Source organism: Esox lucius, chromosome 5, assembly GCF_011004845.1.
Source record: "Esox lucius isolate fEsoLuc1 chromosome 5, fEsoLuc1.pri, whole genome shotgun sequence".
Classification (NCBI taxonomy): Eukaryota; Metazoa; Chordata; class Actinopteri; order Esociformes; family Esocidae; genus Esox; species Esox lucius.
The window spans coordinates 2,870,257-3,014,435 of NC_047573.1; the positions used below are offsets into that span (position 1 = coordinate 2,870,257).

At 43.8% G+C, this 144,179-nt stretch overlaps 3 protein-coding genes across 25 annotated transcripts; all 3 read left to right on the forward strand.

Moving 5' to 3' along the window:
- The first annotated feature begins 23,785 nt into the window (after nucleotides 1-23,785).
- Nucleotides 23,786-93,893, forward strand: tacc2 (transforming, acidic coiled-coil containing protein 2). Of its 22 annotated transcripts, XM_029119847.2 has the most exons (25): nucleotides 23,786-31,082; nucleotides 33,438-33,629; nucleotides 44,252-45,823; nucleotides 70,153-70,259; nucleotides 71,156-72,029; nucleotides 72,063-72,396; nucleotides 72,923-73,356; nucleotides 73,666-73,698; nucleotides 74,357-74,419; nucleotides 75,263-75,314; nucleotides 75,581-75,815; nucleotides 75,969-76,018; nucleotides 76,880-77,001; nucleotides 77,574-77,757; nucleotides 78,239-78,367; nucleotides 79,401-79,493; nucleotides 80,297-80,338; nucleotides 83,471-83,629; nucleotides 84,528-84,604; nucleotides 85,566-85,609; nucleotides 86,214-86,225; nucleotides 88,211-88,371; nucleotides 90,741-90,847; nucleotides 91,755-91,875; nucleotides 92,241-93,892. In XM_029119847.2, the coding sequence occupies exons 1-25, from the start codon at nucleotides 23,830-23,832 to the stop codon at nucleotides 92,304-92,306; spliced, it is 12,516 nt and encodes a 4,171-aa protein (XP_028975680.2). In that variant the 5' UTR covers nucleotides 23,786-23,829; the 3' UTR covers nucleotides 92,307-93,892. The 22 variants fall into 22 exon arrangements, with proteins under 22 accessions (XP_028975680.2, XP_028975674.2, XP_028975672.2 ...); XM_029119841.2 differs by having other exon boundaries at nucleotides 71,156-72,396; nucleotides 88,214-88,371; nucleotides 92,241-93,893; XM_029119839.2 differs by having other exon boundaries at nucleotides 71,156-72,396; nucleotides 86,217-86,225; nucleotides 92,241-93,893.
- LOC117594518 (vegetative cell wall protein gp1-like) lies at nucleotides 92,781-97,630 on the forward strand. The gene is made up of 2 exons (XM_034292357.1): nucleotides 92,781-92,798; nucleotides 96,488-97,630. Exons 1-2 carry the CDS (start codon nucleotides 92,781-92,783, stop codon nucleotides 97,604-97,606), a joined length of 1,137 nt encoding a protein of 378 aa, XP_034148248.1. The 3' UTR covers nucleotides 97,607-97,630.
- Nucleotides 97,631-98,372: 742 nt separating this feature from the next.
- ly6pge (lymphocyte antigen 6 family member pge) lies at nucleotides 98,373-103,728 on the forward strand. 2 transcript variants are annotated; one of them, XM_034292348.1, is made up of 3 exons: nucleotides 98,373-98,461; nucleotides 100,277-100,405; nucleotides 101,604-103,728. In XM_034292348.1, exons 1-3 carry the CDS (start codon nucleotides 98,401-98,403, stop codon nucleotides 101,798-101,800), a joined length of 387 nt encoding a protein of 128 aa, XP_034148239.1. In that variant the 5' UTR covers nucleotides 98,373-98,400; the 3' UTR covers nucleotides 101,801-103,728. The 2 variants fall into 2 exon arrangements, with proteins under 2 accessions (XP_034148239.1, XP_019901879.1); XM_020046320.2 differs by having other exon boundaries at nucleotides 100,277-100,393.
- Nucleotides 103,729-144,179: the final 40,451 nt, after the last annotated feature.

Below are 144,179 nucleotides of genomic sequence, written 5' to 3' on the forward strand. Positions count from 1 at the left end.
TGGCTGAACACAGACACAGCTGAACCCGGGCTTGGAATAACATTGTGATTACATCCTTTCTGCTGCCGGTGAGTTCAGTCTTTGGTGCTTCAAAATGATTTGGCATTTCGGTTGCTGTCACCATCGTCTACTTCAGTTGTGCCTAATGAACACTTGGCTTGAGTTTGAGTCATTTCTCTGTGCTTTTAGAACCACTTTGCAAATAACATGTGTCCATTTGTTACATGTATTCTAACTGTGGAGATCAGTAGTTCTGGTTTAAATCTTATGTTCTCATTATTTTTCAAGACTTTTATTTTGCGCAACTGGGTGACATGGCTGTGTTCATGAATGCCTTTGAAATCCTGCATTTCAAACAATCCATGAAGCCCAGATATGAGCGCAGCCCTACTTGGACTCGTCACTAAGTAGAAAACGCTGTGTGCGGTGAACAACTGTCTCCAAATTCTCGCCTTGTCTCTGTTCCCAGAGTGAACATACAGCACAGCACTGGCAACAACGTTACACACTTGAAGGGTCCAGAGTCAATCAGTTTAGCGGTTGGTTGTCAACAGAAACCGGGTGCTTAAGAAACAAACAGTTACTGACATGTTGATGATGTGACGGAATGGCTTGGCACCCCGGAGTTGTATCATATGATTTGTGCTGGAGATCCTTTTGTGTTGTCAAAATAACCCTAAAGTACACACGCACACACCAGCGTGGGTGAAATTACACTCCTTTCACACAAATAGCAGTCAGAGACCATCATGCAAAGGAGAGATGTCAGACCACAACAGAACATATCACTGCACCTTTCTCATATCTACGGGAGAATCATTCCATGGGCGTTTTCATACGTCTGTCACAGCTCGACTGTCATCCTTACTGAGAAACCCAGGCTTGGACCAGGACTACAACACAAGCAGTCTGTTGAAGAGTAAAGTGAATTGGGTATATAATTCAAACCGAGTATGTAACATTTAGACATGATCTCCTGTGACAAGGAGCTGCCTGTCTGGGTTGTAGATGACAGAACGTACAGCCATCTATTTATGAGCGGCTTCGTACAGGTCAGTGCTTCCTGACTAATCAGCCATTGGGCATACAATAAGTGCCCAGTTTCTGACTGTTTCAAATACAGATTAGAAATCACACACATATTTGAAAGACTTCAGGTGTGTGGGCCTTTCAAGCGGCCATGTAAGCCTGATCCAGCCCAGGGCCAGGATAGGAGATGACATGTACTAATGTTTCATCACATATACGGGTGCTTCCTTGGATTCTCGTCCAACAGTGTTCTCTTAAGCCTGGGGATGAGGTTATATTGGCATAGCCAATAACAATCGCTTGGTGACAGGTCAGAGGTTTAAAAGGTAGCTCTCAGCTGTCCTCTTGCTTAAGAATAGACAAAGTCACATTGCTAGGAACTGTGGTAAGGATGGTCGGCTTGCTAGGACGGGGACTGATCGGATTCACATCTGACACGGGACTCTCATCCAGTGGCTATGACAGGGGGATGATGTCACCTTTAAGTTACCAGTCATGGTATTAAGGGGATTATGTCACTTCATCCTAAAATAGTGAGATCACTGAGGGGGCGTGAGGGACAGTGACTGTCGATCAAGGTTAGCTGATTGGAGTTGAATTCATTCTCAATGAATTCCCAGGTGAGGCAGATTGAACAGAAAGTAAGTCACACACAGTGCATTTATGAAGAAGGCAGACCCCTTCACTTTCTTTTCATTTTGTTGATATAGACTATGCACAATCTACTATCTGCACACAATACCACACCAATCTACAGACAATAATGAAAAAGTGAAAACACAATTTTAGAAAGTGTGCCGATTCATTTTTAAATGCAAAACAGAAATATCTCATGTATATACAATAGGGCCGAGCTTAGATATCTCCTGTGTCCTTTGATCATCCTTTAGATGTCTCAAGAACTTAACTGGAATACACCTGAGGCAAATTCATTTGACTGGTCATGATTTAGAAAGGTACTGTGGGGAAACCTGAAGATTGCAGTTCATTGAGTCACTCCCCATCCAATCAGAAATCAAGAAGATCTCCAAGGGAGAAAAGGGAGAAACTGCCTCTTTTTGTGGGATTGGGAGGAGAGGGACCATCTGATCAAATTGATCGGGGACACAACATGTTCCCTGGCTCTTTAAGGGACTGGTTGGGTTGTTTCCCAGCGTGGAGCAGTGTCAGCACCACAGTATCAGACAGGGCTTGGCATTTCTCATCTTATTAGACACAAACCTCCTAGTTTACTGCACTTATTCAAAGGTCTCTCATGTTATACAAAAGTTCACATGCCCACTTTAATTTACTCTTCCACCACTCAGATATAAAAGCACAAGCCTGGATCCCCAAGCCAGAAGATTCCAAGCTGTGTTCCTAGCTGTCTAGGAACTGTGCCCATACTGTGTCCATACTGAATGCTAAAAGACAGTGTTCAGTAAGTCTATGCTCTGTAAGACAGTGTTCAGTAAGTCTATGTTCTGTAAGACAGTGTTCAGTAAGCTTGTGTTCAGTAAAACACAATGTTGGAAGGGGTTCAGGGAGAGTTAGCTTGATATGCCTGGGCTGCCAACAATGATTCAACTGGTGTTGTAAGGCTACAGTAACTTTTAAATATTATTAACCCACTATTAAATCTGTCCCCATTCAGAGTGAGAAGAAGAAGGGAGGGAGTAGTTCTTGTACTTTGCTCTGAGTGAATGAAAGCTTACAGCACAGGGCCTCTAATCTGAACACATGACCAAAGTCCTTCTTTCTGTTTCACTCTCACACACCTCAAATATAAACTGTGTTAGACTGGCCAGCATCAGTAATCATAACCCTCAGGAATTGATGTTTCTCTCAGTGTGGTGTGTGTGTGTGTGTGTGTGTGTGTGTGTGAGAGTGTGAGAGAGACTTGACTTGTTACTACACTGGCTCCAGACTTCTCTCCTTCAGTATCTCTGTACATTCTACTATTGTCCTAGATGACGTTGAGAGGGTGACTCGTGGAGGGCTTAGCCAGTATCTGCCAGACTACCACTCCCTTTCACACTCTGTGTGTGTTCTGTGACTGCCGGGGACGGCTGTGTTCTACCAGTGTCCTGTGGTACTACCAGGAACTCTCTGCTGTGTTCTACCAGTGTCCTGTGGTATTACCTGGAACTCTCTGCTGTGTTCTACCAGTGTCCTGTGGTACTACCAGGAACTCTCTGCTGTGTTCTACCAGTGTCCTGTGGTATTACCAGGAACTCTCTGCTGTGTTCTACCAGTGTCCTGTGGTACTACCAGGAACTCTCTGCTGTGTTCTACCAGTGTATTGTGGTACTACCAGGAACTCTCTGCTGTGTTCTACCAGTGTCCTGTGGTACTACCAGGAACTCTCTGCTGTGTTCTACCAGTGTCCTGTGGTACTACCAGGAACTCTCTGCTGTGTTCTACCAGTGTATTGTGGTACTACCAGGAACTCTCTGCTGTGTTCTACCAGTGTCCTGTGGTACTACCAGGAACTCTCTGCTGTGTTCTACCAGTGTATTGTGGTACTACCAGGAACTCTCTGCTGTGTTCTACCAGTGTCCTGTGGTACTACCAGGAACTCTCTGCTGTGTTCTACCAGTGTCCTGTGGTATTACCTGGAACTCTCTGCTGTGTTCTACCAGTGTCTTGTGGTACTACCAGGAACTCTCTGCTGTGTTCTACCAGTGTATTGTGGTACTACCAGGAACTCTCTGCTGTGTTCTACCAGTGTCCTGTGGTACTACCAGGAACTCTCTGCTGTGTTCTACCAGTGTCCTGTGGTAAAACTGCTGCTGTGCTGCTGTGTTTCAGCCAGCTCCAGCTGATGTGACTGGGCTTTGGTTCGGGCAACGCTGCCCTGCCTGGGTGCCTTGAGGCCAACTGATCCACCATGGGGAACGAGAACAGCACTGCCCAGACCAGAGCACTGGTAAGATCAGAGAGGGGACAGATTGACTAGCTTTCTACTCAGTAGCTGTTACTCAGCAACTCACACTACTATTACCACTACTACCAGCTGGTCATCTACTGGTACTACTGGTCTTCTACTAGTAAAGCTTGTCACTCCTATAACCACTACTAGTACTTTAACCAGTAATACCAATTCTACTACTATACCCATATCTCCTGCTACTAACACCTTGACAAACACTAACAACAGTTAGTCCACAACTACTACTTGTTTCCTTGTGCTGCTTGCGACTGTCATTCCCCAGCTAGGCCCCTGACCTCTTAAGACCAACTTGCCAACTGCTATGGATACTATCACAACATTTGTCAATGACCATATGAGTTCACAAGACTCTCCAAGCAGGCCGGGCTAGTCATGCATCGATGGATTATTTTACCAAACTAACCTTGGGCTATTTAACCAAAATAACAACGGGCAATTGAAGCAATCTATCACTGGGCTATTATACAAAACTAATAAACTAAACTAACACTGGGATATTAAACCAAACTAACACTGGGATATTAAACCAAACTAACACTGGGATATTAAACCAAACTAACACTGGGATATTAAACCAAATTAAAACTGGGATATTAAACCAAACTAACACTGGGATATTAAACCAAACTAACACTGAGATATTAAACCAAACTAACACTGGTATATTAAACCAAATTAAAACTGGGATATTAAACCAAACTAACACTGGGATATTAAACTTAACTAACACTGGGATATTAAACCAAATTAAAACTGGGATATTAAACCAAACTAACACTGGGATATTAAACCAAATTAAAACTGGGATATTAAACCAAACTAACACTGGGATATTAAACCAAACTAACACTGGGATATTAAACCAAACTAACACTGAGATATTAAACCAAACTAACACTGGTATATTAAACCAAACTAACACTGGGATATTAAACCAAACTAACACTGGTATATTAAACCAAACTAACACTGGGATATTAAACCAAACTAACACTGGGATATTAAACCAAACTAACACTGGGATATTAAACCAAATTAAAACTGGGATATAAAACTTAACTAACACTGGGATATTAAACCAAATTAAAACTGGGATATAAAACTTAACTAACACTGGGATATTAAACCAAACTAACACTGGGATATTAAACCAAACTAACACTGAGATATTAAACCAAACTAACACTGGTATATTAAACCAAACTAACACTGGTATATTAAACCAAACTAACACGGGGATATTAAACCAAACTAACACTGGGATATTAAACCAAACTAACACTGGTATATTAAACCAAACTAACACTGGGATATTAAACCAAACTAACACTGGGATATTAAACCAAACTAACACTGAGATATTAAACCAAACTAAGACTGGGATATTAAACCAAACTAACACTGGGATATTAAACCAAACTAACACTGGGATATTAAACCAAACTAACACTGGGATATTAAACCAAACTAACACTGGGATATTAAACCAAACTAACACTGGTATATTAAACCAAACTAACACTGGGATATTAAACCAAACTAACACTGGGTTACTGAATCAAGCAAAAAAAAAAAAGATCCTCAGCTTTGCATCGTTCCAGCCTTTTCCCTTTAGGGTTCAGTAGCAGAGCAGGAGTTTGATAACAGCCTGGAGACCTTTGTTTGTTTTCCCACAACAGAACATAAATATCACCAGATTGTTGATCTGACTCTGTCTGGAAAGCTTAGGGTTGCCTGGCTTGGAGCTTGTGCTGTTATGGCTGCACTTTTGCCAAATAAATGGAAGTGTGCGTGTTTACCTCATGGTTGGGGCTGTGTCGTGCGGTCAGGCAAACTTTTTGTTGTCTACCTGGTTTTTGGTGAGGTACAATCAACGACTCAACGTTTAATGGCACGGTGGAATGTTTTCCTGACCCCTTCGTGGGTGAACAAGTTCAATTTTGCTGCCTTCATCATATGAATGTAGTCTTGGATGAGATGAACAAGCTAAGGACTCTCTAGTTTTAGAATGTTTTCAGTCTAGCTGTTTACACAGATATTATAAACTCTTTGGTAACTTTTTTAGTGAAAAATATATTTCAACAAAAAAGAATGGCTTTGTTAGGTCTGCCCTGTGCTTTCTGCAGAATTTGGAATTCAAGGATTAACCATAGTAATAGGATTTAAACATCAATGTTTCTCTCTTACACTCTGTAGATTATACACTGGACACTCTCACACACACACACACACATACACAAACACACACACACACAAACACACACACACACAGATGAGACGCACAAACAGCCCATAAGCATCCTTGAAGTGCATGACAAGTATGTGCTAAGAACTTTTGGAGTTTTCTTAATTTCTTAAACATTGCCCTAACCATAACCAATAAATTCCTAAACCTAAAAATGATGTTCCTCTCCTGCAATGCGCTACACACAAACAGGACTTACTTGTGCATGCCCCAGGGTGAATCCTAAACGGTGCCCTATTCGTTACTTAGGTCACTTCTTTTGACCGTAAGGCCAAAGTGATGTTGTGAATAGGGTGCTGTTGGTGAGATAGCCCTAGGATGTGAAGAGCTCCTGGTATAGCACCAACAACAACAAGGACAATAACAAGGCCCTGCCCGTCCCCCCCGTCTAAACTTCATGACTCACAGCTGCCATGCAGAAAAACATGCTCCGTGCTTCTAGTTTCAGACAAATGCCGTTATTACAGCCATTAGTTGAAATGTGTGATTCTGAACGTGACATTTCCTGTTTCAGCCAGAAGGTGGCGCCCCTGAGAATGTGGTGCTGTTCCCACCGGCTCAGGGAGACCACAATGATTTGCAGCAGGTACGGTTAAGAGTGCGTGTGTGTGTGTCCATGAAAGTAATTCAAGTAGAGGACAGGCTGTGAGGGGGGAGGGTTATTTAGGGTCTGTCTGTCTGCTGTGAGTATTGACCGCTGGTAGGCTACTACTGGACATTATAAAGAAGACCAGCAGAGGTCAGTGTTTATGTTTGGTTGTGATGCACTGACTGATTGCACTAACAGTGTGTGTGTGTGTGTGTGTCTGAACCACAGCCTTGTGGTGTGTTACCCAACACCCTCTTAGGGGTCATTCTGTGGCCGACCCTTGGCCCATTTCCCAGCATTCACCTGCAGTATGTGTGTGTGTGTGTCTGTTTCCAAAACAGCAGAAAGAGCCAAACAGAAAGAGAGTCGGAGGGAAGGAGGTAGGGAAAGAAAGGGGGAGGGTAGGGGAGGGGGAGGGGTAAGCGTGCACTGTGGATCAAGTTGGCGATAGAAGGGGAGGGTATTTCACAGCACTTCCTCCTCAGTTAGGCCATTTAGGCACTATCCAGTCACAGACAGGACCTGTTTCACTGGAATATTCTAGAATGCTTCTATTCTATCACCGTGCTCTGTTCTAGAACCTCGTGTGGCTGTCCTACAATCAATGGTGTGTCTGGCTGCCTGGCTGCCTGCCCGCACAGATTAGCACACATCACCGCACAGCTAGCCAAGCAGAGTCATGGAACTCTAACAGCAGAGGTGTCCCCCAGGCAGGAGAGGAGAAGGACGCTGGCTGAGTCAGGACAGGAGAGGGAAAGAAATCAGAGAGGGAGAGTCGGAGAGCGTTAAAGAGAGAGGGAGTGTCGGCAGCGCCCGGCAGCATATGTTGCAGCATGTTAGTCACTCTATCACCGCCAGCCTGGATCCCAAACACACAGTCGTGCAGAGGGAAGGATTCAGGGAGCCACTGACATTATAAAGCCAGGGAAGGGGTACCCCTCTGGAACTACTGCTGCTCTGTAGGCCACCTTGATCCTAACCCATAATCCCAAGCCTTCTGTCTGCTTGACTGGTAAGTCTGGAGAGATGGTGGGACAGTGCAGGAGTGGGGCGATGTGTGTGTGTGTGTGTGAGAGATTGTTGGGTGAATCAGGGTAGAAATGGGCTAATAAATCCCAGAGGTGTGCATGCGTGTGTGTGTGTTTGTGTGCGAGAGAGAACAGGTGTGTGTGTGAAACTGTTAAGGCATACAGCATGTCTACGTGCTCTTGCATGCAGAAGTTTCCTCCGGAGGGAATTTCTGAGGGACAGCGAACACAAAGCTAAAAATACCATGTACAGTATGACTCATCACGGAAGAGAATGTGGTGGTAGTTATGGCTTTACATTTGGAATGACTACTTCACTCCTTAGCACTAAAGGCAGAAGGTAATATTTAGCGAATGTTGTTTACATACAGCGTACTTGGCTTTCACGTTTGTCAATGTCATCTGAGAAAACTGTGTGAGAGACTGTGTTTGTAATATGGTCACAGTGCACTTGTGAAGTACTGTATATACCCACATATGAGCTGAATTAGCAACATCTGTTGTTTCTACCAGTAACTGTTGGCAAAAAACTGCCATCTTCCCGGGCAACCATCACTTAGCTTGGTGTTTGGTTCATGTTGAGGGTTAACAACAGTTAACTTACTGTATAGGACTTTAACTACAGTTAACTTACTGTATAGGACTTTAACTACAGTTAACTTATTGTTGAGGACTTTAACTACAGTTAACTTATTTTAACAACAGTTAACTTCTTGTATAGGACTTTAACAGTTGGTCCATGTGACAAAAAACACACAGGTGGTCTAATTACTCCGCTTTTCCACCCCAGTGAACCTCTGAAGGTTTAAAAGGTAAAGTAGCTGTAAACCACCCGTTAATAATGACGGCTGCTAACAGCTGTGAACTAAGACCTACATTGGTACATCATCACCTGCCCACCTTGCCCTGTCTTTTCCTAGGAAATGTGAGGAAGGACAGAGTATTCAGCCTGGGTGGGAACAAATACATGTTTGGTGCTTGATGGAGCACAGGGGCCTTAACGGTGAGCTTGTAGTCAATTACCCTTGAAATACAATAATAATTTTCTAATCTTGTATTATTTTTTTTTTTTCTATTCATCTTAAAGAATAGTTTTTGTCTGACTGAATTGTTTCCTGTACAAATCCTATAACACAACCCCCAACCAAATCCTATAGAACTGGTGCCTATGTAGTAGAAATCCAAATAGAATCCTGTACGATGGTTCCAAATCGTAACGGAAAATCCTAAAAGGCTTTTTGACTAGGGGTCACCTTCTTCTCATATTACCAGGCATGTGTCCCAATTGGCACCCTATTCCCTACATATTAGGCATAGCCTAGTAGTGCAAATCCAAAAGGACTAGTTTTTAATTTAAGGCTCAATGCAGGTTCTGTCCTGATTTCACAGTGACGTTTTGTTTCCATGGTATTGTGGGGAATGATGTTTTAACTTTTTGCAGACAACGTGTCTTGACTTGTATGGTGAGCGGAGCTATAGTAACAGCGGCTACTTGAGGGTTGTAAACTTTTTGCAGACAACGTGTCTTGACTTGTTGTATGGTGAGCGGAGCTATAGTAACAGCGGCTACTTGTGGGTTGTAAACTTTATTGAGCTGCATCTTCACCTTCCCCTATTTCCCATGGTCCTGCCATGGTACAGTTGTTTTCTTGGTTGTGTAAATTGAGTATTGAGGCATTTATTGGCTGGTTAAATGTTTTCATGGAAATCACAGTTCTCTTGGGAATTAGAGAGGACGCTTTTGTGGGGATTTTTTCGCTTGCATTAGGATATGTTATAAGATGGCCTCACGGAGACCAATGTATTGTAATAGAACAGAAGTATTAAGATAATGAGCAGGAGCTAAACCAGCAAAATATGAGTTTAAAAAAAAAGTCTAGGTACGATTTACCATGACCAAATGTAAAATTGAGATTTGGAGTTGTAAACACAAAAGAAGTCTAAATGAAAAGTTTCACTTGCGTTTTCTACTTTGAGATGTCATGCTGGAAAATTTTTATGAGGACTGTGCGGTCATAGTGACCCCAGTCTGCCAGACTATCCCTACCCCCATATAGACCCACAACCCAGCTAACACGTTACGTAACCACGACCAACCTTGACGTTATGGATTGGTAATGTCATGAAATTACCCTCTCTAAACGATGTGGCTACGTTATCTGAAGGTCATTGCATGACCACATAATTAGCACATCGCAGGAGCATAATTACACTACGTACTGACAAGGTAACCACTTACCACTACCGGTTTGGTAGCGATCCTACGTAACTCAACCGTTATCTGAAGGAAATGAATGACCACATAATTGGTAATCTTCCTTACTTACTCAGGATGTAGCAGAAACGTAATTACAGGACGTACTGACAATATAGATCTTACGTAACTACAAACCTCTATTAACTATTTTCGTTGCTACAACGTACTTTGCTTACAATGTCATTACTGCCACCACATGTATTCCAAATATTTCAACGCTCACCTGAAGATTTTTATAGTCACAATAATTCCCCAATCACCACAATTCAGACCAATTCAAATAGTTCTGTATAATCTCCCACAACACAGACGGAATGCGTACACAAATTGTAAACTGCCCGCGCGGATGTGCTACAGCTCGAGCGTCCCGCCATTTCTTGTTCGTTATAGTTTGACTCCTAAATAGTCGTCAGAAGTTCACAGCATCTCAGCAGACATAACCGATGGCTATAACACGTTTATTTTACTCCAGTTTAAGATAATTCTGATTTGTGTTCTGATTTAGTCATGTCTGTGAGTTTTCACCAGTACTCTACTGCTACTGTGGTTAGCCTACATTAGTGGTTATTGCTATTTAGAAATGTTACAATCATTGATGTTAATCATACTTCCGTTATCTAATCTAGCCATTTTCAAATTTAGTTATTTTCTAATTTAGTCGTGTAGCCTCCATTAGTACTGTAATATTCCTAGCTAACTATTGCAGGTAGCGCAAGTTTTCTTTAAAGGTATACCTGGCTAACTAGCTACTTCAGCTAGCAAACGGTACTGTAAGACTACGTTAAGCATCAGTTTAGTTTGTTAAGCCGAGATCAATCCTGGAACACCGTCATCATTTCTGGACAAGGAATCTCAGGTAAGCGTATCTAACTTATTTACAAAGCAGATAGATAACTATCTTTCTTATAGCTAAAATCACTTTGGTAGTACCCATCGAATTACAGTACTGTATAGCATGCCAACTAACGTTAGCTCAAACATTAGCAAGCTACAGTACAGTAATACAACTACTAACAAGCTTGGTTGGTAACTTTTTTTCAAACATAGATGAACACCGAGTCACCTCACAAGTACTCACATTTAAAGATTTTTACTATGAGTTCCACAAGTAATGATTCAACAAGATATTTGATGAAATTGTAAAAGTTATCTAAATAAATTATAAACGAATTGAATCAAATGGTTGACACTGTTTTATACTGTTTTTAAACTGGTAGTGGAAGGTGAAGATAGAATTGAAGACCACTCAGACTCATTTCTGACAACAAGGAAGAGTTAAGTGTCTGTCTTTGCTTGTGTGTTTGTATTTTGTCAGTTGGAAAATATTAATTGTTTGTTTCAATTTATTGTAATTTTTTTCTTATCTTTCACAATTCTTCTTTTAAAAGAAAAGAACCCAATGAAGAGTAAAGCATTCATATTGGCTGGTGTTCTTATATTTTATTTAACAGTAAAATGTCCAGTTTGATAATATTAAAAAATTTGATCAGTTGAGAGCTGGAACAAATTTGTCAATGATTGGAGAAGGATAGAACTCTACTAACGGAAATAAATACTGTTTATCATGGCTATTGCCATTGAAGATCTACAGTTTCATTGGAGTTAACTTGATGAGATTTGCTACTTTATCCTTTCTGATGGTTATGAAGTCCCAGACAGTTCTGATTTTAATTTCTGTGCTGTTGGGAGTGTGAGGGGGTGATAAAATATTTTTTTAATTACATAAATGTTCTGGTTTGTTTGTAAATGTGTATACTTTTTTGCTACATATGGGGCTCTTGTATATTACAGAATATGTCATGTAATTTGCTAGGAGAAAATGTCTGGACTGATGATCTAACAGCATTGCCATTATTATATATAATGCTGTCTTATGCAGTCGATAGTGCTGAAGGACACTCAACAACGTCTGTACTTTTTTGCTAGCGGAATGGTTGTAATGTTCTGTCAGAGTTGGGGAGTAACGGATTACAAAAAACAGTAACTTTGTAATGCGTTACGTTACCACGAAAATATTGTAATCGAATTACAGATACTTCTGAAAAAATTTATGATTACTTTTCGATTACTTCAATTGAAAAATAATAGGTGTGCCATAATAATCCGTAATAATAATTGCAGGTTACGTTCGCGCAGGTAATTCTTATTTCTCTGTGGGTGTTCACGAGTGCAAACGTGCATTCGCATGCTGGGGGTTTCTGCAACATTTTGACAATGTTCGTTTTGGAGCAAATCATCAGACTACTACAGATTTTAGTTTATGTGCGAAAAGCTACGGGTATCTTAATTTTTATATACAACTATGTCAATACCCTTTTTGAGTAATTGCCATTACATTTTTCAAAAATGTTTTGAAGCAATTAAATAAAACACAAATAACAGAACAGGCTTAAGCATAATTAGATTTTGGGTTATGTTCAGATAAAAAGTGAGATTCTAGAAGATCAAGATGTATTGAATTCATTGGAATGACTGAATATCTGACAGACCTTTAGCGTGTAGAGATGTAGCCCAATCATATTGAAGTAAAAAGCAATGGTTTAGAAACCCATTTCCAAAGGCACTGTAGCCAACACAACCCATAAATTAAAATGAAAATTCAGTTTTTGGCCAGCTTTGTAAACTCTAAAATTAATTGATCCAAAAGGCGTTCAGTTGGTTTTAAGCTATTCCTATTTGTTTTCCAATGCCTCTTAATACGAAAGTAATCTAAAAGTAATCAGATTACGTTACTGAGTTTAAGTAATCAAAAAGATACGTTACTGATTACAAATGTGGACAGGTAACTTGTAACTGTAACAGATTTATTTTAAAAAGTAACATACCCAACCCTGTGTTCTGTAAAATGTAATTAAAAAGATCAATGAGTCATATGACACAGCATGCCTGCTACACAAAAGCTACTCGTTCATTGCTAAAGCTGTCTGGGCTGCAATGTTAACACCCAACTCACACAACACAGACATACTAATTTCCTGCAATATTGCATTCAAGCATATCATTGCTGTTCACAAAACTACAACCCTTGAGACATCCATCAGTAACTGGAGGCTTCCTGCTGAAGCGGTTGGTGGGTGTCCCTTTGGTTGATGCCTGGCAATGTGGGTGGATTGATTTCCTGCCTGTTGGGCCCTATGCCCAGGGCCTCCCCCGGGTAGGGCCACACTGTCGCCGGACCCCCCGTCTCAGTTCCAAGGTCTTACACTGCTATACTATTGTGCTGGGGGATTGGGTCAGTTCTCTTTCTCCACTCTAAATCGTTGTTGATATGAGGAATGCATTTTCTGAATTTTCCCAGTCTCCTCCCGTTTTAAACTTTAGGAGGACATGAGGTCCTGGTCCACACCTGCGGAGTACCTGGTTTGGGGGGCCCGTTGCTGTCCCTGTCCTTGTCCATCTGGTCATACTTCTGACCTAGTCTAAATTGAAATAGACTCTGGATTTAGCCCAGATGCTTTTATTAATTATTCCAATTGGACTCTTAATATCTCACCCGGCACAGCCAGAAGAGGACTGGTCACCCTCTGAGCCTGGGTCCTCTCTAGGTTTCTTCCTAAAATTCGTCCTGCTTAGTGAGTTTTTCCTAGCCACTGAAATTCAACACTACTGTTGTTTGCTCCTTGGGGTTTAAGGCCGGGTGTTTCTGTAAAAGCACTTTGTGACAACTGCTGTTGTAAAAAGGGCTTTATAAATACATTTGATTGATTGAAGTTAATGTAATTTCATTACCGGAGTACCTTCAAATTGATACTGTATGCTAACAGCAGGGCAAAATATGCTGACTTCAAAGCCAATTGTCACCAAAAGTGTTATTGATCCTCTTTGTCTCCCTCATCACCAAAATCATCACTCCTTCACTTTGACTGCCTTTGATGGAGAAGACAAGCTCCAACCATGGTCAAACGTCTGCTCAAAGCAACACTTTTGACCACACTGCATTGTCATTTGGTGGGTAAAAACTCAGGTTTCCTACCCTTCATCACTTATTTGGTGTTATGCAATTCCTTACTTTGGCAGTGCTCCACTCACAGCAGACTCGGGACAGTCGATGGTGAGACATCCACTGCCGTTTTGGTTCTTATCACTTGGTCAACCAGGAAGTCTGGACCAGAATACTTACATACCAGAACACACTGCACTCCCTTGATTTACTTCACAGGTGCCCAAACCGTTACATGGAGTCACTAGAGTGCAAAGAGGCAAGGCAACCCAGTTCAATTACTACTAGCCCAAACCTGGATTGTGTGGCCCAATTGCGCCGCCTGCCATGGTACCTCAATCATGGGAATAATTTTTCTTAAAACAAAAATCTATGTCTCTTTTTATATCCTTATGGAATGTGCCTTTAAGGATAATGTATTAAATGCAGGTAGAACACAAGATCTCTTAGTGGTTCCCTTGTTAATCAGACACTAACATTGAAGACAGACAACATTGTTTGTGTGTGAGGTCTTGACTATACAAAAAAGGGTTCCATAAAATGTCTTTGGCTGTCCAGGTGGGGAAATTCTTTTAGGTTCCAGGTAGAACTGTTTTCAATTAATTGGTGATCGTTTTGGTTTATGGTTGATCCTTTTTGATTTACTCTTTTTCAGAAGTTGTTATTTGTAAAAGAATAGGGTTCTTTCCCAAAACGTCTGAACAACTATCCTGGGTTTTCCAAGACAAAAAAAATTATTGTAAGGCAAAGTGATCCCCTAGAATTGTTAACATCCTTAGAACTGGTTCTGAAATCAAGGATAAATTGATGATTCTTTGGAAGGCAAGAATAATATTCTGGAATGCAAGAAAGGTTTTTTGGAAGGTAAGGAGAATTTGTTGGAAGACATAAATCAGTTTTACTAAGGCTGTTTGCTCTATTGCCTGGTGATTTTCAGAATTGTTTGTTTGGATTTCTGGTTAGTAGACTTATTGCGCCTGGCACTAAGTGGATTGTTCCAGTATAAATTATAGAGTTCATGTTAGTATACACTCTTTCCTACCCTGGAAGTCCTTGTAAATGCAGGTTACTGGTGATAATGTTTTTTGTTGCATTTCCATTCCAATGATTGTGGTAAAGAGATCAATGGTACGAAGACCATGGGGGATAGAAAGAGTGGATATTCATCAAAGCAGTCATAATTTATTTATTGTAACAGATATTATATGACAGCTTTATGGTGGAAGACAAACGATTTTGTAGTTGTAATGCAGTTGGTATTGTCATTAAGATTTCAATGTAAAAGATTGGTGGAATTGTTCATAGAGGATTCCACAAATAACTCAAATAACATTTTAAACAGTTACTGATATAACCCTACAGAATAAAAAAAAAAACAGGAGCCTGTACCCGTTTTGCAAACCTACAGATACATGTCATTAATAATATGAGGATCATGAAACAACATTGACCTTTGCCCACATCAGTCTAGGCGTTTATTATTGTCCTTTTATCAGCTTGTTTGTGCTGATCCAAAAATGGAAGCTTGCCCATCCCGGGCGAATTCACATCATGGGCTGGGTATCTAACACTAATGGCTGTTCTGCTGCTGTGTTTGGCTAATGTTGCTGTAACATGACCTTAAGAGTATGTCTGTGTGTGTGTGTGACCAGCTGCGACCTTAGCCTCCAAATGTGTGGGGAAACATTGTATACGGGTAACAGCAGGGGTTGACAGAACAATAAACACACTGTACCATACAGGGAACACAGCATGATGACGGGGCCCCGGTCTTTCGGCAGGTCGTCGGTATGTTGAACCGGCACACCACGACTCTATGACAGAGTCAGGACGTGGCGGGAGGCCAGGAACAACATTTTCACCAGATTCTGCGGCGTTTAACTTCATGTAAACAACTCAGAAAGACGTGTCCTCTGATGCCGTTGGGCGTGCTAATTTACTAATCGTGACAAATGACAAAACACGGTGGTATGGAATGACAGACTCCCCAAGTCATTCCCACCTCAGCGTTCTTTATTGTGCTTTCATAAAGGCAGTGTTTCAGAGCCCACAGGCTGCTGTGCTTGGCTTTATACCTGGGGGCTATCCGTTGTGGGTGTGTGATAGAGCCAGAGCTCGTAGCACAAAGGACGTGGACATAAGTGACATTCACTGTATCGATAAACAAACTGCTCCTTGTTTGAATCCATCTCTCCCGTTGTCATTTTCACTGCCAATTTCAGAAAATGTAATGTAAGCGCAGCTCATTTTCCAATACAACGTGTGTTCTTTTTTTCCCCTTCAGACTGAGGTCCACGCGGACACTATTAACCAAACCGAAGACAAGAAAAGAGGCCCCGGAGTGGTGTGTACCGAGCCCCCAGCCACAGACACTGGCCGGGGACTGGACTCCCTGCAGGACATCCCTGGGAGGGCCGCGGAGGAAGAGGACGAGAGGAAGAGGGATGAATATGAGGAGCTAGAGTTTCCTCATGACTTTCTGCCCAGCACAGACCTTAGCCTGGAACTGGACTGGGCGTCTTCCCTTGGGTAGGGAGCTTTGGTTTTACGTGTAAAATAGCCCCACGCACACGCACACACAAACACTTACAAGAGCATGTGCAGATACAGAAAGCATGCATCCACACACGCTCACAGCCACACGCACACACCCACACACCAAACATCGTTGTTGTCTTATGCTTGCTAGTAGTGCCAACAGACCAGTTGGGACCTGCTGCTTTGTTATTTACCAGCTGTTCCTGAGAAAACAACATCTGACCTCGTGACATGAACGAAGCGTTCTTACATCTAGCATTCTTCAGTTTCAGCAAAAATCATAGCCTTACCTTTGTACGTTTTGTATGTACAAGCATACTGTGTACATCACACAAACTGAATGGACATTACTCTGCATCTAGAATCTAGCTTACATCAACGAAGCACATTATGCAGAGATATGTCATTGTGTGTCACTGCGTGTCATTGCGTGTCACTGCGTGTCATTGTGTGTCGCTGGCCTTGACCTTTCTCATTCTCTGCCTCACTACTGCCCCTGTTGCTGCCAGCTTCACATTTGTACGTCCAAACTGCCCTGCTGTGTGTTTGACGTTGTCTCGTGTGATTCCAGCGAGGAGGTGAGGAGTGATCAGGGGACCCTGGGTGTCTCAGGGCTCCCCCTGCTGACAGGTCTGCAGCATCACATGGACAGGAGCACAGTGCTGGTGGCTGGTCAGGAGAGGTACAGCAATGCGTGCTTTCAGCAAGGCTAACTACCCTCCTGTGGGGTTTAACTCTAACCCTGTTCCCGGAGGGTACAGGACGTGACTCTTCAGGGACAGGGTATAAGGCCCGCTTGCTTTCAGCTCCTGTTTGCGCAAATTTTTTTTAAAACGATTTATTGCAGTGAACTGATATTAATTCCTAGTGAACACTGGTGTGGGTCTTCGTACACTGCCCGAGTGTGTTGTTGCGTGGTGGATTTGAGGTGCTTGGGTGAACGTGCAGACTGGCCCTTTTGTGTTTGTTCTGTTCAGAAGTGTGTTTGCCGTGATTTCTGGGACCCTGAAAACAATCTAACGGCCATAAATGCTTAAAACACAGTATTAAGGATGATATATCAACGGGTTAGGGTTCAAAACTAACATTAAGCCACCGTCTTTACTCACATCAAAACCTGGACAGTGATCCAAACAGACCAGAGGGGTGTTATGTGCACCCAACTTGAAAAGGTGAAGAAAGGGCAAGATGAAAGAAAAGACAGGATACGGCCTCAGGAACATTTGTTTACACAAAAACTCAGCAATTCAAGTCTTAGTCGCTACAATGTAGTAACACTGCTGTAAGCTGCAGCAAAGCTTCAGTGGCATTTTTAAGGAACATTTCCACGCACGGGAGTGGCTGTACTTCAAAGCTGTTGGCAAGCAGTAGAAGGCAGTTATAACATAATCTCTTCCAAACACATGCCTTTTTTGGTTCACTGGAAGCTTAGTGGGCCTTTCCCTTTAAACATTTATTTCCTTTAAAAAGGGTGTGCCACCTTCAGGCTGGCTAAGCAGGTTGGGATTGGCCAGGGAGCCAAAGGCAGAGAGAGATTTTAGTCTGGTGACTTTGCTTGTTTTGCTTGAGGTTGCGTTGCCGAGGAAATAAGGTTGTGATCGCCAGGGACTGTCACATGGTTGTGTCATCAGCAAGTCACAATCCAGCATTATAATGGCTTTGCTTTTTTTTCTTTTAACTTTTTGTGGTTATTCATGAATTTGAGTTATTGTTAATTTACTGACAGCTAGGAATGCATTAGGTAAACATGTGTGTTCCATCCTCAGGCCAATTATTTTTAGGTGTTTTCAAAATGGAGGCTCAATAAAACGATGAGTCAGCATGAAAACCAATAACAGACACAAGGCAATAAAACTATAGCTTAGAGAATATGCAATGCACAAGGCAATAAAACTATAGCTTAGAGAATATGCAACGCACAAGGCAATACAACTATAGCTTAGAGAATATGCAATGCACAAGGCAATACAACTATAGCTTAGAGAATATGCAACGCACAAGGTAACAATTCTGGGGCAGTATTAGTCCTCCAAGAGCGCCCAAGACCACGGAGGTTATCCTAATACTTGTTTGTTCCAGTACTTAATGCTGGCTCGGTAATGACAGATAAAGCAGAGCTGTGTCTTGTCTAAATGCATCGTGTCAATCTCCATTCAACAGCCCAGGGCCTGCTACACCCAGAAGAAATGATGGCTCAGTCATTTAAAAACACAAATAAGCAAAGTTGCTGCGTGCCTGGCCATGATATGTCAGTTCTCCAGGACTAACACAACCCGACTGAGCTAATGCATTGTACCCATGATGTCAGAAAACAAACCACGTTAACCAAGATGGATGACTCTGGTCTACAGGGCTTCATGATGAGCACAAGTATGGCTACTAAAATTTGGCTACTAATGAAATGACCTAAAACAGTGTTTTCTTGTTTTTCTACGTGAAGTTTCCTTGATTAGCCTATGTTGATTAAGTCCAAACTAGGAAACGAGATGGATGTAGCTGTGAAGGAACTTGACACACTGTTGTTCTCAGTTTGTATTTCACCAAGCTATTAGAATGGCCAGTCTTGATCACTGGCGAAGTTCAGGATATCCATAGTGACATGCCCTTAACCCCTGTCCTGGAAGTGTAGGGGAGCATGGCTTTTCTGGGACTTTCAGGTCGTTCATGCTCATCAACTAAGGGCCTGTTTACATTACGACAGAGAGAAGAAAATGCCAGATAGACTTATCGAGGTTTGCATTATCATTTCCATAGTGTTTGAGTTGACACTGGCGCGTTCTAGACGTGCCACACACGATAGTTGCCAGTCGCAGGAAAACTGAACGATATGCATGCCCGCTGCACAGAAACTTGATAAAGTTTAACTCGCAAAACTCTGGGGGGCTCTATCAAACATGTGACTCCTGTTACCTTGGAAGGTGGCATCTCAAGCTATTGATACCTTTACACCACAAATTATTCTAGCGTCTTGGAAAATGTAGCACAATGTCAATCTCTAAGTGATCATTAGTGTGTTTTCAATCACTGTAATCAACGCTACCAAAGCACTATATTAGAATTATTAGGACTATTAGAACTATTTGGACTATTTGCACTATTAGGTCTGTTAGGACTATTTGCGCTATTAGGTCTATTAAGACTATTTGGACTATGCTGGTTCCTTTTTGAACATGAGTATGAACGCTGTCATGGAATTCACCCCAACTGGCTTTCCTCTTCGCTTTCCTCAAGCCTACTGTCAGCCCATGGTAAATCACCTAATTCCATTATTTATTAAATTAGAATCCAGAGATACTAATTTGATTAAAACTAGGTATATTTTTCTGGGACCAAAGGCCTGAGGCCTGTTGGGGAGTGCAGTTTGGGACGCATCCTTTGCCTCCTGACACTGGTGGCAAGGGACTGTGGTCACAATGACTCAGCACGAGCGAGTCAGCCGTTCAGCAAACTCATAAGGTTTATTTCCAGCTGCCTGTCTTCTCATGTCTGCCCGCCGACTGTAATGAGGCTAGATAATGAAGGAATGGATGCATGTCCCTGAATAATAAGTAGCCAACGTAGACATTTACCATGGTGTCTGATTCATGAGATTTCCCAAATTACTCGCTGTTCCCTTGATAGTGTCTATAGGAAATAGGGTTCTACTGGCCAAGCAAACTAAAGATCAGTCGCTTCATTTGCTTGCCTTCTTGTGCTCCCAGAGCCATTGTTCTGACAGACTTTGGTTGATGTGTTTAATGAATGGATGTTATTGTGTAGTTTATCTGTTCATTCTAGAGTAGATGTGGTCTGCGCAATGTGCAGACTACAGAACAGAGTACATTTCAGCTTGCAGTGTGCAGTGCAGTACTGGTGTGCAGTGTGCATATTGAAGTGTCTGTGTGAAGTGCAGCGTCTGTGTGTGGTGTGCAGTGCAGTGTCTGTGCATGGAGTTTGGACTTGCCCTGGCCTGCCAGGCTTGTGCTATACATTTTCTGTAACATCGTGGAATAAGCAGCTGTTTTCATGACCAGCCGTTAGTGACTCTCCCTCTTTCCCCCTGGCATCCCCGGTACCCCCCCAACACCCAAGGCATCCCAAACATGCTGACCTAGAGCCCACAGTCGTCACACCCAGCCCTTCCCCCCAACTTACTGCCACGCCTGTGGAGGGGGCTCCACCCGAACCAGCCTGGTCCTCGCTTCCCCTGTCCCCAGTCCCCCTGTCCCCAGCCCCCCTGCCCCTGTCCCCAGCCCCCCTGCCCCTGTCCCCAGCCCCCCTGCCCTTGTCCCCAGCCATGCTGCTGGAGCAGGAGCTACAAGAGGCCTTCCAGGAATGTGAGGAACAAATGGCCTCCCTGAGCAGACCAGGCGTAGCGAGGCGTGTCCCTGAGAGCAACGGCCCGGCCCAGGCTGTGGCCTCACGCCACCACGAGGAACAACAAGGAGGCGTGGCTGTTGCTGTCCTGACGAACACTCAGTCATCGTCTCCATCGCCACGGCTACGGCCACCGCCTCCTCCACTGGTGTTTCAGCCAGGAAACCACGACCAAAACAACGATGGTCGCTGTGACCATGGCAATGTGGAAACTAATAGAAAGAGTGACATGGCAACCAGCCAGAGAGATGTAAACTACGAAGAAGGGTTTAGTTTCAGGAGTTACCTACTTGGGGATAATAACCAAACAGTTAGCAGCTTAGAAGTGGATCCTAAAACAGAGAAACTGACAGCGCAAAGGAGCTCAGAAAAGACTACTGCAGACTCACATGCAAGCTCACAGACACAGTCAAAGCCGACAGTGTCAAAGCCGAAGGAGTCAAAGCCCAAAGATTCAAAGCAGACAGGGTCATTGCCAACAGAGTCAAAGCTGACAGGGTCAAAGTCAAAAGAGTCAAAGCCTGTAGAGTCAAAACTGACAGAGTCAAAGCTAGAGGCTGATATCATTTTCAACACGAGCACTGAGAGTGTAAAAGAGACAAACTCACAGAAGAAAAGAAGAAAGAAGAAGAAAAAATTTGACAATGTTTTAGATTTAGTGTCAGAGATACAGACACAGCCAAAAATCCATAAACAGACAGAAATACAGACACAGCCAGAAATACAGGCACAGACAGAGATACAGGCACAGCTAGAGATAGAGAAACATCTAGAAATACAGAGACAGCCAGAGATACAGCCTGAGATGCAGACACAGCCAGATGTACTGACACAGATGGAAATACAGTCACAGTCAGAGATACAGACACAACCAGAGATACAGACACAACCAGAGATACAGACACAACCAGAGGTACAGACAGAGCCAGAGATACAGACACAGAAAGACATTAAAATACAACCAGTCAGAGATACAGACAGAACCAGAAATAGAGACAAAGCCAGAGATACAGACACAGCCTGAGATATGGACACAGCCAGAAATACAGACCCAGCCAGAAATACAGACACAGCCAGAAGTACATCCACAGTCAGAGATAGAGACACAATCAGAAATACGGACACAGCTAGATATACAGACACACTCAGAAATATGGACACAGCCAAAGATACAGACACATATAAAAATACAGACACAGCCAGAAATACAGGCACAGACAGAGATACAGTCACAGTCAGAGATACAGACACAGCCAGAGATACAGACACAACCAGAGGTACAGACACAGAAATACATTAAAATACAACCAGAGATACAGACACAGTCAGAGATACAGACAGAACCAGAAATAGAGACAAAGCCAGAGATACAGTCTCAGCCTGAGATATGGACACAGCCAGAGATACAGACACAGCCAGAGATACAGACACAGCCAGAAGTACATCCACAGTCAGAGATAGAGACACAATCAGAAATACGGACACAGCCAGATATACAGACACACTCAGAAATATTGACACAGCCAGAGATACAGACACATATAGAAATACAGACACAGCCAAAAATACAGGCCCAGACAGATATACAGACACAGCTAGAGATAGAGAAACATCTAGAAATGCAGAGACAGCCAGTGATGCAGACACAGCCAGATGTACTGACACAGCTGGAAATACTGTCACAGTCAGAGACACAGACACAGCCAGAGATACAGACACAACCAGAGGTACAGACAGAGCCAGAGATACAGACACAGAAAGACATTAAAATACAACCAGAAATACAGACAGAGATACAGACAGAGATACAGACAGAACCAGAAATAGAGACAAAGCCAGAGATACAGACACAGCCTGAGATATGGACACAGCCAGAGATACAGACACAGCCAGAAATACAGACACAGCCAGAAGTACATCCACAGTCAGAGATAGAGACACAATCAGAAATACAGACACAGCCAGATATACAGACACACTCAGAAATATGGACACAGCCAGAGATACAGACACATATAGAAATACAGACACAGCCAAAAATACAGGCACAGACAGAGATACAGACACAGCTAGAGATAGAGAAACATGTAGAAATACAGAGACAGCCAGAGATGCTGACACAGCTGGAAATACAGTCACAGTCAGAGATACAGACACAACCAGAGGTACAGACAGAGCCAGAGATACAGACACAGAAATACATTAAAATACAACCAGAAATACAGTCAGAGATACAGACAGAACCAGGAATAGAGACAAAGCCAGAGATACAGACACAGCCAAAGATATGGACACAGCCAGAGATACAGACACAGCCAGAAATACATTCGCAGTCAGAGATACAGACACAATCAGAAATACAGACACAGACAGAGATACAGACACATACAGAGATAGAGACAGAGACAGAAATACGGACACAGCCAAAGATACAGACACAGCCAGAAATACAGGCACAGACACAGCTAGAGATAGAGAAACATCTAGAAATACAGAGACAGCCAGAGATACAGCCTGAGAAACAGACACAGCCAGATGTACTTACACAGCCGGAAATACAGTCACAGTCAGAGATACAGACACAGCCAGAGATACAGACACAACCAGAGGTACAGACAGAGCCAGAGATGCAGACACAACCAGAGATACAGACACAACCAGAGATACATACAGAGATAGAGACACATACAAGGATACAGACACAGACAGAAATACAGACACAACCACAGATACAGCCAGAGCTACAGCCTGAGATACAGACACAGCCAGATGTACAGACACAGGCAGAAATACAGTCACAGTCAGAGATACAGACCCATACAGAGATACAGACACAGCCAGAGAAACAGTCAGAGATACAGATAAAGCCAGAGTTACAGACAGAGATACAGATCCAACCAGAGTTACAGACAGAGATGCAGACACAACCAGAGTTACAGACACAACCGGAGGTACAGACACAACCAAAGGTACAGACACAACCAGAGTTACAGACAGGGACAAGCGGAGAACAGCAAAGTAGGGGTTCACATTACCATGAACAGCTGAGCCCCGGGGCCCCGCCCTGCTCCAGCCCCCCAGCCACAGAACCTCAGAGCGGGCAGCAGGATCCCGTCAGCACCCGTCGGAGTGGTTCACCTGCCAACAGCATGGCACTAGTCCACCCCTCACCCCTGCCCAGCTCCAACGCCCCCTCGACCCCTCAGGGCAGGCAGCAGGATACCTTTCCCAGCCGCCTGGCCCAAACACAGACCTCATCCCAACCCCAGGAGTCAGCTCACCACATCCTCCTGACAGATGGCCACTGCTGTCTGAGTCACGGTCTTGAAACATCACACCGCGATGCAACAGGAGGGGTTTATATTAATGATGGTGACAGAAATACACTCTTGACATCTGTCCCAACCTCAGTCATTGATCAGGGAGGTGAGATACACACATTCTCTGCTCTGGGATCTGATAAGGGATCAGACGTTAAGTCCCTGAGGGCTGATAAGGGTGGAGCCACCATGCGCACGCTGGGCGGTGGAAACGCACTGCCCCGGACGCACACACCCTCTCAGATTCAGAAGCCAGCCTGTAACGGAGAGAAAGCCAGGGAGGAGAAGGAGGCGGGGAGGAAGAAAAGTACACTTGGAGATTCTTTCGTAGTGGCTGCTAATGCTGCCGGCAACGCGTTGCCCCTGACAACACTCGCGATGCCAGAAATGAGAGAATACAAGGGAGAGGTAAGAAACAAGCCACTCGATCTGTTGGAGAGGAACAGAGACCGAGCTGCAACAGTCTCTACTCCGGCGGTAGAAACAGAGACGGCACTGTTACAAGAAGGAGACGGAAGAGGAGGTGCAGGGGGAATAGTGGCGAGTCTGCTGGGTGGCTTTGCAGGAGAGGAGCAGAGAGAAACGGCCCTCCCGGCAACCACACACCACCAGGGCTTAATTCACATCGGGATAAAAAGCTCACCTGCACTCCCTGCTAAAGACACCGACACAACGACTGGATCTGTGTCTGACCAGGACTGCAGCTGCCACACACTGCCTCAAAGCCCAGAGGAGAGGAAGGGAGGGGGGCAGCCTGGACCTACGGGTGACACCCAAACGACTGACACAGAGAGAAAGAGGGAGGGGGTGAAGGAGAGAGAGGAGTCTGGACTCCAGGCAGAAGAACACACCGTCACTAATGCCTCTCTGTCTCCCCTCGGGGTAATCACCGGACCTCACTGCTGGGAAGACAACAGCGCCGCTACTGCCACCGGATTGGAGAGAGAGGGGGAGGAGACGAGAGAGGAGAGGGGAGGGGTGTCCGGAAAGCAGGTTTTAGTGAGCCGTCCAACAGTGACCGGCCTTGCTGGCTGGGTGTCATCAGCTGGGAGTCAGACGTGTCCGCCCCCTGTCGCTGCCACTGCCGTCGTCTCTTCTCCTGGTAGCTCCACGCCACAGTCGCTATGTGGCTGGGGTGAGCTCATCCTACCCTCCTCCACCTCCATCAGCGGCAGCATCATCTCTGCTGATGAGAGCCGTTTCTCTCCTCCGCTCCCCCTCTCTCTGCCTCTCCGACAGCAAGACGACAGGGATTCAGCTCATTCACCTCTCCCTCCCTCTCGGCTCAGCACCTCTGCTGAAGGAGAACTAGGCAGCCTTGCTCAGCCTCTGCTCCTACGGCAGGCAGACAGCAGAGATTTAGATCTCCGCTCAGCTCTCTTCCCGTCCTCACTGTGCTCTGAGCCTGCATGGTCCCAGGACTCGGCCAACAACACAAAGAGAGGCTCAGAGAACAGAGAATCAGCAGATCGGTCTTGCCCGATACAAACCCTGAAGTCGGAGGAGAAAAGAGCTATCCTAGGTCTTAAAGACAACTCTGCTACAGAGTCTCAGCGCTCCAGCAGCAACACGGCGAGAGGCACCGAGAAGGAGGACAGCACTCGTCTCACACAGAGCCAGGGGGGAACGGAGAGTCATGTGCAGAAAACGGAACCTTCCCAAACCTTCGTAGGAGAATTACAACAAGCCTCCGTCGCAGCAACAACCACAGAGGCTGGAGGAGAACCGGGTCCAAGCAAAGCCTCTGCACTGTCCTCCTCCTCCCCTGTTATCTCAGCGCTGCCTCCGACGGTCCTCCAGTCTCAGCACCGCTCGGCTGCGGAGGGGAGCCACCCTCAACAGGTCCACATTGTCTCTCAGAGTGACGCCTCACTCCTCAGGTCAGTCATCCCTCAGTCTGTCCTGGGACCGCCCACTATGGCTGCCATCGGGGTTTTACAGCTACATGCCAGGGACAGTGTGGGGGGCACCAGGAAGTTGTTTTTCAACAAAACGCTAACAGCGGATGATGAATCCTCTGCAGCCCTTAACTACGTTCCGGCCTCAGACCCGGCTGCTGTATTGGCACACGCCTCTCTGCCTCCACTGAAGGTTCATGAGAATCTGCGTCACCCAGTGACTGAGGCTAGCTTCACCTCCCACAACTTCCTCAAGCCAGTCACCCCGCCCCCTCGCTCACAGACCCCGACACAACCATCTCAAGTCGGGGACACACTGCCATCACTGACCCCTGCTGACTTCCAGGGGGAGTCGCAGCAGAAGACCCAGGCTGGGATGACAGGAAATGAGGATGGCAGAGAGAAAGACTTGGAAAAAATAGTAGTGACACCTTGTGTGTCAGCAGTGACGGGGCTTATATCAAGCCCACATGGAGCCTCTGAAGGATTAGTAGTTGAAGAAAAGCCAAACAGTCACCCAGACTCAGTGGTTCCAACTCCTCTCACTAGAGTTCCACTGCAACCTTCCCATGACCCAATCCCAAACTCAGAACAGGTGGTGATCCAACCACCTCGTCCTCCCTCTTCTTCACTGGCATCACGTCAGAAGCACCTAACTGGCATCACCTCCAGTGAGGACGTTTTCCAGGTCTTTTTCGAGGGTGAGTCCAATTTTGCCGGGCCGGTCTGCGGGGCCCGGTGTCAGTGTGCAGTGCCTGGACCAGGGTCCCTCCATACTCAGCCTGACAGTGGATCAAATGCTAATGGAGATTATATGACCCCGGGCACCACAGTAACCACTCTGACAAAGCCGGATGAGGATCAGACCATCATCCAGCCTAGTCAGCCCACAAGCCAATTAGGCCAATCAGATCAATCAGATAACCACGATCTACCTGTTGCCAGTCATATGGACAGCAGAGATGAGGTTAGACAGAATCCACCGAGTTCCAGAGACCGTCTCTCCATGGATTTGGCTTGGGTCAGGAATGAGGGTAAAGAAGAGGCTGATAATAAGGCTGAGTCTGTGCTTCATGTTTCAAAAACAGTTGTACTTAACCAGCCTTTTTCAGATCCTCTGAAAGGTGAAGAGGGATGTCACAGTGCTGATTTCTCTTCTGCGGCTGAGGCTATCACTGATGTTAAGGAAACGATTGTGGCTGAGGCTAACACTGATGTTAAGGAAACGATTGTGGCTGAGGCTAACACTGATGTTAAGGAAACGACCGTGGCTGAGGCGAACACTGATGTTAAGGAAACGACTGTGGCTGAGGCTAACACTGATGTTAAGGAAACGATTGTGGCTGAGGCTAACACTGATGTTAAGGAAACGATTGTGGCTGAGGCTAACACTGATGTTAAGGAAACGATTGTGGCTGAGGCTAACACTGATGTTAAGGAAACAATTGTGGCTGAGGCTAACACTGATGTTAAGGAAACGACCGTGGCTGAGGCTAACACTGATGTAAAGGAAACGACTGTGGCTGAGGCTAACACTGATGTTAGGGAAATGACTGTGGCTTTGGCAAAGGCTGATGTTGAGGAAACAACTGTCGCTATAGGTACAAATGAGGTTGAAGAAAAGACTGTGGCATTAGTTAAGGCTAAGGCTAAAGTTGAAGAAAATATGTTAGTTTTAGCCAAGGCTGAAGTTGAAAAAAATACTATGACTTTAGCTAAGCCTGAAGTTCTGGAGAAGACTGTGGTTTTAGCTAAAGCTAAGAATGAAGTTCAGACAGTGACTAGAACTGAGGCTGAATTGACTAAGTCTAATACTCTGGAGGTAACAGCATTTAATCATCTGCCTTCCCCTTCAATGAGTGATCACTGTGAATATCCAGAGCCGGTGATGATCCTCAAGCATCCAGGGCCCATGCTGAGTCACCACGAGTTCATCAACGACTATGACGTTGCACTTCCTGGAGTCTGGGACAGTGATGGCCGCAGTCATTATGACAGCGTCGCACTTCCCGATCACGTGCTACAGGAAGTGACACTGGCAGCATCTGTAATACTGGATTCAGAATACAAAGATTACCTGAGGCACAGGAAAGATGATGAGGACGAGGAAGAGCATGAGATGGGTGGCAGTGGTGACAAAGAACAACTGGCTGAACCGGGTAAGGATGAGATCAGTCAGAAGCTTCCAGAGAAGGCCTTCATCTCAGAATCCGTATTCCTGAACATTCCACTACAGCATGACTCCACAGGCCTAAATAACGGGAGTGAGTCTGTAAAGAGAGATCTGCCTCTTCCATCCAAACCACAGGCCTCTGAAAGGCTTCACAGTGGGACGGACACCAGTTCACCAGCGAACCAATCTGCAGAATTATCAGCGACTGGATCTGATTACATCATTCCCCTCCATGCAGGTGACTCTGGAGCTGAGCCCAAGGCAAAAAAGCCTATCAGGGGAAATCTATTCAACAGCGGTGAGTCCATTAATGATGACATGATAAATGTCAGCCCACCTCTTGGTCCTGGGCAACCAATCAGCAGCCAGCCTCTCGACATTAACACAGCAGAGAAACAAGGGGACAAAATGAAAGGCAATAATACATTAGTCAAAAGGAAAGAAGAGACTAAACCAAATGAGAAGCAAAATGAGGAAGAGCACAAAACTGGAGATCAGTTTTTCCCAACCTCACCAGAGGAAAAGGGGCAAATAGAAAAACAAACGCAGGATAATAGACAGGAAATAGAAGAGGGTGAAAAGCAGAATCAGATAATTAGACTGTTGCAGTGTAATGACACTGCTAAAACAGCACAAGCGGAAGACAGACAGACCACAGACCGGCCTCCAGAACCGGAAGAAAAACAGGAATACACAGCCATTAAGGAGGAGGGACATGACAGGAGTGGAATAACAGGTAATGGACCAGAAATGCCGTCTCCTGACTCTGTCTTTCTAGACAGCACAGAAAGGGGGGAAGGAAATGATGGTGATGGCTGTGAAGTATGCCCGGGGGCAGATCAAAACAATGGGTCAGAAGCAGTGAAAGGAAAAGAGCAGGGAAAAGTGGAAGGAAGAGAAAGGAAGAGTGTGAGAACGAGTGAAGAAGAGGAAAAGGCTGTTTCCTCATCTGACCCCGTCCAGGCTCCTGCTGGATCGGAGCCCCGGCAAGACCCTAGACATTCACCCTCTTCTTCTGGGTCAGCACAGTGCCTCTACGCCGGGATGTCAACGCCAGCAACATTAACAGCAGAGACATGTGAGGGGACCAGAGACACCTCTGGACCCAATTCAATTCAAAATGCAGCTCTTAACCAGTCAGATTCAGCATTTATTCTAAAAGCTTTTTCTTGGCAAAAGGAACAAGGACCAAAGCATGAGAAACCAGGGGCCAGCACTGCCTCAGAGGATGGATCATGTGGCTGTTTAGCAAGTGACCGAGGACGAAAAACAGACAACAACACACGCACAGAGAACCTCGCAGCCTCAACACTGTTGCCAGGGGTAACAGAGGGAGCCGAGAGCACCCTGGGACATTTGATTCAGGAAGAGAACAGAACGTTAAGTGACAGCAACTATAGCGCAATTGATAATGAGAAAAGCAAAGAAGTACATGGAGTGAAAGCTGGAGAGAGCAATGGAGAGAGGGATGGTGAGAGAGCTGGAGAGAGGGATGGTGAGAGAGCTGGAGAGAGGGATGGTGAGAGAGCTGGAGGGAGGGATGGAGGGAGTGATGGTGAGAGAGCTGGAGGGAGGGCAATGCCAGGTTTAGTCGTTGAAGTCGTGACTGATTCGAAGAGTTCAGATCTCAAGTCAATGATCTGGTCAGTGATGGGCGAGAATCATGTGGAGGATAAGAGTCAGGGATCTGGCCTTGTGGCACGAGCTTGTCAAGACCAACGCAGCAAAACAGAGGCCGTAGAGAACACTACAGCCCCCGTTGAATCAGATCCATCCCAGTGTGAGACTTCTCTGGACTGTCGTGCCTCGTCGTCACCCTCATCGCAGTCGCATGGCCCTGAGGAGCACAGTACTCACCAGAATAGCTTCCCTCCCAGCCTGGGCCATTCTGTTGACACTTCTCAAAGCTTAAACCAGCAGTCAAAACTTAGCCCAGATCACCAGGCAACTGTCACTGTCAATTTAAACCCTGACCAGGTCACAGACATTGCTGTCAAGCTGGCACGTGATTCACACCCTGGGGATATCAATGCCAATCTATTGGAATCAGAATGTGAGCCAAAGGAAACACGTTTAGCTCATCATACAGCAATTGTTGGGACCAGCCACAGTAGTGAGACTAACACTGCTGTACTGGAAGCCACTGACACAACCATGACTTCCATGGCAAGTCACAGGGTAGAACAAGCTGCTCTGGAAGCAAAACCTGCCTCAGACAGAGATGTCTCAGAAGAGGACATGACAGCCTTGGACAGGAAGAGAGAAAAGAAGATGAGAGCATTGGCAAAAAGGATGGAGGAGAGGAAACAAAAGCTAAAGAAAGCGAAAGAGGAAAAAGAGGGAACACATAAGATTTCAACAAATGAGGCGGGTGAGACAGTTTCACAGGCGACCACAGAACCACAGACAGTGATGTCAGTTACCAGGCCTTCTACAGAACCACCGACAGAGATGTCAGTTACTGGTCCAACCACAGAACCACAGACAGAGATGCTAGTTACTGGGCCTTCTACAGAACCACAGACAGTGATGTCAGTTACTGGACCTTCTGCAGCACCACAGACCGTGATGTCAGTTACTGGTCCAACCAAAGAACCACACACAGAGATGCCAGTAACTGGTCCTACCAAAGAACCACAGACAGAGATGTCAGTTACTGGGCCTAGCTCAGAACCAGAGACAGACTGGTTGGCTGCTCTCCGATCTCATGCAGCATTGCTCTCCCAGTCCACAAAACAGAATACAGCAGAGTCCTCTGAGAAAACGACACCTCCCAGGTAATGCAGATGTGTGTGTGATGAGACCACTGATATGGGCTAGTAGGTGTGTGAACAGCAGTGTTCCAGTCATACAAATCTAACGCCAGGTTGTAACATCAATGTTAGAACGACCCATACTTCTTCAGGCTTGAAGGGCTTAATGCTTTTATATTGAAATATGGGTTATGAAATATGGGCAGAACAACAAGCTTCTTCATCTGATAAGATATCTCATGAAATAAGCTGCCATTTGGTTTATTTTGAAAATCGGATATCACTATTATACAGATGGTAGGGAAACATCCTCTCACAGAGAGCCAGGGATCAATATAGAAACCCACAGAAACCTTCCCACATGTACAGTATGTATAACTCACTTATGCCTTGTTGCACCTTACTGTGTGGGATTGGATGTAGAAGGTCCTAAATAGTAGCCATATCTTCTCTCTTCTTCTTCTGTCTTTATTATATATTTCTTCTAATAATAATAATGTAATAAAAAAAACACTAAAACCCATTCAATATCCATCTTGCTTTAGAGCAGAAGTGTCGAAGTAATGTGCTGGGAAGATACGCAGAAACTGTCCTTTATCCATACCTTTTTAAATTGTTGACACAACCCGATTAATGATGATATTGTAAGTAAACAACTTTAATCTCGGAACAGATTTGATTAATTTTAAAGTATATAGTTGTCAGCCCCCCAAGATTTGTCGTCTTTGAAACTTAGTCTGTCAGAATGACTGGCCTGGCCTGGCTGTAAATATGTGGTATTCCAGATGTTTGGTAATGTAAACAAACAGTATCCATTAAACACTGATTAGTCTGATCCAGCCACTAGGACATGAAAGAAGTTACCCATCTTGTAGCATACAACAGTAAATGCAGCCATCCTTGAAAATCTAGCTAGCCGCTTTAAAAAAAGATGATTGGTTAGTAGGTTAATCCGATTTCGCTGATGCCTATCTCTCCGGTGAATTTCTCACAGCTTTCCTTTTGAGTAATGGAGGCAGTAATGGAGGCAGCAATGGAGGCAGTAATGAAGGAAATGTTAGACGCATTGTTCTGCGCATTTCAGTGGAACTTTCTTTATGCAGGAATGGTCTCAGGTCCATTCCTGTGTGTTCTCCCACGACACGTTGTAGGAGATGACTCTGAGCTGTTGTCTTGGCCAAGGTAGGATGCACAAACTACTAAATGCAGGGCTGCCAGCGGCTGTGGCACACATTCTTGAATAAAATAATTATTTCTTGATGACGGTCTTATATTCTCTGAACAATTTACTTTCAATTAAAGGTTGAGTTCATATGCCATTTTGAGTGTAAAATCAATTGGACAGCAAACAATTAAATTTTTCACAAAATTCTTTGCTCATTTACCTCGGGTGCCATTAATTTTGGAGGGCACTGTAAATGTATACATCTATATACATGCTTGTCTCTTACTGAAAGCGTCCACGGGCTGGATTTGACCCCACGGGCTGGATTTGACCCCACGGGCTGGATTTGACCCCAGGGCTGGATTTGACCCCAGGGCTATACAGGGTTTATAGTGTAACACTACTGGCGGGTGGCCATGTCATATAGGCACATAAGTTGTGACATGACCCTTTAAATCCACCACATGGACTTTTATTCTCAATGTATTTCACTTAATTTGATATTTTACGGCCTCTGCCGGGGGGATTTACATTTTAATATTTTATACTTTAAAAGTAACTCAGCTACGTTGACAACGTTATGGAAGATGCTGCTAACGGACCGCGCAACGGTGAATACAAAGCAGGACACAGAGAGTGACTTTGTATTGACTGTCTGAGGCCTGAAATGGTCCCCGGTTCCCTACATAGCGCCCTATTTCTGTGCAGAGCTCATTGCGCTGAGGGAATAGGGTGCCATTCTGGACACCTGGATGAATATTGACGAGGAAGCCAAGCACAGAGCCTGACTTTGTGCTGGAGCCTCTGGCTGGGGCCCAAACGGCGTCTCTGAGAAGTGAGCCACTTCGTCCCCAAAATCCCAATGGGCCCTGGCCGCAAAAGCAACGCCCCGAATAGGAAACCCGGTCCCTTTTAGTGCGCAGATGCTACGGTTGATTTATAACAGAGGTCAGTGGGAACTGCGGTGCTATTATGCTCACTGGGATTACATCAGCAATGACATCAACGTTGTCCTTCTGGGACTAGAATGAGGCTATTCTCACTGAAGAGAATGAAGCTGTTGTTGTTTAACGCACTAAATAAACAACAACAAACACACATACACGCGCCCGCGCGTGCACGCACACACAGATATGCACTGACCATTTCTCACATCTATCCACACACATTTCCTGTACCAATATACTTATTATTTTTCTCTTCCTGCTTTGTAGACCCTTTCCGACCCTGAAGTCGCTGGAGTCTCCTGTAGCAGAGTTCTGTACCCCCTCTGAAGAGGCCCCTTCTCCCCTAGGCCAGGGAGCGGCAGCTGCCCCCTCAAGCCAGAGAAAGGACAGCCCAGAAAAGGGAGAGAACCCCCCAGAAGAACCGCAAGGAAAGGAGAAGGTTCCAGAGCCTGACTGGGGGTAAGTTCACATCCCACCATTGTAATGCACACACTCCAGTTCCCTTGTGGTCCACGCTACTGCAGAACCATAAGCAATCATTTTAAAACAGTTTGTCAGCCAAAGACCCATAACTTTTAAAGATAAGAGATGTAATGGCAGAAGGTATTGATTTCCCAAGTGAGCGATTGTATTGCTGTTATACGTTTCAGATGCTGTGTCTTAAAATTATATTTAATATTCTCCTCAGCAGGGAATTCAAATGTGTAGTGTATTTATGGTTTAAGAATGCTTAGGATGATTTGCCCTAAACCAAAAAGGCCTAAAAAATAAGTTGTTATTATCCACAGATTCACATTTTCTGTTGCAGTAGGAAAAAAAAATCCCCTGCTGTTGCAAAGTTGCTCAAATTACGATGCAGCATTTGTAGTCCACATTCCAATCTGTGTCTGTTTGGTGCCTAGGGGGCTGTCCGTCTTCCAGATGGTTGAAGTTCACTAATTAGTCACTATAATAGCTGGGATTTAAAAAACGGATCCTCACTGTAATCCCAGTTTAGCAGGGATAGTTATTGGGATGTCACCGTGTTAACACCACACACAGAATAAAGAATACAATGATGTCTGGATGATTGATAACTAATCCCGAAGGACCTGCTGAGCACTGATACATATTTTAAAGCATGTTTGTCTGAAATGAATGCAGACAGACGGGTTAGGGTACATTGTACTGAAATGCCACTGGAATCTTTTAGCATATAGATCAGGGGTGTCCAAACCATTCCACGGAGGGCCGTGTGTCTGCACGTTTTTGGTTTTTCCTATAAATTGGTTCCCAGGTCAGACCTACACAACCAGGTGAGGGTAGAAACTAACCAATTAGTAACCTAATTAGTCAATCAAGTACAAGGAGAGAGCGAAAACCTGCAGAGACACGGCCCTCCGTGGAATAGTTTGGACACCCCTGATATAGATCCTTTGTCAGTCTGCTTTTTTCATTGTTGTTGTCATAATAATAGTTTGGCCTTTACTTGTTATTGAATCAAAGAGCCTGGAGAAATATTAGTCACTTTGCCTATTGCTTCTTGCAGTGAAATCATTTATACTGTAATTCAGATATTCTGCCATAGAGAATAATACAAGCCTCTGCCTGTTATGGTATTGGCCAGTGGTTCTCAAACTTCTCCTGGGGACCCACAGCCATTCCATGTATTAGATGTGTCCCAGAGCCAGCACACCTGAATCAACATGTCAACTAATTATTAAGTACCTGGCTGCTTGATTCAGGTGAGCTAGTTTCAGGGATACATCTAATACACGGAATGGCTGTCGGTCCCCAGGAGAGGGTTGAGAACCACTGGTATTGGCAGTGCCACTGGGCCCTCTATTTAGAATTTTTTCTTTTTCCTTGGTCACAAACAAAATAATTGGCCAATTGATAAGGATGAGAAAAATATGCTTTGTGAAGCCAACAACTCATGTGATGAGTAATATCTGAAACCAAATTTCAGAGAGAATTTTTTTTTAAATTAAAGATTATGTCAAAATGATTGGAACACATCTGTATTGTTGCCTTTTACTTGGGTAAAAAAGTTATTTCTCCTTTATTTATCTATCAGCATGAAATCACAAATTCAGAGACATATTTTCATAAATAAATGGGCACTAACAAAAAGTCTAACAAAATAAAATTTTAAACTTTGGATTTTGTATTTTCTTTTGGATGAAATAACATTTTATTTCCTTACCCAGTTCAATTCTTCAAAATGGTTCAAGTCCAGATTGGCGCTGCACATGGAAAAAGTAGCTTTTGGTTCCTAGTGTTTTCCTGTGACCAAGCTCGAGTCCAAGACTAGGTTCTCCGTGTCCGAGTGTCCCGGAGGTTTGCTGGCTTCGTGTCAGAGTAGTTCAGAGTCCCAATTCTAGGTAGATGTTTTGACCTGGGTTATATACCATTGGACATCTTTCTAAACACTTCTATTACTTTTATTGCAACTATTCTATTGGTTCCATTATGGCAGGCAACTGAGTTATGTACAGTATTTTAAATGATTTGTAACCTAAGTGTACAAGACTTATAAACCAGGAATTTGTTTTCATTGCCTTGGCTTTGTCTTGGTTTTCATCTGTAGTGCAGACAGTTACTGTTCGATGAATAAAACAATTCCAGTGAACCCAGTCTTCTATGGTGTGAAGCCCCCAGAGATGCACGCATTTGCACACACACACACACGCACACACACACACACACACACACACACACACACACACACACACACACAGTCAACCAGTGGAGCATTTACAGCTCTGGTAGCTTTAACATTATGAAGGGAATGCCTTTCTGTCTTTGCTTTATTTTAAATTTCGTCTTGCATTCTAATATTTTTATTAGTTTACTCTTTGCACCGCATCTCTTCTTTTTTGTCATATTTTTTTTTCTTTTTCTGTTTCTCTCGTTATCTCTCTTTAAAACTCTTTATATAACTCTTGCTCGCTTTTACTTTCTCTCTCCCTCTCTTTCTTTCTTTCGTTCTTTGTTTGTTTGTTTCTTTCTTTCTATCCCCCTCTTTCTCACTCTTCACTCTCAGTTTCTCTCCGTTTTCCGTCTCTTTATTTATCTCTCTTTTCTCTCTCTCTCTCTCTACATTCTCTCGTGTGTCTGGTGTAAATCCCCGGAGACGTCCAGGTTGCCCGGGCCGACACTTGGTGCCTGTCTGTCAGGACACTTGTCCTGCTGTGGAGTGAGGAACACAATACAAAGACATAGATCATGTTTTTAAAACCCCTCTTATGGTAGACCTCCACACTGCGCCTGTTATACTCACATTTCCACCCGAATATGTTGCTGTCCCACCTGTAACACAAATGAAGGATTCTAGTCGTCAGGCAGCCATGGAAATTAGGCATTAATAATTACACCTGCTCATTAACATAAATAGCCAGAAAACGAATCACGTGGCTGCAACTCAATATATTAAGTATGCAGATGTTGAAGTGTGTGTTTAGTTTGCAACAGAGCATCTGTTCATCCGTACACAGGAAGTCACGTTCAGTCAAAGCGCGACCGTAATCAGCCAGTGGGCTTTCAGTACTGTGATGTGTATTCCAGGTTGTAGAGAGACGACCGGAAGTTTCTTTGAGATTGAGTGAGATGACATTGAGTCTGTAACATCATGAACAATAGACTATCAAATGCTGCAATAAATAATTAAATTACTCTGTCCCTTAATGACCACTGTACAAAACGACTGATTTCTAATGTTTTTCATTAAAATAATTATGTATTTGCCTTTGGTTCTTCAGCACACATCAATATTTGGATATGAACTGACCTTTGATGCTGAATCTGATTGTGTGACCATACGGAGATTCATTTGGAGATATTTTCATATACGGACATTATTGCGTAGGATGGTCTGGAGCCTAGTGCCTTACCCAGATCAACAGTCATTTGTCTACTGCCTTACCCAGATCAACAGTCATTGGTCTACTGCCTTACCCAGATCAACAGTTATTGGTCTACTGCCTTACCCAGATCAACAGTTATTGGTCTACTGCCTTACCCAGATCAACAGTTATTGGTCTACTGCCTTACTCAGATCAACAGTCGTTGGTCTACTGTAATCAAATCAGCCTTGTGACTTCACAGAGTTAGCTAAAAAATACACCCAAACTACCTAAAATTCTTCCTGGTCTTTTTTCCCCCTAAACTGCTCTTAAACAAAATGGACATTATTATACATTTCACAAAATAAGGATAGACCAGTGTCCACTGGGCTTTTAGTGGCTTAAACAACTTACATTGTGCCCTTACATTTATTTATGTACATCTACACTTGAGTTGTAAGGTCAGCATAGAGCCTTTTACTGGGGGGGAGATGGTGTGTTTGTGTGTGTTTAGAGGGCTTGGCACATACTTGAGTGTGTGCCCCTGGTGTATGGTTAGTGTGTGTGTGCGTGTTTAAGTGAGCCACTTTGTGAGTGTGTGTGTTTCACCCCGCCCCCTGGAGGCTATCCATGCTGTCAGTCTCACTCTGGAGGCTTGTGGAGTTGGTTCTCTGTGTGCGTGTCCGCGTGTGCGCACGTGCGTGTGTGTGTGTGTGTGTGTGTCAGGGCAGCTCTCTGAAGTCATTGGCTCACAGGCCAGAGCAGACGGACTGGAACAAAAGCCAGGGTTCAGAAGAACACTTGAGCGTGTGCCGGGCCGCGAGTGTCAGACAGGACTGAGTGTCTCTGGAATTTGAAAAACAGCAGCCTTGAAGAGGAGACGAGGACAATCTTCAGTTTACTTTTACGGCTCCGGGTTTCTGACAGACTCCTTCATGGCGTCTCTGCCTGGTGAGTTGATGTCCACCCGCTGTTACAAGGCCTTCTCTCTCGGGGCTTCTGCGTTGTTATTCTCTGCGAGGGTCCGGTGGTTCTGTGCAAGCGCAGCAGATGGCCTCGTAGGTAGCTACAGTAACTACCAACGCTAATTACATTTTGCCAGCTTTGACCTCAGCAGATGGACAGATGGAGGGAAGGGGGAGAAAGAGGGAGTAGGAGAAAAATACAGTGTGAGGGAACATGAAAGAAGATATTTCTGTCATCTGAAGATAAACAGGTTTTTTAGTGAGAAACCTGCTCAACAGTAGAGATGAAGTCTTAGTTTTAACAATGTTGTAAAGTAATCCATCGCTAAACTACGTCTCACAATTCCAATTCCAGGGTCTGAGTGTTCTGTCTATAAACATTTTGAGAAATGCTTATCAATTTTCATTATTAGTTTTTTATGTAATCCAATCCCTTTTTAATTCTCCACTTAAGACATTCTGGAGTTTCAAATCAAACCTTGAGAAAACACAGACAGTCCTGACACTGAATGGCTCAATGTCTGTTTTCTGAAGGACAATGTGTCTGGTGTGAAATACTGTGGCTCTGTGATCAGCGATGGCAGTGTGTCTGATCTGAAATACAGTGGCTCTGTGATCAGCGATGGCAGTGTGTCTGATCTGAAATACTGTGGCTCTGTGATCAGCGATGGCAGTGTGTCTGATCTGAAATACTGTGGCTCTGTGATCAGACAGTGGCAGTGTGTCTGATCTGAAATACTGTGGCTCTGTGATCAGCAATGGCAGTGTGTCTGATCTGAAATACTGTGGCTCTGTGATCAGCGATGGCAGTGTGTCTGATCTGAAATACTGTGGCTCTGTGATCAGCAATGGCAGTGTGTCTGATCTGAAATACTGTGGCTCTGTGATCAGCGATGGCAGTGTGTCTGGTGTGAAATACTGTGGCTTTGTGATCAGCGATGGCAGTGTGTCTGATCTGAAATACTGTGGCTCTGTGATCAGACAGTGCCAGTGTGTCTGATCTGAAATATTGTGGCTCTGTGATCAGCGATGGCAGTGTGTCTGATCTGAAATACTGTGGCTCTGTGATCAGACAGTGGCAGTGTGTCTGATCTGAAATACTGTGGCTCTGTGATCAGACAGTGCCACTGTGTCTGATCTGAAATACTGTAGCTCTGTGATCAGTGATGGCAGTGTGTCTGATCTGAAATACTGTAACTCTGTGATCAGTGATGGCAGTGTGTCTGATCTGAAATACTGTAACTCTGTGATCAGACAGTGCCAGTGTGTCTGATCTGAAATACTGTGGCAGTGTGTCTGATCTGAAATACTGTAGCTCTGTGATCAGATAGTGGCAGTGTTTCTGATCTGAAATACCGTGGCTCTGTGATCAGCGATGGCAAAGTGTCTGATCTGAAATACTGTGGCTCTGTGATCAGACAGTGGCAGTGTGTCTGATCTGAAATACTGTGGCTCTGTGATCAGACTGTGGCAGTGTGTCTGATCTGAAATACTGTGGCTCTGTGATCAGACAGCGGCAGTGTGTCTGATCTGAAATACTGTGGCTCTGTGATCAGACAGTGGCAGTGTGTCTGATCTGAAATACCGTGGCTCTGTGATCAGACAGTGGCAGTCTGTCTGATCTGAAATACTATGGCTCTGTGATCAGACAGTGGCAGTCTGTCTGATCTGAAATACTATGGCTCTGTGATCAGACAGTGGCAGTGTGTCTGATCTGAAATACTGTGGCTCTGTGATCCGACAGTGGCAATGTGTCTGATCTGAAATACCGTGGCTCTGTGATCAGACAGTGGCAGTGTGTCTGATCTGAAATACCGTGGCTCTGTGATCAGACAGTGGCAGTGTGTCTGATCTGAAATACTGTGGCTCTGTGATCAGACAGTGGCAGTGTGTCTGATCTGAAATACCGTGGCTATGTGATAAGACAGTGGCAGTGTGTCTGATCTGAAATACCGTGGCTCTGTGATCAGACAGTGGCAGTGTGTCTGATCTGAAATACTGTGGCTCTGTGATCAGACCGTGGCAGTGTGTCTGATCTGAAATACTGTGGCTCTGTGATCAGACAGTGGCAGTGTGTCTGATCTGAAATACTGTGGCTCTGTGATCCGACAGTGGCAATGTGTCTGATCTGAAATACCGTGGCTCTGTGATCAGACAGTGGCAGTGTGTCTGATCTGAAATACCGTGGCTCTGTAATCAGACAGTGGCAGTGTGTCTGATCTGATTTACTGTGGCTCTGTGATCAGACAGTGGCAGTGTGTCTGATCTGAAATACTGTGGCTCTGTGATCAGATAGTGGCAGTGTGTCTGATCTGAAATACTGTGGCTCTGTGATCAAATAGTGGCAGTGTGTTTGATGTGATATACTGTGGCTTTGTGATCAGACAGTGGTAGTGTGTCTGATCTGATATACTGTGGCTCTGTGATCAGCGATGGCAGTGTGTCTGATCTGAAATACTGTGGCTCTGTGATCCGACAGTGGCAATGTGTCTGATCTGAAATACTGTGGCTCTGTGATCAGACAGTGGCAGTGTGTCTGATCTGAAATACTGTGGCTCTGTGATCAGACAGTGGCAGTGTGTCTGATCTGAAATACTGTGGCTCTGTGGTCAGACAGTGGCAGTGTGTCTGATCTGAAATACTGTGGCTCTGTGATCAGACAGTGGCAGTGTGTCTGATCTGAAATACTGTGGCTCTGTGATCAGACAGTGGCAGTGTGTCTGATCTGAAATACTATGGCTCTGTGATCAGACAGTGGCAGTGTGTATGGCAGTGTGTTTACGTCATATTGCCAGAAGACTAGTTGTAATTCATCATAATAGTTTCATATGCTTTGGTTTCAGTGAATGAGTTTGTTTTTGCCAGTCAGACAAATGCTAATAAATGTTTGCACATAGATGAACACTGAAATGTGTCCTCTGATGTCTACGGATCAACCCATCTTTCCCAGCATTCCCCTCTCCCTCAGGGCAGTGCATCCATTCTTCAATGAGGTTACACCAGGGTCTTAGGCCTTCACTTCCGTATTGCATTTGCCTGTCGAATGTGGCCTTGCTTGGCCAATAAAAAGGTTGTGAGCGATTCCTGATTTAATTGGCTTAGTCTACCAACCAATCATGTCTCATGGCACCTTCCCCGACTCGTCTTGAGCTCCAAAGCACCAGTTGCTACGTTGTATTGTTGTGGATCAGCTGTTCAGTGCTGCTGAGCTGTCTCTAAAACCGCCACATTGAAACTAGTTAACTGTGATTATGTTACCACAGTAGACTGGTGTAATTGACAAGTGTTTGTTTACTTGCGTAAATTCAGCTCCGTTTTGAGCCATGCCTGCCTGTGCTTTGATTGTGGTCAAAAGGTGACAAATACTTAACCACATTAAGGCCACTAAAATTAAAACCTACAGACCTTCAAACCTGTCATTCCATGACTGAAATACAGTGATTCTTCTTCTAGATTATGCAAATATTCAACATATTACACATCCAGGCCAAAACTATTGGTATTCGCATGTCCCAGTCAGCAACTTTAACAACCAGGTCTCTGTGTGACAGAATGCTAAAATTTACAAGATAATTAACATTTTTAATAATAAATAACCCTGTGGTCTCTCAGTCACTGGGACGGACTGGGAGTGTGAACTGGAGTGTGAGCTGGAGTGTGAACTGGAGTGAGAATTGGAGTGTGACCGTGCTGAAAGTGTTCTTATTTTATAGCTGTGAGAAACCCACCCACTTTTCCCTGACAAATAGCCCAGCATTTGTGTGTCTGTGTACATGTGTGTGTCTTTGTTTCTTCCTTCGGCTCACAGCTGGTTTTATTTCTGACTTCTGTTTGTTGTTAAACTCTCAAGTCGTCCAGCTGTTTCCAACAGATTACACACAGTGTGTCAGGATGTGAGTTAGAGATAAAAACAGACCGGGAAAGAAAGAGAGAGTGTGTGTACGTGCACTTGCATGTTTGTGAGTGTTTGCATACACAGCACGTCAGTTTTGTCTGAATGTGCCGTATGTATATATTTCCTCTGACTTACAGAATGTCTTCATCTCTTTGCTGACAGCTTACCCCAGCTGGCTCTGCTTCCTGTTTTGTACCACCAATGGAATGTGCTGTTGGTTTTAATTACTGCAGGTTAGGGTGAGGCTGTTGGCCCAGTACAGACTTAAGCTAGACAGAGATGGTCTAAGTTAGATAGACCCTGCCGTGAAGAGCAGTAAACTAGAAGACATCATCATCATCTCCTAATCAACACATGGCCACCGTAGTGCCAGAAGCTAAACCCAGCAACATACACAATACACCCTCCCTGAGTGTCTTCACTCGATCATATCATCACCTTCTCTCTGTCCAACTCCTGTCTCCTTCTCCCTGTCCTTTCAATCCATCCATCTCGTTCTTTCCCTCCTACCAGCTCTTTTTTGTGTGTTTCAGTGTCGAGGGTAGTTGTTGAAGTGTCATGATAGTTGTCTTAGGCCAGGCTCCCAGAGTCGGTCACAGGGTGACTGAGGGAGTACTTGCTCTATGCTGGTAACAGGGCCAGAGTAGTGTAGCTTGACTGCATGGGACTGGGGCTGGGGCAGTCACGGACAATTTGATGTAAATGTAGTGTAGATTGATTTATACTGCCTGCCCATTACTTACAAATATAGGAACTTTGTTAAACCTTGAAAAAAAAAAAAGAGAATATTTTGGTTTGAGCCTTTATTTGCAGGACATTTTTCTTGCTCCTACGCCCTTCTAAAAAGCGGGCTCGACTATACGACAAACTGGTCTCACTGATATGTTATTATGTCTCCATAGTGGGAGAGAGGCGACAGCCCCAAGGAGGCTCTGTTTACACTCCGAGGGAGTGAGGAGAGATGGAAAGAAACCGTGACTATGTACAGACTCAGTGAGCGTGGCCTTGCTTTGGAGAGAGCTAGTCAGAGTTCGACCTGGCTCTCAGGACAAAGCAATGTGACCACTGCCGGAAAATGGGAAGAACCATAAGCTGCATTGCCTGACCTCCAGGCTACTGTACAAACACATTAGAGACATGTATTCCACAGGTCATACAGACCCAAGAGGAATTAGAGAAACAAATCAAACATTTACTATCTCCCAAATCTCTTGGGTGATGAGTGCCAGCAGCAGAGTTTGAGAACCGTTTCCATGATGAAACCAGAGGGAGAGATACATGGAATCAGAGATACAGAGTCAGAGAGAGATATATACAGCGAGTTAGAGAGATATATACACCGAGTCAGAGAGATATATACACTGGGTCAGAGAGAGAGATACAGCGAGTCAGAGAGAGAGATATACAGCGAATATCTAAAAGGGAAAACATTTGCTGTCCTGTGTGCAGACAGTTGCTGAGTTAAAGTATGTGTGATTATAACTAGGGGAGTGTGTGTGTATGTGAGGCTGAGAGGACAATGTGTGGCTGTGTTATCTGTCTTTGGTGGAGAATGTTGTTGTGTTACTATTTATATCTACTGTAACTTACAGGAATCATTCCCACCACCTACCCCCTAACACACACACACACAATCTCACACACTTTCTCTCCACACACTGTTTATCTCTCATAAACACACACAAACATGCATCCACATTTAATTATCTATTTAAATAGCAACATTGAAGTTGATTGCCTTTATCCTGACCCTAAACATTGCCCTAACCCCTAACCCTAACCCTCTAATCATGACCCCCTAAACCTAGCCTAACACTTATTGCCAAACTCAACCAAGCCCGAAGGCATAACCTTAAACCAATCCAGTAATGCCTAACCCAAATTCTAACCTTGACCCCAATTGTAACCTAACACTTAAAAAAATATATATTCAAAATGGGGACAGGAAAATACTTAAACCCACACACAAACCCACCACTAGGTGGTCAATGACTGGATAGAAGCTGTACAGGGGAGGTCAGACCAGACCAGACCCACTGCTGGTTTGTATGTACAGAAACATTTATAAATGTTCATGTGATCTTCTCTCTCTCTGTTGCCAGTGTTGATGTTGTGGTTGAATAGGCTTTCCTCTGTTGATATGCGTATGGCGTGTTTGGTTGTTGTGTAAGGTGTTAGGTTGTTGTTTATGTTTTTTTGGTTGTTGTGTTTGGTTGTTGTGTAAGGTGTTAGGTTGTTGTTTGTTTTTTTGGTTGTTGTGTTTGGTTGTTGTGTATGGTTGTGGTGTTTGGTTGTTGGATACGATTGATGAAACACTACAAAAACACCAAACCACACCAAACAATCCACAATCATATGGTGTTAGTGAGTTAACCCCGTCTTCCCTGTCCCTGACAGGTCCTCCCTGACTCAAACGAAGCAGGCTGAGGAGAGGAGCGAGCCTCCACCTGTCACCACCTCCCCACCTCCTACCCTACGTTCTGCTGCCTCCCCACCCACTCCCCGTGGACACGTCTCCCAGATTCCACCTGTCCTCCCTACCTACCTCCAGGAAGACTTCCCAACCCCTCCTCCCACTCCTCCTGAGAGGCTGCCCCCAAAGCCTGAGCCCCAGACACCCCTTCATGCACTCCGTCAAGCCCCACTAGCAGCACCTGTCCAGACCCCCTCATCAGAACCGGAATCAGCCCGACCTGTCCAGACCCCATCATCAGAACCAGGACCAGCCCGACCTGTCCAGACCCCATCATCAGAACCAGGACCAGCCCGACCTGTCCAGACCTCATCATCAGAGCCAGAACCAGCCCGACCTGTCCAGACCCCATCATCAGAACCAGGACCTGTCCAGACCCCATCATCAGAATCGGAATCAGCCCGACCTGTCCAGACCCCATCATCAGAACCAGGACCAGCCCGACCTGTCCAGACCCCATCATCAGAACCGGAATCAGCCCGACCTGTCCAGACCCCATCATCAGAACCAGGACCAGCCCGACCTGTCCAAACCCCATCATCAGAACCAGGACCAGCTCTATCTGTCCAGACTCCATCATCAGAGCCAGATCCAGCTCTATCTGTCCAGACTCCATCATCAGAACCAGATCCAGCTCTATCTGTCCAGACCCCATCAACAGAACCAGAACCCGCACAACCTTTCCAGACTACTCCATCAGAATCAGAACCAGTCCTACCTGTCCAGACCCCATCATCAGAACCGGAACCAGCTCTATCTGTCCAGACTCCATCATCAGAGCCAGATCCAGCTCTATCTGTCCAGACCCCATCATCAGAACCGGAACCAGCTCTATCTGTCCAGACCCCATCAACAGAACCAGAACCCGCACAACCTTTCCAGACTACTCCATCTGAATCAGAACCAGTCCTAACTGTCCAGACCCAATTATCAGAACCGGAACCAGTTCGACCTGTCCAGACCTCACCATCAGAATCAGAACCAGCACAACCTTTCCAGACTACTCCATCTGAATCAGAACCAGTCCTACCTGTCCAGACCCCATCATCAGAACCAGCTCGACCTGTCCAGACTACTACATCAGAACCAGAACCAGCACAACTTTTCCAGACTACTCCATCAGAACCAGCTCGACCTGTCCAAACCTTACCATCAGAACCAGAATCAGTTCAACCTGTCCAGACCTCACCATCAGAACCAGAACCAGCACAACCTGTCCAGTCTACTCCATCTGAATCCGAACCAGTCATACCTGTCCAGACCTCACCAGAACCAGCCCGACCTATCCAGACTACTCCATCTGAACCAGTACTAAACTCGGCCAGTCCACCACTCTCCGTTCCTCCATCTCCAGCCCCTAAGAATCAGGAGAAGGATACCACCACATTTGGCTTCTCTGACCCCCAGACAGACGACCCGGTCTCCCTAACTCGACCCCCGGTCCCTGGGAAGGACATTCTCACCCTTGCCCCCTGCACTGCTGACCCAACACCCAGGTATGGTCACTTCTGTACTACTCATACTGGACCAAGTTACATTAGCTGGTTACGAACATTTAGGCTGTTAAAATGCTGCTGTGGAATCAGGATCTCCCTGAATCCTCAAACCAATATTTCTATAAAAACTGCTAATTCTGAGAAATGTATTAGCACTAATATACAGGGTGTACTGTATATTCTACTAAATAATATGCATCTGCTATGGGTTAACTCATCATCATGTTTGGATTTCATTGTATTGGTCCCACACCTCATTGTTTTCGGGTTCAGGAGGGTGCCGTTAGCCTGGCTAGAGTCTGGCAGAGTGCAGACACAGGGTTTTTCAAGTAAGCTGTGTTGTCTCTATTTACCCTTCAAACTAAATCTAGAATCTAAAAGGGTTCTTCTTCAGTTGTCCTGGGAACCCCTTTGAAGAACCTGTTAAAGTTTAAGCCAATTAAAAATTACAATCTGAAAACAGACAGTATTTTTGTTATTGCATTTAGTACATATTTTTTGCCTCATTGGCTCTGGGATTTGAACCCGAATCCTCTCGATCCACTAGGCTGCTGTGCCTGTCGCCTCTCTGCGCTTGTTCGTGTGTCATAACTGTATGTCTGTTTTGGTTCCAATTTATGTGAATGACAACAAATAAGTCACATTTTCATCAAGAAGGCGAGCTCTCAGAGGAAACATTTTTATCAGTCAATAACATCATCACTGGCGACAGCACTTAACTGGAAGCTGTGACAGAACAGAGCTCTTGAATAAAATGCCCTTGTGTTCTGAAAGAGAACAGAGGATTAGTGTACTTTAGCGTTCCACTGCCAACCAAGCTAAACTCTCATAAGACACTGAAACACTGGCACTAAGACTGGCATTGTTCTATCCAAGTGGCGGAAATGGGGCTGAGACTCTGAGAAGCTGGTGTCTATGTTGCATATTGTATATATTGAACCCCAGAGTGGGCCTTTACCGACGGGGATAACATATCTTCTGTCTTCATTTGAATGCCTGACGAAGGACGTTTGGTCTCCAAACCCCAGGACACAATAAAAATGCATACGGACACTGTAAAACAGCTATAGACAGCCGCAGGTAACATACATAATCCTGAGGATGTTTATATTAAACAGCAGAGGCACCAGGCTGTCTGCAGGGGGTTGAGACTACAGACAAAGTCTGCATCCCAAACAACTCCCTGTATCCCCATGGGTCCTGGTTTAAATGAGTGCACTTGCTAGGGAGTAGGACGCCTTTGAGACCTGGAACTGAGTGCTCCAGATGCAACGTTAGTCTCTAACTCTAGTATTGCGTGCGCTTGAAATAAAATATTAGTCTCAACCGAGTACTTTGTACACTAGATTCAACATTAGTTTTGCCCAGGACTGAATGCTCTAGATGTAATGTAGTACGATCTTGTAGTGTTTATTTGTTGGACCTATTCCCGGGTTAAGACTGGCCAGTCTGAGGTGTCGTTTCTCATTTACCTCAGGTGATGTGGGTTAATCAGATGAGGGAATTACTGCTTGTCGCCAAGTAGGTTAGAGGGATTCTGTCATTTAGGAGACAGACAGTATCTAGGTCTGACTACACTCTCAGAAAAGACAGACATTATCTAGGTCTGACTACACTCTCAGAAAAGACAGACAGTATCTAGGTCTGACTACACTCTCAGAAAAGACAGACAGTATCTAGGTCTGACTACACTCTCAGAAAAGACAGACAGTATCTAGGTCTGACTACACTCTCAGAAAAGACAGACAGTATCTAGGTCTGACTACACTCTCAGAAAACAGCTTTCTAAAGGAGGATTCAGCTGTATGCATGTGACAACCATATTGGGTTTCATGAAACAGAAAAAGGGTTCTAAAAGAACCAAAAATGTTTCTACCTGAAACTAAGAACGGTTCTACCTTAACGAAGCCACTGAACCCTAAATTCTTCTGTATGTTGCTCTGGATACAAACATCTGCTGAACGACTGCGATGTGAAAAATAAGAGGTTCTCAGTTTAATCATGTGTATTTCGAATGAGTGGGTCAATGAGGCTGAGAGAGATCACCAGACGGACAGAGTGTCGGCAAATTAAATCAGCACCAAAAGCTGCCCAGGACCTTTGGGATCCAGGGGACAGAATGACTCAGCCTCTTTGTGTTCAACCATGCAGTGCCACATACAATCAGCAGAGGGCAGTGTATGAATAAATGATGTCATAGCTATAAACTGTCCTTGTATTCACAGCCTGTCCCCTCTTGTCTACTACGTGCTGTTAGGCCGTTGCAGAACATAGAAACAGAGGCCATAGAACGGATCCCCTCCTTAAAAATCTATTATGGCATAATGGAGGAACTGGTGGGCCGAGGTCAAACCGAGAACAGATAGAGGGGCACTGATGTGCCAAAGTCCAAATGAGAGCAAGACTTCCTCACTCAATTCTTTGATTTACATTCTGGTTGTATTTACATAAAGCTAGTGAGGACAGTGTCCAGTGAAGACTGTGACCAACCCAGTGAGGACTGTAACCAGTGAAGAAAATAAACAGTGAGGACAGTGTCCAGTGAAGACTGTGACCAACCCAGTGAGGACTGTAACCAGTGAAGAAAATAAACAGTGAGGACAGTGTCCAGTGAAGATAGTGACCAAACCAGTGAGGACTGTAACCAGTGAAGAAAATAAACAGTGAGGACAGTGTCCAGTGAAGATAGTGACCAAAACAGTGAGGACAGTAACCAGTGAAGACAATAACCAGTGAAGAAAGTTTACAGCATAAACAGAACATATGGAGAGAGAAAAGGGAAGCAGCACTATCACCAGCAGTAACTATTATTTATGATGGTGGGCAAATGTTACAGAACAAGGCAGAACCCAGAGGGTAGCAACAAGACATGCTGCTATTGGCTGTGGAGGAGAAGCGAAACAACAATGAGCCCTGTTGTTGGCTGTTGAGGAATAGCAGGATAGAGTTAATGTCTTTTGAAATAGAAAGTTAGTGTCCAGCCCACACTTGTAGCTAACAACCGTAATAAACCCTTAATAAACAATGATGAGTAGCATCCAATCAATCAATCAATCAATCAAATGTATCTATAAAGCCCTTTTTACAACAGCAGTTGTCACAAAGTGCTTTACAGAGACACCCAGCCTTAAACCCCAAGGAGCAAACAACAGTAGTGTTGAATTTCAGTGGCTAGGAAAAACTCCCTAAGAAGGTCGAATTTTAGGAAGAAACCTAGAGAGGACCCAGGCTCAGAGGGGTGACCAGTCCTCTTCTGGCTGTGCCGGGTGAGATATAACCATCCAGTGGTTTTCATAATCTGTAACCAACATAAAAGTTGCTTGCACAATTTGTTTTCTATTTGTGGAGGACAAACATGTTCTGTTTCTATAGAGGAAGCCTACCTTGATCTATACAAAGTTCATCAACATGTATTTTACAAGACAGTTTATCATCAAGCCAGGTCCCTAAGTATTTATTTGCAGAGACTTAATTCGAGAGCCATCTAAGCATGTGAGTGTATTTTCAGTCAGCTTTTCTGCCCTATTAAAAATCATAACATTTGTTTTCTTTGCATTTAAAACCAGTTTAAGTTGTAAAAAAGACCCTCGTAGCATCTTAAAATCTGTCTCCAGCTGCAGTAATGCTGGGTCATTATAATAATTATTACACTTCAGTGTCACACGTAAACAATCTCACAAAAAACACCAACAGCAGTGAATGCTTGTGCAGTGAAAACGTGGCACAATGTTAAAAAGCCTTTTACCCAGATCAGAGTTGTACTAGAGGACACTACGCATTACTTGTTAATCAGCTATGAAAAAAAGACAAAAATATATACTGAACTCATTTAATAAGATTACCACAAACATACTTGTATTGTACATGTACAACACGGGTCTGCTAATGGGCGGATCCAGTTGCCGGGGTAGTTAGATGCAGAGAGATACATCTTTAACAACTTGGGTCAATCCTGCTAATACTAGCTAAGCCCGGTGGACATTTGTAAAACTGTCAGGAAAGAAATGGTAGCTGCACACCGGGCCCATTGATGGGAGGTTTTGCATTCTTGCCATGGCCCTCTACACGTCATTCATTTCTGACTGACTCTTGGGTGTTTTGGGCTTTATGCCAGACGGGACAATGCCAGTGTCTGTAAAGTGGATGTCAACGATCATTTGTATTGGGAGGAGAATTCAGTGAGCAACCTTTTTCCACTGGTTATCAACCCTCTATGTATACAGGAGATCCCGCCTAGAAGATTCACAGGAATAGTTTTTCGTGTCCTTCGCTGTAGCTGTGCAGGATGCAAACTGAGAACACAGTTCTATAGGCATTATACAACAAAACAAATAAATGGCTGATTGAATCTACCAGATGGACAAAACTGGGCAGGTTGTGTGGACCGGATGAGCTTTGTGCTCACCAGCATCTGTGGTTGACGGTCTGAATCCTGCTGTCATTGAGACACTCCTGTAGTCATGGCTCAAATTCGCCAAAGGTGCTTAGTTTTACCCACCTCACTGTAATGTAACTACATAAAGAGAGAATATACCATATTCATGTTGCTATCTTCCTCATCTCTGAGTTCAGTAAGGGTCAAAATAAAAATTTACATATTTATAATAGCATTTATTGTTTGGTGATACTTATAGAAATAATTATATAAACGAGTATTAAACATACAGAACTGTACATCCATGAAAACCCATGTGTCATCTACCAAGCCAAACTTCTGCATCTGCTGTTGAGAAACCTACATTCACCAAGCACACCAAGGTCATGAATCTTTCACAAAGACCTGCCATGGAAATAACCTCCAGTACACTGTGTCACTTGAAAAATTAATCTCCCCATTTTCTCAGTGTGTGCTGAGTGGACAGCAGCAGTGCACAGTCTGGGTTGCTGTTGCCACTACGCAGCTAAACATTAGTGCTTTTTGCAGAGTGTGTGTGTGTGTGTGTGTGTGTGTTGCGAGGTCATCACTCAGCAGGACGTATACAACATTAGACGTCAGTGGATTTCATGTACAAGCTTCCTCTGCTCAGCTTCAGGCGGAGGCAGACTTGTACCAATCAAATGTATTTCATGAAGCCATTCTTTACGTCAACAGTTGTCACCCCAAAGCTTATGCAGACACCCAGCATAAAACCCCAAAGCACAAAGGGGGTATTTTCGGGAAGCCGAGCACCCCCTCTAATGTTTAGCCTGGCTTATGTATCAGGTTGTTTGGCCTACACTGGCCAACAGCTGGCCCAAAGTCCCTCTGTCAGAGAACTGGAAGAGGTCTACTGATGGAACAGGACTAGGGGTTCAAATAGGTGGAAGATTCACCTGGCATCTGCTAGGGTTGAGAAGGTTTATGGTTAGGGTTATGGGTAGGGTTATGGTTAGGGTTATGGTTATGGTTATGGGTAGGGTTATAGGGTTATAGGGTTGATGTTATACAGTAGGTATTCAGTTTTGGGTTAGGCTAGAAAGATATGTTAAGGGCCAGTAATTAAAGTTAGGGCTAAATGCGCCAGTTTCTGTCCTGGAACTTGGGGACTATAAAGAGTTTCATCCTTGTGGTACTAAGTGGAACTGTGTCCTTACTGAGGAGCGACTGGGCATTTCTATGGCTTTTCATCAGAGCCTGAGTGGAAAGACAGAGGAGGCGTTTCACTGAAAGAGCAGTGGTCGTGATTCCACATCTGATATAAAGTTTGGAGGGGACAAATACATTTTCCCAAAAGCATTTCTTGAGGGGAGACCAAAAGTAGTGCTGTAATACTGTTTTTAGTTCGCACCATCAGTTACATCAGCTACTGTAGCTCTGCAAATTCAACCGTTGTGTGTGAATCCTCGCCAACATAAGACAAATTTACTGGATTAGCCTCACGTTAGCTACGTGCATTGAGTACCTTTCAGACGGTAGACACAAACACTGTCACCTTGTCAGCTAAGGAACACTACATACACTGCACTGTAAGCTTCTCTCATTGACTCGAATTCAAACAGCTGCAAAAGCTAGTTGATGTTACTGTAACTTGCTAGCAAACAGCAGCTAACCGCTAGCTAACATAATGAGTGACCTGTAATTCAATGCAGAGAAAATGAAGGCTGGTGAAGGTGATAAATGTGTTTTATTGTATTGAATGGTAGAAGTAAAGAAATGTCTAACATATCCTTTGTTTGAACTCCTAAATGAAGGTCAACCACCAATGACAGACTGTCAGATTCCCACATATGCACTGTACCCGCACGATGTGCCACTGTTGAGTGCTGGGGGGCAGTGGATCAAACCACTGTGAGGCAAAGGGTGGGGGTGTCACAATTTTACTTAAACCCACTATTAGGTGTCTATATTCAGCACAAGTGCTTTCATTGTCTCAAACATATTGGATCGTCTTATTACTATTATTGAATTACATAGTTATGTTTACATTTATATATTGGGGCGGGACAAATCTTAGTTTTCCCCAGGATGGGGGGGTCATGTCCCCCCCCGTACCCCCCGGGATTTCCGCCTATGCGTGACTCTAATTCATGCTGCAGCAGTCAGTTTCCTAATGGTTTCATGTTTTTCTGTAACCGGGTGAAGCAATTTGACCAATGTGTCCTGGAGGTGAACTGATGATCTGAACCAGAACGGTTTCAGTTTAGATGACAGCCAGTCAATATTGAAATCAGACATAACATACACATCTGTTGACACCACAGACATTCAGTTCACATAGATCAACATTATATTTACATACACAGACATGAATTTCACATAGACTGATAGGAAAAGATTTGGAGAAAAAACCCTCAAAGGGGTGTAGACGTTCTATAGCCACTGTAGTCAACTCCAAAATAGGCCTTAGAGGGCCGAGGGAACCTCAAGCCGTATCACTTTCACATTATTTGTCCTGAAGTCCCCTGTCAACAGGAATATGGCTTGTAACATACACAGCCACAACTCCTCCACTGCTAACACCTTGTCCTCAAATGAATTAACCACCTGCGTTAGCCGATTGTCAGCGCCCTGAACGTTGTTTTATAAGTCACAGATACTAATGTCTCAAACAGCCGGGATCAATACCACGGCTGGATTACCTCCACTGGCGGCCTCCTCAGTGATAACAGGGGAAGGGCAGCTAGTGGGGTGTAAGTGTCCACAAGGTTGGGATTATCAGAGCCACTGGAAACGTTTACCTTCGCATCTGCATGGCAACAGTGATAATGCTGAAGGTTCAGGGCGTGGGTTGCTCATCAGTCACTGTTGATTTGGATTTACTTTTCAAAATGTGTGAAAGTCCTCCACAGGTGGTACGTTGTCCATATGCATTTCATCATCCACAGATGTGCATGACCTGTTTCGGTGAGTTCCTGTGCATTCTCTATAGTCCTGTTTCAGGCGTTACGAGCTGGCCTATTTTTGTTACTGTTGGAAGGCCCAACCAATACCCCCAAGGGAATTGTGACTGTGTGGATCAACGTGTCCTAGTTAATGGATTCTGTTAGCAACTTGTAGACGAGGACCTCAGGGTCCCATCGACAGATATTCCCATCAGGACTGTTGATATCGATCTTCTGTGTGAATACTTTTACATTGAACGTTCAGTGTGAACACTTACATTGAACATTCTGTGTGAACACTTTTAAATTGAACATTCTGTGTGAACACTTTTACATTTAACGTTTTGTGTGAACACTTTTACATTGAACGTTCTGTGTGAACACTTTTACATTTAACGTTTTGTGTGAACACTTTTACATTGAATGTTCTGTGTGAACACTTTTACATTGAACATTCTGTGTGAACACTTTTACATTTAACGTTCTGTGTGAACACTTTTACATTGAACATTCTGTGTGAACACTTTTACATTGAACATTCTGTGTGAACACTTTTACATTGAACATTATTTGTGAACACTTAAATTGAACATTATGTGTGAACACTTTTACATTGAACGTTCTGTGTGAACACTTTTACATTTTTACATGGAACGCTCTGTGTGAACATTTTTACATTTAACGTTCTGTGTGAACACTTTTACATTTAACGTTCTGTGTGAACACTTTTACATTGAACGTTCTGTGTGAACACTTTTACATTGAACGTTCTGTGTGAACACTTTTACTTTGAACGTTCTGTGTGAACACTTTTACATTGAACGTTCTGTGTGAACACTTTTACATTGAACGTTCTGTGTGAACACTTACATTTAACGTTCTGTGTGAACACTTTTACATTGAACGTTCTGTGTGAACACTTTTACATTGAACACTCCAGTTCAGCTGACACTCTTACCCAGAGCGACAGAGAGTTCATGTGTACATTAAAAACAACCAGGTGGGACAACTAAACTCAGTGATGTGCCCCAGGTATTTTATTTGTATGCAGTTTGTGTGAAGTACTCCTGTCTCTATCTTCATCTATATACATACACACCCGTATTTGAGTGACTATCTGTATTTCTGTATCATCTCTGTATCTGTTCTGGTGCTTGATTATGTATTGACTGTAACTTCAGACTCTGCCTGACAAGGCTCATTCATTGTACAGGACTGTGGGTTACTTTCCCAGGAGTGTACAGTGGATTAGGATTTCTCATATTTCAGACGCCCCCATGGTCTAGTGTCCCTGTTTCCCACTGCTTCTAGCCAATAAGTGAGCTCTGTGTGGCTGTGAATGTGTGTGTAGCTGTGCATTTGTGTGTGGCTGTGCCTGTGTGTGTGGCTGTGTGTGTGTGGCTGTGTGTGTTTTGTGTGAACCTAAACCCTACAGCTCTTATTTCTAACTTACAGCCATTAGACACACACACTCACACCCACACACACACATACAGTACATAGACATACACACACACACACACACACACACACACACACACACACACACACACATACAGTACATAGACATACACACACACACACACACACACACACATACAGTACACAGACATACACACACACAGACATACAGTACACAGACATACACACAAACACACACACACACATACAGTACATAGACACACACACACATACAGTACATAGACACACACACACACACACACACACACAGTACATAGACATACACACACACACACACATACAGTACATAGACACACACATACAGTACATCGAGAAACACACACACACACACACACACACACACACACACACACACACACACACACATACAGTACATAGACATACACACACACACACACACACAAACATACAGTACATAGACATACACACACACACATACAGTACATAGACATACACACACACACACATACAGTACATAGACATACACATTCACACAAACATACAGTACATAGACATACAGTACATAGACATACACACACACACACACACACACACATACAGTACATCGAGATACACACACACACACAGTACATCGAGATACACACACATACAGTACATAGACATACACACACACACACACATACAGTACATAGACATATACACACACACACACACAAATCGATGCCAGCCTGATGTACATTTGTACATAGACATACACACACACACACATACAGTACATAGACATACACACACACACACATACAGTACATAGACATATACACACACACACACACAAATCGATGCCAGCCTGATGTACATTTGTCAAACGCAGTCAGACAATCCCACAATAAGCAGACAGACAGACAGACGGACACAATCTCTTAACTGTGGGGGTCGTTTGGTGGTGAGACAGGTTGACACACAGACAGACAGGAAGACACAGACAGTGTGAGACAATTAATGAGATCATACCCATGCCCGGTCCCTTGGGATACAGTGATTGGTGGCTGTGCTGTCATCCAGATAAGGGATTAAGGAGAGTGTCACCGCTACTGAAGTATAACATCTTTCCTGGGATGAGAGGGGCTGAGTCCTATAGAATGTAGCTGCCGAGGGTCAAAATCAAATAACCTAAATGAAAGAAAACTCCAGATCTCTGTGACTGGTCATGCTTTTCTCCAGATCTCTGTGACTGGTCATGCTTTTCTCCAGATCTCTGTGACTGGTCATGCTTTTCTCCAAATCTCTGTGACTGGTCATGCTTTTCTCCAGATCTCTGTGACTGGTCATGCTTTTCTCCAGATCTCTGTGACTGGTCATACTTTTCTCCAGATCTCTGTGACTGGTCATACTTTTCTCCAGATCTCTGTGACTGGTTTTTTTCCACAACCGTGCCCACAGAAATAGTAGAAATTATATAAACTTGTTTCGTAGACAAATTTGTTTGACGCTTCTCTGTAAAAGGCTTTTGGAGCGAGAGAGTTGTTTAATAATTAGCGCGGCCGATTCACACAGATTTCATATAAACATTATGTAAATAGGAGAGGGGTGGGAAGAAAGACCATGATGAAAGAGGGAAAATTGTCTGCACTTGCTTTCACACAGCTCAGCGTCTATTGTTTACCTCAGTTTGTCCATGCTGGCCAGGAGGAGCTGGAAGCTTCCATTGTGTCAGAAAGAAGAAGCACACACACACACAATGACATGGTCCCTATGCTGCCTCTGCAACTCACCGTTCAGGGTTGGGGGGATTCTGACAGGAGGAACAGAAAGAGAGTGGGAGGGAGGTGACGAAGACATGGTGGGGGAGAAGGAAACAGAGAGACTGAAATAAAGAGAATTGAGATGGCGACAGAGAGACCTCTGTCACTCTGCTATTGTAATCTAGTCCTGCCCTGCCTGGGCATTGTAACAAGCTGCCAGTCTTTTTAAAGGTGGTTGGTCTCCCAGGGGGGAGCTGAGGAGAGAGAGAGGGAGGGAGAGAGAGAGAGAGAGGAGTGGGGGAGGAGACAGAGCACCGCTCAGCCTCAGCGACATCATCGAGTTATCAAACAAACAGACGCCTCACTGAGAAACGGATGATTTCATCTTTCTCTCATCTACGTTATTGTTTTGGAAATTCTTTGATTGTATCTCACGCTGGTGGAGAATTATTTCTCTTGGCTTTCTGCTGCGTCATTCTACGTAGCGGCTGCTGTTGTGTTTATCCCATGGACAGACAGAAGAGACAGACTGAGACGGACAGAGACAGACAGAGAGACAGACAGAGATGGACTGAAACAAACTGAAAGAGAGAGAAAGGAGGAGAAGCAGTGAAGAAATGCACCCATAACAATGGAGAGATATGGAGTGACAAGGAACCGTGGAGACAGGAAGAGAGAGAAGGATTAAGGAAGAGCAAGAACCAGAGACAGGGATGCAGACTGTATGAGTGAGGGAACCAGACAGCCCCAAATCTCTGATCCTCTCCTCCAACCGCACTGCAGCACGGATACACACACCGCCGACCTCAGCGACTCTCCTCCCGGCCGCGAGAGCTCAGGAAGAAGAGGAGCAGGTGGATGTGCAGGGAGCTAGGGAGCAGAAGGAGCCGGAGGGGTAGGACAGGGGGTGGGGGGTGGTCGAAGGAGGAGGAGAAAGTAACCAAGGAGAATGGGAGCTGACCAATCTGTGGAAGAGGGACAGGACCCAGGTCTAACCAAGGAGCACACGGAGACCATGTGAGTTCTGAGTTCTGGATTTAAAAGTTCCAAGGTTTGGGTTTTGTGTTCCAAGCTTTCAGTCCAACATCCTGAGTTGAGGTGTGATTGGCCCGGGACTCGAGCCACATCATTGTGGTTCAGGCTAACGCTGCCATTTCTGTTGTTGTTTTGGTAGTGACGCTGTGGATCTCTTCCTGGTGTAACAGCCATTTATATCCCATACCCGTGTATGAGAGAGGGGGGTCGCTGATGCTCTTCTTTGTGATGGAAATGAGGATGGGACCTGTGTGTGTCCGTGTATGGGTTTGTTAGCTATATAGTGGGGTGAAATGCAGCCCAAATTTGGTTGCTTTTTAATAATTGGGACATTTTTCCTTTCCCCAAATTGACCCAATTTGTAGTTCAGGTTCTAGGTTTACGGTGAAATTTACAACGGAGGTTGGGGTTAGTTATTAACGGCTAGTATTAGATTTAGGTATTAGGGAAAAATTACGTTCATGCATAAATGTTAGGTTATTGAGATCAAGGTTAGCGTAAGGTTTAGGTTTAGGATTGGTGCAAGCAGGATATTTTAAGGGCAGTCACCTTTGGTATCCCCATATGAATAGCTAAGTAAACGTGTGTGTGTGTGTGTGTGTGTTAGTGTTAGATTTCCTGTCCCAGTCTGACCCTGAAGAGACAGAAGTATTCTATGCTGTAGTGAGGAGCAGAGCTGGATCAGGAAGTGAAGAGCAGAGCTAGAGGGGAAAGTGAAGAACTGGTGACTTAAAACAGACAGCGTTGCTCTCCCTGGCTGCAAGAGAGCAAGAAAGAAAGTAGAGAGAAAGGATGAGAGGAAGAGGGAGAGAGGGAAGGCGAGAGAGGAGAGAGAAAGGATGTGAGGAAGAAGAAGAGAAGGAAAGTGAGAGGGACAGAGAATGGTTTGTGTCAGGTTACACTTTTTGGACTGTTTGAAAATGTCTGTAGCTGGGAAGGGTTAAGCAGAAGTTGGGGTTTTATAGTGGGTGGTTAAAGGCTAGGTACAGATTCAGATGGTTAATGGCTAGGTACAGATACAGATGGTTAGAGGCTAGATACAGATACAGATGGTTAAAGGCTAGGTACAGATACAGATGGTTAAAGGCTAGGTACAGATACAGATGGTTAAAGGCTAGGTACAGATACAGATGGGTGGTTAAAGGCTAGATACAGATACAGATGGTAAAGGCAAGATACAGATACAGATGGTTAAAGGCTAGGTACAGATACAGATGGTTAAAGGCTAGGTACAGATGGTTAAAGGCAAGGTACAGATGGTTAAAGGCAAGGTACAGATACAGATGGTTAAAGGCTAGGTACAGATACAGATGGTTAAAGGCTAGGTACAGATACAGATGGTTAAATGCTAGGTACAGATACAGATGGTTAAAGGCTAGATACAGATGGTTAAAGGTTAAATACAGATACAGATGGTTAAAGGCTAGGTACAGATACAGATGGTTAAAGGCTAGGTACAGATACAGATGGTTAAAGGCTAGGTACAGATACAGATGGTTAAAGGCAAGGTACAGATACAGATGGTTAAAGGCTAGATACAGATGGTTAAAGGCTAGATACAGATACAGATGGTTAAAGGCTAGATACAGATACAGATGGTTAAAGGCTAGTTACAGATACAGATGGTTAAAGGCTAGGTACAGATACAGATGGTTAAAGGCTAGTTACAGATGGTTAAAGGCAAGATACAGATACAGATGGTTAAAGGCAAGGTACAGATACAGATGGTTAAAGGCAAGGTACAGATACAGATGGTTAAAGGCAAGATACAGATACAGATGGTTAAAGGCAAGGTACAGATGGTTAAAGGCAAGGTACAGATACAGATGGGTGGTTAAAGGCAAGGTACAGATACAGATAGTTAAAGGCTAGATACAGATACAGATGGTTAAAGGCTAGGTACAGATACAGATGGTTAAAGGCTAGTTACAGATACAGATGGTTAAAGGCTAGGTTCAGATACAGATGGTTAAAGGCTAGATACAGATACAGATGGTTAAAGGCTAGATACAGATACAGATGGTTAAAGGCTAGATACAGATACAGATGGTTAAAGGCTAGATACAGATACAGATGGTTAAAGGCTAGATACAGATACAGATGGTTAAAGGCTAGATACAGATACAGATGGTTAAATGCTAGGTACAGATACAGATGGTTAAAGGCTAGGTACAGATACAGATGGGTGGTTAAAGGCTAGGTACCGATACAGATGGTTAATGGCTAGGTACAGATACAGATGGTTAATGGCTAGGTACAGATACAGATGGTTAAAGGCTAGATACAGATGGTTAAAGGCTAGGTACAGATACAGATGGTTAAAGGCTAGATACAGATACAGATGGTTAAAGGCTAGGTACAGATACAGATGGTTAAAGGCTAGGTACAGATACAGATGGTTAAAGGCTAGGTACAGATACAGATGGGTGGTTAAAGGCTAGTTACAGATACAGATGGTTAATGGCTAGGTACAGATACAGATGGTGGTTAATGGCTAGGTACAGATACAGATGGTTAAAGGCTAGGTATAGATACAGATGGTTAAAGGCTAGGTACAGATACAGATGGTTAAAGGCTAGGTATAGATACAGATGGTTAAAGGCTAGGTATAGATAGAAATGGTAAAGGCTAGGTACAGATACAGATGGGTGGTTAAAGGCTAGATACAGATACAGATGGTTAAAGGTTAAATACAGATACAGATGGTTAAAGGCTAGGTACAGATACAGATGGTTAAAGGCTAGGTACAGATATAGATGGTTAAAGGCTAGGTACAGATATAGATGGTGGTTAAAGGCTAGTTACAGATACAGATGGTTAAAGGCTAGGTCAGACTTGTATCGTCCCAAACAAAAGATGTCCACTATTTACAATCCACATAATAATTATCATTCTTTGTTGCTGAAGGATCACTGAAACTGGCCCAAATTAAGACACATAATTTGTTGTGAATAGTCACATGCTTCCGCAGTCCTTTCCCTGCTGCACCGGAGTGGTCACCCTTGGAGAAAGGAGATCTGCTCTCCCAGCTGGAAAGGAACACAGCTTTTAAGATGTTCAGTTTTTCAGTTATGCAACCATCTGTCTCACACCATTTACATAGAGTTACATAAGGACTGTAGTTAGCTAGAACCTGCAGGGCCTTTAACATTCATCCTAATGATTTATCATAGTATTTGGATTACACTGTATGACATACTGTAGTATTTGGATCATACACTCTGATATACTATAGTATTTGGAACATACTGTATGACATTCTGTAGTATTTGGATTGTACTGTATGACATTCTGTAGTATTTGGATCATCCTCTCTGATATACTGTAGTATTTGGTTCGTACAATGATTTACTGTAGTATTTGGATCATACTGTATGACATACTGTAGTATTTGGAACATCCTCTCTGAAATACTGTAGTATTTGGATCGTATTGTCTCATATATTGTAGTATTTGGATCGTACTGTATGATCCCTGAGGATCCCTGAGTCATTTTCTGGAGAAATCACTCAGGGATCCTTTCTCCAGAACTAGAGGAGTTCCCTTTTTCAAGTACTTTCTGTCCCCACCTGTCTGTGCGTATGGGTGTGTGCATATCAATGTTAACAGTAGTTGTTGTACAGGGACATAATCTAGCTACCTACGGGGGAAGCGAGGGCAGGGAGGTGGGGGAGTGTCTTGGCTGACTCACTTCCCAGAGGATTTAACCTGTGACAGGCTTGCTTCTCTAAATCCCGGACACGTGCTCTTATTGACGTTCTCCACTCCACAACATTACCTACTTTAATCAGAGCCTACTGTGTCTAGTAGGGATGGAGGAGATTAATTAAATAAGATCAGGACACAACGCCTCACTGAAGAGGTGAGCTTTATTATATGGACAGATCCATCTGCCTAATGCTCTACGACGTCTTACCCTGCTTAATTTGTTTATGTTGACAACAAAATGAGGGGTATTGTGCAAAGTCATCAGGGATTGGATATTATCCAACCAATTAGGGTTTCAAAGCCAATGGAAAATGTGGTGCATATGGTGTGTCAATGTGAAATGATGTGTTCCATAACCCGAGACAACCTTAAGAGGTTGGGGTGTCAGGGGTTATTACCCTGATGCCACTAGAGGTGCCACACTCAAATGCAAATCAACCGATCGCCGTTTTGATAGTTTGTTTGTGCAGTTTATACTCCATCTGTGTTTGGGGGCGGGCACTCGGCTCCAGACCCAATGTTGTGAAGAAACTAATGTCGATGGGTGTGGCATTGCCTTTGGGTGGTCCCACGCTTTACTATGCATGTGTAAAACCAACCCATGAAGTCCAAGGAACTATCCATAGACCTCTGAGGTTGTGCTGAGGCACTGGTCTTTGAAAGTAAAAAAAGACATTTCTGAAGCATCAGAAGTTCTCTGGAGCACAATTGGGTTCCATCACTGTAAAATGGAAGAAATGTGGAACCACCAAAACTCAAGCTGTCCGTCCGGCCAAAATAAGTAACTGGGCATGAAGGGCCTTCGTCAGGGAGGTGACCAAAAACCCAGTGGCCACTGTAACAGCAGAGATAAGAGGAAGAAGGGCCAACATCTCTGCAGCACTCCATCAATCAGGTGTTTATGGTGAAGTGGCTAGACAGAAGCATTTCATACGCTGGAGTGGCTTTGGGACAAGTCTGTGAATGTCCTTGAGTGGCCCAGTCGAAGCACGGATTTGAACCACATTGAAAATGTGTGTCCATTACACTACAAAATGTTGAGAAAATGAAGGGGTCTGAACACTTTGTGAAGGCTCCCGATATTGCAGTTAATATGAGTGAGCATATTTTTTTTATATGAAGTTGATTTCAGTTGATTTGGAGCTTTTCTTGTAAACATGCTCACATTCCCCAATTACTTCCACAGATCTGTATCTAGTACTGTATATAGTACTATATCTGGTACTGTATATGGTACTACAGTTGTGCTCAAAAGTTTGAAGAATTGGACGTTTTGGAGAATTGGTAATATTTGTACCATTTGTAAAGAAAACATGAGTGAGCAGGCAAAACACGTCTTTTATTTATTATGGGATTCACATTCAAGCCCTTTATTTCTTATGGGATTTACAAAATGAACTCACCGCTGTTCAAAAGTCTACATACCCTTGGTTCTTAATAATGTGTATTGCCCCCTTTAGCATCAATGATAGCGTGCAGTCTTTTGTAATAGTTGTCTATGAGGCCCTGAATTCTTGCAGGTGGTATAGCTGCCCATTCATCTTGGCCAAATGCCTTCAGCTTAATGCAAAGTCTTTGGTCGTCTTGCATGGACTGCACGTTTGAGATCTCCCCAGAGTGGCTTGATGATTATAAGGTCAGGAGGCTGTGATGGCCACTCCACAACCTTCACCTTTTTCTGCTGTAACCACTGGAGGGTCAACTTGACCTTGTGTTTAGGAAAATTGTCGTTCTGGAAAGTCCAAGAGCGTCCCATGTGCATATTGTAACCAGGCTTTTTTGTGGCATTGGTACAGTAAAGGCTTCTTTCTGGCAACTCGACCATGCAGCTCATTTTTATTCAAGTATTGTCGTATTGTGCTCATTGAAACAACCACACCGTCTTTTCCCAGAGTAGCCTGTATTTCTCCTGAGGTTACCTGTGTGTTTTTCTTTGTATCCCAAAAAATTATTCTGGCAGTTTTGGCTGACATCTTTTTTTGGTCTACCTGACCGTGGCTTGGTATCAAGAGATCTCTGAATTTTCCACTTCTTAATAAGTGATTGAACAGTACTCACTGGCATTTGCAAAGCTTTGGATATCTTTTTATATTCTTTTCCATCTTTGAAAATTTCCATTACCTTGTTACACAGTTCTTTTCTGCTCTCCATGGCTCAGTATCTAGCCTGCTCAGTGCATCCACATGAGAGCTAACAAACACATTTACTATTTATACACAGACACTAATTGCAATTTAAAAAGCCACAGATGTGGGATATTCACCTTTAATTGCCATTTTCACCTGTGTGTGTCACCTTGTGTGTCTGTTACAAGGCCAAACATTCAAGGGTATGTAAACTTTTGATCAGGGCCATTTCGGTGATTTCTCTTATCATTATGATTTAAAAAGGAGCCAAACAACTATATGATAATAAATGGCTTCATATGATCACTATCCTTAAATAAAAATTTTTTTTTGCATGATCAGTCATATTATCAAAATCAATGCTAAAATGTCACAATTTCTGCCAAGATATGTAAACTTATGACTGTATATCTAATACCGGCTTAATCTACCTTACGTTTATTATCACAGTCTAAACACAACAGAAACACACAGTTCCACTTGGCCTATGGACTGCATTAACTTAGTTTCCTCTTTAAGAATCATTACATACTTATCACAGGCCTTTCAGAGACATATCAAAGTTTACATTTTTCTGCAGCATTAACGATTCCTAAAAATAGTTCTCAGAAATACTGATTTTACTGATGCAGAATAAAAAATAAAATAAAATAATATCGTAGGTTGAGGTTAGGTTGAGGTTAGGGTTAGGGTTATTATTTTGTACTACAATCCTCCAATCCACTACAGTCACCTGTCTGTGGAGTTAAATGCGGAAGCTGGCTTTTCTCTTTGAATAGTGCCAAGTGTTTAGATTTTTCTGCCATGATTCATTTATCATATGTATTTATTTACTATTAAATTGTCAGATATTTATTCATTATTCATAAATCACATATTTCATACTGAATGCATTTGTCATAGTTATTCGATATCCACACATTGTATTTATTTGTGATTCATAAAAGCCCCAGGTAGATATGGAGATCACTTGAAATGAAAAAACAGCCCAATGGTGCCCTCTTTTGGCACAACCACTCACTGCCATCATCTCAGAGAAACAGGTCAGAGAAAGAAAGAGGACTGACGAAGAAAAGTAGGCCTTGACGAGAGTGGAGGAAATGGAGAGAGATAGGACTGAAGGGGTAAGAAAGGGGGTGGGTAGAGATGTTGAATGAGAGGAAAGAGACAGGAGCGAGAGAGAGAGGTGAGAGAGAAAAAATGGGAGAGGTCTAAAGGGAAGGACAGAGAAAAGGGGAGAGGTGAAAAAAACCTCAGTCACTGTCACATGTTGAAGTGTGGAGACATCTGTTTAGCAGTGACAAACACACACACACACATACACACACACGCACAGACAATTAACACAGCTGCTATCAGACGACCATACACCCTCCCACCCAACAGCTTCTTTTCTCCGTCACGCCTGTTCTGCTCCAGTCCTGCTGCCCTGTCATTTCAGTCTCCATCCTGCTCCAGATCAGACAGCCAGTGAGACAGTGGTCTGCACAGTCAGTATGACGCCTAACCGACACCAGAAACAAAAGGAATAGCAACTCTACATCCTGAGATACTCACTGTTTCAACGTTTCAGTGTACCTCCATTTTGTTGAAGGAGGAGAGAGGGGTAGAGGGAGGCTGAAAGGATGACAGCAGGCTATGGTACTATCTCTTTGTCCTCTCATTTCTCCTCCCCTCTCTTCTCCTTTCTTTTACCACTCTATCTTGCCGTCTCTAGAGCTAGACTAGACGTCTGTGTAGAATGCAAGAGCTTAGAGCCTTTGGTGGGTTAGTTGAGAAACAGATCCATGTGTCTGAGAGGAGGAGCCTGTCTGTTGTCCACCTCCTAACAGATAGATCTGCCCTGTGTCTGATAGAGCCTGTCTGTTGTCCACCTCCTAACAGATAGATCTGCCATGTGTCTGATAGAGCCTGTCTGTTGTCCACCTCCTAACAGATAGATCTGCCCTGTGTCTAATAGAGCCTGTCTGTTGTCCACCTCCTAACAGATAGATCTGCCCTGTGTCTAATAGAGCCTGTCTGTTGTCCACCTCCTAACAGATAGATCTGCCCCAGTGTCTAATAGAGTCTGTCTGTTGTCCACCTCCTAACAGATAGATCTGCCCCTGTGTCTAATAGAGCCTGTCTGTTGTCCACCTCCTAACAGATAGATCTGCCCCTGTGTCTAATAGAGCCTGTCTGTTGTCCACCTCCTAACAGATAGATCTGCCCCAGTGTCTAATAGAGTCTGTCTGTTGTCCACCTCCTAACAGATAGATCTGCCCCAGTGTCTAATAGAGTCTGTCTGTTGTCCACCTCCTAACAGATAGATCTGCCCCAGTGTCTAATAGAGTCTGTCTGTTGTCCACCTCCTAACAGATAGATCTGCCCCAGTGTCTAATAGAGCCTGTCTGTTGTCCACCTCCTAACAGATAGATCTGCCCCAGTGTCTAATAGAGTCTGTCTGTTGTCCACCTCCTAACAGATAGATCTGCCCCAGTGTCTAATAGAGCCTGTCTGTTGTCCACCTCCTAACAGATAGATCTGCCCCAGTGTCTGATAGGAAGCAAAACGCACAACAAAAGTCTTACTTGAAGGTTCCTGCTCAAAATGCTGGAAAAACTATAACATTGAAATGTAATTTATTAATAATAATAGCAATTATTATAATAACAGAAAACATTATCAGTGGGTGTCTTTGTGTAAATTGTTCTGTGTGTGTGCGTGTGTGTGTGTCCTGCCAGCTAATCCGTGGCGTCTCCAGGCACTCAGGTCTGCCTGTGTGTTTCCCTCCCTCTTTCTTCCTCTGCTTTGTTCGCTCAAGCTGCTCTTTCTCTCTTTCCATCCCTCGTTCTCTTTTCCTCTCTTCCTCAAAAGCTCCAGACCACGTAGCCTGGGTCGGATAATGTCCTGAACAGATATTAATGGAATAAATCTCCAGTGTTTTTAATCTGCTATGCATGTCTTAAAATATATATAATCCAGATTTTAGTGCCCTTTGGAGACCATGTACTTATGTGTTATGCATTTGTGCAACTGTCTGTGTGTGTGTATGTGTGTTGGAGTGTGTGTTTTTGCGTGTGTGAACACACTTGTACGTACCAAACAGCGTGTGTGTGTGTGTGTGTCGGCTGTTCTATCGGCTGCTTGCTGCCAGTTTGGACCCTAACCACAGTGGAACATATGGCATTAGGCTAGCTGTTCCCAGTTACCATGGTGATTGTGTGTGTTGTCGTACTGCATCGTCAACCGTCTGGCTAAACGGCTGCTAATGGCAATACGCGACTCCTAGCCAATCACGGAGCTACACCCACGTTCCGATAAATATATTGGGCAGGGAGAAATGTGTCAGGCCCAACTCCTTTCAGGGATCCAGATGGATGTGTGGTAAAACAGTGGTATTTTTTTTCCTCTGTCACCATTTTTCCAACCACAGTTTTTTGCGATTAAAGTAGTCCTATTAAGTACGGTAAAAACTGAGGTGATAGAAACAGGATGTGTTGGTAAAATATTATTCATGCAGATGGATAGAAACAGCTCTTCAAGGGGATAGATTATCATCTCCTAGAGCAGCTGTACTCATGATATAAAAGGTCAGTCCTTCACACTTCCTGGTTGGCAGAAGTTTGGATGGCTCTTTGAATTTATTACCTGAGCAAAAATAAATGCACTTTTCAAGCAAATATCCTGATATTCTACACATGCTGAATTCAACAGGTTTTCCTGTCGTCATGTGTTCAGATGATACAAGGTTGCAAATCCTGATTAAATCCTCATGTATTCTACATTTTTTAAATGCTTTTTCTTTTAAGTAAGTGATCACTTCTGATCCTGTTCTTGGCCCGGATCTGCACAAATTCTCTCAGAATAAAGCCCAGTCAGATCTGGCTTTGCAATGTCGCAACGTGTCACAATGCTCCCTGGTCTCAAACTGAACAGTAACGTCAGACTCTAAATTGTGGTCATTGTGGCAGGAGAAATCAGGTTATTGAGCAAAGGAGGTTGATGTGTGGTTGTGTCTGTTATCTGATGTGTCGCTGAACTGGGGTGTCGGTCGTCTGATTTGTTGGTTGTCTGGGGCATCTTTTGTCTGATGTGACTATTGCCTGATGTGTCTGTTATCTGGTGTGTCTGATGTGTCTGTTGTATGATGTGACTATTGTCTGATGTCTTTTGTCTGATGTGTCGGTTGTCTAGTGTTTCTGTTATCTGTCTGGATGTGAGACAGAAACCCCTCAGGTTGTCATGAATCAATATTAATGTTCCTTTTATCTCCCTCCATGTTCACAGCGGGGGTGACTGACTTTCCCAGAATGCTGCCGGGGTTGTGTGCGTGTATGCGTGAGTGTGTGTGGGTGAGTGAATTTGGGTTAGCGTGCCTGCTAGGGTGCACAGAAAGGTGAGACACTTTCCATCTAGTTTCTGACGTTTTATGGTACAGTGGTTGTAAAAAGCCTGATCTGAAAGACAAAAAACAATACTAGTTTTAGGCAGTAGCTGCTCAATGACTGGTGGATAATTTATTACCATTTATGTAATATGTGTGCATGTAATGTGTGTGGGTGTGACGTGTGTGTGTGCGTTCGGATGACAAAGTGATAGTTCTGTATCCGTGTGTCAGTCCAGTTCAGGTGAAGCATGTTCGCTGAGCAGAGTGGGGTCGCTGGGTGTGTCCTCTGCACCACTTGGAAGCTCGGCAAAGCACCAAACCGTCAATTTTCCCATAACAACATCCTGTGCAGGAAAGGGGAGGGAAGGGAGAGTGAAGGGAAGGATGAGGACTGGGAGGGGAAGAGGCTGCGCGCGCGGTCCAGAGAGGGAGGGATGTAGAGAACGAGAGAAAATGATTGGGAGGGATACATCTAGTTTCATCAGCCTCCATTGACAGACTGCTCCTGCCATGCTCTGAACCAGCCAATGAGAGCAGAGTTGTGTGTGTGTGAAACCCTGGACGTCTCTGACAGTCGCAGAACAAAACTGCCAGCATCTTCAGTTCCAGCGTGTTCACATCCGGGAAGGAAGAGAGTAGGGGTGGGGGGTGGGGGTGGAGAGATGGAGAGAGGGAGGGAGAGAGAGAGAATGAGGTAGTGTGCAAGAATATCTGCAGGTGCCGAGTCCCAAGCCGCATTTAGACAACGAGGCAGGGAGAAAGCATCGTTTAGACCCAGAGAGGAAAAGGTGGGATCCAGAAGAATAAGCAGACAGGGGAAGGATATACATTATAGCAGGGATGAAGAGGTGCATGAAGGAAAGGAACTAGAACTAATAAGAAGAACCCTCCAGAGCTGAAAAGGATGAAGATCAGAATGAAGGACTGAGAGAAAACAAAAGGAGTGGAGGATTTGGACGAGGAAGGAGAGACCGAGAACAAGTGGGAGAGAAAGATATAGAGGGAGAAGAGACGGAGAGAAAGATATAGAGGGAGAAGAGACGGAGAGAAAGATATAGAGGGAGAAGAGACAGAGAGAGAGGAGGAAAGAGAAAGAGGAGAGCAGCTGGCGTCCACTGGGCTGAAGGAGAGCCAGACATGGCCCCGGTCTGGGGGGCTCTGTCCCCTATGCAGTGGGCTCGTTGGGGCTGGGATACCCTGTACAGGGGCAGCAGCCCTGGGGATGAGAACAGTCCAACTGACCCTGCTCTGGGGATGCTCCAGAGACTGTCCTGGGGATCTAGGCATGATGCCATGATCCTGGCCAGACAGAGGTGAGAGACGGAGGTGGGAGACGGAGGTGGGAAGGGAGAGACTGAGGGATGCAGCGAGCTGAGATGCGTTGGCTGTTATGTGTTGCTTTTCCTTTATCCTGTCAGCCTGCCCTGTAGCAAGTCAGTTAGCTTGTCAGTTAGCCTTCCCTATAGCCTCTCAGTTAGCCTGCCCTGTAGCCTGTCAGTTAGCCTGCCAGTTAACCTGCCCTGTCATTTTGTCGGTCAGAATGAATATTGTTTGGTGCATTGAATGTGTCAATTAGTAGATTCTCAGCTATCATCTTTGTGTGTGTGTGAGTGTCTGTTTGTGCGTGTGTGTGAGTGTGTGTGTGAGAGTTTGTTCATGTGTGTGAGTGTGTGTGAGTGTGTGTGAGTGTGTGTGTGTGTGTGTGTGTGTGTGAGTGTGAGTGAGTGTGAGTGAGTGTGAGTGTGAGTGTGTGAGTGTGTGAGTGTGTGAGTGTGCGTGTGTATATGTGTGAGTGTGTATATGTGTGAGTGTGTATATGTGTGAGTGTGTGTATGTGTGAGTGAGTGTGTGTGTGTGTGTGTGTGTTTGTGTTTGTGAGAGTGGTCCCATGTCTGTATCTTCTGGTTTCAGATTCATCGTTTTCATTTTTTGCTTTACTAGTCTACCAGTGATGCGTGTGTGTCTGTCCATGTTGTGAGTGGGGTTTCTAGCCTGATACATCCTGGACACAGCCAATTGGAAACACAGCACAGTCTTTGTCAAGCGAAACATGAGAACTGTAAAGTAGAACCGTAGAACCGTCTACTAAAACATCTACTCATTCATTCATTCCAGTCTGCTGATATTTGTAGTTTTTAAGACATAAGGTATTTTTCTTTGTAATTTCTGTACAGTATATTTATTTATTTGTGTCTGTATTATTGGATGTCAATGCGTCGTGTCTGTCTTAACTCTCTGAATGTCTCATTCATTGTATATCTCAGCCAGGCTGCCCTTCCATGACATTTACATTTATTTACACCAAGGTTGCAAAAACATTTGGATTTTTCCAAAAATCTCTGATTTACCAGAAATCCCAATTGATTACTTCCTGCTCATTCCCTCCTTATTCAAGGAAGAATACAATGGGGTGAACTATATGTTAGTCCGCTTCTGTTTCTAATAAAGTCTTCTGAATGATCAGCATTTAAAATGTAAAAGAAAAATGAGGAATGATTCATACAGCAAAGCACAAAACAAAAACATGGTGTAGTTATGACAAGAAAAATGAATAGCTGTAATAGTGAAGAATACAACTCTGTTTCCCCTCGTTCTCCTCTGTAGGAGCTCAGACTCGGACGGAGCTTTCGAAACGCCAGAGTCGACCACCCCGGTCAAGTCTCCAACCCAGACAGACACTGTCACACATCTGCTCAGCTCAGAAGACACAGGTGAGAAAAAGGCGCACACACACACACACACACACATACATGCACACACACACACACACACATACACACACACACACACAATGGGGGAAAGAGAAGGGGCGAGAGGGAGAAAAAGAAGAGATGCTTATTGCACCCCCTGGTGGTGACGACCGGTTCTTCAAACAGAGGTTTTCTTTGTTTTATTCGACCAGCATCGGTGAGCAGAGCTGTTTCCTGCAGGATATAGACAGGTCTTATCTACGCATAGAGTCACTATAAAGTACTAGTCAGATGTGGTCATGTAGGAGGTCTTACTTTTGGCAGGTTTTGCAGGTTATTGTCTAATGCATCTTTTTACCTTTATTTTTAATTTTTGGTCCTTCATAAGAAACTCTGGCATAAGTTATTCAATTATTTATTTTTAACTATGACATGTTTGGTCTTATCTAATTTATTTATTTTTTAAATTAAGACAGGCTGGTTCTTTAATAAGCAGGTCCTATCTATGCAGAAATGCTCCAGCCATCCATCCCATTGTTCATTTTGTTATGAGGTCTTTTACAGATTGGCTCACCAGGAGGTCATGATTAAATATTCAGAGCTCATCCATCAATTTTATTACACTTGTCTAAAACCAGACACAACCTCTCTCTCTCTGTGTCTAAAACACAGGAACAGTGATATTTGTATTGTTTTCAGATTTTTTCAAGCATTTCTGTCTTCATTGAACAGGGGCAGTGGGGGAAGAGACTTTTTGTTGAAAATGCAGTGGGCTGGATTTAAACCAATGCAACAGCAGGACATGTGGAGACAGGGGCTCCCTAGATAAAAGAACATGGCCGTCCCCTCAGTCAGTCATAAACCGTGTGTCTTTAGTGTGCAATATTTGCTGTAAAAAGGCTAATCTTTTCCTTCAGGTCTTGGCTGTGACTCTGTGGATGACGGTGAACTCAAGGCAGAGGCCAAAGGCCACCATGGTAGCTCCCTGTCCATAGTCTTCGATGAGGACAAGCCAATCGCTGCTAGTGGAGCCTACAACTTAGACCAGCTCCTGGCTGCAGCCGCTGCGGCCGAGGCCCAGAACCGATCGCCGCTGACCCGTTCTCTGAGCCTTCAAGCAGGGGAGCTCGACGGCTCCGGCCCGCTACACCTAGGCGAGTCCTCCATAGCCAGCGGAGACTGTCCCTTAGCTGAGTCCTTCAGCATCGCCGGTGGTACTGAGAGCGCTCCAGGGACCCTCCGTCGACCCTCCAAGAAGGGGCCTCTCCGTCCCGGTGGCTCCCTAAAGAAGAAGCCTGTCCTCAGGCAGAACTCCAACCCAGAGACCCCTCAGCCTACGTCCTCCAGTACCACGCCGGAGCTGAAGAGGAAGGCCAAGCAAACCAGAGCAGACAGCCCCCTGTTGGTCTCTGAGGACCAGGAAGGCGGGGCCACTGCTGAATCTGCCCCTGGCCCCGCCTCGGCCACACCCAGCCCGGGGGGAACACTCCGCCGAACGAGAAAGCCACGTGTGGAAAGCCCCGCCCCTCTTATTGAAGAGACCAATCACACTAGCCCAGAGACAGATAATCAACCAATCCCAGTCCATACTCCTGTGCCAGGCCCAGAGATTTCCATACCCCTCAGACCGGAGGACATCCCTCTTCCTGTGTCCGAGGCGGTCCCATCATCAGAGGGCTCCTCGCCCATCCCCCCAATTGGGGCCTACAAATGGGACCCAGACAACTTTGAGGACATTGATCCATTCAACACAGGAGGGAGTAAAGTCGCTAACTCCCCCCCATTGGGCAGGAAAGGAGTCGCTAACTCCCCCCCATTGGGCAGGAAAGGAGTCGCTAACTCCCCCCCATTGGGCAGGAAAGGAGTCGCTAACTCCCCCCCATTGGGTAGGAAAGGAGTTGCTACCTCCCCTCCGTTGGGCAGGAAAGGAGTTGCTACCTCCCCTCCGTTGGGCAGGAAAGAAGGCACGCCGCCTATCTGTCGCAAAACTGCTGCCCCTCTTGACTCTACCGAGGAACTAGCTCCGCCCCCCACTAGCCCTCCTATTCGCACATCAGGCGCAGTCAGACTGGAATTTGACTATTCTGAGGAGAACCTGGAGGAGCCTGCCAAGGCCTCTCCAGCGTCCAAGAAGCTGGGCAGGAAGCCAGGCTCCAAGGTGGGTCCGTCAGCACGATAGATCATATCCTTGAACATGTCGCTGATTGTCTTGCTCTCTGTGTAAAGTCACTTATGTGAGAAGCTTGAATAATACGATGTTATTGTTATTGTCACATTGCAGTCATTATGATAATGCTTATTATTATGTTACCTGTGGATATTATGATAATGCTTATTATTATGTTACCTGTGGATATTATGATAATGCTTATTATTATGTTACCTGTGGATATTATGATAATGCTTATTATTATGTTACCTGTGGATATTATGATAATGCTTATTATTATGTTACCTGTGGATATTTTGAAAATGATTATTATTATGTTACCTGTGGTTATTATGATAATGTTTATTATGTTACCTGTGGATATTTTGAAAATGATTATTATTATGTTACCTGTGGTTATTATGATAATGTTTATTATGTTACCTGTGGTTATCATGATAATGTTTATTATTATGTTACCTGTGGTTATCATGATAGTGCTTTTTATTATGTTACCTGTGGATATTATCATCAGATGCCCCTCCGGAAACCCAGACTGGGCCTGAAGAAGGCTGTCCAGCTGTCATCTGAGTCGCTCGACAACGCCCCCACCATTGTCCCCGACGACGACATCCCCATCCCTAAGGCCTCGTATAACTTTGACCCCGCCCAATGGGAGGACCCTAACTTCAACCCGTTTGGCTCAAACAGCGGGATCCCAAACTCTCCGAAGATGAACAAACCCTCCTACAGCTTTGACTCGGAAACTTACAACGAGTCTGGTGTGGACCCCTTCAAGGGTTCATCCAATAGGAGGGCGGCATCTCCTCCCAAGGCTGTCTCAGGATCTGCCTCCTTTGAGGTATCGGCCAATGACAATGAGGTTGATAATGATAATGACGACATTGGTGACCTGGGAGACCACAACCAAAACAAACCGGCCAAGCCGAAAAAGAAACCTATCAAATCGTAAGTTTGAACACTGTGTGTTTGTGTGTGGTCACGCTTGTAAGTGTCTGGGTGTGAAAGAGAGAGAGTGAATACTGTTTCATTATGCAGTTGATCCCTCAATGGTATATCAATATTTCAGTGGTATATCAGGGTGTTGAGGAGAGAAAGACAAAGAGAGAGAGATAGAGGATTGTCGGTTTGTCTGTCTGTGTCTGTCACTTGTCTGTCTGTCACCTTTTTTGCTATCTGTTTGTTTGTCTGTCTGTCTGTTGCTCTGTCACCTGTCTGTCTGTCACCTGTCTGTCTGTGTGTTCTCCTGTATCCCAGGAAATCCATGGGCTCCTCTCTGTGTTGTCTGTTGTAAGTACACTAAGGACAGCCTGATGTTTTTACCCTCTACTGCTTGGACCACTAACTTTATACAATATTTTAGTTTTGGGGAATTTGGGAAACATCCTGTCCTCCGAACGAACGTGGTATCCCGTGCCATGCATCACTACTAAGTTTGCAATTCTGGTCACTTTCCCACAAAATCCCAGGTTTTCCCAGGGATTCTAGGAATGCTCAAGACAGGTTTTCTGGGAAACATGGGAAATGTGGGAAATTTTCTGGAATTTTTCAACCATAGTTTTTAACAGTACTGTATCATAAAGACAACCAATGAGTGAATTTTTACCACGCCCATCAGCCTGTCACAGAAGCTCTACCATGCCCATTTGCCAGTCACAGAAGCTCTACCATGCCCATTTGCCAGTCACAGAAGCTCTACCATGCCCATTGGCCAGTCACAGAAGCTCTACCATGCCCACTGGCCAGTCACAGAAGCTCTACCATGCCCACTGGCCAGTCACAGAACCTTTAACTTACCCACTGGCCAGTCACAGAACCATCTAACATACCCACTGGCCAGTCACAGAAGCTCAGCCATGTCCACTGGCCAGTCACAGAACCATCTAACATACCCATTTGCTACAATGTTTGCGATGCATCTTGCCATATCATCTTATGTCTTGAACAGGTGCACCGATTCTGAAAGAGAACATTCCCCCAGTAGGGAGAACTGTCTTGACAGGCAGCAGAGGTTAGTCATGGGGGTTAGGTAGGTTGGTTGGGTTAGACCCTTCCAGTACCACAGATCTTAACAACCTAATCCAGTTCTCAGTTTTAGTCCCGGGGAACCAAAGGAATAGGGGATTTGGCCCTATGATACTTCATAGCAGTAATCGACTCCACAACAAGGCATTAGTTGTTGGAATCTAATGTGTTAGTGTTTGGGTGAACACTTAAATCAGCCCCTATTAGGTTGCCAGGACTATGATTGGACAAAAATGAAACATTTAACCTCCTGTAGTTGGGTAGCACAGTAGCACTAATATACACTGACTAAACTACTGATGATTAATCCTGTCTTAAACCGTCATTAGGAGTTCAAGTGAGTACCTCTTTCACAGGTTTAGAAGCATAGTCTCACTGTAGACAGATGATGTGGCGTTGAATTGAACACGAAAATCATTGCTTACAAAAATCAACATTTATTGGGTTAGTAAAAGTATAGTAGAAATGTACATATGGTATGTTAAGCATCCACAACATTGTACAAAGATAGATAATACAAATTGGAAGTATTCCTCTACTGGAACAATAGAATTTACTTTTCTAATATTTTTTGTTTACTATGGTCATTTTATTTTATCTAGTTTCCTCAAACAATATTTTGGGGGGATCTGTTATTATCCCTTTTTATCTATTAGTTTATGCTCCTTTAGATGCATCACATGGGAAATGGTTTTTATAACTAAACACTGTTTTGATTCACGTGGGGTCATTTGCATTCCAGGAAGTATTGATTTGACTGGTTGATTAAGTCTCATTGGGGAAGGAGTTGCAGAGATCAGTGAGTTATGATGTCTTTCCTTCCTCCCAGTAACACTTTCAGAGTGAAGAGATCTCCAAAGAGGTGCGATTCGTCATCACAGGTGAGTCAGTGTTTTCTCACACTTACGTGCACACACACACACACACACACCTGACACGCACACACACGTGCATACAAACACACACACATACACACACATCCAAGCATATGGAATCTGACTCCATGTGATACATTTTGACTTTGGAAAAAGACAGCAATACAGTAAATACACACCTATACACACTCCCACTTCTCCTCCACTCCCCCGCCCTTCATCCCTCCATCATTCTTTTCTTCCATCCTCCACCCATCACTCATCCTCTCCAGGATCCCACCCCAGTAGATGAAGCCCCGCCCCCCATTCCTGTGCCTCAGCATGACCACGCCACGGATGAGGAGAAGCTTGCTTCGTCCTCCAGTCACAAAGAGAAGCTGGCCTCCGCCAATCACAAGTGGGCACACACAGCCTGTCAGGACATGGAGGCGGAGCTCACCTCTGACCCAAAGGAGGACCTCCCGCTGCCCTCTGACCTCACATCCTTTGTCAATGAGAACAGTCGAGGTGTGTGTGTGTGTTTGTTTAAAATGTAAAATGCTTCCCTGTGTACTTAAAATGACAGACAGGTAGGTAGGCAGACAGGCTCCATTATATAGAAAGGTGTCTGTCTGCATAACTCCGCCCTCTATAAGTTTGTCTCCGTCTGCTCTTCCTCAGCATCGGACTATGAGATTGAATACATGGAGAAGATCGGCTCCTCTTCTCCGGTGAGAATTTTGATTCTGGTTACTGACAATGTTCTTAATGTTTGATTACTGACATACTGTAGATGAATACTGTAGATTCATCCTGTAGATTTATGTTGTAGATTCATGGTGTAGATTCATAGTGTAGATCCATAGTGTAGATCCATAGTGTAGATCCATAGTGTAGATCCATAGTGTAGAATCAATGTTTTAGATTCATGATGTAGATTCATGGTGTAGATTCATAGTGTAGATCCATAGTGTAGAATCAATGTTGTAGATTCATGGTGTAGCTTCGTGGTGTAGCTTCATGGTGTAGATCCATAGTGTAGCTTCATGGTGTAGATCCATAGTGTAGAATCAATGTTGTAGATTCATGGTGTAGCTTCATGGTGTAGCTTCATGGTGTAGCTTCATAGTGTAGATCCATAGTGTAGCTTCATAGTGTAGATCCATAGTGTAGAATCAATGTTGTAGATTCATGGTGTAGCTTCATGGTGTAGCTTCATGGTTTAGCTTCATAGTGTAGATCCATAGTGTAGCTTCATAGTGTAGATCCATAGTGTAGAATCAATGTTGTAGATTCATGGTGTAGCTTCATGGTTTAGCTTCATGGTGTAGCTTCATGGTGTAGCTTCATGGTGTAGCTTCATGGTGTAGATCCATAGTGTAGATCCATAGTGTAGATCCATAGTGTAGATCCATAGTGTAGATCCATAGTGTAGAATCAATGTTGTAGATTCATGGTGTAGATTCATAGTGTAGATCCATAGTGTAGAATCAATGTTGTAGATTCATAGTGTAGACTATTTCTGTCTGACAAGGTTTTCCTCTGCCTACATTTGTCCTTCTGACACAGTATTCCTCTCTCTTCCTTGATAGCCTCTGTCAGTGAAGAAACCTTCTAATCTCTACCTGAAGCTGGATTCGGTGACGGGCTCTCTGAACAAGCCCAACCACGGCTCAGAACCGGACTCCCCCTGCACAGGGTACAACACACTGGGGTACACACACATATACATGCACACACACATGCACACACACACATGCACACACAAGTTTGTACAGCTATCCTCATGGGGACCAGAAAATAGAAATTGCATGCTCCCTTGCCCTAAACTTAACCCTAAACCTAACCCTAACCTTGTCCTAACCCTAATCTAACCTTAAACCTAACCTTAACCTCAATAAAGTAACATTTATGCCTATAACTATACCTAGATGTAATGCCTAACCTTAAACTTAACTAACAACGCCTGGACCTTAAAGAAACCCCAATTCTAACTATAAAATAAATTGTAAGTTTGACCCTCAACCTTGAGCCGGAAATTGACTTTTGCTTCATGGTCCCTATGAGTCAAATATTACAGCCCCATGACAACATCCGTCCCATCATACAACACCATGACAACATCCATCCCATCTTATATTACCATGACAACATCTATCCCATCATGCAGCACCATGACAAGACCCATACCATCATACAACACCATGACAATATCCATCCCATCATACAACCCCATGGCATGTGTTAACGAATCTTGTCATGCCCTACCTCTCTTGCTGTCTCTAGGAGCTTCGAAGAGATGGAGGCCCAGATCACAGCCCAGATGAAGACCCCAGTGCTGTGTTCCAGACCTGGTCCTGAGGGTTCTAGACCTGGTCCTGAGGGTTCCGCTGGGGATCAAGAGAAGACTAGAATGAAAGAGATCCAGTCCGTCAGCCGAACACAGAGTGCTGAGAGGGAGCATGGAGGGGTGAGTCATAACACTATCAACCTAGCTTAATGCGCAAGATCCACTCTCCAAATCACACGTCTTTCATTGTCTTTCATCTGAATGTAGAATCCAGTGTTGTGTCAGATTTTAATTTCCAGTTTACTATTATGTGGTCTCTCAGTCCACTCAACTGGCTGTCCGTTGTGTTGTCATGTAGTAATCTTGACACTAGAGGGCGAGAGTGCCAACATTAAGAACGGAGCTGCATCGCCTCCGGTTTAAGCACACAGGCCTATTAACTTCATCCATTCCTCGGGTTAAAATCCGAAATCCCTGTCATAAGTTGGCTGCCACAGGGAAACTAACTACAGGCAACTGATAACCTCAGTCTCAACACCCCCCTAGTTCTCTACATCCTACTTACACTGCCCAATGCTTTGCCTCGCAATGCTGACTCCCCCCCCTTGCCCCAATCCTCGCCCCCCCCCCCCTTCCTCCCCCTGCTGACACCCCCCCCCAGGGCTCAGTGGAGGTCCTAGTCCCCGACACCCCAGTTTTAGACAGGTTGTCAGAGGGTGATGTCTCCCTGCAATACCTGGAGCCTGACCTGGCAGAAACCAACCCCTCAGCCTTCGCCCTCAAACTACAGGTGTGTTGAATAGATAGTGGCTGTGGCCCCCCACTCCCTCGCGTGCTGAGTGCCAACCTCCCTCTCTTAATAATCCCCTGGGGTTTTACTCTTGGTGTGTATGAGATGGTGTGTGTGTCTGTGTCTTATTATTTCACTCTGTTTTGAGTCAGCTTTCTTACTTTACTTGACCTCCTTGCAGTTCCTTCATCCGAATTGACCTGTCTGTTAATGCTTTATCGTGAGTGTGTGTGTGTGTGTATGTGGGTGTGTATGTGTGTGTGTGTATGTGTGCGTGCGTGTGTGTGAGTGGGTGTGGTTGTGTGTGTGTGTGTGTGTGTGTGCGTGTGTGTATCAAGGTGTGTGAGTCAATGGTACATACCAACCCTGGATAGCTGATGTGTTTTGGCTGTTGAGGAACTTTGAAGCCACCGGTCGGTCATTTTGGCATTAGTAAGAGCAGACCTCCACAGGGATGGATTTAAAATGTTTTAAACATTTAAACGACTGAAGGATTAAAGGCATTACCGTGGTTGTTTACCTTGATTACAAACGTTGGATAAGATGACTTTAGATTTTTCGTTCATATTCCTCAAGAGTCAGTGGATTAATATAGTCAATGTACAGATCCACACATGTAATATGTAATAACTCAATGTTAGCCCATAACTGATGAGTGATTATTTTTCTGTTTGTCTCACATTTGATAATTAAAAGTTTGGATGAAGGTTTGGATGAAGGTTTGGATGATGCATGTGGCCAAAGTGTATATACAGTAGACATTCACAAGTACATTTCTATAGCTTTGTGTTGTAATTGCAAGTGGAGGAACGCAGATGTGGCTGCGTGCTGGCTTCAAAACAGCGCCCCCTATCATTAATCTGGGGTATATACACATCACTGTATGGTGTTCCTCAACTTCTGGTTGTCTGTATGTCCCCTCCCTTCCCTTCGAGCCGCCCTGTGGGCCCTTCCAATCCTCCCCCACCCCGCGTGCCACATACTCCCCTCTTTCCTCCCTCCTTCTCCCCCCCACCTCCTCACTGCGGCTCAGGAGGAACTGGTGCTGGCTGCTGTGAGGATAGAGGCTCTTCAGGTAGCCAAGCACCTCTCAGACAGCCCCTCCTTGTCCACTGTCACCCCTCAGGTACTGAGCTGAGTCATCCTGCACCTGCTCCGTGTCTTTGTGTGTGTGTGTGTGTTGATGGTTATGTCAGCTGCATGAGCGAACCCCGCACCCCCAATCCGTTCTAAACCCCCCCCCCCCCCCGCTCCTATATCCTCTTATGACATCCCTAACACGACTTACTGCCCCTGACCCTTGATCCTCAGCATCCATGAACCGATAGGAGACTTGGGAAAGAGAGCCCTGCGTTTTCTGCCCCCTTATGACCATACATGCATGTTGCCTGTAGCTGCACTGGTCTTTTACACTGACGTGGGGTGGCATATGCTTCATCTTCAGTAGCTCAGTCCGTTTCACCATTTATGCTTTTTCCTCATTCCCGCGGTTGCTGTATTCAGGCTATACTAATGGACTACCTACTTAAATGAACGGACCATCACATTTTCACTCTGTTTAATCTATTTTTTTTTAAGAATAGATATTTGTTTTAGTTTTGGACAGCCAATTATTTGCATCAAGCTTGTCTTAAGACTTAGGCCATTTGTTGTCACCATCTATAACAGAGTTCTGGGGTCACATGGAAATGAATCACAGTTGCAAATTGCAAAATTGCTTATATTTCTGTATGGTAGTGGAGTGCATTTAAAGGGGAATAACAACATAAAGAGTTCATTAATTGTAAGGTCTGAAAACAAATGTGAAAAACAAATGTTCTGTCACTGCAAAAACCACCATTGCCAAACCCAATTGATTGTGGTACATGATTGTAGTAAGTGTTGTTTTCTGATGTTTTATCCTCCTCTCACTCCACAATCCTCCTCAAGAAGCCCCGTTCTCGCAGGTGGAATCTCTTCAGTTCACCCAAAGTAAGAAGAGTAGCACCCCCTTGTGCCCCTAATCCAACTAGAGCCAACACCCTGCCGTTTTACCTTAAGATCCCATGTGCCCCTAAACCAACTAGCGCCAATACCCTGCCGTTTTACCTAAAGACCCCTTGTCCCCCTAATCCAACTAGAGCCAATACCTTGCCGTTTTACCTAAAGACTCCTTGTGCCCCTAATCCAACTAGAGCCAATACCCTGCCGTTTTACCTAAAGACCCCTTGTGTCCCTAATCCAACTAGAGCCAATACCCTGCCGTTTTACCTAAAGACCCCTTGTGTCCCTAATCCAACTAGAGCCAATACCCTGCCGTTTTACCTAAAGACCCCTTGTGCCCCTAATCCAACTAGAGCCAACACCCTGCCATTCTACCTAAAGACCCCTTGTGCCCCTAATCCAACTAGAGCCAACACCCTGCCATTCTACCTAAAGACCCCTTGTGGCCCTAATCCAACTAGAGCCTTAATAAAATGCACAATATATAAACATTTTGTCAGGAAGATGACCAACTCCAGTTGATCACGAAGATTCATTCTAGTTAAGATATTTGAATTGACGTTTAACACATACTGTATGTTCATTGTGTAAACCTGGGTAAATCTATATTGAGTTCTTTATTTCAGTGATTACTAAGGCTGTATTCCATACATTGCTGTATCGTATGCACAATATGACTCAGAGTTTTGTTGACTTATTTACCGGGTTGTTGATTATATAAACCTGGACTGAGATGTGGAGGTCCACGTCCTGGCTGGTGTCTAACTGAGCCTATTCAGAACGAGCCAAGTCTTCATTCCTATGACATGACACTTTGGCGGGGCCATTTCACTTTCTGGTTGATAATATATATCAACAAAATGACGGACTGACTGACTAAATCACTCCCCGGAAAGATTAGCTGTTGTCATGGTTTCAGGTCATGAGGATCTTAATAAAGTCTCCATCAAATCCCGATACACGATGTTGGCTAGCACAATCAGAGGCTCAGTCTCTACTGCTTCCAAGTCTGAGTGAACCTGCCAATCTCTCATACTAGAACATTCTGTGTTTATGGACCTTAATCATCCAAGCCACTGTTCTAAGACCAATGATATAGAATAGTAATGGTATTAGTGGCTAAATGCTGGAGCTAGACCCAACACCTCCCTCTGGGACTCCTGTATTAGTGGGGCTGTAATTATCCTACAACCCCCTGAGGATCCAATTCAATCAACTTATCCCCCAATCCTCCATAGAGAAGATTAAACCATCTATGGCTGTTTTTTGTTGTTGGGGGTGTCCGAAACATTAAAGTAGTTAGTTAATAAATAATGACAATCTGGTATTGATTCATTTTTCAGATATGTCAGGTGACTATGGTTATGTTTTTTACAGTAAATATTGACTGTACACATGGATATCTATGTTCATGTTTTTCTTTATTTCTCTGATACACTGTGCGTTGTTAAGCACTGTATGGAAATTGTCTCCTGTAGGAAAGCCTGTGAATAACTCTAGACTGAAATGTGTCCGTAGGAAGGTTGAATGACTAAGGAAAGGTTCATTAAGGAAGGTTCATTAAGGAAGGTTCATTAAGGAAGGTTCATTAAGGAAGGTTCATTAAGGAAGTTTTATTAAGGAAGGTTCATTAAGGAAGGTTAATTACGGAAGGTTCATTAAGGAAGGTTTATTAAGGAAAGGTTCATTAAGGAAGGTTCATTAAGGAAGGTTTATTAAGGAAGGTTCATTAAGGAAGGTTCATTAAGGAAGGTTCATTAAGGAAGGTTCATTACGGAAGGTTTATCAAGGAAGGTTTATTAAGGAAAGGTTAATTAAGGAAGGTTCATTAAGGAAGGTTCATTAAGGAAGGTTCATTAAGGAAGGTTCATTAAGCAAGGCTTATTAAGGAAGGTTTATTAAGGAAGGTTCATTAAGGAAGGTTTATTAAGGAAGGTTTATTAAGGAAGGTTCATTAAGGAAGGTTCATTAAGGAAGGTTCATTAAGGAAGGTTTATTAAGGAAGGTTCATTAAGGAAGGTTCATTAAGGAAGGTTCATTAAGGAAGGTTTATTAAGGAAGGTTCATTAAGGAAGGTTAATTACGGAAGGTTCATTACGGAAGGTTTATTAAGGAAAGGTTCATTAAGGAAGGTTTATTAAGGAAGGTTCATTAAGGAAGGTTCATTACGGGAGGTTCATTAAGGAAGGTTTATCAAGGAAGGTTTATTAAGGAAAGGTTAATTAAGGAAGGTTCATTAAGGAAGGTTCATTAAGGAAGGTTTATTAGGGAAGGTTCATTAAGGAAGGTTCATTAAGGAAGGTTTATTAAGGAAGGTTCATTAAGGAAGGTTTGATTTTTTGTTTAAAAGCGGGTTCCCGGTCAAGTTCAGATGAATGTGTTTTCACAGGACTTAATATATATTTCAAAATCATGTCAACATCATCTAACATTGGGGTATCTAAAAGAAAATGACATAACATGCAACCCTTCGCTGCCCCTCTTCCTGTCCTTCCCCAACACAATGTAGCATTCATTTAGAAGTATATATTTCCTGCCTTTTTCCCTGCCTGGACCCAATCAAAGCCAAGCTGTTGCAGCATCAGCCAATCACAGCCCAGCTATTGCAGCATTAGCCAATCACAGCCGCTGTTGCAGCCAAAGCTAATCACAGTCAAACTGTTGCAGCATGAGCCAATCAAAAGGACACATCTTTGGCATTGACAACTGCTCCATCCAATCATGTTGCTGCAGGCTGTCCTTCCTGAAAGTCTCGTTTTGCATTCTGAGTTTGGACGTGGTGTGTGGCATCATACTAATCTGAAACTGCGTTGTGGCTTGTTTTGCTTCAGGATCCTAGATGAGGATCCTTCTATAGGGTGCCGTAGCAAATTTTCCCAGATTTTCCAGATATCCTGGGTTGGAGCATTCCAGGAGGGATGTTCTGCTTATTCCCTCCTGTTTCCGGGAATATTCCAAACTGGAATTTTCGGGAAAAGCCTGGGAATTTCAACAAAGCTACCAGAATTCTAAAACCCTAGACATCACCATTAGATTAAGACTTCTAACAGTCTAAACTTTTGTTTTTTACTCCCCCTCCTCCTACTCCTCTTCATCCTCCTCATCTTCATCTTCATGCAGCAGAGAGAGAAGGAAGTGATGTTGTCAACAGTGGATAGGGACAGTGTAGTGACCAAGGGCTCCCTCTACACCCGGCCGGCGGGCTGCGGAGAGGGGGGGAGGGAAAGCAGCTACATGCCCAAAGACCTGGATCATTCCCTGGACATCGCACGAGAAGAGGTGCCTATTCTACATCTGCACACTTACATCTGCACACTTCACACCTCCACATCTGCACACTTCACACCTCCACATCTGCACACTTCACACCTCCACATCTACACACTTCACACCTCCACATCTGCACACTTCACACCTCCACACCTCCACATCTACACACTTCACACCTCCACATCTGCACACTTCACACCTCCACATCTGCACACTTCACACCTCCACACCTCCACATCTACACACTTCACACCTCCACATCTACACACTTCACACCTCCACATCTGCACACTTCACACCTCCACATCTGCACACTTCACACCTCCACACCTCCACATCTACACACTTCACACCTCCACATCTACACACTTCACACCTCCACACCTCCACATCTACACACTTCACACCTCCACATCTGCACACTTCACACCTCCACATCTGCACACTTCACACCTCCACATCTACACACTTCACACCTCCACATCTACACACTTCACACCTCCACACCTCCACATCTACACACTTCACACCTCCACATCTGCCCACTTCACACCACCACATCTACACACTTCACACCTCCACACCTCCACATCTACACACTTCACACCTCCACATCTGCACACTTCACACCACCACATCTACACACTTCACACCACCACACCTCCACATCTATACACTTCACATCCCACACATCCTCAAGCTTATAGCCATAGTTTTCATTTGACTTTAATACTCTTTCGGGGGACGGGGAACACTTAATAAGGCAGTCAAATTCATACACAAGGGTTCAGAAGATTATTATATAAGAACACAGGATCCTTTTACATTGTTCCACTCAGTGTGCTGCTGGTAACAGAAGGACCCTCTGTATTTGTTTTCATGTTGTCTGCTCATCCTCCTCTTTCAGGTCCTGTCCAAGGAGAAGGAGGTGCAGGAGTGGCAGAGGAAGTACGAGGACAGTCGACAGGAAGTGCTGGAGATGAGGTGAGATGGTCGGCTGTCAGTCAGTAAGCTTGTTGTTCACGTTACCATGACGACAACCAGCTCCAGTCATTTCCGTCGCTATGACCACTGTCAATCTCTGATACAATAACCCATGGGGTAGCAGTTCTATATGGGTTGCAAAGGAAATCTCAAGAAAGATCTTAAAGTTATTTCTTTGTGTTTTTAAACTCCACCTGCCGACACCTAGTGATGTCTCCATCAGTTTCTCCAGCATAATGTCAACGTCTCTTAAAGACGACCACAGTTAGCATAGTGGTTGGAGCACGGGGCCCGTAACCAAAAGGTCCTTGGTTCGACTCTTGACATGTGTCACTCTGACCTTGAGCAAGATCCTTATACCCAGCTGCTCTCGTCAGTCTGCTGTCTTTTAAGAGTTTCTGGTCAAATGTGACTTCATCCACTTTGTTCATTTGACTGGGACGGTATAAACTAACAGGGTTAATTCTCATCTTCAGTGAATCTGCTCCTTCTCTCTTTATCTCTCTCTGTCCTCCGCTCTCTGGTTGGGATGGCCTCCATCTGGCTAGGAGAACCCAGTTAAGACCAGCTAGAGGGGCTTAACTCGTTAGGTTGATTGGCTTCTGGATAAGGAGGGTTAAGTAGCTAAGAGGGGAGGCACGGCTAATCCAAACGCTTACCTCTCTATCTGGGAACCCAAAACAGGCCCGGGTTGGGGTCATTCCATCTCCAGTCATGCTGCTTTTCAATAAGGAACACTTATGTGTCAAACCTTCGTCCCCCTTGTCATGTCCGTGAGTAGCAAGATTGAACTTGATTGTCAAGGAAACGTGACTGATATTGTGACACCTGCGTTGCATCACCTTTGGAAAATACCTGTCTTAGTGCTCACATTTGTCTTGAATATTTTGTTGTTCATTACTGAAAGAAATGGGACGGTATTTGATGTTTTAAAAACATCTTTGCCTTTTGGTGTTCACAGGGGGATCGTGGCCGAATATGAGAAGACAATTGCACAGATGATTGGTGAGTGTTTTTTTGTTTTCAACATGCAGAGGCAGTCTACTAACTCAACCTGTAATCCAACACATCTCAGGGGGTTGTCTCACACACAGATCACCCAAACATCTTTATTGGTTTCAGTTGTTATATCCAGCCACTGCATCAAACCCCCTACAGCTTTTTCAAATGATGTTATGCCTGCATACCCCAGCCTGACTTTTCCATTCCATTACAAATCCAAGATGTCCACTCTTTCTCCTGCTGCTCTCATCCCGGTCTGTCTTTCATTTCCCAACACTGCACACTGATCTTTACCACTCAGTGATTTCATCACTTGATTGTTCAGCGCCGTGTTTGGGGTCAGTCAATCCAGTTCATTCAAGTTATTTCATTTGACTGAATTGAGCCCCACTGTGCTGCACACTCTCCCCACTGGGCTGGTGACTGCAAACGAGTCGTTAGGACGTCCGCGGAACGCCAGGCGGTTGTGTGACGGCCCCGTGGACGTCCTGAGGTGTTGCCTGTTTGCTCTGTCACGTGTCAGGCTGACGTCCCAGCTTGACTTGTAACACAACCCCTTCTTTTCTGTTCTGCTTCCATCTGTGTCTGTTTGATAAACCCTCTCTAGCAGGCCTTCCAGGTGAGTATAGAGGAGTCTACCTCTGTGTCCTTTAGATCACAACCATCTGTCAAAGAAAGTTGAACTCTTCATCTAGCAGGGGTATCCATATTTCTGTATATACCCGTCTTTCATCTAGCAGGGGTATCCATATTTCTGTATATACCCGTCTTTCATCTAGCAGGGGTATCCATATTTCTGTATATACTCGTCTTTCATCTAGCAGGGGTATCCATATTTCTGTATATACCCGTCTTTCATCTAGCAGGGGTATCCATATTTCTGTATATACCCGTCTTTCATCTAGCAGGGGTATCCATATTTCTGTATATACTCGTCTTTCATCTAGCAGGGGTATCCATATTTCTGTATATACCCGTCTTTCATCTAGCAGGGGTATCCATATTTCTGTATATACCCGTCTTTCATCTAGCAGGGGTATCCATATTTCTGTATATACTCGTCTTTCATTTGCAGCACTTGTTTTATTTAACACTTTTTCCTTTTTGTGTTTCCATTCAACTGTGTTGAGTGTTTGCGAGACACAATACCAGATTACCATCATCCCATCTTTCACATTGATAGGATGTCGTTTATTTTTCTCAGTATTTTTACTATGGTAGAAAACAACACATTTGCCCATCACCTTAACTTTCCCACACTGCTACATCTCTTCCATTCTCTGAAGCAGTGGATGCTTGATGATGGCTATTCAGCAGGCAGCAATATTTTACAGTTAAACCTGCAAGCTCATATAGAGGCAAGAATAAGGTCAAAAGAAAATCCAAAGCACAAATGAACACATACAAGACGGCCCCTATCCTCAGTATATATACATTGCTCTGCCAGTCTCTTCGGTTGTGGTTCATTTTTTCCATCATCCAGTTGCATGCCTCAAACAGAAACACTGCTTTCTTCAGACAGTGCTAAAACATCCCTAATGCAGAGGTCATTGACCCTGCACGATCCAGTTGTATCAGTAGTGACTGTGTTTGTCTTCAGGTCATATCCATTCAAAGTCAACCAGGGAATGTGCTTCTGTGTCTGTATGTGTGTGGATGTAAGCCAGAATTGGTGTGCACGTAGGGATCAGTGTGTTTTTGAGTGTGTGTGTGTTTGTCTGCGTGCGTGCGTTTGTGTGTGAAGTATCAGGATGGAAATGTCTGTTAAAATCACCATGGGAGAACATCAGTTCCAGACATCAGCCTTTACCTCAGTACCAGGTCCACATCCTCATCCTCTGTCGTGTCCATTCTGTCTTCTCCCTACCCTATCTCCCCCCATCCTCTCTCTCTACACTATCTCTCCCCATCCTCTCTCTCTACCCTATCTCTCCCCATCCTCTCTCTCTACCCTATCTCTCCCCATCCTCTCTCTCTACCCTATCTCTCCCCATCCTCTCTCTCTACCCTATCTCTCCCCATCCTTTCTCTCTACACTATCTCTCCCCATCCTCTCTCTCTACCCTATCTCTCCCCATCCTCTCTCTCTACCCTATCTCTCCCCATCCTCTCTCCCTACCCTATCTCTCCCCATCCTCTCTCTCTACCCTATCTCTCCCCATCCTCTCTCTCTACACTATCTCTCCCCATCCTCTCTCTCTCTACCCTATCTCTCCCCATCCTCTCTCTCTACCCTATATCTCCCCATCCTCTCTCTCTACCCTATCTCTCCCCATCCTCTCTCTCTACCCTATCTCTCCCCATCCTCTCTCTCTACCCTATCTCTCCCCATCCTCTCTCTCTACCCTATCTCTCGCCATCCTCTCTCTCTACCCTATCTCTCCCCATTCTCTCTCTCTACCCTATCTCTCCCCATCCTCTCTCTCTACCCTATCTCTCCCCATCCTCTCTCTCTACCCTATCTCTCCCCATCCTCTCTCTCCATCTTCTGTCCTCTCACCACCCTCTCTCCATCCCCCCACCCCCACTCCCCCCTCTCTCACATTCCTCTGTTCTCTCTCCCCCTCTCTCTCTCCATCTTCTGTCGCTCCTCTCCTCCACCAGAAGACGAGCAGAAGGACAAGTCACTATCCCATCACACCATCCAGCAGCTGATTATAGAGAAGGACCAGGCGCTGTCAGACCTCAACTCTGTGGAGAAGAGCCTGGCCGAGCTGTTCAGACGATACGAGAAGCTTAAGGACGTCCTCGAAGGCTACCGCAAGGTGGGAAAACACACACTCAACAGCGCACAACCAGACGAGCACGCACACACACACACACACAAACGGACACTCACACACATACAGTGAGGGATTTCTTTTTTATCCCCTGCTGATTTTGTACGTTTGCCCCCTGACAAAGAAATGATCAGTCTATCATTTTAATGGTAGGTTTATTTGAACAGTGAGAGACAGAATAACAACAAAAACATCCAGAAAAACACGTCAACAATTGTATTAATTGATTTTCTTTCTAATGAGAGAAATAAGTATTCGACCCCTCTGCAAAACATGACTTAGTACTTGGTGGCAAAACCGTTGTGGGGAATCACAGAGGTCAGACGTTTCTTGTAGTTGGCCACCAGGTTTGCACACATCTCAGGAGGGATTTTGTCCCACTCCTCTTTGCAGATCTTCTCCAAGTCATTATGGTTTTGAGGCTGACATTTGGCAACTGAAACCTTCAGTTCCCTCCGCAAATTTTCTATGGGATTAAGGTATGGAGACTGGTTAGGCCACTCCAGGACTTTAAAGTGCTTCTTCTTGAGCCACTCCTTTGTTACCTTGGCTGTGTGTTTTGGGTCATTGTCATGCTGGAATACCCATCCACGACCCATTTTCAATGCCCTGACTAAGGGAAGGAGGTTCTCACCCAAGATTTGACGGTACATGGCCCCGCCCACCGTCCTTTTGATGCAGTGATGTTGTCCTGTCCCCTTAGCAGAAAAACACCCCCAAAGCATAATGTTTCCACCTCCATGTTTGACGGTGGGGATGGTGTTCTTGGGGTCATAGGCAGCAATCCTCCTCCTCCAAACACAGCGAGTTGAGTTGATGCCAAAGAGCTTGATTTTGGTCTCATCTGACCACAACACTTTCATCCAGTTCTCCTCTGAATCATTCAGATGTTCATTGGCAAACTTCAGACGGGCCTGTACATGTGCTTTCTTGAGCAGGGGGACCTTGCAGGCGCTGCAGGATTTCAGTCCATCACAGCGTAGTGTGTTACCAATTGTTTTTTGGTGACTATGGTCCCAGCTGCCTTGAGATCATTGACAAGATCCTCTTGTGTAGTTCTGGGCTGATTCCTCACCGTTCTCATGATCATTGTAACTCCACGAGGTGAAATCTTACATGGAGCCCAGGCAGAGGGAGATGGACAGTTCTTTTGTGTTTCTTCCGAATAATCGCACCAACTGTTGTCACTTTCTCACCAAGCTGCTTGTCGATGGTCTTGTAGCCCATTCCAGCCTTGTGTAGGTCTACAATCTGGTCCCTGACATTCTTGGACAGCTCTTAGGTCTTGGTCATGGTGGAGAGTTTGGAATCTGATTGATTGATTTGCTTTTGTGGACAGGTGTCTTTTATGCAGGTAATAAACTGAGATTAGTAGCACTCCATTTAAGAGTGTGCTCCTAATCTCAGCTTGTTACCTGTTTAAAAGACACCTGGAAGCCAGAAATCGTTCTGATTGAGAGGGGATCAAATGCTTATTACACTCATTAAAATGCAAATCAATTTACAAAAATCTTGACATGCGTTTTTCTGGATTTTTTTGTTTTTATTCTGTCTCTCATGGTTCAAATAAACCCACCATTAAAATTATAGACTGATAATTTCTTTGTCAGTGGGCAAACGCACAACATCAGCAGGGGATCAAATAATTGTTTTCCTTACTGTACAACCTCTTCATTTATTTGAGTTTATTTATTTGAGTGTATGATGACAGCCAGGTTGAAGAGGTGTTCTCAGTACCGGTACTGGGTCAGAGATACAGCCAGGTTGAAGAGGTGTTCTCAGTACCGGTACTGGGTCAGAGATACAGCCAGTTTGAAGAGGTGTTCTCAGTGCCGGTACTGGGTCAGAGACACAGCCAGGTTGAAGAGGTGTTCTCAGTACCGGTACTGGGTCAGAGATACAGCCAGGTTGAAGAGGTGTTCTCAGTACCGGTACTGGGTCAGAGACACAGCCAGGTTGAAGAGGTGTTCTCAGTACCGGTACTGGGTCAGAGATACAGCCAGGTTGAAGAGGTGTTCTCAGTACCGGTACTGGGTCAGAGATACAGCCAGGTTGAAGAAGCGTTCTCAGTACCGGTACTGGGTCAGAGATACAGCCAGGTTGAAGAAGCGTTCTCAGTACCGGTACTGGGTCAGAGATACAGCCAAGGTTTGGGTCAATACTATTTCAGATCAATTCTGTAAGTACTGTAAGTACTGATTAGTAAGTAAAATCACATTCATTTTTAATCATTTTTTAAAAGAGTTCGAAGGAGTTTAGATTTTCTGAATTGATGGAAATTGAACCAAACTCTAGTCAGAACCTTCATTTATTGAAACCCTTAATGACTGTCTCTGTTTTGTTGTTTTCCCCAGAATGAGGAGGTGCTGAAAAAGTGTGCTCAAGAGTATCTGTCCCGAGTCAGGAAGGAGGAACAGCGCTACCAGGCCCTGAAGATACATGCAGAGGAGAAACTAGACAAGTCCGTTCTGGTTCCTCTCACCAAATATCAGCTTGTTTGCAAATAATGAAAATGTATAAGAGTGTGTACACCTTCAAAACGGTTCAACACAATCTTCAAATGTAATAGAAAAACGAAGAACTGGTAACATTGAAAACCAACACCTGGATACATTTCTGCTTTTAAAATTAACATATCATACTACAGGAATAATAACAAAAAATTTAGTAAAAAAGACAATAGCATTTCAAAAAACTTTTATGAAATGTCTTGCATTTTTTGTTATCAGTCCTTGCATCCATAGATTTGTCTACACATTTTTAGAGTGGTTCAAATTTTCCATTGCCATCCCTCAGCTATTTACAGAAACAGTGGCGTGAGATACACTTTGTTATGGCTTCAACTGTTGATTCCCACTTCAATTTGTTTGATAATCACAAGGTCTGTAAATCAAATCTCACCAGAGAGATAACTACAGAGACATCCGTTAATATCATACTGTTACAACCCACAACACAAATCCACTTCCTGTTGGTGATATAGGTGGTCAGATTTACCACCTAGTCCACTTTATACAAAGTGATGGACGCAGTGGTTGGTGATTAGGTTTTACATTTGTTGAGAAGACTTTCCCTTTCAATTCTCCGGTTGACCCCATGATCCTCGACACCTCCAATGACACTTGTGACATTAACACCCCTCTGTCTGTGACTGTCAGGGCGAACGCTGACATTAACACCCCTCTGTCTGTGACTGTCAGGGCGAACGCTGACATTAACACCCCTCTGTCTGTGACTGTCAGGGCGAACGCTGACATTAACACCCCTCTGTCTGTGACTGTCAGGGCGAACGCTGACATTAACACCCCTCTGTCTGTGACTGTCAGGGCGAACGCTGACATTAACACCCCTCTGTCTGTGACTGTCAGGGCGAACGCTGACATCGCCCAGGTGAGGTTGAAGGCTCGTCAGGAGGCAGCGGCCTACCAGGCCAGCCTTAGAAAGGAGACCATGAAGGTGGACTCTCTGGAGAGGACGCTGGAGCAGAAGGTACATTGACTACTGACATTCATCTATTATCTGTGTCTGAGATGGGATTTGGACCGGGTCTCCTGGTAGCCCCCTGAGCTACATCTTAGACAAGATACAAATGTCCTTTTCAGGATAGAATAGATTCGGTTTGGAGAAATTCAGGTACATCACTTTTTAAAAGCCTGCAACTCGACATCCCTCTGTACATTATGTGATGGTTTTCACCCATGTCTCCAGCATGTGCAAAACAATGTTACCACACAGAGCTAAAATCTAAACGGAAGACTTCAGGCCAAAGACTGGATTCAAACCCTGGTCTGTTGTTTGCTGTTTTTTTTATAAGGGATTTACTTGAACCTGGTTTTTGCTTGTCTTCCATACAGAACAAAGAGATCGAGGAGCTGACCAAGATCTGTGACGAGCTGATCGCCAAGATGGGGAAGAGCTAGCAACAACACAACTAACACGCCCAGCCCTCGTCCTCGTAACTTGTCCTGAAGGAGAGGGAAAAGAGCAAAATAAATCTCCTGCTTCCACACTTCCCCCGACAGATTAATCGACGGACAGCGAATGCGTTTATAGCCTCTATGGATTTTACACACTACTGACTGACTTTGTCCATGCATCTACTAGCCACAGCGCCCACTAGAGTACTGGAGAATGCCTCATGATTAATGGCTTCGTGTGTCCCCCTGTACATTTTAATGTGTCGATTTGTACCGTGTTTCCTGTATCAGGGGTGAAAGGAGTTGTAGCAGATCTGTATTCCTTGGACAGAAGATAGTGTATGTATGTCTGCCACTGGTCATGTGCCAACATGTGTTGAAGACCACAAGAAAATGTTGGCGAGTGTCAGAGCGTGTGTGTGTGCGTGCGTGTTTGTGTGAGAGACAAGGCATGCAATGCCTTTGCCATGACCGAAAATGATAGGAAAGTCTGTTGTACGAGTGCTGCTGTGTCTTCACATCTTTACCCACGAGGGAATGAGCAACAGCTGAAAATAAAGAACAGGATATCTAAAATATATATATATAAATATATGAGCTTAGACTAAATCACTGAATTGTTCAGTTAATAAAGTATATACTTGATCACAGAGATAAATGCATGTGAAAGTGGCAAAATATTTTCTTTTTTGTAAATAGGAAAATGCTCTGTTGCCTACGATTAAGAAACAACCTGCATTTTTGATACAACATTCTGTCTGTTCAAACTGCTACCTTGGATCGTGTTTACCTTTTAGAGACTTTGTGCAGCGTATTTAGTGTCAAAGCTTTCCTGGGGAAAATAATTGTGAGGGGGATTTTATTTTTATGATTTTATTTTGATATTAATGATGATGAATAAGAATTGTTACAGTAATGATCCGTTGTTGGGACTGAGGGTTGTGTATTCAAATTATTTGTGATTGGTTGGTGTGTCACAGTCCTGCTACGGTTGATGTCTTCACAGTTTGGGAGCCATTTAAAAAGAGCTCTGCACAGCTACACGTCTGGGTTCACATAGTATTTGATGTCCTGAAATGCCTTGGGTCTTTGCTCTAGCCTGGCCCGGAGCACCGGATGGATAGAGACACACGTTCTATTGGTCCGTTAGGTCAGGCCAGGTGAACCAAGGGTGGATATAGTCTGTGAAAAGATTTTGAATAGTATCTGAACCCGGGTCTGCACATCTATACGGTACAGCGTGCAATAAAGTATGGCAATAAAAAAAGAGACGTGGCTTCTTTCGAACAACAAACACTTCCAAAGGGGCTATGTTTTGCTGCTGAGCAACACACAGAGACACACACACAAGTTCACTGATCTATCCTTGTGCAGACTAAGACTTGATTCCATATGTAATGATATTTTCCCCTAGCCACTAACCTTAACCTAATCTCAATAACCTTTATATTACCACTAAACCCTAAACCTAGGAATAATTCAAATTCTGTCACTAACCTCACTTGTAAAATAGAAGGATCCTTTTTCTCAAAGGTTATCTATCTACTTTTCATCCTTCAGAAATTATTCAGATCGCTTCACTTTCTCCACATGTCTTAATAGACATAATTTATGATTAATACATTTATTGCTGTTAATCTAACACAATAAACAATGACAAAGCGACAAACACATTTTAAGAAATGTGTACCAATTTCTTAAAATAATCAACTGAAATATCTCTTGTATTCAAAACTCCTATTCTGTACTTTGTAGAAGTGCCTTTGACAGGGATCAGAGCTTTAAGTCCTTTGGGTGAGCCTTGACCAGCTTTGAGTCCTTGGGTGAGCCTGGACCAGATTTGAGTCCTTTGGATGTGCCTCGACCAGCTTTGAGCGCTGTTAGATTCTGTCCATATTTGATCCATGTACAAAATTAATGCAACCGGAAGTCAGGGGAGAGACATCTTTATTCAGCATGAGTCTTTGATGTTGACCTTTCATTTTTCTCCTTTTTCCCTCCGATGATTACAAAGTGAACACAGCCTTTTATGCCCCAGCACATCCCCTCCAATATCTGTCTGTCTTCCAATCACATACAGTGTTGAGAACAAGTATTTGATACACTGCCGATTTTGCAGGTTTTCCTACTTACAAATCAGGTCTGTAATTTTATCATAGGTACACTTCAACTGTGAGAGAAGGAATCTAAAACAAAAATCCAGAAAATCACATTGTATGATTTTTAAATAATGATTTAGCATTTTATTGCATGAAAATAAGTATTTGATCACCTACCAACCAGTAAGAATTCCGGCTCTCACAGACCTGTTAGTTTTTCTTTAAGAATCCCTCCTCTTCTCCACTCATTACCTGTATTAACTGCACCTGTTTGAATTTGTTACCTGTATAAAAGACACCTGTCCACACACTCAATCAAATAGACTCCAACCTCTCCACAATGGCCAAGACCAGAGAGCTGTGTAAAGACATCAGTGATACATTTGTAGACCTGCACAAGGCTGGGGTGGGCTACAGGACAATAGGCAAGCCGCTAGGTGAGAAGGCAACCACTGTTGGCGCAATTATTAGAAAATGGAAGTTCAAGATGACGGTCAATCTCCCTCGGTCTGGGGCTCCATGCAAGATCTCACCTCGTGGGGCATCAATGATCATGAGGAAGGTGAGGGATCAGCCCAGAACTACACGGCAGGACCTGGTCAATGACCTGAAGAGAGCTGGGACCACAGTCTCAAATAAAACCATTAGTAACACATTACGCCGTCATGGATTAAAATCCTGCAGCGCACGCAAGGTCCCCCTGCTCAAGCCAGCGCAGGTCCAGGCCAGTCTGAAGTTCTTTTTGGTCTAAACTCCACTTGCTGTGTTTGTAGGAAGAAAAAGGATGAGTACAAACCCAAGAACACCATCCCAAACGTGAAGCATGGAGGTGGAAACATCATTCTTTGGGGATGCTTTTCTGCAAAGGGGACAGGATGACTGCACCGTATTGAGGGGAGGATGGATGAGGCCATGTATCATGAGATCTTGGCCAACAACCTCATTCCCTCAGTTAGAGCACTGAAGATGGGTCGTGGCTGGGTCTTCCAGCATGACAACAACCCGAAACACACAGCCCGGGCAACTAAGGAGTGGCTCCGTAAGAAGCATCTCAAGGTCCTGGAGTGGCCTAGCCAGTCTCCAGAACTGAACCCAATAGAAAATCTTTGGAGGGAGCTGAAAGTCCGTATTGCCCAGCGACAGCCCCTAAATCTGAAGGATCTGGAGAAGGTCTGAATGGAGGATGCTGCAGTGTGCGCAAACCTGGTCAAGAACTACAGGAAACGTATCATCTCTGTAATTGCAAACAAAGGTTTTTGTACTAAATATTAAGTTCTGCTTTTCTGATGTATCAAATACTTATGTCATGCAATAAAATGCAAATTAATTACTTAAAAATCATACAATGTGTATTTCTGGATTTTTGTTTTAGTTCCATCACTCACAGTTGAAGAGTACATATGATAAGAATTACAGAGTTCTACAGGCTTTGTAAATGGGAAAACCTGCAGAATCTGCAGTGTATCAAATACTTGTTCTCCCCACTGTACGTGTATTCTATATCCTAACCTTACCTGGCCTATAGTGTCCCATCTTAGGTTTCTTGGCACCACAGCTTATCAGGTTGTGTGGAGCCCCTCAGTAGTAGATACCAACTGCTTGCAATACCGTACCTCATATAGCACAAGATAACGAACCACTCATCTAACAAGAGAATAGAACTAAAATACATGCGTATCATCAGGTAAAGACGGGCTTCCTCACAATAGTATGTTCCAACCTATGGTCCATGGGTCTATTCATAGAGTCTATGACAGTCACATGGAAAACTCCTAGCAGGAGGTATGGACAGGATGTGTGGAACCCATCAGAAACGGGGCATCACATTTCCTACCTAGTGTTCTTTGTACAGAGATTGTTAATATTCTCGTACATTGTGTCAAGCTTAATTCAGTTACTTTTCATGCCCAATATCTATCAGCGCTTTGAGTGAGCCTCGACCAGCTTTGAGTACTTTGGGTGAGCCAATACCAGCCTCGAGTCCTTTGGGTGAGCCTCGACCAGCTTTGAGTACTTTGGGTGAGCCAATACCAGCCTCGAGTCCTTTGGGTGAGCCTCAATCAGCTTCAAGTCCTTTGAGTCGAGGCAATCCTTTGGGTATGCCTCCACCAGTTTTGCACACCTGGATTTAGGCATTTTCTCCCAAACGTCCTTGCAGATCCTCTCAAACTCTGTCAGATTGGAAGGAGTGTCTGTGAACTGCGCTCTTCATGTCCCAACACACCTAGTCCCAACACACCTAGTCCCACCACACCTAGTCCCAACACACCTAGTCCCTCCACACCTAGTCTCACTACACTTAGTCCCAACACACCTAGTCCCTCCACACCTAGTCTCACTACACCTGGTCCCAACACACCTAGTCACAACACACCTAGTCTCACCACACCTAGTCCCTCCACACCTAGTCTCACTACACCTAGTCCCACCACACCTAGTCCCAACACACCTAGTCTCACTACACCTAGTCTCACCACACCTAGTCCCTCCACACCTAGTCTCACTACACCTAGTCCCACCACACCTAGTCCCAACACACCTAGTCTCACTACACCTAGTCTCACTACACCTAGTCCCTCCACACCTAGTCTCACTACACCTGGTCCCAACACACCTAGTCCCAACACACCTAGTCTCACTACACCTAGTCCCACCACACCTAGTCCCTCCACACCTAGTCTCACTACACCTAGTCCCAACACACCTAGTCCCAACACACCTAGTCTCACTACACCTGGTCCCAACACACCTAGTCCCACCACACCTAGTCTCACTACACCTGGTCCCAACACACCTAGTTCCAACACACCTAGTCTCACTACACCTAGTCCCACCACACCTAGTCCCAACACACCTAGTCCCTCCACACCTAGTCTCACTACACCTGGTCCCAACACACCTAGTCCCAACACACCTAGTCTCACTACACCTAGTCCCACCACACCTAGTCCCTCCACACCTAGTCTCACTACACCTAGTCCCAACACACCTAGTCCCAACACACCTAGTCTCACTACACCTGGTCCCAACACACCTAGTCCCACCACACCTAGTCCCTCCACACCTAGTCTCACTACACCTGGTCCCAACACACCTAGTCCCTCCACACCTAGTCTCACTACACCTGGTCCCAACACACCTAGTCCCAACACACCTAGTCTCACTACACCTGGTCCCAACACACCTAGTTCCAACACACAATAGTCCCACCACACCTAGTGCCACCAAACCTAGTCCTAACACACCTAGTCCCACCATACCTAGTCCCACCAAGCCAAGTCCCACCACACAGTAGTCCCACCGCACCTAGTCCCAACACACCTAGTCTCACCACACAATAGTCCCACCATACCTAGCCCCACCAGGGCAGAGGTGGGGGGAGTTGGGTGGAGTCAGATCTGATTAAGATGTTGACAAAGTCAGATGACACCCACCACTTCCCCATGATTCCACTGAGTAGTTTGGTTGGAAAGAAGCACCTGGATGGTTAAGACAGACAGAGTTAGCCTAGCTGCTAACTGAGCAAGACGCCCTCAGTGGAGAAGTTACTGCTAACTGCTAATCTCCTGGTCCTTAGAGGCAGACCGGGGTATTTATTCCCTGCGAGCAGAAGACAGGATTAAGATCAGAAGGGTTTAGCAGCAAACAACCTGCACATCACTCCAGGGAAGGACCTCGAAGCACACAACCTGCTTTCTATTGTGAGATTGTTCCAGGGAAGGACCTCGAAGCAAACAACTTGCTTTCTATTGTGAGATTGTTCCAGGGAAGGACCTCGAAGCAAACAACTTGCTTTCTATTGTGAGATTGTTCCTGGGAAGGACCTCGAAGCAAACAACCTGCTTTCTATTGTGAGATTGTTCCAGGGAAGGACCTCAAAACAAACAACCTGCTTTCTATTGTGAAATTGTTCCAGGGAAGGACCTCAAAACAAACAACCTGCTTTCTATTGTGAGATTGTTCTAGGGAAGGACCTCGAAGAACCGATATCATCCGATATGACGGCTATCCTGAGCTACACGCTACTCCTAGTCTCCCTACTCTGCTTCACTCCATACAGTAAGATCTATTTTGCTGTACTTCGCTGCACAAGTGGATTTGTTTGTCTATCTATCTATCTATCTTATCTACCATCTTGCTACCACACTAACCTTTCCATCCATCCTGATATTCTATCTTACATCCATCCTGTTCTTGTTGCTATTCCATCCTGCATCTATCATGGTGTTCATGCTATGTAATTGTTCCCTTGTTTTCTTCTTTCTCTTCTTCTTGTGGAACCTCATCTCCATGCTCTCTTCCTTAAGTAAACTTCCAGAGACGTCCCTCCGTCTCTCTCTCTCTCTCATTGTCTTTTTTTCTATTCCACTATGTTTACAGAATTTTTTCAACCCCACCTTAAAATTAATCTTCACACTCTTTAAAACCTTATGAATGGATTAATTGGGTTTGAGGTAATGAACTAATTCAGATTATACGTGGCAGAAAGGGTTTTAGTCGATTACTGTCAAAAAAAAATTCTGGTTTACTTTATTTATTTGCTCTGAGCAATGTCTGTCGCTATTGATATACAATAAGCAACATGGACACATGCGCTCACACACCATCATATGATGGTGGTCACACTGACTGTCATCTAACTATCATGCTAATCTCCTAATGGGCCTGTGTGTGTGTGTGACAGGCTTTCAGAGGATTGGAGTCATCGATGATGCATGGCAGGGGGTCAGCATGTCAACACTTCTACCAGGAATTAGCGTTAGCAACTGTAAATCCGCTAACATGCTTGGGTGTTCAATTTGTAGAGCAGCACTAAGGTAGATGGGTAAATAATATAAGAGATGGAGACAGACTAAAAGGTTGTGTCAGAAACTGCATTTCTGCTCGTTGGTGACAGCTGTGGGATTTTAATCGCAGATAAATACTTTTAAAATATTTTAACATGCTAGAACATTTTGCATAAATTCTGCCTGTAGGTTTAAAAGTAATGCTAACAAGCATACACCATCATCCATTAATATGGTGTTACCATCAGTTACAGGGGACCTGGAAGACCATTATACCAATCAAAACACCAAAAAACAAGTAGACCATCTGAATCATCTGGGGGTCTGAGGAATGGTTAGAAAACCATTTGAATCATCTGGGGGTCTGAGGAGAGGTTAGAAACCATTTGAATCATCTGGGGGTCTGAGGAGAGGTTAGAAACCATTTGAATCATCTGGGGGTCTGAGGAGAGGTTAGAAACCATTTGAATCATCTAGGGGTCTGAGGAGAGGTTAGAAAACCATTTGAAACATCTGGGAGTCCAATGAAAGGCGCCATCATTGGTGACCATCATTGGTGACCATCATTGGTGACCATGTTCTCTATACCCAGTGGTCATAACACCTATCCAACCTTGGCATATGTATAACTAGTCTGAATACCAATCTCTCCCTCTTGTCTATGCTCCCTTTCTCTTCCCTTTCTGTCCTTCTCCCTTTCTCCCACATGTCGTCTCCTCCTCTCCCTCTCTCCTTTACAATGCTCTCCCTGTTTCCTCTTTCCATTTCTCTCTCCTTCTTTGTCTTCTCTCCCTCCCCCTTCTCATTCTTCCTCTCTCTCCCTCTCTCACTCCCTCCTTCTCTCTCCATCTTCTAACTCTCTCCCTCTCTCACTCCCTTCTTCTTCTCTCCATCTTCTAACACTCTCCCTCTCTCACTCCCTTCTTCTTCTCTCCATCTTCTAACACTCTCCTTCTCTCACTCCCTTCTTCTCTCCATCTTCTAACTCTCTCCCTCTCTCACTCCCTTCTTCTCTCCATCTTCTAACTCTCTCCCTCTCTCACTCCCTTCTTCTCTTTCCATCTTCTAACTCTCTCCCTCTGTCCAGATGAAGCTCTAAGGTGCTACACCTGCATGGGGTCTAATGATGAAGACTGCAACCGTCAGGGCTCAAAGACCTGTCCCAGTTACTCTGACGCCTGCGCTGTAGTCCGGGGACATGGAAGTGAGTTAAACAGTGAGTCTGCCTATTACACAACCTCTTTATGTGTATGTGTCAGTGTGTGGGTGTGTGTGTGTGTAGGGGTTTGTGTGTGTCGGGGGTTTGTGTCAATGTGCGCGTGTAAGAGTATGTGTGGATGTGTGTAGGGGTGTGAGCCTGTGTTCATGCGTGTCTTTTTGTCTGTGCTTGCATCTGTCTTTGTGTGTGTGTGTGTGTGTGTGTGTGTGTGTGTGGGGGGGGGGGGGGGGGCTGACAGGCTGCTCTGTCTGGACTCCCCTCTGGGACCCTGCAGGGTGTCAGGGTCTTCCCAAGGATTTACTGAGAGAAAAACAGAGAGACTTCCATTCAGATAAAGGCCTTAATTAGGTCAAACATCTGTTTGTTCTGAACTTTCCTTAAGTACTGTGTTCTTCAGAAATACATGCAATATTCTCATAATCAGGTAATAAGCATGAATCTAGAAATCACCAACCGGGTTGTTTGGAAAATGTGTGTATTTTGGGGAAAATTGACCAGAATACTTTAATGCTACATTTTAGATACTAGGATACACTGAAATATATTGGTCTGATACTTTGCACTAAGACATCATAGAGTTGCCATGCACCATCATGACAGCTGCGCCATGCAATTAATCACTGGTTCATTTAACTGGCTGTGTTTTAACCAAGGGTTTTACATGTCTCTGTCTCTTCTTCACCTCCCTCTCTATTTCTTCTTTTTCACTTTTCTCTCTTTAATTCCCTTCTTTCTTTCTCACCCTTTTTCTTTTGCTCTCTTTTACATGTCAATCTCCCTTTCTTCTCAATCACTTCCTGTCTCCCTTCCTTCTCAATCTCTTCCTGTCTCCCTTCCTTCTCAATCTCTTCCTGTCTCCCTTCCTTCTCAATCTCTTCCTGTCTCCCTTTCTTCTCAATCTCTTCCTGTCTCCCTTCCTTCTCAATCTCTTCCTGTCTCCCTTCCTTCTCAATCTCTTCCTGTCTCCCTTTCTTCTCAATCTCTTCCTGTCTCCCTTTCTTCTCAATCTCTTCCTGTCTCCCTTCCTTCTCAATCTCTTCCTGTCTCCCTTCCTTCTCAATCTCTTCCTGTCTCCCTTCCTTCTCAATCTCTTCCTGTCTCCCTTTCTTCTCAATCTTTCCTTATCTCTGTTATCACTCTATACCTGGTCTTTCTCTCTCTTCCCTTCTCTCTCTTACTACTCTCTCTCTCTCAGGCGGAGTGATGAAGTCCTGCTCTTACAAATCCTTCTGTAGCCAGGCCAACAGTCAGGGGTATCGGTCGCCAGGGGTCAGAGTTCACTGCTGTTTCTCTGATGACTGCAATGTGACAGGAAATGCACCTAAGCTGGGTGGAAGCCTCAGCTGTCTCCTGTTCTCTCTGCTCTTGCTCCTTCACTGGATCTCAGACTAAACCAGACTATATTACCCAACACAACCCAAACCAAGCCAAACCAGAAGCTAAAACCAAGCCAAACAAGAAATGAACACTACTTGCCCCCACCTATCAAACTACTCCCTGGGACATGCTTCTCATCCTGGTTCTATTCCAACCATGCTATCTCCCAACCACAAATACAGGCTATGCAAATGAACCCCTTCTTCTGCACGTTTTCCCAGGTTGGCGGGTCAATTAACTCTTTCAAGGTTGCCACAACAAGCTTCTGCATAAGTGCTCAGTATACAGTGTAATAAGATCTGTGACTAAAGGAGCTGTGAGTAAAGGAGCTGTGAGTAAAGGAGCTGTGAGTAAAAGTGGGACTGGTTCCAGATAGCACTCCGGCGATGATGGATGGGTTATAGTGAAATATGGAAATATACTGGTATTTCACTATTAATAAAATGAATTATTATGGATTATTTTGGATCTATGGGATTAATCCAAATTTAGCCTGGTTCCAGACCTGTTTGTGTTGTCTTGCCAACTCTCATGGCAGTGGTCACGAGTTGGTAAGACAATATTCTCTGAATTCCAGGGCAGCCACTGCACAAGGTTTGAAATTAACAACAGGGTGTGTCTTGGTAACTTCCAAAACCGGCTAGAAATATTTCCAAGGAGGGTCTTCTTTAACAAGAAAACTCCCAACAAATCAATAGTTTGCATTGGCGGGAATAATCTTTTGTCAGGAATGCTGTCTTGTAAGGAAGGTGGCTGTCCGCCCTTTCCTCTAGGCTGTACAGATGTTGTATATGTGTAGACGTGTAACCAGGAACATGGGGATGTTGTTGGAGGCAGTCTGTCTGTCTGCTGAGGCTTGAGGGAAAATATAGGAGGATTTTGTTTCATTTGAACTGAGCAAAGACAGTCAAATCAGGAAGTACGACTAAACACCAACTCAGCAATTCCATAATAACCATCTCTTTCGATGATTTCTCACTGATCTCACTGATTTCTGTAAAATACATCAATAAAAAAGAATCTTGAATTTAAATAACTTCTTTAGCTGAAGGACTTTAAATTGAACTCAACCCTGAAACATATCAAGGATCAAGGTACTAGAAAGAACCTACCTGACGCTTGGTAAATCTATAATCCATTTAGAAGATATGGCCAGGTGATTTAAACCGCCAAGCTAATCTAGATCAATGGAAGCCGTTTAATTTAAAGTATTACCTTCTTACTGGGGAACTGTTGCTGTGCATCAGGGTGGGAAAGGATTAATATAAGAGAGAGAAATAGACAGGGAAAGAAAGACACAGAGAAAAAGAAGGACAGAAATAATTAAGAGATAGAAGATGAGGGTAATAATGTGAGTAAAAGAACAGAAAAATACTGCCCACTTAGCAAGAGATGTTGAAAAGACGTTGAAGAGATGTCTTTCAAATTATCTTGCTCAGTGCGACAACAGAAGAGAGATGCCACACCATATGTTTAAAGGAATGAGAGACATAGACAGACAAACTGCACAGTAGTTTATCTTGTTCTGAATCAGCACTGATTGACTTTGGAACTAATGCTGAGCTTATCTTGCACAGCAGCTTATCTTGTGCACTAAAGTGGCTTTGGAACTCTAAGTGAACTATGTCCAATGTATGACTTCTTCAGTATAAGAAAGAGTTTGACCAGGTTTCTATAATGGAAGCAATGTTAGTGTTTCTATTCTGTTGGTGGCTTAAAAGAAGTCAGTGCCTCGGCCAATTCCCTGCGCAATGAGCCGCTGTAAACAAACAAAACAGCTATACTTGCAGAGTTTTTTTTTATTGATTTAGCTTTTCAGGATATTCTACATCCAAGTTTATATTGTCTGGAGGTTTCAAAGGAAACAGTAAGGTCTTGAAATATTTGGACACTGACACAATCTTCATAATTTTGGCTCTGTACGCCACCACAACGGATTTGAAATGAAACAACAGAGATTCAATTGAAGTACAGACTTTCAGCTTTAATTCAAGGGTTTGAACAAAAATATCTTATGAAACGTTTAGGAACTGCAACTATTTTCTTACACAGTCCCCTTATTTCAGGGGCTCAAATGTAAATTGGACAAATTAACACAAACATAAATAAAATATTAATTTGTAATACTTTGTGGAGAATCCTTTGCAGGCAATGACTGCTTGAAGTCTGGAACACATGGACATCGCCAAACGCTGGGTTTCCTCCTTTGTGATGGTTTGCCAGGCATTTACTTCAGCTGTCTTCAGTTGTTGTTTGTTTGTGGGTCTTTCTGCCTTAAGTTTTGTCTTATGCCAGTGAAATGCATGCTCGATTGGGTTAAAATCAGGTGATTGACTTGGCCATTGCAGAATATTCCACTTCTTTGCCTTAAACATTTCCTGGGGTTGCTTTCGCTGTATGTTTTGGGTCATTGTCCATCTGTAAAGTGAAGCACCGTCCAATCAACTTTGCTGGATTTGTCTGAATCTGACCAGACAATATATCCCTACACACTACCAAATTAATCTGGCTGCTTCTGTCTTCTGTCACATCATCAATAAACACTAGTGACCCAGTGCCATCGGAAGCCATGCATGCCCATACCATCACACTGCCTCCACCATGTTTTACAGATGATGTGGTAGGCTTCTGATCATGAGCCCTTCCAAGCCTTCTCCATACTTTTTTCTTCCAATCATTCGGGTACAGGTTGACATTTGTTTAATCTGTCCAAAGAATACTGTTCCAGAACTGGGCTGTTTTATTTAATGTTTTTTGTCAAAGTCTAATCTGGCCTTTCTATTCTTGAGATTTATGAATGGTTTGCACATTGTGGTGAACTCTCGTGAAGTCATCTCTTTATGGTAGACTTGGATAATGATATGCCTACCTCTTGGAGAGTGTTCTTCACTTGGGTGGATATTGTGAAGGTGTTTCTCTTTAGTTCACCAGTGCATTATTTTTTTCTCAGAATGTACCTAACTGTTGATTTGGCCACTCCTAATGTTCCTGCTATCTCTCTGATGGATTTTTCTTTAGGCAGCCTAAAGATGGCCTGTTTCACTTGCATTGAGAGCTCCTTGGGATCACAACAACAGCTTCCAAATGTGAATGCCACACCTGGAATAAACTCCAGACCACCTGCTTAATTGATAAAGAAATAACAAAGGAATAGCCCACACCTGTCCATGAAACAGCTTTTGAGTCAATTATCTAATTACATTTGGTCCTTTGAAAAAGAGGGGGCTACATATTAGAGTTGTATTTCCTAAATTTCCTCCAATTTTGATGTGAATAACCTCAAACTAAAGCTGAGAGACTGCACTTTAAGCACATATTCACTATAAGCACATACTATACTAACTGTAACTTTAATATATTTTGAGCCAAAATAACAAAACATGTGTCATATCCAATTATTTCCAGACCTAACTGTATAATACCTGCTTTCACTGTAGCTATTCAAAGGTTTTAAAATCCATCAGAAATTAACAGCAAAATCTGGAAGCATGAGTTATCAATTAACAACTGGAGTGTTTAGGCAGACACCCCATTTGCCAAAATGTTATAATGTCACAAAAAGTTAATTTTGACAAGACAACACACATCAGTTCCAGGCTTTAATCAGACATCTGTAGACCACCATCGCTTTAACACTCAGTTTAAACAGACAACAAGGACAACCAATGAAGAATTAAGAACTATGAACTTCTTACTGTTATTTGGAATTTACTGTGTATTTGTTTGCTCAGTCAAATATTGAACATGTAAATGTTCAGGATACAATGTAAACCAGGGACCACATTATTTCCAACATTGCTCTCTGTAGACACCTGTAAATACCTTCAATAAAATAGTTTGTTTTTCCATTGTGGGTTTTTGTTTTCAGTAAAATACTTTAGTAAATGCTTTTGTATTTTTATGTACCTTTATTTAAACAGGCAAGTTATTAAGACAATATATTTTTTACAGGAATGGCTTGTAAACAGTACACATTGAACTACAATCGATAGCTTGAACTTATTTAAGAAAATTATATTTTGCTAATACAGTAACGTTTTAGGATAGTGGGAACTACTGCGAGGACACCAGCAGAACAAGTAAGTCTTTAATGTTCCAAACAAAGATCCTCCGACAGAGGTACAAATATCGAAGCACTGACAACAGTAACGAAAGCGCCCTTAGCCTAGAGCAAAAACCCTGTTACCTCAAACATGAATGAAAATGGCAAACTGACAGCCAAAACCGGCATATAGAAAACAACAAATGAAAACCACAATCCCTGCTGATAGTGATGTTACAGATGAGACCAAAGCTCTGAAGCGTGTACCTAGGGCAATTTCCAGCGAGGCCTTGTGCCGAGGCATGTATTGTTTTCAGAGAATAATGCCTACATCATCGATGACAAACGAGACCTGGATTTCTGTAGGACCACATGATTAGCTTGTTTTACATTTCGATTGTAGTAGTACGTTGTCAATTCGTGCTGTTAAGACTTTGATGCCCTTCGCAATAACATCGTAATGTGAGATTGGTGAAAGCAGTTTGCAGTAGGCTGACATGTTAATAACGTATTTGAGAAATATGTTGTCTGGGCGTGGGTGTAGGCTACTAGACCAAAACTGGTCACAGCGCGTGCATTTTGAATAGTTCACTACTTTAATAACAGGCGTGCAGATGGAAATCTGACTAATCTAATTTTCAGAGGGGGTACAGGACTTCAAAAGGATTAGGAACACCATGGTGATGGCTAATACATTAATGTTTCTGCGACAAGTGGCACATGATCTATAATGATTTGGATGCTCGGAATTATTTATACCAGCAGGTGTCCCTAGCATACAGTGTTAAACGAGGCCTCGAGTAATTCAGATTTTTTCCGAAGCAATATTCTGGAAAGCCTCATCGTTTCAACGAGTCCTCGTTTTAACATCACTACCCACTGACTCAACATACAACCTACATGCACAACCTAGAGCAGGAACCTTGTTACCTCAAACATGAATGAATCAACGGCAACCTGACAGACACACACTGGTTTAAATCCCTCTCTAAACACTAATGAGAAACAGGTGAGAAGTGATGCACGGCTCATGGCTAAAAGGAGGGTGGCGCCGAACACTCCATGGAGGAGGGGGGTGAATCCAGCTGCAATGTGACAAATACCGTGTGCCTTGTAAATGAACACTTGTCGCTCTGGTCTTGTTGTCTGAAGTATTGTATGTGATGAATGTCAAAGTCTACAAAACTGGATATACCGGTAGCAGGTTTTATTTTCAATACCTTTCATTTTTTCTTCTTGTTGATGGGAGTTGATAATAAATATTATTTCACCAAACAACCATTGATAGATACCATTGCCTCTGTAGTGTAATAAGAAGTGCCTTTTGAGGAAATGTGGAGGTGTATTCAACGAAGAGGAGCGTCTGGCCCCACCAAGTCTCCAACACACCCTTGGTGATGTTAATCAGTGTCCTGGGTAACATTCGCTTCTCTGAAGATCTGGAACACCAGGTGTGGGCCATCAGCCCCACCCTCCTGAGCTCACCTGGAGAGGTGTAAAACTCTGAGCAAACTGGAATGTAACTAAATGCATGATATTGTGGACATTTATCTGCAGTGTCTGGATTTCCCTGGTTCCCCTTAAAGGGCTGAATATATCTGATTGGCTTTATTGTACTGTACAGGTTATGAATCAAACTTTACGAGAACAGAAATGTTTCCCCTTGTTGCACGTCGTACAACAACTGGCGGACACTGTTATTTCTTATATGCTTGTTCTGTAAAGCACTTTGGTCTGTCTAGCGGCTGTTTAAATGTGCTATATAAATAAATGAACTTGAACTTGTTAATGATAATGCTATTGATTATTTGGGGGAGTGTTTTAGATATGTCTGATTTCAGGATAAATATCCATGTCTCCAAAAAGTTATGGGAAATGGTCATTGTGAAAGAGACCTCCTGACATGTTGTGTTGTAGTCATATTTAGACTAGGTTGGTCCCAAGGACACATGCCATTGTGGGTATCCCTGAGTTCTGGGTCTAGGTTGGTCCCAAGGACACATGCCATTGTGGGTATTCCTGAGTTCTGGGTCTAGGTTGGTCCCAGGGACACATGCCATTGTGGGTATTCCTGAGTTCTGGGTCTAGGTTGGTCCCAAGGACACATGCCATTGTGGGTATTCCTGAGTTCTGGGTCTAGGTTGGTCCCAGGGACACATGCCATTGTGGGTATCCCTGAGTTCTGGGTCTAGGTTGGTCCCAAGGACACATGCCATTGTGGGTATTCCTGAGTTCTGGGTCTAGGTTGGTCCCAGGGACACATGCCATTGTGGGTATTCCTGAGTTCTGGGTCTAGGTTGGTCCCAGGGACACATGCCATTGTGGGTATTCCTGAGTTCTGGGTCTAGGTTGGTCCCAGGGACACATGCCTTTGTCCCAGGGACCAACCTCCACCTGTACTCATTAACATCATTTAAAATTGATGGTGACTGTTGTCATGTTGAAAAAAGCTCCTGGTATGTTAATGTCTGATATTACTTAGATAAGGCCATGCAAAGTAGTGGACAATGTCTATTCAAATCGATAAAATAACAAACTGGTGATTTGCAAGAAAGCATAATTACTCAAAGAGTCGTCGGCAAGAATGGGACTGACAGTGACATCCTATTTAAAAGTATTTACTTATATTATATTACACATGCAACTGAAATTGCCTCACTCGTCTTACTTGCCACGCAAACTGGTTACACAGCTCATAGGCAAGTTTTTTATGAAAAACCTTTATTGTTTATTTGTTTTGTTTATAGACAAGTAGAAAAGAAGTATTATTTCAGCAGACAAACACAGAGTGATGTCATGCACAAGTTGGTACTCTGATGGTCGTGGCAATCATACCTAACATCTTTATTCCAATTATGATTGTAGTTTAAAGCATGTCATTGCTGGAATCATTGCTGTCACTTTAGATGAAAGCTTGAGCTACGTAAAGTGGGTTTACTACTTAGTGTATCCCTCAACGTTGACCAGTATAGGACTATTCAAAGGAACAATGCCTATTCAGATCATTTAAAAAAATTAAATTTGCAAGCATGCATTATGAATTAATTTTTTATTATTATAATAGGGTAAACAGACTGAGACCTGGAACTCTTTCACGGCTGTGCCCTGTGTAAACACGTTTACATAAACAGTTGATAATATTTATAAAGACAACATTTCAAAACATACAAAGAAGCAATCACAGACAACATCACATTGATCCTCTATGATATTTATAAAATGGACAAGGGCCACCAGTGTTTAACTTAAGTTGGATCTGCAGTTTGTTCCATAAATAAGGTGTATCGGAACTGATGCCAGTCCTACCCAACTCTGTGGACACCACTGGAGTCTAATGAAATCCATGTTTGTGATCTGGTTTTGAAATTAAAATCTCTAGTGGAAATTAATAAAGAAATATATGGTGGTAGTTTTAAAAGAAGTGCTTAATAAATGAACAAGAGAGCATGTAGCATATAGATAATATCACCATAATCTAAAATATGCATCAAATTTGCCTGCTCAATAAGTCTTCTATTTACAGAGGACAGACAAATCCTGTTCTATAAAGGATCCCTACCTTGAATTTGAAAATGTTTCCCAATTCAGTAACATGTTTTTGAAAATAATTATCTAACTACACAAGTATTTATAAGTAAAAACTATTTGACAGCAAGAAATTTGAGGCCTACAGGAATAGATTTACTTTACTATGTATACTGATTTATTACATTATTCAGGTGGGCTTGATTTTCATGGCATTGGCAACCTACGAATATAAGATCTGCAGCTACAAGCTTGAACAAATAAAAATGCACTAGGCCATTCGATTAGAGGACAAAATTCTGGGGGCTAAACAGAGGGAATATACTGGGGGCTATACAGAGGGAATATACTGGGGGCTATACAGAGGGAGTATACTGGGGGCTATACAGAGGGAATATACTGGGGGCTATACAGAGGGAATATACTGGGGGCTATACAGAGGGAATATACTGGGGGCTATACAGAGGGAATATACTGGGGGCTATACAGAGGGAATATACTGGGGGCTATACTGAGGGAATATACTGGGGGCTATACAGAGGGAATATACTGGGGGCTATACAGAGGGAATATACTGGGGGCTATACAGAGGGAGTATACTGGGGGCTATACAGAGGGAGTATACTGGGGGCTATACAGAGGGAGTATACTGGGGGCTATACAGAGGGAGTATACTGGGGGCTATACAGAGGGAGTATACTGGGGGCTATACAGAGGGAGTATACTGGGGGCTATACAGAGGGAGTATACTGGGGGCTATACAGAGGGAATATACTGGGGGCTATACAGAGGGAATATACTGGGGGCTATACTGAGGGAATATACTGGGGGCTATACAGAGGGAGTATACTGGGGGCTATACAGAGGGAATATACTGGGGGCTATACAGAGGGAATATACTGGGGGCTATACAGAGGGAGTATACTGGGGGCTATACAGAGGGAATATACTGGGGGCTATACAGAGGGAGTATACTGGGGGCTATACAGAGGGAATATACTGGGGGCTATACAGAGGGAGTATACTGGGGGCTATACAGAGGGAATATACTGGGGGCTATACAGAGGGAGTATACTGGGGGCTATACAGAGGGAATATACTGGGGGCTATACAGAGGGAATATACTGGGGGCTATACAGAGGAAATATACTGGGGGCTATACAGAGGGGGTATACTGGGGGCTATACAGAGGGAATATATTGGGGGCTATACTGAGGGAATATACTGGGGCTACAATATTTCAAATTCAGTTGATTTTCAGGAATTCTGGGTGCTGGTCTGTACTCAGCAGCGCTACGCAGGAGCTTGGTCTTTCCTGGTGAACAGGAGGATACAGGGTATTTTCCTAGTCCTGTGCAGATACAAGAAAGGCTTAACCAGGCCACATGCCATGGCAAAGGAGTAAGCGACAGACATCGGCAGGTTAATGTCAATGTAATCTCCAAGAGGCACTATCATACCAATCGGTAGATATGTCATCACAATGGTTGTCATGGTAATCACGATAATATTGAACGCCTTTCTTTTCATAGGATTGTTGGTCCCATCCCTCCCCCTCTCCTCCCCGTTCCCTCCCACCCCTCCTGCCCCCGGCCCGGGACGTTTCAGAGCCCAGAGAACGGAAAGACAAACGAACAACATCAGCGTAAAATAAATCAAAGACTGGCCCATTAGATAGTAGAAGAAAACACGGCTCCAGATGTCTACAGTCATGCACACGAAGCAGGATCCGAGGCCGACCACCCAGACGACGCCGCAACACATCGCCCGGTACCTCAGGGGTTTGAATCGGAGGAAGAGCATCGGGTGGACCACCGCCAGGTAGCACTCGACACCAATACAACAGTAGAGCAGGGCCCGGACGGTCACAAACAGACCCATAAAAAAAGAAATGGCAGTATCAATAGGCTTGATGGGAATGAAGGTGTAGGCGATACCAAGGATGTCTGAGCTGAGACAGTAAACAGTGTCAGACAGGCTCAGATTCAGGTAAAATAAATCTTTGGCGATTGTCCCAGCCCCTCCGGTCACAATCAGCCACAGGACGTAAACATTGGTGGGAAGACTGAGGAGGATGTTTAGGATGTGGGCAGTAGTTAACACGTACAAACAGGTCATTTTGGAGTCAGACGGATTAGAACTGGGGATTGAAGTATTGCCTGTAAATTTGTTCATCTTGCAGGTCAGTGATCAGTATGGTGACAGGCCAAAAAACATCTGCTATCTGTTGGAGTAGAAATGGTTACAGGTCAGTTGGTTACTTGTATACACATTGTGCACATAGAATTATCACTCCTTTTTGTAGCAGCCAATGTTTAAGTAAAATATGAACATATTAGGTATTAACATTCTCTCTTTCACATAATTGAAACATAAAGTAAATCAGGATTTTGGAATTAAAACTCCCCTTGAAATGACAGTCCAACTTGAACAAGATGCTTTCCCACTGGTGAAGTAACACAATCCATACAACCTTTACAGCATATAGAACATAAAATGCCATGTCACAAGTAATAACAGCTGACATAACTTGCCGTAACCTGTCACAATTTGGTAAGTATACTGCCACGATAGATATGTGGACTGATCGTGACCTGTATTGTAATTTTATGGATTGTTATGTCTGATACGTAAATGTCATAACCCACTAAACCTACTGTCCCAAGTCATCTCTAAACAGTATGATCATTTAGGATATAAAATATTGTTTACATATTAACTGAGAACACATTAATGTCACCATGTAACCAACAGAATGCCACTGATGTCACCACCTAACCAACAGAATGCCACTGATGTCACCATGTAACCAAAATACAAAGTACGACCTGTACTTACAATTAACAATAAGACACTACTTTATTGTAAATATCTTACACAAGATGTCATACATACATGGAATAATATATTATTCATCAGTCAGAGCTAGGAAATCTGCTCCTGCTTTCACCCCTGCAGACATCTGCAGCAGAGTGTCTTGGTACATTGATATTAGAAGTCAGAGACTAGACATCATAGGCTAGATGCTGCCTCTCAATACCCCTCTATTTGCCTATGAATAAACCCAATCCCTATAGAGGTTATACCATTACAATGTGGGATTCAATCAAAAAACACCTGAATCCTGACCTACTGTACATTAGGATCCCTGCCACACTGTTACGTGAAAGAGCTTACGCTTGTAGTGTTAATATTTCCACCATCACCATCAACATGCGTTTATTGGAATTTCCAGCAAAAGTTAGTTTTCTCACTAAATAGAAACCTTGTCATACCTGATATAACAGAGGGATTCTCTCTTCTCTACTGGGTCGTTCTGCAGAACAGCCACACATCTGGTGTTCTACCCACCTGACTGCTCACCTGACTGCTCACCTGGCTGCTCTCCTGTGTTTATTTAATGTTCAGTGTCATTCAGTGTCCCAAAATGTACCCGCACCTTACATAGTGACCTACGCGGGTCCTTTTGAGCCTAGAATGCAAATATATCATATGAGATGTTGTCACGCTTTGGCATGGAGGCAGGACACAGATGCAGAGGTTTTTAAGGAAAAATGTGGTTTTAATATATGAAAGCACACACACAATCAAAATGAGCAACAAAAAACACTGGGGCAGGAGGAATTTAAAGAGGGACACGACGAGGGGTCAAACAAGACACAGGTGGAAACAATAATACAATAGGACAAGCTACGTTTGAAATCCAACAGAATAGGCCACGTTCACAAACAAAAGTAAAAACTAAACCGAACAAAAACAGAACCTAACAGATGTGTTGCGCCCTGAATGTAGTTATTAGCATTATTACTGTGGTATTTTTCCATCTTTAATAACTCTGCTTCTGTTTTCATATGGTGAACATTTAAACTCTTAGTATAACACTATGAACTGATAACTGGCAACATGTTTTACAGTGCCTTCCGAAAGTCATCAGAATCATATTACTACTCTACATTTTGTTTTGTTTATTTTTATATAATGATATAAATATTTAATGAAAGTAAGTATTCAGATCCTTTGTTCAGTACTTTGTAGAAGTGCATTTGACAGAAATCACAGCTTTGAGTCTTCTTGGTGTATGCCTCGACCAGCTTGGAGTCTTTTTGGGTTATGCCTCGACCAGCTTTGCACACCTGTATTTGGACCAGTTCTGCCTCTTCCATGTAAATCCTTTTAATCTCTGTCAGATTGGATGGGGAGTGTTGGTGAACTGTGGAGGTATCTCTGTTGATGTTTAATGTGGTTCAAGTCCAGGCTTTGGCTGGGCCACTCAAGGACATCCACAGACTGGTCCCAAAGCCACTCCAGCGTTGTCTTGACTGTGTGCTTCAGGTCAATGTTGGGCTGAAATATTAATCTTTGCCTCAGTCTGAGGTCCTCTGTGCTCGGTACCATTGTTCACCGCCAACACTATACATGGAAAATAATCAAATCAAATCAATAATAAGAAAATAGTCTGACTGATATAAAGTTAAATTCTGGGTAGACATTTAGCTGACACATTTAAAGAATACCAAAACTATGGGAATCACTGCATGGTGAAAAGCTTTGTATTGAACGCTTTGTTGCATTTCCCAACATAAAGCCGGCGCACGTGCACAGCAGGGATGGCGCTCATTCCTCTGGAGGTGTGGACATCACCTCATGCATTTCTGATGGTTTTTATTTTGCTGCAGCGTGGAAGAGGAGAGAGTAAGAGAAGTACGTAGGTGGTACTCAACGTTGTCCTAGGTGATCACTGCTCCTGGTCCGGGACCTCCTCTGGCATGCCAGAATTGGTGAGTTCTCCTTGTGACATGCAAAATGTATGTGCAAGCCTGATTGCATGAGAAATGTTGTTATTCAAATCCATACAAAGTAGCAGATCACCCAGCCATTTTGAGCAGCGTTGTAGAGGACATATCGTTTTATGAAAATAGATACCAACGTATTACATTGTTTGTCATCTTGCTTTATGTATTAATTGCATTATGAACACTAATAAGCTTCTATAAGAATTGTATTCTGTTTATTGATTATAAACCTGCTAAACCCCAGTGTAATAAATAAACTGTTTTAGACAATTAGATTGTTCACTAATGACAGGATAGATAAGGACCTTGGTCAGCAATCCCTCTTCTTAAATGTGATTCTGGCCACAACAGATGGCGCCTGGCCTTAACCTGTCTTATCTATGGCCCAGCTACAGACGGCTCTGAGGTGAAGTTGGTTGTGTCTCAACGGGTCCTTCCACTTGGAGCAGAACAGTAGGAAGTGGTAGCTCAGATCAGGTCTGTTAACTTTGACCTGGAACTATGGTTGCCATGACCATGTACAAAAAGGTGAAAGCAACTATGTAATCTCACAACAACCCATGGGACTTTGATAAGGACTTGTTCCCGTGTGTTGAATACAACTGAAATAATCAACTGTTATTAGAGTTTTAAGAGTTTCTTCAGACTTCCTTTTTTTCTTGGTGTTTTCCCCTGAAAAGGTGAGCAGAGCTGGCCTAGAAGAGCGATTGTCTCTAACTGACTGAGTGACTGACTACCCCTTGTTAAATAGCGTGGTGGTTAGAGACGAGGGCTCCAGAACAACGTCCCTCGCTTGCCTCCCGTAACAGACGAAACGCATTATGCCTGAGGTTCAGAATAGACAAAAACTTCGCTGCTTACACGATTCTCAGGTCTTTTCACTTGACAAAAGTCAGTTATCGTCACCTATATTGATACATACCCAATGTCATTCACGAATGGCTAATTAGCTGTTAAAACGGCCAGTGGTAAAAGAGTATTTGTTCAGAATAGACCTTCCTTAGCTACGGGAAGCCTAAAATGAACATTTTTACTGTAGTGATGGCCAAACGAGATTTCAATAGCGTTATTTTAGCAGCAGGACATTATGCTGGCAGCACTCAGATTTTCCTTATCATAATAAAAGCCATAATTGAAATGTATAAGGCCATATAGTTAACAATCTAGTATGTAAAAAAAACAACAGACAAGAATAACATTGGAACGGACATTAAACATAAAATGACAGACTAGATTGACAGACTAGATTGTTAAGTATATCGCCTTATATAGTTCAATGGTGGCTTTTATTTTGAAAAAGAATATCTGAGTTAGCGCTACTAGCATAATATCCCGCTGCTAGAAGAACGGCCATCACTAGTTTACTGTTATATTTTGACTATTTCTGGTGTATTTTCGAATTATATTTTAGGATTTCTTCAGGATAGTCAAACACTTCACTGACTACACGATTCTCTCGTCTTTTCACTTGACGTAAAAGTCTGTTATCATCACCTATATTGATACAGTAGTTATTGCATCAATGTCATTATCGAATGGCTAATAAGCTGTTAAAACGGTCAGTGGCAAAAGCCATACTGTTAGTAGATGCTATTTGTTGTGGAGGTAAAATTAATAAGAAACGTTACTCAGTTTAACACGGTGGTTAATGGTGTCTAACGAAATATTCAAACTTGACGTGATGTTAATGCAGCCATAACAATATTATATAATGTCAATATGCTATTTTAACCCCTGGCAAATGGTCAGCTCTGTGGAGTAGTGGTTAAAGACACAACCTTTCACGTGGGCGACCTGGGTTTAAATCTCTTGAGGGCAGACACAAGCAATGCTTAATATAGCAGGCCGGCTGAACTAGGCTTGCCTGGTTTCTAGTTTACAGAGTAGATTGTTCACTATATTGCCTAATACATTTCATTTATGGCTTTTATAGTGATAATGAAAATCTGAGTGCTGCCAGCATTATATCCTGCTGCTAAAATAATGCTGATGAAAGCCTCGTTTGGCCATCACTACCTACACCTCAAGCTCAACCTTGAGGTCAACCTCCGGAAAGGCTTGTCTGCTCCAAGACCTTGCCATCACTGCGGACAACATCATGGTGCTCCCCGCGCAAAGACCCTAGGCGTAGTCCTGCCTCCACAACATACGATCGGCCTCGGCAAACATCCAGGCAGGTGACTTGCTCCCTGGTTGTGCCATGAATCCTCTGCAACTTAGACACGACCATGGCGTTTCTCTACGGAGAATTGTGGGTAACTGCCCCTCTTTATTTACAGCCCATGTTCAAACCCTCCTTCAATCCGGAGCTCTTTGTTCGGTTTGTACGTAGTTCAACATAAACTTTCTGTCGATTTGCATAACACTGCAAACACTGGATGTCTATGACATTGTTTTTCTATGTCTGTTTTATTTTATGTAGACATTTATTCGTTTTGTATTCATGCATTTGTTGCTTGGCAATGCTTTTGTGTCTATTCACTTCTGCCTTTTCTTCATGTCAGTCAGATAATATATTGCAATACAGTCAGTCACCACTGGGTGGAGGTATAGGAACATGTTTGACCTTCACAATCGCCACTATTGGAAAATGCACTGTAATTGCACTGATGTATGCATTGTTTTGGATTGTAACAAGAAAGATTCTTATCTGTGTCCTTGTGTTGATCAGTTGGTATGACATAATGCTTGCAATTCCAGAGTTGTCGGTTTCACTCCCACAATGGACCAGTATGAGAACATATAAAAATATGAGACTTACTACTGTGGCTCGTTCTGGATCTGAAGACAGGGTTCTTCATAACAAACTCTGGATCTAAACATTTTCCTTTTTATGTAAAAATTACTTTTACATATCTTCTGGAAACCCTCCAACAGCACAAACCTAAAACACCCCTCCCCTTCAGCCAGCCCCTCCCCCTTCACCCAGTCAGCCTAAAACACCCCTCCCCTTCAGCCAGCCCCTCCCCCTTCACCCAGTCAGCCTAAACACCCCTCCCCTTCAGCCAGCCCCTCCCCCTTCACCCAGTCAGCCTAAAACACCCCTCCCCTTCAGCCAGCCCCTCCCCCTTCAGCCAGTCTGCCTAAAACATCCCTCCCCTTCAGCCAGACCCTCCCCCTTCACCCAGTCAGCCTAAAACACCCCTCCCCTTCAGCCAGCCCCTCCCCCTTCAGCCAGCCCCTCCCCCTTCAGCCAGCCCCTCCCCCTTCACCCAGTCAGCTTAAAACACCCCTCCCCTTCAGCCAGACCCTCCCCCTTCACCCAGTCAGCCTAAAACACCCCTCCCCTTCAGCCAGACCCTCCCCCTTCACCCAGTCAGCCTAAAACACCCCTCCCCTTCAGCCAGACCCTCCCCCTTCAGCCTAACAGACCACTCCCCTTCAGCCATGCACACTCAGTGCCGACTCCATTCCTCCAAACCTCAATTCACATCCTAATTAAGGTTAAAGAAAGCTTTGCTAACAGAGCTGATGGGTTTTGACACAGGGCCAGTCAGGTCCAGTCAGGGCCAGCGTGGAAGCTGTCTATGGACCGGAGCGGCTGAGCAGTGGCCCGAGTCGCACACAGACACACACACAAACACACACACAGGAGCAGGCCCCACAGGGAAGGACCTCTGGATCCTCACAGTCTGGGGTCAGTGTCCATCCTGCTCCGGGGCAGCCCGTTCACACCCTCACACCTGCCAATCAGGAGAGGATTCTTGCAGGGTCGGAGGGCAGGGGAATGAAGAATGGAAAGTGTACAGTTTAATAGAGAGATGAAACAGTCAAAGAACATGCTGACAAAAGAGAGAAGACGAATTATTGACAATAGAGGTTAGAATGTAAAATATGTACTGTAGACCAGTGTCTCTCAACCCTGCATGTTTCAGATCTCTCCCTGCCCTCACATACCTGATGTAGCTTATGAAGGACTGGATAATGAGCTGATCATTTGAATCAGGTGTGACAGGGCAGGGAGAGATCTAAAACATGCAGAGCAATATAAAAGTAAATCAATAAAAAGTAAATCAATGAGCAATATAAAAAATAATTGATTGATTGAACACCCATCATTTCCTCAATCGGAAAAGGGTGGCTTGCCCACTTCAGGTTGGTGGAGAGTTCCTGCCTCAAGTGGAGGAGTTTAAGTATCTAGGGGTCTTGTTTATGAGTGAGGGAAGGATGGAACGGGAGATTGACAGACGGATCGGTGCAGCTTCTGCAGTAATGCGGTCAATGTATCGGTCTGTCGTGGTGAAGAAAGAGCTGAGCCGCAAGGCGAAGCTCTCGATTTACCAGTCAATCTACGTTCCTACTCTCACCTATGGTCATGTGCTTTGGGTCATGATCGAAAGGACAAGATCCCGGATACAGGCGGCCGAAATGAGCTTTCTCCGCAGGGTGGCTGGGCGATCCCTTAGAGATAGGGTGAGAAGCTTGGTCACCCGGGAGGAGCTCAGAGTAGAGCCGCTGCTCCTCCGCTGAGGGGTCAGCTGAGGTGGCTTGGGCATCTGTTTTGGATGCCTCCAGAACGCCTTCCTGGGTCCCGTCCCACCGGGAGGAGACCCCGGGGAAGACCTAGGACACGCTGGAGGGACTATGTCTCCCGGCTGGCCTGGGAACGCCTCGGTGTCCCCCCGGAAGAGCTGGAGGAAGTGTCTGGGGAGAGGGAAGTCTGGGCATCTCTGCTTAGACTGCTGCCCCCGCGACCCGGCCCCGGATAAGCGGAAGATGATGATAATGAACACCCATCATGACATCTGAGAATATCATACATCTAACAGCTTATATCATTCCTGTAACCATCCTAAGAATCGAGGAGCGCACATCATGGCGGACATGGTTCTGTAGTGCCTCCAAACTAAAGGCTTTCAGACTAACTGGTGGTAATGCGGCAGACTTTACTGGTCTGGAGGACAGAGGGTGGAAGCTTCAATCACACACTTCTGTTGGGATTCCATGAATGTATCCCATATTACAACCCATTGCCTTTATGGCGAGGCACTCTTAACGGACGCAACCAGAGCTCGGGTGAGAAGTACTGAGGGACAGAGGCTTTAGGGTGGAATTAGAGATGCACTCTGAGGCTGTGCCTTCACCGCGGTGGCCGATGTCCCTCATTACAGCTGAGAGTGGAGTTCATCACCATGGAAACGGGCTGGTTTAAAATTGAGGTATAAGTTTAATCCAGACTCTCTGGCATCTGAGGACCTGTTATTAGGCTAAATCCCTCCATCAAGCCTGAGTGCGTCATCAAATCCTTGAGCCGCCTTGACCTTTACCGAGGGATGTGCAAGAGAAGGGTGTTAGGAATATGATTGGTTCCCTGCGTGTAAGACAGAAGTTGGTGGAGATGTTGGTATGGAGAGATGTGCAGGTGGAAGTGTATGGGGAAGTGGCAGAGGTTCTGTGGATAGCAGGAAATACTAACTTACAGCAAATTCAGTGTTTCAAAATGATTCTTCCGTTTTTAATGTATGACGTTGGGCTGTTTGATTAACTGAAATCATAACAAAATCACGACTTGAACATGTGTGATTTCTAAACCACAGAAAGCTGCATTTGTGGCTTTTTATTGTGAGTTTTACAGGTGGGCCAACATTGATATACTCATATTCGTTTTTGTATTCCATTTATTAGGACTCGATTTTGGAATCTGCTTGTTTACTTATAAATAATAATTCAGATTATATTCTATGATGGGGGTGTGTGATTTACTATTTTAATGGGGATATTAATAAAGACGTTATTTAACTCTAAAGATGCACAGTCATACTAATAAATGATGAATTGATCAACAACCGGTAAATTTTTTTATTCATTAGTCTACAGCAAAATTGGAAAAATAACCTATATAACTCAGAAGAAATGGCCTGTGCCATGTGATTAAAAATCCTTAAAATATTTAACAGTAAAATATAAAGGTTGAGAAACATAACTTCAATAGCTTTTACGATATCCTATAAAATGTACATATGCCTAAGGCGTATCCAGAGTGGGAAATATAGCACATAGAACTCTAAAGAGAATGCACGAGCAAAATTATCCTAATTTGCGTTTTATGCTGTAGCCTGCTCAATCTTAATGGAATTGAATTTGTAAACATTCCCAAAAGGGAATCGTCTGTATTTATTCGGTTTACATGTTCAGACAAAATACATCCGACTATACATTACTTTGAATACTTTATTTTTATTCTGGAGGAGCTGAGGCAGGGGTGGTGTCACGCCAAATACATCCCTTCTGTAACTATGAGAAGAGCTCGCTGAGACATGAAGAAATAACAGAGCCAATCAGATATTTGCTAGGCATAGACATGCTCTAAACCACATGAAAAGGGCATGTTTATTGTTGTGTATCATTTTGCAAGTCAAATCGCAATCACAATTTGCAATTTGAAAAAAAACACAGTATAATTTTTTTGTCCATATCATGCAGCCTAACAAAAGAATGTATCAACCCTTAAAGGAAATGTTGGTGTATTGTTATCAACACAACAATTAAATTAGAACAGTGAAAGGTGATGTGATATCATAGCCGTGTTATACAGTCTGATATAAAATCAGCCAATCGGCATTCAGGATTCAAAGCACCCTGCCCATTTTGCTGTATAATGCATCCAGTCAGAACACTCCAAACTGTCAAAACTGGGAATCAGCCCCGCCTCCCCTTTATGACATCACCGAGCAAGGCCCTCAGCAGGCAACTGTCATGATGTGACGAACTGTCAGAGGAATGAGGGGTCAGGTCAGGTGTGTGTGTCTGTTCGCGTGTCTGTCTGTATGCATGTGCTTGTTCAGTGAATAGCATGGGACAACAACCTGTGTGCATGTAGGCCATGCCACACTGCTCTGGCAGAGCCTTAGAAAGAGACCATTGATCAGCTGGAAGAAGGTCAGACCGCGTTGGCAATGGTGACTTTGTTCCATCCAAGGGACAAAACGTGCACGCTCTGTAACTAAGATATTTTTGGGGGAAACGCTTGAGCTAGAACATTTGTGAAATAAGCACTTCTTCAGAATGATAACCGCGGACAAATGTTCTAAGTTTTGCACGTGTACTGCTATGCTACTGTCAGGTCCGGATGTCCTCTCTAGTATAATAACCCATGTTAAATCATGACTAGTGAGGACATTCTGTATAGTATAATAACCCATGGTAAATCATGACTAGTGAGGACATTCTGTATAGTATAATAACCCATGTTAAATCATGACTAGTGAGGACATTCTGTATAGTATAATAACCCATGGTAAATCATGACTAGTGAGGACATTCTGTATAGTATAATAACCCATGGTAAATCAGGACTAGTGAAGACATTCTGTATAGTATAATAACCCATGGTTAATCATGACTAGTGAGGACATTCTGTATAGTATAATAACCCATGGTAAATCAGGACTAGTGAGGACATTCTGTATAGTATAATAACCCATGGTTAATCATGACTAGTGAAGACATTCTGTATAGTATAATAACCCATGGTTAATCATGACTAGTGAAGACATTCTGTATAGTATAATAACCCATGGTAAATCAGGACTAGTGAGGACATTCTGTATAGTATAATAACCCATGGTTAATCATGACTAGTGAGGACATTCTGTATAGTATAATAACCCATGTTAAATCATGACAAGTGAAGACATTCTGTATAGTATAATAACCCATGGTAAATCAGGACTAGTGAGGACATTCTGTATAGTATAATAACCCATGGTTAATCATGACTAGTGAGGACATTCTGTATAGTATAATAACCCATGGCAAATCATGACTAGTGAGGACATTCTGTATAGTATAATAACCCATGGTAATTCAGGACTAGTGAGGACATTCTGTATTGTATAATAACCCATGGTAAATCAGGACTAGTGAGGACATTCTGTATAGTATAATAACCCATGGTAAATCCGGACTAGTGAGGACATTCTGTATAGTATAATAACCCATGGTTAATCATGACTAGTGAGGACATTCTGTATAGTATAATAACCCATGGTAAATCATTACTAGTAAGGACATTCTGTATAGCAAAAAAAAGTTGGACATTTTGACCCCTTGAGGAGAAAGCAAGCAAGCAAGTTCATTTATATAGCACAATTCATACACAGAAGCAATTCAATGTGCTTTACTAAGAAAAATAATAATAATAACAAAATACAATAACATAAAAACAAATACTCAAATGAAAACATCAAAACAATAACACATAAAACATAGAATAAGAAAATAGAAATAGAATAAAAACGGGATAAAAACATATATAAAAGCTGTAAGGCTAAACAGCGTGGTTAAGTTTAAGTGCTCAGTCATAGGTATGTGAAAAGAGAAGTGTTTTTAACCTGGATTTAAAAATGTATACGTTTGGGGCACATCTAAGATCTTCTGGCCATGTTGGCCATGTTTAGTTTGGACTCTGGGCTCTACTAGGTGACCTGAGTTCTTGGATCTGAGAGTACATCTTTGACTTGGGGGTTAAGTTTTGACTCAAACTTAGGGTTAAAATGTAGGTAAGGTTGAGGCATTAAGGATTAGGTTTAGAAATTACGACTATGTTAAATTTAAGCATAAATGTTAGGTTAATGAGGTTAAGGTTATGGTTAGGTTAAGGTTTGGGTTAGGGAATGAGGATTATTTTGTTTTCTGGTCCAAAACTGTGTGTGTGAGGTCTGTGTGAATGTGTGAGTTGTGTGTGTGCATGTGTAAGGTGTGTGTGTGCAGGTGTGAGGTGTGTGTGTATAACATCTATCGGCACCTTTACCTCTGACAAAATTGTCTGTTTCTTGCTCTTATACAAAAAGCACCATTATATCATTATGACCAGGACGGGTCATGACCCTGGCCAACGGGTCATGACCCTGGCCAATGCCATCACCTCGAAAACAAACAAACACAACCAAGTAACCGGCACGCACACACACACACACACACACAAATATTGTAGGAAGAGCGGCTCCAACATCAGATGCTCCGAGGGGCCACTGTAGGAAGGGAACAGAGCAGCTTGGGCTGAGGGGAGGTCGTGAGGTCGTGAGGTCGGGAGGTCGGGAGGGACCGAAGGGAAGAGAGTGCATGAGACGATGGCTGTATTTACTAGCGACCGGCCGACTAGCGTTGAGTCCTGGCTGGCCGAGCTGAGTGTGTGCATGTGTGTGGTTGGTTTGCCCTGGTCGGGTTCAGCTGACGGTCAGTGCTTCTGAGGTCTTGGGGTCTCTGGGTCCTTTTTGAAAAAGATCTCTGAAGCAGAATTAAAGTGATCTACCTCCGGACTGCTCTCTCTCTCTCTCTCTCTCTCTCTCTCTCTCTCTCTTGCTCTTTCTCCGCCTCTCAAAGTCTTTGTTTTTCTCTCTCTCTCCCACCCTAGTCACACTCCCTTTCCACATTTTCCTCCCTCCATACCTTTCTCTCTCTGTCTTGGACAGAAAGAATAGACATGTTTACAGGGTTTTGGTTAATATATTTATCCCCTTCCAGTAAGGAACTTGAATTGAGGCAGAAAACGTGAGGGAGATAGAGAGAGATATCGGGAGTGAAGGGTTGTCCTGGAGGGTTGTCCTGAAGGGTTGTCCTGGAGGGCTGTCCTGGAGTGTTGTCTTGGAGGGTTGTCCTGGAGGGCTGTCCTGGAGGGCTGTCCTGGAGTGTTGTCTTGGAGGGTTGTCCTGGAGGGTTGTCCTGGAGGGTTGTCTTGGAGGGTTGTCCTGGAGGGTTGTCCTGGAGGGTTGTCCTGGAGGGTTGTCCTGGAGGGTTGTCTTGGAGGGTTGTCCTGGAGGGTTGTCCTGGAGGGTTGTCCTGGAGGGCTGTCCTGGAGTGTTGTCTTGGAGGGTTGTCCTGGAGGGCTGTCCTGGAGGGTTGTCTTGGAGGGTTGTCCTGGAGGGCTGTCCTGGAGGGCTGTCCTGGAGTGTTGTCTTGGAGGGTTGTCCTGGAGGGCTGTCCTGGAGGGCTGTCCTGGAGTGTTGTCTTGGAGGGTTGTCCTGGAGGGTTGTCTTGGAGGGTTGTCCTGGAGGGCTGTTTATGAGGGTTAATCAGGAGGGTTGTTTAAGAGGGTTTTTTAGGTTGGTGTTTCAGGAGTTCAGGAGAAACATAGGAATTAGAAATGTTAAACATGCTTCCATGTTAAACATTGTGTCATTTGTAAGCGATATCACAGAAAGCAGACCAAAAGTTGACCCTATGTTTTCCTAAGCATACAATTAGACAGGACTCAAAAAGCAAAACAATCTGAATATTGCCCATCCATGGCGAAAGCATACTGAAGACTTCTTGATACTCCTGCAACATTACATCATATCTAGGCCACTTCCGGTAGCCTTCTGTATAGTTGTGTTTTCGTAGTATGGAAAAGGGCTTTGATGTCTGAATTAGTTATATGATTATTCTTAGGCCTCTCGTTTTGAGAAAATATCGCTTAGACAGAGATGTTTCACACAAATACGCACATACACCCCCACATACCCCACAATCTCTCATTCATTTGTTTTAATTCAACCTAGATGAACAAATTGGATGAAAGAAAACAATGATTCTCCTCAACAGAAATCCTAAAACCCAGTTTTAATAGATCCTTTTGTTTGACTTGGGTTTTGACTTGTTTGGGTTTTGATTCAGTACATGAACAGAACATACGGCATTAGCTCTCATCTCTTCAAAAACTGAAATAGAAGTAATAGATTAAATTTTTTCTCTAATTTCTCACTCTTTTTCTTTCTATTTTGTTCTCTCTCACGCTTTCGTGGCACTGCTACCTGCCAATTTGCCAAAGCCTTATAAACACCTTCACACACTATAACAGACAGAGTGATTGAGCTAGTTATGGAAGGAGAAGAAAAAAGGAAAGACGGAAGGAAGGAATAATTAGATGTTGGTGGTGCATCAGTGAGGGAGAGGAGGATGAAGGAAGAGGGGGAGAGGAGGATGAAGGTAGAGGTGGAGAGGAGGATGCAGGGAGAGGGAGAGGAGGATGAAGGGGGAGAGGGAGAGGAGGATGAAGGAAGAGGGGGAGAGGAGGATGAAGGGAGAGGGAGAGGAGGATGAAGGGGGAGAGGGAGAGGAGGATGAAGGGAGAGAGGGAGAGGAGGATGAAGGGAGAGAGGGAGAGGAGGATGAAGGGAGAGGGAGAGGAGGATGAAGGGGGAGAGGGAGAGGAGGATGAAGGGGGAGACCAACTTGGGATGAGAAAGCACAGAGATATGGAGGATAGGAAGGACGAAAGGAAAAAAGGAATTAAAGAATGGAAGGAAAGCGAAGAAAGGGATAAGGAAATGCACATCGCCTAATGAGATTATTAGACAGACCGACTGGGAGATTGTGAATTAGTGTGGCAAGGATGGAGGGAAAGACAGAACAACGGAGAGCAAGAGAGAGGGAGAGGAGGATGAAGGCAGAGGGGGAGAGGAGATTGGAGCCAAGAACAAATCACATCAGTAACCACTTCTGGCCAGGACCCTGGATGCAGCCCAAACATCGCTCTAGTCCCTACCTAGTGGAGGGTGCCATGTTGTCTCCTAATGGGCCGTGGGTAAAAACTGGCGCACTGAATAGGCAATAGGGGGCCATTTTGGGACGCTGTCGGAGCCGAGGGGCGAGGGCACGCTCAGTCAGCCGAGCGCTAACATGCAAGTGGGATAATTAGTTTTGGAAAGGAATATCAAGTGATATAATTGAACATTCTACTCTAATGAAGATCCTCCGTGTTGTCATTGGGAAGGCGCTAATTGATGGAGAGCCGGATGAGAGGATGGAGGGAAGGGATGGATGGGGAGGGGGAGGGTTGAGGGGAGAGAGGGATGGGAAGGGGGAGGGTTGAGGGGAGAGAGGGATGGGGGTTGGAGGGTGTAGAGGAGAGAGGGAGAGAGGGATGGGGAGGTGGGGGGGGATCTCAGAACTAAACGAGTGTCTGGAGAGCTGGCTTGGCTGCTGTGGTTTAAAAGTGCCTGATTGTCTTACCTGCATCAAAGTAGAGAATACTAAAACGACTCACGTAAAAGTGAAGGTCACTCAGTGAAACGTTGTTGGAGTCAAAGTTTCAGCTTTTGGGTGGAATGCTACCTCGCTAGCCTATTGGGGAATGCTACATCGCTAGCCTATTGGGGAATGCTACATCGCTAGCCTATTGGGGAATGCTACATCGCTAGCCTATTGGGGAATGCTACATCACTAGCCTATTGGGGAATGCAGCGCACTAGAAGTACAAGTTGTTGAATGTTTTTAACTTCTCTTTAACTTCTTTTTACACAGATGTTATTTCGCACGAATGGTCCAGCTCAGATTTGGCTCGTGCCTTTAATCCTGCTTTACATTGTCTCAGAAGCGTCTAGGGAGCAATTAGGACTAACAGCTTTGCTGAGGGACAGAATGACAGAGAACCTCTAGGTTACGGTCAGATGCTCAAACCACTAGTACACCTGCTGCCTGTGATGACATCAGGATTCGTCAACCAACCAATTATAACGGAGCAACTTTGGTCCGGGTGACGGGAGGGCAGCGCGCTAAGTTCTGCACAGACGTTTAGTCACGTTGTTGCTCCTTCTGTGGTCGACGTGTTGGACAGGGAGTGTGTGTCTTTGTGTTCTCTATTACTCTAAGAATGCGTTTGTGTTAGTGTGTGTTGTTATTCCCTTGAGTTGACTTCAGCTTAAAGTTTGTCAGAAGTTAAAGACATTTGAGAGTTAGAGAGAGGGAGGGAGAGAGATAGAAATGGGAAGAAAGAGAGAGGCAGAAAACAGTCTCAGAGAGAGGACAAAGAAGAGAGAAAGAAATCAAGAGAGAGAGAGAGAGGGGAGGAGGGAAACTTCATCCAGGATTACTTGGGATGAGGGTAGAGGGCTTCAGTCGGGTCGACAGAGGTATTTATGGGGTGCCAAGGTCGTGTTAGGGGGTTCAATAAAGGAACGCAGAGCAGGCAGGGGTTTGGAGAGTGGGGTCTGTGGGGGGGTTCCAGTACGGAAGGGTCATGGCAAAATCAGTTGCAGGGGATAATAGGCAAGCAAATTGGTTTTGACAAGGTAGCGGAGCTGGAAGTAATGCAGTCCTTAAAGAGGAAGGAGGGGGACAAACATACACAGACAAAACTATGAGATAATCAGGGAAAAGTGGGGTGAGAGGAGGGGGGAGGGGGGCGGGGTGGGCGGGGGGGAAGGCAGCTCGAACGTCGTGACGGAGCAACTTTATTTAGAGAATCCTGGGACGAACGGTGGGTGGAACAGGTGCAGTACCAAGGTGGATCTGTGGGTGGCGACGTAACCAAGGCAGACCCAGACAGGGCCCGGGATTTGACTGCTGCTGTGTGAGGTCTGGTGACCGTCTGCCCACCCAAACCACCTACAGGTGCCAGAGTTTCATTTGAACCACTTTCATACAGCAGGAAAACAATCCCACAGGGACAGTAATGTGAATGACTCCACGGGAATTAGGAACGGACGTTTTCCGTAGGAGTTGATTTCATGTTTTGGAAGGGCAAATTTCGTTTCAGCATTTTAGGTGGAAAATATTTTATAAGCCTTTTTCAACCAATACATGAGACATTTGCCTTTTCTGCAACAACAGGATGATCAGATTAAAGCATGTAGAGGACAGTCTGACAGAAGAGAGTAGAAACAGAATGTTGTCAGGAAGTCCTAAAGTTATCCAATTTGTGGCAAGGAAATGTACTTAAAGAGAGCAAACATGAAAATAAAAACCCATCGTAAAGACACTTTTGAGTTGCCGTCTTCCGTTTAATTGAGCGGCTGTGATTGGCTTACGTCTGTCGGACACGGAGATTAGGGTCAGAAACCTCTGTTCCTCACATATGTACAGGTGTCCACCATGACGAGCTCCGCCAGGGAGAGACGCCGTTGGACAGACAGAGTGATGGACAGTGATGTGGAAAAGCGATAAAGATGTTTTGAACGCAGACAGGAGACAGTGGTGACCCCAGAGATAGAGACGGGCCTTATTCTACAGTGGTGACCCCAGAGATAGAGACGGGCCTTATTCTACAGTGGTGACCCCAGAGATAGAGACGGGCCTTATTCTACAGTGGTGACCCCAGAGATAGAGACGGGCCTTATTCTACAGTGGTGACCCCAGAGATAGAGACGGGCCTTATTCTACAGTGGTGACCCCAGAGATAGAGACGGGCCTTATTCTACAGTGGTGACCCCAGAGATAGAGACGGGCCTTATTCTACAGCGGTGACCCCAGAGATAGAGACGGGCCTTATTCTACAGTGGTGACCCCAGAGATAGAGACGGGCCTTATTCTACAGTGGTGACCCCAGAGATAGAGACGGGCCTTATTCTACAGTGGTGACCCCAGAGATAGAGACGGGACAGATCAACAACAGTCTCACAACCATTTTATAACCTGTTGAATACCAGGAATTCTGCAGTCGGAGCAAAATATGAGAAACATGGCTTCAAGGTCTCAGTGATGTCACAGAATGAAATGCTACCAGTGCACATCACCAGCTAGCTACCCATTAAACACCAGTAACACATAGACACACACACACACACACACCCTCACACAAACCCACCCATCCACACACACATAGTGATAAAAGCTAGTAACAGACAGCCAATCCTTTATGGGACAGTGGGCCCTAACGGAGCGTCATGTACAGGGCCGTTAGCTTGGCATCAGAGCAGGAACCAGTTGTTACCAAACCATTTCACTCTCATTTACAGTTAATAGTGTAGGGTAATGGCCTCCCGATCTCCCCCCCTCTCAGTGTGTGTAATGGAGCTCTGTCTTTCCTTATTGCTGTCAGACGTGTTAGAGAAGACTTAATATCTATGGAGAACAGGAAATAAAGGATGAAATACAGGTTATTCTAAGTGATCTAATTTATAGTGAGAGGAGAGGAGGAGATGAGGGAGGAAGAGAAGAGAGGACAGGAGGGAAGGAGAAGAGGGGGGAGGAGTGGAGGAGGACTGGAGAAAAGGAGCAGGGAGGAGGAGTGAAGAGGAGGAGGAGGGAGGAGTGGAGAAGATATGAGGATCTGCTGTTTTAATTTACAGACAGATGAGTGGAAAGTTTCAGTGTTCATGTCTTTTCAATCAGAGTTGGAGTACATCAGACTGTGTACCCAAGGTATTACCTTTCTGTTCTTTTATTTTGCTGTTCTAAGACATTACTTCAGAGTGCATTCATAATAGTATCAAGGCATCATATTTACTCATGTGGAGAACAGCCATGACAAGGAACAACCGTCACTAAGAACAGCCATCACTAAGAACAGCTGTGGCTAGGAACAGCCATCACTAAGAACAGCTGTGGCTAGGAACAGCCATCACTAGGAACAGCTGTGGCTAGGAACAGCCATCACTAAGAACAGCTGTGGCTAGGAACAGCCATCACTAAAAACAGCTGTGGCTAGGAACAGCCTTCAATAAGAACAGCTGTGGCTAGGAACAGCCATCACTAAGAAGGGCTGTAGCTAGGAACAGCCATCACTAAGAACAGTCGACACTAAGAACAGCTGTGGCTAGGAACAGCCATTACTAAGAACAGTCAACACTAAGAACAGCTGTGGCTAGGAAGAGCCATTACTAAGAACAGCCATGTACCACACCTACTTCTTTGTTGTTGTTTAAATGATCTTTTATTTATATGAATTACAGACATTAACAATGTAGAGCTGTAGGCTGTGTCTATGTTTTCAACAGGAGCTAGTCACAAGCTGTTGCTAGAACTGGAATGGGGATATTTTGCTTAATAAATCCTTCTACCTGTTAACTACAACAAAATTGTTATCTGAATGGAATGTAAACTCCTGTTGTGATGACAATCATTGTGGGAAATTGGAAGTCAGTTTGAATCAAGAGCCATTTAACCTTGGCATTGTAAACATCATTTTGAATGCTGGTGATGTTTGTGTTCAGGCCAACATAGTTATTGGTGATGTTTGTGTCCAGGTGAACATGGATGTTGGTGATGTTTGTGTCCAGGTGAACATGGATGTTGGTGATGTTTGTGTCCAGGTGAACATGGATATTGGTGATGTTTGTGTCCAGGTGAACATAGATATCGGTGATGTTTGTGTCCAGGTGAACATGGATGTTGGTGATGTTTGTGTCCAGGTGAACATGGATATTGGTGATGTTTGTGTCCAGGTGAACATGGATGTTGGTGATGTTTGTGTCCAGGTGAACATGGATGTTGGTGATGTTTGTGTCCAGGTGAACATAGATATTGGTGATGTTTGTGTCCAGGTGAACATGGATGTTGGTGATGTTTGTGTCCAGGTGAACATGGATGTTGGTGATGTTTGTGTCCAGGTGAACATGGATATTGGTGATGTTTGTGTCCAGGTGAACATGGATGTTGGTGATGTTTGTGTCCAGGTGAACATGGATGTTGGTGATGTTTGTGTCCAGGTGAACATGGATATTGGTGATGTTTGTGTCCAGGTGAACATGGATATTGGTGATGTTTGTGTCCAGGTGAACATGGATATTGGTGATGTTTGTGTCCAGGTGAACATGGATGTTGGTGATGTTTGTGTCCAGGTGAACATGGATGTTGGTGATGTTTGTGTCCAGGTGAACATGGATATTGGTGATGTTTGTGTCCAGGTGAACATGGATATTGGTGATGTTTGTGTCCAGGTGAACATGGATGTTGGTGATGTTTGTGTCCAAGTGAACATGGATGTTGGTGATGTTTGTGTCCAGGTGAACATGGATGTTGGTGAGGTAAGTTAGTAGGTTGGAAGAATAAAACTGACTTGATAGATTCACTTAGATAGAACATTCAACAAAAAGCGTTAACACTACCAAATGGATCATCCAGAAAAAGAAAAGCTTTATCAACCTAACAGAAACAACTATTTAGTTTATATTGTAGAGTAACACAAAAAAACTATTAATTGACATACAATTACAATAACCAAGAACACCATGGTCTAAAACAAGGTGCACACAATTGGATTAAAATAATCTACAAAAAAAGGTTATGATAAATATGAAAATAAATTCCACAAACAGTGCATGCCAACAATGATCATACAACCCTTTGCTAAACTCACCCCTAAATCACGAGCAAATCAATGTACAACCCACTAAACACTTAAACTGTCTGAAGTATAATCATCTAACTGCCTCTTTTGTTCAGTGTGTTGCCTGTTACCATCTTAGTATAATATCTGTTGTCACACCGTTCCTTATACATTTTCACTTGAAACAGTCAACATATCTTTGTAAGCTGTTTACATTCATTGACAGTCAGCTGTGAATAAAACTGAATCAAACAGATCCAGTTAAGAATCAAAGCTGTAACACTGACATGGGGCCGTATTTCACATTGTATAAACACATGCTTTGCCATCTATTATTAAAATGTATTACTGAACTGTAATCAGGAATAGTTCAAATTTGAATTTTTTGTTTTAGATTCCGTCTCTCACAGTTGAAAATAATAAAAATGACAGACCTCTACATGCTTTGTAAGTAGGAAAACCTGCAAAATCGGCAATGTATCAAATACTTGTTCTCCCCACTATAAGACTTTTCAGTCAGATTTGGTCTAGTTTTAGGGAAGGTAAAGTCACTGAAGACATACTGATAAATGTATTGTGTATCTCATATCTTTCTTTCGGATGGACAAATGAAGACCAAGGATTAACATAAACTTGGAATTATGACTTCTTAAATAAATATACAAAAGTATTTCAGATGGGCAGGAGAAATGTGACTTATAATTATTATTTTCATGTTAGGCTACATAAGATATTTGCAGATGCATTTTTGATAACCCCCAAACTATAATAAGCGGAATACTCTTTACCCAATCTGCACAGTTCACATTCAAAGTTTTGGTCAATTATTGGGAAAACAGCTGATCTGTTAAATAGCCAGTGTAAACGTCCAATCAGATGGCTACAGGAAGGGGCACCAGAGTGGTTGCCCGGGAATTCAGCGGTTAAATGTAGACATCTCTGACATTGTTTTAAAGAATTTGGCATCAAAATGACAGCGGTTGACCTGCATTTATTCGGCGCAGAAAGAAATCCAGCCCCACAGAGGCTTTTCCTACCTGCAGAAGTCAAGTCCAACTCCCAGCTACATCACCTGATCAGAATCAAGCATTTCCAGTGTGATTCATGCTCTGTTCACACAAGGAGCACATGGTTCCGGTCACGTCAGGGAACAAGAGACAGGAGTGGACTGAGGTGAAAACTCCACATGATTCATGACACACCGCTCTGTTCACATCAGGGGAACTAAGCAGTAAAATGCATGTAGGTCTGTCCTCGAGCTGTTCTTGTCCATTACGTGATGTTTTATGTGAACCCTCAGGAAGAGTAGCGGCATCTAATGGGGATCCTAATAAAATACTTTATGAATACACCCCTAAGCTGCCCGGCTGCTTCTCCATTCCTGTCCTGAGAGCAGAGGAAGACGCATTCATCTCAGTTACACCGGTCTCACACAGGGCTGCATGGGAGATTAAAAATTACATTATTTTAGTCATCAATTGCACCAATGGTCCAACAAAATTGTACTCCTGCTTTTAACCCAACCTCTCCAAATTGGAGGGGACCCGGCAGGGGGGGCATGCCACATTGGGCAACCAGGGAGCAATTAAGATTAACTGTCTTGCTAAAGGGCAGAACTCAAGTTCTCAAGTTTTTTACACCACAGATTTGATCTAGCAATGTTTTGGTTCCCCGCCCAACGCTCTGAAACACTGACTCTAAATCTGAGTAGTAGAGGAGGATAGAACACATTACACTACAATTACATATGGGAATATTTTAAATAGACTGCAAGGTAAAACTAACCTGCAGGCTCACACCTGCCCACACGAATCATCTCAGTCCCTAGTATTGCACCACAGTTGTTAATGCCCGGGGGAACTTGATGCCCAGTGGCTACAGTTTTCTTCTAGCCACTGGGCATCAACACTTGTTGTTGCTTGCTCTTATGGGGTTCTGGACTGGATATCTGTACAAACACTTTCTGATTATTTCCCTATGGTCCCTGTAGTTACGTTGGTTCTAAAATAGAATGCATAGGTATCCTTGTGAACTCTAGAAATGCTCTCTCTAACTTTCATGGTGGTGTGTTTTACCAGGCCCAAAGGACCTGGCCTAAATGACCTGGCCCAAATGACTCGCAGCTGTCCTTGTCTAAAGTCCTCCTGGATGTGTTGCAGATCAAGTTGCTGCCTGATAAAATAATTTTTTTGACCAGCTTGTCTTCTGATCATGCAACAACATTGACACTGACGTGGCCCAGAAGATGATGTGATCTTCCCTCGACACAGCCAGAAGTGGACTGGCAACCCCTCAGAGCCTGGTTCCTCCTTAGGTTTCTTCCTAGTTTCGACCATTTTAGGGCGTTTTTCCTAGCCACTGTGCATCCACCCTGTTGTTGCTTGCTCTTTGGGGTTTTCAGGCTAGGTGTATTTAAAAGCACTTTAGGACAACTGCTAATGTAAAAAGGGATTCATAAAATACATTTGATTGATTGATAATAGTATTACAATAATGATTCTATGTGGTTACAACCCCAGATGTGACCCAGACCCTAACATCTCAATCCATCTCCTGGTTTTCTCTCTCACTCCCTCCCTCCCTCCATCCCACCATATTAGTTCTACCCCAAAACAGCCGCTGGTAAAGCAAAGTAGCTACAAGAACCAGCGAGCAGTCGATTGTGGCAGGGGTTGGAAAAAAAAAAACATATAAAGAAAAAAAGATCAAGAAGGAGGAAAATCTTTAAGGCCTTGCTTCCCTTCATCAGCATTCACCTCCCTCCCTCCCTCCCTCCCTCTTTTTTTTTTTTTAATCCTCAGGTCTGCGGCACTTGGCGGTCACAGGTTCTGACAGCACTCTGTAATGACCTAAGCTGTTCTCTGTGGGGGGTGGGACGACAGGGGCAAGAAGGACGGGGGGGGTGGGGGTGGGTTAGGGGGGGGTGGAGGAGATGAGGGGGCGGAGGAGGCGGAGCAGAGTGGAGCCAACAGGCTGTGGCAGTGTGGAAGTTAATGAGGCTTTGCTGGGCACTGTCAAGTTTGTTCACCATTGACCACAAGGGGCCGTGGGCATCTTAAAGGACCCGATATTGAAAGGAAAAAGCATGTCCTCCTCCGGGTTACTTGCTCATGAGATGATGTCTTGGCTGTTTCTCCATATGTATTTGGACAGCTACACGTAACGCTTGTTTTGACTCTGTGTTCTAGCACTTAAGATTTAAAAGGATTCAACCAGGTGAAAATGCAGACTGCCACTTTATCTTGAGGGTATTTCTATTCACATCTGGTACACCGTTTATAAATGACAAGTTTTTGTACATATTCCCTGTATTTAAGGGTACTACAGGTATCTGAACAATTGGCTACATAGCTCTTTCATATTAACCAGGTGTGTTTGTATGCATTGTCATGAGTTCTAGAGTGATCTGCAGAGTGGAAAGTCAAAGCTTGATGAGCTCCTAAAATATTTTCCACTTATTGATGAAGAAACAAATGAAACAAAACTTTAAGATGTCAATCTAACAAGACAAACAATCCAATTTCAAACTAACAGAAGAAAAAGGAAAAGCTAGACTCCTGATTTCAACCTTTTTTTTGAAGCAGATCAGCTTTTTGGCACTAAGTGTTGGTAAATCAGTCACTCAGTGAAGTACCAGAGGAACTACTGGCTTTGAATCAATACTGAGAAAGCAAAACATATGCTGACAAGCTTCACTCCTGCTCCTACTACAAGTATATACATGTATATATTTAGATTTACAAGATAAAGCCAAGTATTTATTTGCTAAAAACAAGGAAAAGCTAGCATGAACTAGAATTTGACAGTTTGTCACCATGGCAACTGGATCAAACATAAGCAAGGAGGTAGAATATCCAGCAAACTGCAACAAGAAAACAAATACAATAATTAAAGAAAAATCTCTTTTTTTATTGACTACACTACATCTAATGGAAGAAGAGTGAAGCAGTGTCTGATATTCCATTCAACAGCCATTAATGTAACAACTACAACTATGTTACCAGAGGGGGCATTGGGCGTGGATGTCGTTTAATAGTTTGCAAAGATGAAAACCTTGATATGGACAACCCTTTGATAACAGTTAGCTACTACACCAGAGGGACAATATTAATACAAGGTGATGAGAATAGTCTTAACTGCTTTTTAAGAGATGTTTCCATCATTAAAAAATCTGGTGATGGAAGACAAGTTTTTACTACAAATGCAAAGAAGATTCAGATCCAGAACAGAACGAAAACAAAGATGTCCCAAAGGTTCCAAAGACTCCACAAACCCCAAAGGTCCCAGAGGTCCCAACCAGCCTATACCTCACCACCCCTGCCACGCCCCAAAGGTATGCCAGGCTGCGGGAGTCCCTGGCCCTGCTAGAACTGGACTACGCTGAGTTTAGAGCGCTAACAGAGGCCAGGCTCACTGAACTCAGTACAATCCAGCAGCTCAAAGATGAACTGAAACAACTACAAAGGGACAACGAAGCACACATGGCTGAACTGAAGAGGGAGAACCCTCCTAACAACCAGCACACATCCACCCTTCCAGCCAGACCAGGTACTCAGGCTGTCCTTCTAGTTGACTCCAATGGTAGGTACTTGGACACCAGACATCTGTTTCCTGGCCTTCAAGTGGAATCCACACGGTGCCAAAACATCGGCCACGCTCTAAAGCTACTGAGGAAAGAGTCACTGGGAAGCCCACCGTGCTTCAGTCCCTAGTCCACAACATGGCTGTGGAGGTATCTAAAGTAGCTGAGAAGGCCTGCAGGGAGTTTCCAGACATCAGAATCGTTATCTCCACTCTTCTACCCCACATGGATACTCCACCACACATCAACTGTGACATCAACATCGACATCACAAATATGTGCACAGTGCTACCCAATGTCCACGTGATACATCATGCCAAAATGCTGCATGGGACCTGTATGATGGACTACACCTGAACAGAAACGGTTCCTTCAAGATGTCGCAACCCCACCTTTAATCCCGCTAAAATCCAGAAGTAACAAGCCTACAGACACACCACTGACCAGACACACCACTGACCAGACACACCACTGACCAGACACACCACTGACCAGACACACCACTATTTCTGGTTCCTGTCCAATTAAGTGCCACCCTGCTGCCTCCCACTACACTCACCTCCCACACAACCAGAGAAATGCCCCCCTCACTTGCCCCCTTCCTCCCCCATACAGACAGAGCAATGCCCCCAGCAGCCATCCTCCCATCTACCAGCAGCAGCTAACCTATGATGCGGCTCTGACCACCCCTGCCACCGCCCTCCCCAACCCTGTCACCGCCCTCCCCAACCCTGCCACCGCCCTCCCCACCCCTGTCACCGCCCTCCCTAACCCTGTCACCGCCCTCCCCACCCCTGTCCCCGCCCTCCCCAACCCTGTCACCGCCCTCCCCAATCCTGTCACCGCCCTCCCCAACCCTGCCACCGCCCTCCCTAACCCTGTCACCGCCCTCCCCAACCCTGTCACCGCCCTCCCCAACCCTGCCACCGCCCTCCCCAACCCATTTATATATATATGGCACCCATGTATGTACTGTATTGTGTGTGTGTGTGTATATATATGTATGGCACCCATGTATGTACTGTATTGTGTGTGTTTGTGTGTGGGAGACAATATATTTCGGTAGGTTTGTAGGCTGTATATACTGTATATACTGTATATCTAATTATTTAGGAAACATATTCGCCCTTAATATTAATACCTTTGTTATTTATATATTTATTTATCATTATATTAATAATACAATTAATATATTATGAGGCATGTGTTAGAAACTAGTCATTTATGTGTTATTATTTTATAAGGTTGATTCATAGTTGCTCTTTCATCTGTTTCGCTTTCTTCATTGGCCTTTATTACTGAACATAAGTTTTGGTTAAGAATGTGTTCTTTCAGTATATGTTCCTTGAATATACAGGGACTCTACTCTTCCGCATTTGGCCTAAAGAGTAGAGAACCAGATTTTACTGTAATCATTAATAAGACAGGCATAATAATATTGACAGAAACATGGTGCAGAGACGGCAGTTACCCAATTGTAATTACAGAGAGTTTATATATAGTACCTTCAGTAAAACACCTACATGTAAAATGTGACAGAGATTCAGGAGGGATAATAATTTGTCTTAAAAATGATCTTTCAAACTACATTACAGCAGAAAAGAAAGGTAAAACATTAATTTGGCTTAAAATAAAAATGTTTATTGTCAACTCAGATGGTGTCACGGCACGGTGATAATCAGCGTCATGGTGCCGTTCCCATCACTCCACGAACTCACCCCTGACTCCCATAATCCTGCGCACCAGGTTCCAATCTACCCATCACTATGTGTTTAAATGTTTCTCCTCGGCTCCCCTCACTTGCCAGTTATTGTTGCTTGTCATAATACCTGTTGGTGTGGTGGACTATGCCATAACAGATTTTGGAACATGAGAAAATCAATGCCTTTATGGTCATGCCACAACTGCCTCTGTCAGACTAATGCCAAATTAAAATGGATCTAAAAATATCAGATAATCCAAGACTGAATGTAAAACTAGAGCCCAAACGCTACCCCCTACCACCCACCTACAGGTGGACAGGAACAAGCCATGTAGATTATCAAACAGCACTAGATAGCATTGCTATTGAAAACATGATTTACAGTTGCCTTTTTACTCAATTTAAAGAAGATAAGAATGGTGTTTATGCAGTGAATGACATATTCATTAAACTGGCAAGAAAATCCAATCTTAAAATTATGAAGAGATCTCAAAGAAAAATTAACAACCGAAGAAGAAATGGTTTGACTTTGAATATTTAAATGCCAGAAAACCGTTAAGACTTTCATCAAACCAAAAACACAGAGACCCTATAAACCAGGAAAAACATCTAATTTACCAGCTAGATCTAAGCAAATATAAAACATTATTAAAGGAGAAAACAAGCACTTTACATGACAAATCAGCTTAACGAAATAGAAGAGTCAATCAATCAAAATCATTTTTGGGAACTATGGAGGCAATAATCCTGTAATTAGATAATCCTGGAAAAACACAATAACTCCCTATAAATGATGGTAACACTTGGAAACTAGATTTTGAAAACCTCTATAAATTCACAGAAAAATAACTTATCCCAACCAGACAATTGGTCATCAAAAAAAAGTTAGAATCTACAATTAAAGACAAACGGAACAAACTGGACAATCCCATTACATTATCCAAACTAAATAATAAAATGAAAGGCCTCAAAAGCGATATAACCTGTGGACCTGACAGTATTAGTGCTGAAATGTGAAAATACAGCAGCCCTAAACTGAGGGAAGCCACTCTCATGCTGTTCAACTTGGTGATGAGGGTGGGCTACTTTCCTGAGATCTGGAACCAAGGCTTTATTACACCTATACTAAAACAAATTGACCCAAATGACTATAGAGGCATATCTGTTAGTAGTAACTTGGGAAAAGATTTGTGGCATAATCAATGATCGAATCCAGGCCTTCTTAAGACAAGAAAAAGTCTTAAGTAAAAGTCTAATTGGATTCCTCCCCAAAAAACGAACAACAGACCATAAATATATACACTTCACACCTTGATTAAAAACATGTCCATGAAATTAAAAAAGGGAAAATATTTGAATGTTTCATAGACTTAGAAAACAAAAGAACAGAATTCTCTAGTCAGGATAGAGGAGTGAGACAAGGTTGCAATCTCAGTCCAACCTTGTTCAATATTTACAATAATGAACTGGCAGCTGTACTGGAACAATCTACATCTCCAGGACTCTCACTTGAAGACAAAGAAATAAAGCATCTTTTACATGCTGATGTCTTGGTTATATGGTCACCGACAGAACAGGGTTTACAACAGAGTCTGTCCATACTAGAACAGTACTGTTAACATTGGGCATATTTACCTAGGTCTGACAATAAGTTAATCGGGGTGTTTTAACATAAAGTCTCTAACAGAGATAGCACGCAGAGCATATTTTGCAATTAGAAAGACAATATATAAACTTAACCCCCCAATTAGAATTAGAAATGTTATATCTCCAATCCTTTTCTATGGCAGTGAAATCTGGGGACCCCTTAACAATTTAAATGGTACATCTTCGGACAAAAGCCCGACTGACATTTTGCACTGGGAATTTAGTAAAAAATATCTTTGGTGTTCACAAAAATTCCTCTAACTTACCACGTAGCACCCCATATTGAGAAAAGAGCCACAACATTTTGGAATCACCTAACACAATGTGATCCAGAATATTATCATCAAAAGGCCTTCATGTACAAACATTACAACCCTGAGAGTGACCCTTTAAAGCAGTTGGCCCAGAAGCATCAGCTAAATCCAAACATTACACCTTCAGTAACAAAACGTCAGTAACAAAACATTAAAACCTCTATCCAAAATGCTTACACTAAATACTGGCAAAATTAAATAAAATGTAATCAAAAACTTCAGTGTTACCAAATTCTAAATAGAGATATTAAGTTAGCACAAAATGAAAGCTACTAACAATGTATAGACTCAGTGACCATAGCCTGGCTATAGAGACAGGACTCAGTGATCATAGCCTGGCTATAGAGTCAGGACTCAGTGACCATAGCCTGGCTATAGAGACAGGACTCAGTGATCATAGCCTGGCTATAGAGACAGGACTCAGTGACCATAGCCTGGCTATAGAGACAGGACTCAGTGACCATAGCCTGGCTATAGAGACAGGACTCAGTGACCATAGCCTGGCTATAGAGACAGGACTCAGTGACCATAGCCTGGCTATAGAGACAGGACTCAGTGACCATAGCCTGGCTATAGAGACAGGACTCAGTGATCATAGCCTGGCTATAGAGACAGGACTCAGTGACCATAGCCTGGCTATAGAGACAGGACTCAGTGATCATAGCCTGGCTATAGAGACAGGACTCAGTGATCATAGCCTGGCTATAGAGACAGGACTCAGTGATCATAGCCTGGCTATAGAGACAGGACTCAGTGACCATAGCCTGGCTATAGAGACAGGACTCAGTGACCATAGCCTGGCTATAGAGACAGGACTCAGTGACCATAGCCTGGCTATAGAGACAGGACTCAGTGACCATAGCCTGGCTATAGAGACAGGACTCAGTGATCATAGCCTGGCTATAGAGACAGGACTCAGTGACCATAGCCTGGCTATAGAGACAGGACTCAGTGATCATAGCCTGGCTATAGAGACAGGACTCAGTGACCATAGCCTGGCTATAGAGACAGGACTCAGTGACAATTTCTTTAAAATTAAGTTATTGCTAGGTTTATGAAACTATCTGCTGAGGAGAAAATGTGCATTCTCTTGGGTGAAAATATAAAAACAATAGACCTGGCAGCTGACTATGTCCTGAGCTGTCATTACAAAAGAGAAACAATAGCACCCAGAATGTTGATTATTGATTTTCAGAATGTTTGATAATTGTTTATTTATTTATGTTTATTCTCTGTAAAACTGTCAATATAATTTGGTATACTGTATTATTTATTTATTTTTATTGTGCTTTTATAGGTTCATTGTATTTTATAGGTTCATTGTATTTATGTACTGTATCACTATTGCTACTTAAGCATGTTCACTTTGGCAACAGTGGCCACCATCCGTTCATGCCAATAAAGCACCTATTGAATTGAGACCTGTCAATTTTGTCTAGGATTTGCATTTGGAGCCATGCAAGCCATCATGAGGCAGATAAATCAGAATGAATAAATCAGAGACAGCGAAAACATAAGGTGCATGAAAGTGAACTTTGTTGACTATACCTGGCCTCTGAAGGTAGACTTTGTTTGGTTGGTTTTCCTTTGGTCTGGGGCTTGCAAAAGTGGGTGGAGTTATTTCCTGCCTGTCCGGGATAGACAGGGCCACAGTGCCCCCGGACTCTCCCTGTCCTTGCCATAGTTCTCTACTGTGGGATTAGGGTCAGTCTATCCTGAACTGATTGTTTGCATTACATTAGTTTATGTGACAGGGTACTGGGGTCTGTCTGAGTTACAGTATATGCTGATGTATCCTTTTGCATTTAAGGAAAGCTCTCTCTAATGTTTCTCGTGTTGAGACTCACAGGTCCGGTGCATTTATTTTGGTCATCTGGTCATTCATTCATTCATTCATTCATCTTCTTCCGCTTCATCCAGGGCCGTGTCGCGGGGGCAGCAGTCTAAGCAGAGATGCCCAGACTTCCCTCTCCCCAGACACTTCCTCCAGCTCTTCCGGGGGGACACCGAGGTGTTCCCAGGCCAGCCGGGAGACATAGTCCCTACAGCGTGTCCTAGGTCTTCCCCGGGGTCTCCTCCCGGTGGGACGGGACCGGAACACCTTCCCAGGAAGGCGTTCCGGAGGCATCCGAAACAGATGCCCAAGCCACCTCAGCTGACCCCTCTCGATGTGGAGGAGCAGCGGCTCTACTCCAAGCTCCTCCCGGGTGACCGAGCTTCTCACCCTATCTCTAAGGGATCGCCCGGCCACCCTGCGGAGAAAGCTCATTTCGGCCGCCTGTATCCGGGATCTTGTCCTTTCGGTCATGACCCAAAGCTCATGACCATAGGTGAGAGTAGGAACGTAGATTGACCGGTAAATCGAGAGCTTCGCCTTGAGGCTCAGCTCTTTCTTCACCACGACAGACCGATACATCGACCGCATTACTGCAGAAGCTGCACCGATCCGTCTGTCAATCTCCCGTTCCATCCTTCCCTCACTCGTGAACAAGATCCCTAGATACTTAAACTCCTCCACTTGAGGCAGGCACTCTCCACCGACCTGAAGTGGGCAAGCCACCCTTTTCCGACTGTCATCTGGTCATCTGAACAAAAACATTGATGTGGCCCAAAAAGTTATTTAGGTTCTTATAATCTTCATCTGCTGCAGCTCCTTTCTAAATTATTTCTAGATTCCAACCCTACTATTGAGTTTTTCCTAGCCACTGTGCATCATTATCTTGTTTTTGCTTTCTCTTCGGGGATTTCAGGCAGGGTACCTGCGTAAGAACTTTGTAACACCTGCTAATGTAAAAATGGCTTTATACAATACATATAAATGATTGATTGAGAAAAAAATATGTGATCTGTGTAACACAGAGGTAGTGTTATTTTGGGCATGTATGGCTGGAATTGGCTCACTTGTCTTCATTGATGATGTCACTGCTGACAGCAGCAGCAGGATGAATTCTAAATTGTACAGTCAAGCAAATTCATTCAAATGTATATTATGAAGCATTTTTTACATTTGCAGTTGATGACCCAGTTAGAGATGTGCTCTCCAGAACAAATGAGTCATCATCAGGGACCTGCCTATGACCAACTGGGCCATCATCAGGGACCTGCCTGTGACCAACTGGGCCATCAGTAGGAACCTGCTTGTGACCAACTGGGCCATCATCAGGGACCTGCCTATGACCAACTGGGCCATCATCAGGAACCTGCCTGTGACCAACTGGGCCATCAGTAGGAACCTGCTTGTGACCAACTGGGCCATCATCAGGGACCTGCCTATGACCAACTGGGCCATCATCAGGAACCTGCCTGTGACCAACTGAGCCATCAGAAGGGACTGCCTGTGACCAACTGGGCCATCAACAGGGATCAGCCAATGAAATTAGCCTCATTGTGTTACCTACATTAAAATGGTTGACGACTTCTCCATGGCTTTATCCTTTCTTTCTCCCTCTCGTTCCCTCTCTGTTTCCTCTTTTCTTTTTGGTTTCAATTTTAATCAGTTCTACAGATTTACAGAAATTCTATTTATTTATATTCTGTAATCCCCTTGTCATTGTTGACAATATTGATGTGGGTTTCCAAGGTATCAGTGCGTGAAGAAATTGCAGAGCTGATAATAAACACTGATGTATTTTCTGTGAAAACTCTTTAGAAGTCACAACTCTGATATGCTGTTCTTTAAAAGTTATTGTCAGAACCCTGATATGCAGTTTTCTAGAAGTTACCTTCAGAACCTTGATATGCTGTTTTTTATTTTATTTTCTGTCAGAACTTTGATAGGCTGTTCTCTGCAGGCTACTGTCCAAACCCTGATATGGTTTTCTCTAGAAGTTATTTTCCAAACCGTGATATACTGTTCTCCATAACTTACTCTCAGAACACTGATATGCTGTTCTGTAAAAGTTACTGTCATAACCATGATATACTATAACTTACGGGAAGATGAGGGTGAGAGTTACAATTTAGTTGTTTTCTTGTTTTCCTGACGTTATTGTAGGGATATTGTATGTGGGAGTCTTACATTCTCAAACATGTACTGGAGACAGAGCTATCCTGAAGGCAGAAATATATGTGATGAAGGAGGGTGGCGTTTCTATTCAATTATTTTGAGCGGACATTTGATCAGGGTTAAGCCTAACCCTAAAACTTAACCTCAGCCTCCACCCTATCCCAAACTCGAACCTTAACCTCAACCCTAACCCAAATTCTAACCTTAACCCTCACCCTAACTTAACCTTCACCTTAACCCTCACCCTAATGGTTTTAAATATATACTTCAAGTAAGTGACTTCAGGTTGTGACCTCAGTTCCACTCTATTGAGTCATATAATAACATTAACTTCTTCCTCCAAATAGCCCCAAATAGCCTTTATTGGTATAAAGTGTTAGGGTCATATTTATTGACTAATATATTTCCTTTAGAGGTATAAAGTGTTCGGGTCATATTTATTGACTAATATATTTCCTTTAGAGGTATAAAGTGTTCGGGTCATATTTATTGCCTAATATATTTCCTTTATTGGTATAAAGTGTTAGGGTCATATTTATTGACTAATATATTTCCTTTAGAGGTATAAAGTGTTAGGGTCATATTTATTGACTAATATATTTCCTTTAGTGGTATAAAGTGTTCTGCTCATATTTATTGACTAATACATTTCCTTTAGTGGTATAAAGTGTTAGGGTCATATTTATTGACTAATACATTTCCTTTAGTGGTATAAAGTGTTAGGGTTGTAACAATATTTGTTATTCATGTCCAGTTGTAACAATATTAATGTTACTCATGTCCACTTGTAACAATATTATTGTTATTCTTGTCC

Coding starts and splice junctions, on each gene's coding strand:
- ly6pge (XM_034292348.1), top strand. CDS start 98,401: ATGACGGCTATCCTGAGCTACACGCTACTCCTAGTCTCCCTACTCTGC. Junction 98,462..100,276: donor ACTCTGCTTCACTCCATACA/GTAAGATCTATT, acceptor CCCTCTGTCCAG/ATGAAGCTCTAAGGTGCTAC. Junction 100,406..101,603: donor ACATGGAAGTGAGTTAAACA/GTGAGTCTGCCT, acceptor TCTCTCTCTCAG/GCGGAGTGATGAAGTCCTGC.
- tacc2 (XM_029119836.2), top strand. CDS start 23,830: ATGCAGACACAACCAGAGTTACAGACACAACCGGAGGTACAGACACAA. Junction 31,083..33,437: donor GAGAAAACGACACCTCCCAG/GTAATGCAGATG, acceptor CCTGCTTTGTAG/ACCCTTTCCGACCCTGAAGT. Junction 88,372..90,740: donor TCCTCGAAGGCTACCGCAAG/GTGGGAAAACAC, acceptor TGTTTTCCCCAG/AATGAGGAGGTGCTGAAAAA.